This window comes from Entelurus aequoreus, linkage group LG07 (assembly GCF_033978785.1).
Source record: "Entelurus aequoreus isolate RoL-2023_Sb linkage group LG07, RoL_Eaeq_v1.1, whole genome shotgun sequence".
In the NCBI taxonomy this organism is placed as follows: Eukaryota; Metazoa; Chordata; class Actinopteri; order Syngnathiformes; family Syngnathidae; genus Entelurus; species Entelurus aequoreus.
In genome coordinates this window covers 26,341,683-26,468,608 of record NC_084737.1, presented here as the reverse complement: position 1 = coordinate 26,468,608, position 126,926 = coordinate 26,341,683, and the positions used below count along the sequence as shown (strand labels likewise).

The following is a 126,926-nucleotide window of genomic DNA, read 5'->3' as shown; positions in this document are numbered from 1 at the left end:
CGAATGGCCTTGAGGAACAGGCTGTTTGAAAACACTCCCCCGAGGACTCCTCAAAGATGGACGCTTTTGACCTTTCCCTTTTCTTCAAAAGCACCTGGGTCGGACTCTTGAACTCTTGAACTCTTGGGGCCGGCCTCGGCCCATAAAGACAATCCAACATCTCACCCAAGTTAATTGGGCATACATGCACGCATATACCCTTCCCCAATCAACGCCTTCACCACTGCTTTATTCCTCCGGGGTTGTGGGGGCTGAGCAGCGCTTAACAGCAGCTGCTGGCCTCCAAGGTCCTGTTGGATGACTTTGTTGCGAGTTTGTTGTGATTAAATGTACCTTGTTTATGTGTGCCATGCTATGTGAGGTTTTTTTCCTCGGACTCAGTCTGGACCATTCCTGAGGGTCCAGCCTCAGACTGATATTTTTTTTACTTCCACCCTCCCCCCAATGTCACCTTTTTCCCACCTTTTTGAGGAGCGCCTAAGTGAGGCTGATCCGTTGGCGGTCCCGTCTTGTCTCCCTGTAACGTATGTCTGCTCTTAGCGGGATTGTGCCGAAAATGTAATTTCAGTTCTTATGTGTCTTGTACATGTAAGAATGGACAATAAAGCTGATTGATTGATTGATTGATTGAATCAATTTAAGTGGACCCCGACTTAAACAAGTTGAAAAACTTATTCGGGTGTTACCATTTAGTGGTCAATTGTACGGAATATGTACTTCACTGTGCAACCTACTAATAAAAGTCTCAAAAAAATCATGGATTCGATCCAGGACATCTGCTCTTAGAGAGCTTGGGATTATCATGTGACATCCTCTTGTGATGATTCCGTTGTACTCCGACAGTTCACTCCTTATTGGGTAATAGTCTCTGATGGCTAGTGCAACATCAGCCACATAGTCCGGCCATCCTGACTTGACACATTTAAGCACCATCTGCAAGTTGCTGTCAGCTGCTGTGGCTGCTCTTATGGTCCCAAGCTTTTGTGGTGTAGCTGGCATGTTGTCAACAACGGCTGCAATATAACATTCCACATCCGAGTGAGTGTCGGTCACCTCTGTCACGTTCTGCAGTGGACTACACGACAGGGTGTCCGCTACAGTCAAAGTCTTTCCTGGTGCATATTCGGCGGTTGGCTTGAATCTCATTAGTCTCATTAACAGTCTCTGGCACCGTATCAGAACATTATCCAAATATTTCTTGTTCATTAGCGGCACCAAGGGCTTGTGATCAGTGACTAGCCTAAAGTTCTCAAGGCCCACAAGGTACTTCTCAAACCTTTCACATGCCCAGACGCTTGCCAGGCACTCCTTTTCGATCTGGGCGTATCTGGTTTCCGCCTCAGACAGACGACGTGAGCAATAAGCGACTGGCTTCCAGTCTCCATCGTGTAGTTGCAGCAGCACTCCGCCGATGCCGTAGCTACTAACATCAGCCGACACTGTTGTAGGTCGATTCACGTCGTAGAACTTTAGAACTGGATAAGTAGACAGGATGTCCTTGACGCGCTGGAACGCCTCCTGCTGTACATGGTCCCACGTCCATTCGGTTTGGGATCTCAACAGTTCATAAAGTGGCTGGCCCACTGTTGACAGATTTGGGATGTATTTCCCCAGGAACGTGAACATTCCAAGGACACGTCTGAGTTCCTGTACGTTCTGTGGTGGTGGTAGCTCTCTGATGGCTTTGACTTTATTGGGATCCGGTTTCACACCTGTTTTGTCAATCACCTGGCCAAGGAAGTTAAGTTGCTTCTGTCTGAACACACACTTGTCTCTGTTTAGCTTAAGGCCAGCTGACTTGACTCTCTCCAGCACCTTTGTTAGATGCTGGTCGTGCTGTTCTGGAGTGTTTCCATACACCAGGATGTCATCCATGTAAACAGCTACTCCATCCAAGCCATTCAGAGTCTCCGCCATTTTCCGTTGGAAGATTTCTGGAGCACTTGTGATGCCGAATGGGAGCCGCTTAAAAGAGTATCTCCCCAAGGGTGTTATGAAGGTAGTTAACTGACTGCTTTCGGGATCTAGGGGTATCTGCCAAAACCCTGAGGCAGCGTCTAGTGGTGTAAACATTGTAGCGCCACTCAGCTTTGCAGTTATTTCCTCAGCAGTTGGGAGGACGTACCTCTCTCTCCTTACGGAATCGTTTAGCCTTTTCAGGTCAACGCAGATGCACACTTTGTTGTTCTTTCTTGCAACTGGTATCATCGGTGCACAACAGTCTGTAGGATCAGTCACTTTTTCAATTACAGCATTTTTCTCCATACGCAGTAGCTCCTCTTTGACCTTCTGTATGAGAGGCAGTGGTACCCTGCGGGCTGTATACACTGCATATGGCTCAGCATTGTCCTATAAAAGTATTTTAACTGGGTCTGTTTTGAGAGTTCCATGTTCTCCAAATGCACTGTGCACTTCTTCAATGCGCTTTACCAGCCCCATTGCAGATGCTGAGTCTCTGCCCAGCAGGTTGTTTGCAGTTAAGCTGCGGATGACATACACTGGGAATGAGTAGTGCTTCTCTTTGTACTTTGCATTAGCTTGAAACTTCCCCACACATATCAGCTGACCCCCAGGACTGCTCATTGGTGGGATATTTGACTGCACCAGCTGCTGCTTAGGGCATAACATGTTGAATGTCTCTTCTTCCATAATATTTAGATCTGCCCCAGTATCAATTTTAAATGTAACTGGTGTCACTTCAATTACAATCTTTACAGTCCACTTGTCATTATTTTTGTTTATATTGGTGACTGCGCCTAGAAAGTATGGAGTCTGTGAGACAGGCTCTGTCTCGGTCACTTCTCTGACTGCCTTTGAATGACATTTCCTTTCCCAGTGACCCACCCTTTTGCATTTGCGGCATGTCGATTTCAGGGATGGACACCTTTCATGGTCTTTGTGCTGTATTTTTCCACATCTGCCACATTTAGGCATTTTTGGTGCTTCTTGCTGTCCACTTTCCCTTTTATTTCTCCACTGTTGTTTTCCTCTATATGCAAATTTCCCACGTCCGCGGGCGATCTCCTGCACCGCCGTGCACGTCTCTCCTTGTTGCTGGTGCACTTGTGCATTCACCTCTTCGGACTGGCGAACAGTCTGTATAGTTTGGGTTAGCGTCAAACCTGCCTCCAGCTGCAGTTTGCGCGACAAGTCTTTGTCCACAATACCCACAACTATGCGGTCACGAATGTGGTCGTCCCTCGCTGCTCCAAAGTCACAGTGTTCGGATAAATCATAAAGAGCTCTGATAAACATTTCAACTTTCTCACCGGGCCGCTGTCCTCTCTGGTAGAAACATGCGCGCTCGTGGATCAAGTTCCGTTTGGGATAAAAGTACTCGTCGTATTTTCCTAACACAACGTCAAACTTTTTCTGATCATCCTCTGACAACGTGAATGACTTGAAAATGTTTTCAGCCTCTGGACCCATAGCATATAACAAGCAACTGACTTGTACTTCGCCGTCCTCCTTTGCTAGTTTTGTTGCTATGCGATAATGTTGCCTGACTTGTACTTCGCCGTCCTCCTTTGCTAGTTTTGTTGCTATGCGATAATGTTGCCTGACTTGTACTTCGCCGTCCTCCTTTGCTAGTTTTGTTGCTATGCGATAATGTTGCCTGACTTGTACTTCGCCGTCCTCCTTTGCTAGTTTTGTTGCTATGCGATACCGTTGGAAACATTGTTTCCAATCTCCCCATTCATTTGGTCGGTCGAACGCAAAACTATCCGGAGGATTAAACTTGGCCATTTTCTTGCCGCAACGTGATAGTCCGTTACTTCTGACACCATGTAATGAATGTCATGTACTGTTTTGTCATGTCCGAGCCACCGTAGCCGGTGTTCAGTGTGTGACGTCAGGAGAGCGAGGGAGAGTTTGGACTCTCGAGGTGGTTAATAAACAGGATCGATCCGAGGCATTGAGTTGAAACGTGTTGCCTGATTATTATTAAATTAAGACACCTAAATAAGCATATAGGTGAAACCGAGGACATAACAATGGCGACGAGTGATGCACAGAGCCTACACGCCAAGTGAGATAACGCCAGCATACCGAAGTTTAATTTGAAGTGTAACAGAAAGTTGCTGCTAGCGTTAGCATAGCATTAGCATGGAGAAGACGAGCCTGTCTGCGTTTGATTGCTACTCCGACCCGGCGACGTTGGGATCGCGGTGGACAAGATGGCTAATGTCATTTGAACTGTTTGCTGATGGAAAAGGTCTGATCATCACAGAAGACGCAGATGATTTCGTGAAACAGCGGCGGAGAGCACTTCTTTTGCATCATGCAGGACCGGACACACAGGACATCTTCTCGACGCTGGATAACACGGGAGGTGCAGCAGACTATGATGATGCTGTTGCTGCTTTAAAAGGATACGTCGTGCCACAAGTAAACGCCACTTTCGCCCGCCAGACCTTTCACAAAATTATACAAAACCCAAGTGAGACTGTACAACAATTTTTCACACGTTTAAGGCGTGCTGCAAAGGACTGTAGTTTTGGTGCAGGTGCAGACGACCAGATTAGAGATGCTATTATTAGCAAATGCACATCGAGCTATACTCGCCATAAACTGTTGGAAGAAGGACACGGGTTGGTGCTCGCTCGCACACTCGAATTGGCGGCACAATGTGAGCTAATTGAGGGACAAATGGCGTAAATGTCTGGGAAAGGGAAGAGAGCAGAGGCGTCTGTGAACCGCGTTACACAGAAAGGAGGGAAATATCAGAAGAAAGGACAAGGAAAATTTGGCATGGACAGAGAGAAAACAGACAAAACTTGCTACCGGTGCGGACATGCTGACCACTTTGGGAGGGATCCTAAATGTCCCGCACGCGGTCAAACATGCCACAAGTGCAACGGTAAAGACCATTTTGCCAAACAATGCAAAACAAAAGGCGCAACAGGAAAAGAAAAAGTGCATAACATAGGGATAGAGCAACATGATTATGCTTTTATGCTAAATGACACTAACAGGTCAGAGAGACTTAACATAAATGTGGGAGGAGTTAGCTTGAAGATGCTTATTGACTCCGGGGCTACATGTAATGTGATAGATGAAAAGACATGGGAGGCGTTAAAAACAGAGAAAATAAAATGCCACTCCTATATTCTAAAATCAGAGAGGAAACTATTTTCTTACTCATCCAACCAACCTTTACCTATTAAAGGGGCGTTCACATGCCAAGTAAAAATAGGAGAGCGCAGCGAACAAGCAGAGTTCATAGTAATCAGAGGTGATGGAGAACCTCTACTGGGAAAAGAGTCAGCCATGAAACTAGGTATACTGAAAATAGGGGCCAACATATCAGCAGTCACAGACCTGAAACAGTCACTTCAGCACCTGTACCCGATTGTATTTCAGGGGGTAGGGAAGCTGAAAACAAAACAGATAACGCTACACATAGACCCAGAGGTGACACCTGTAGCACAGCCACTCAGGCGTATACCCTTTAACTTACGAGCGCCTGTGGAGGCTAAGATTAAAGAACTCTTAGATCTAGACATCATTGAACCGGTCGTTGGACCAACACCATGGGTAAACCCAGCGGTCATCGTACCCAAGGCAAACTCCGAAATCAGACTGTGTCTAGATATGCGACAGGCAAACCTTGCAATCATCAGAGAGAGATACCCTATTCCAACAGTGGATGAACTGCTACAGGGGATGAACGGATCAGTGGTGTTCAGCAAACTGGACTTAAAGTGGGGCTACCACCAACTCGAAATGACCCTAGAATCGCGTGGTATTACCACATTCGCCATCCACAATGGAGTATACAGATACAAAAGACTTATCTTCGGCGTGTCTTCAGCCAGCGAACAGTACCAGCATGAAATCGCTGCCGCACTTGCTGGTATAGAAGGGGTGGAGAACATCTCAGATGATGTCATAGTTCACACGAAGGATGAGTAAACGCACAACGAGCGACTACATGCAGTCTTGAGAAGACTGGAGGAATGTGGACTGACGCTGAATTGTGACAAGTGCCAGTTCAACATGGATCGGCTAATCTTCATGGGAATCCTGCTGTCTGAAAAGGGAATCGGTCCAACAGAAGAGAGAGTGAGAGCTGTGAGCGAGGCAAGAGAGCCAGAAAATGCATCAGAAGTGAGAAGCTTCCTCGGACTTGTGAGTTACAGCAAGCAGATTTATTCCACAGTTTGCAACATTGTCAGAGCCACTGCGACGTCTGACAAGACAAGACACTACTTTTGAATTTGGTCCCGAACAGAAAAAAGCGTTTGAGGCGCTGAAAGAGGGCTTAGCCAAAGCAGGGACACCAGCCTACTTTAAAAAAGATGCACCAACCAAGATTATCGCAGACGCTAGTCCCGTGGGGCTAGGAGCAGTGTTAATACAGAGCCAGAAGGGAGAGAATGTTCCCATATGTTACGTCAGTCGTGGTCTAACTGACTGCGAACGTAGGTACTCTCAGACAGAAAAAGAGGCCTTGGCTCTTGTATGGGCCTGTGAGAGGTTACACCCATACGTATATGGTAGACAGTTTGATTTGGTTACAGACCATAAGCCTTTAGAATCTATCTACAGTCCACGTTCAAAACCATGTGCTCGTATAGAGCGATGGGTTCTAAGGCTACAACCTTATGATTTTAAAGTAATACATATCTCGGGCAATAAGAACATAGCAGACCCGTTATCACGTCTACTAGGAAACAATGTACTGAAACAGAAACATGCACACGGATCAGACGAATACGTGAGATTCGTGGCAGTGAGCGCGACACCCAGCGCACTGACAACCCGTGAGGTTGAGGAAGCATCAGCCCACGATGAAGAGCTGAGTGAGGTGCGTAAAGCCATCGCTAGTGGACACTTTGAAAAGTGCACAGCATATGCTGTTGTAGCTAGTGAGTTATGTGTGATAGGACAACTGGTTCTACGTGGGACGCGCATCGTGCTGCCACAAGCACTGCAGGCACGCGCTCTCACACTAGCACATGAAGGACACTTGGGAGTCGTCGGTACCAAACAGCACCTCAGGAGCAAAGTCTGGTGGCCAGCTATGGACAAAGCAGCTGAGAGACATTGTAAATCATGCCACGCTTGTCAAGTTGTTGCTCGCCCAGATGCAGCGGAACCTTTGAGACCAACACATTTACCGGAGGGGCCTTGGCAAGATGTTGCAATCGACCTACTCGGACCCCTGCCGACAGGTGACTCAATTCTAGTTGTAGTTGGTTACTACAGCCGTTATTATGAATATGACGTGTTAAAATCCACAACTGCATCAAAGGTGATAGACAGTCTAGAGCAGGGGTCGGCAACCTTTACCACTCAAAGAGCCATTTTGGCAAGTTTCACGAATTAAAGAAAGTAATGGGAGCCACAAAAAAAAAAATTAAATTTAAAATGAAAAACACCGCATACAGAGGTTAAATGCTTTGTGCTATGTTAACCAGGGGTCTCAGACACACGCACCGGCACACACTTTCATGTGGAAATTTGATGTTAGTGCAGCCCGCGAGTTTTGAATAATTGGCGCTTGACAGCGTCATACTTGCCAACCCTCTCATTTTTCCCGGGAGACTCCCGAATATCAGAGCGTGATGACACTACATTTGGCGCCCTCTACAGTCTGCCCTAAAGGTGTACCTGCTCGACCACATGTAGAATGCAGTTTCAGTTTGCTCACGTAAGTGACAGCAAGGCGTACTAGGTCAGCAGCCACACATCTTACACTGACGGTACCAATACCCAGAATCCCATGCAGCCCTAACTCTTCTGCTCAACCAACGCACGGAGAGGGGGGGGGGGGGTTGATGTGTGGGGGGTTGTGGTAGCGGGGGTGTATAATGTAGACCGGAAGAGTTAGGGCTGCATGGGATTCTGGGTAATGGTTGTGTTGTGTTTATGTTGTGTTACAGTGGGATGTTCTCCAGAAATGTGTTTTTCATTCTTTTTTGGTGTGGGTTCACAGTGTGGCGCATATTTGTAACGTAACAATGTTAAAGTTGTTTGATACGGTACGGCTACCGTCAGTGTAAGCTGTGTGGCTGATGAGTAAGTATGCTTTGCTGTCCCCTGTGTGTGCAAGTAATAACAACATACAACATGTGGCTGGACTGGCACGCTGTTTGTAAATGCTATAGAGGACAATTACTGTAGTGCAATTAGGGCACGTCCTTTATTTAGTAATTAGAGTGGAAATAGGATTATTTTTACCCTGGGAGTAATCTATGAGAGACACTGAGATCCATAAGTCTCCTGGGAAAATCGGGGGCGTCGGCATGTATGTAGCTGAGCCGCATCAGAGTGGTCAAGGAGCCGCATGTGGCTCCGGAGCCGCGGGTTGCCGACCCCTGGTCTAGAGACAATTTTCGGTCGACATGGACTTCCCATCACACTGAGGTCAGACAGGGTCCTCAGTTTAAATCAGAGGAGTTCAGTGAGTACTGTGACACCAACGGCATTAAGCATGTGAAAACGACGCCACGATGGGCGCAAGCAAACGGCGAGGTGGAGCGTCAAAATGCTTCGCTGATGAAAAGGATTCGCATCGCTGTCTCAGATTGACTTGATTGGAAGCGAGAACTCAGAAAATATGTCACAATATACCGGAGCATCGATCACACAACCACGGGGAAGAGCCCCGCTGAGTTGCTTTTCAATCGAAAAATGAGGAGGAAGTTGCCAAGCATCACGGCAGCAGCACACGCTGATCTGGAAGTAAGAGACAGAGCAGAACAAAAAGGACAATCCAAGATCTACGCAGATGAACGCCGTGGAGCCAGATATTCAGATGTCAATGTTGGTGACACTGTCCTGGTGAGACAAGAAAAGATTGATAAACTCACCACACCTTTCTACAGAACGCCACATAAGGTGGTGAGCAAATCAGGAAACCAAGTAGTTGTTGAGTCTCCAACGGGAGCCAGATACACAAGGAATACAACATTCGTGAAACGATACAACAACGCTCATGAGACACTCACCAGAATGGATGCATCCCAGGACGCTGAGGACTGCACAATGAACAGAGAGACACAACCTGCTCAACGCGCAGAGCAGAGTATCACCAGCCATGATACCCGAGAGACACAGAGACCTTCTAGAGCAGGGGTGTCAAACATACGGCCCGTGGGCCGGATCAGGCCCCCGAACAGGTTTTATCCGGCTCGCGGGATAAGTTTGCTAAATATAAAAATGAGCCGAAATTTTGGAATGAAAGAAACCGCCGTTCTAAATGTGTCCACTAGATGTCGCAATAGCAATTCTTTGTATCATTGGGGATGATGCTACATATGTAAAAAAAAAAAGAAGTAACCACATGATGTGAGTGCACCAGTCCAGGAAAATAATCAAACTACATGAATAACATGATTTTGATATTATTTTTTTTATCTTGATAGATTGAAAATCAACACCAATGATTTGACTGATGAATATTATCACATAATTTATTCAGAAAGTATAAATAATGACAAATAAAGATAGAATACATGTAAGTGTAAAAAAAACCCAACAACATTATGATTTGTACATTTTCAGAATGTGCTTGTTCTATTTTAAAAAAAAAGAAAAGAATCTGAAGTTGTCTTTATTTTTAAGTTATCGTGCCGTGATTTTACCAGTCCGGCCCACTTGGGAGTAGATTTTCCTCCATGTGGCCCCCGATCTAAAATGAGTTTGACACCCCTGTTCTAGAGAGATACGTTTGCCACAGAAGCTGGCAGACTATGTGATGACATAGACGTTTATCTTGTTATGATCTGGTGTAACATTTTTTTTAAAAAAGGGAGAAATGTTTGAGTCAAGTTGAGTGACAATATTGTGTGATGTTGTAATGTGAAATGAACAAGTTCAAAATAAGGTCAAAGCAAGTTTAAAGTATAATATATTTATCGACTATTCAAAAGTGAAAATGTGTGTTAATAGTGAATTGATGCATGGTTGAGAATACAGAGAAAACATACAGAATATTTGAGTATGTGTTTAATAAGAAATGTTTTGAATACTGCCTAATGTTTATATTTGATATTTGAAAATAAGCTGAAGTTTATTTCTAAGGAAAGGAGGGATGTCATGTACTGTTTTGTCATGTCCGAGCCACCGTAGCCGGTGTTCAGTGTGTGACGTCAGGAGAGCGAGGGAGAGTTTGGACTCTCGAGGTGGTTAATAAACAGGAGCGATCCGAGGCATTGAGTTGAAACGTGTTGCCTGATTATTATTAAATTAAGACACCTAAATAAGCATATAGGTGAAACCGAGGACATAACAATGAAGTTAAAAAAAAACCAAAAAGGTATATCCAATGAATAACTTTACTCAGATTATAGCAGGGTACAAACATGTGACGAACACTTTTACGACTCACCGCAAAACATAACAACCACGCTAGCAACGCACCTCGTTTACGGCAGCTGTCGCAACTTCCTTAAAGCAACAGCAGCACATACATATATATGCAACATATATGACAACCTGTATGGCTGTTGATGAAGTATGCGTTGCATTTGCTCGTGCGTGCGCACATATCTTGTGACTGGGTCTGAACAATTTTGGAATGGATGAAAAGCGAACGTGACGATAGCTCGTAGAGTACGTTAAAGGTTAATTTGTTCAACCTTGGCCCGCGGCTTTGTTCAGTGTTAAATTTTGGCCCACTCTGTATTTGAGTTTGACACCCCTGCTTTACACGGTTCAGTCGTCCTGGTCCCTTTGCATAAAAACAGCCCCCATGCTTCACAGTAGGTATAATGTTCTTTGGATGCAACTCAGCATTCCTTCTCCTCCAAACACGACAAGTTGAGTTTTTACTAAAAAGTTATAGTTTGGTTCCATCTGACAATCTCCCAATACTCTTCTGGATCATCCAAATGCTGCCTAGCAAACTTCAGACGGGCCTGGACATGTACTGGCTTAAGCAGGGGGACACATCTGGCACTGCAGGATTTGAGTCCCTGGCGGCGTAGTGTGTTACTGATGGTTGACTTTGTTACTTTGGTCCCAGCTCTCTGCAGGTCATTCCCTAGTTCCCCCCGTTCTTGAGATCATTTTGACCCCACGGGGTGAGATCTTGCGTGGAGCCCCAGATCGAAGGAGATTATCATGGTCTTGTATGTCTTCCATTTTCTAATAATTGCTCCCACAGTTGATTTCTTCCCACCAAGCTGCTTACCTATTGCAGATTCAGTTTTCCCAGCCTGGTGCAGGTCTACAATTGTGTTTCTGGTGTCCTTCGACAGCTCTTTGGTCTTGACCATAGTGGAGTTTGGAATGTGACTGAGGTCATGGACAGGTGTCTTTTATACAGATAACGAGGCCAAACAGGTGCCATTAATACAGTGGAGGACAGAGGAGCCTCTTAAAGAAGTTACAGGTCTGTGAAAGACATTTTGCTTGTTTGTAGGTGACCAAATATTTGTTTTATAGAGGAATTTACCAATTAATTCAAAATCTTACAATGTGATTTCCTGGATTATTTTCCCCCATTCTCTCTCATAGTTGAAGTGTACCTATGACGAAAATTACAGGCCTCTCTCATCTTTTTAAGTGGGAGAAACTTGCACAATTGGTGGCTGACTAAATACTTTTTTGCCCCACTGTATATAGGCTATTTTTCCTTCCAGAATAAGCCTTTTTCTGGGGCGACATGCGATAGAAAATGGATGGATGGACTTTTGTCCCCAAAAACTAAGTTGCAGAGAGAACAAAGTGTTGATGGGAAAAACATGTTGTGGAAGAAAATACACTTAGCCAGAAGTTAGAAAATAGTTAATTGAGTTCCTGTGTATTCAAATGCACACAGCAGCAGATCATGTAAACAAGTGTGTTCCACATCATTATGTGAATGCAAGGTGTGTGTGCGTCACATAAAGAAGGTCCTGGTTTCAATCGCCGAGCTCAGGGTCTTTCTGTGTGGAGTTTGCATGTTCTCCCCGTGACTGCGTGGGTTCCCTCCAGGTACTCCGGCTTCCTCCCACCTCCAAAGACATGCACCTGTGGATAGGTTGATTGGCAGCACTAAATTGACCCTAGTGTGTGAATGTTGTCTCTTGTGTTGGCGACTTGTCCAGGGTGTACCCCGCCTTCCACCTGTGTGCAGCTGGGATAGGCTCCAGCACCCCCCACGACCCCGAGAGGGGCAAGTGGTAGAAAATGGATGAATGGTAGGTGGCAAGTGTATGTTATGGAGTCAAAAAGTGTCTTTTTCCCTGGGCTATGAAATATTCTGCCTGGCTGCACTGTAATTCCATTCACCAAGCCTGAGCACACACCAAATCAAACATGGACGCTCCTTCCTCCGTGGTTTACTATACCAAAGCAGGTTAGTTGTGGGGGGAGAGAAAGGGGTGAAAGGAGGTTGTAGCGGGCCTTCAAGTGGAACAAATTCAAAAGATGGATACTCACAGGGGAGGTCTGAGCAGGAGGGGACAGGTAGAAAGTGAGACCCTATGGAGCAACCCCCGGCACAGGAGGACACTAATGAGGTTTAGGAGGTGAATTACTCTTGAAGTCACTCAATGACTTTCCATTTATTCACCACTTAAAAGGTCAGAGGATTGTTTCAACATGAACATTTCCTGGTGGTCTACAGAACATGTAATAGATTATTTGGTCAAGATTTTGCATAGATTGTTTTCCGTACCATTGTTTAACCGCTTTTTGACCGTCTCGTCAGGATGTGTCATGTGGGTGGTCTTATTTGCGTGCCTCCACTCCGACTGTGTAGGGCTTCCATATGGAGTCTACTGACAGATACAATTATACGCTACATTGTATAAGACGTGGCAACAGCGGAGCATGCATGGCATCTACGAGCACTTCGGGTAAATCTCTACCATATATGAAGAGATCCCCCGACGTCACAATTGGGGAAAAACGTCACAAATTATGGGAAATTCCGACTGTCTCGTTTAAAGTATGAGGGAAGGCAAGATTGTTTTATAAATATCTCCGCAATGCCTCAAAGGTTTGACTTTGAGGGACTTATACGGATCTCAAATACACAAAAACAGGTACCAATAAGTGAGAAAAGTGGGTTTCACATATAAAGTCAGTGTTAAGAACTCTGAATAGCCAATATTTTTGTTTACCCAAATTCACCAATTTTATTTTTTAAATGCCGAGTTATGAAACTCATTAGGAACACCTCAGTCTATTTAGATTAAATGTTTGGTTTTTACTGGCAAGGAGACTGCAGTTCACCTGGATTACCCGTGTGAGGGTGGGACTTTTGACTGCGACATCACAGGCTGCCACTGCCACCTAATGAAAGGTCAAACTATATTTAAAATACTTTTAGACATCTTCCAGGACCTTTGAAATTGGCCAACCTCCTCATTGATATTGAGGGGTTGAAACACTGTTAAAGGAGACAATGGACGCAATTTTCTGCATTTATTCATGTAGTTATTCCACTCTGATTCAAAGGCTCAAGGCTGAGTCAGCAATTTAATAGCCAAAAATACTCTAGAATTTATGGTTAATGTCCTTTTTTTATCTCCTTAAGGTTTTTGCTTCATGTGTACCATCCTTCCATAAAAATGCCACAAAATGTTTTTGAAAAGTGCATTTTTGTGAATGTCTCAAGTAGTTCATACAGCCCCCCCCCCCCCCCCCCATAAAAATTATCAAGGCTTGAGATCAAAAACTTGCAACAAGAAACCACCAACATTTTTCCCCAAAAGGTTTTATAACCATCCTGTTCAAACAACATTCTTTTTTTCTTTTTACACAGGCAGAGAACAAAAAAGATTAAACAATAAACTCCCAAACCTTTTGTACAGAGAAAAATCAAACTAGATGAAGCAAATGTCTCTTATATTAGTCCAATTGGTTCAATTGGAAAGTGTCTGTGTCACCTTTTATGGTTTGATCGGTTCTGTGTGGACTAGAAACCAGTAAGTCTAGGCCAAAGTAACCCAGTCATGTCTATGGAAGGTGTGTATGTAACTGTTTGAAGAATAGTCAGATCTAATGCACGTTTTCATGTGTTTGTGTTTCTTAAAGAGTCATTAAGCCAGACCGAATCCTTCCGAGCACTCCTGGATGGCCAACAGCAGCATGTGTCTCAACTTCTCGTAGCTCTCGTAGGCAGGGAGGTCCAGCTGGTTAAAACTAAGAACAAAGACGGCATTTCAATGTCACTCTTACAAATTGTAATGTGTGTCGTAATAGTTCTATAACGTGTTTGTTTACCAGGTATGAGCAGAGGGCAGGCGATCAGTGGAGCGATCGTCACGGTGGATTTGGAACTTCTGAATGCCGTTCATGCCCTCTAGAGCAGCAAAACCCTGGAGGGGCACTTTCGACGTGCCGGTGACAAACTGTAAGAACTTAGCTCTATCCGCCTGGTCGAAGGAACGCAAGGCCCTCCAGAACCACTGAATCTTGGGTTGAAAAGTTTAAAGGTTACATTAAATTATAATATTGACACTCTGGTCCTAATAGAAGTCTGAATTAATTACAAGTACCTGGATGGAGCTAGACTGGTACTTGTGGTACTCTGTGTTAGCCTTGAGATCATCAATATCAATTGTGGGCAGGCCAGAAATGAGCAGCTCCAGCTCCTGCTCAGTGAAGATGGAGATCAGTCTCTTGGGGATGATCTCGTAGAAGCCCTCAAGGAAAGCAGCAAGCTGTTTGCGGATTGCACCTGCAAAACATCAAGTTTTTCCTCTTACTAAAATCCATCTATTTTCAAGCTTGTGTTACACTCCTTGAACCTGACCGTCAAAGTCTAAAATCGTACATTCTTACAAGTACTTTTAGAAGCTACAACAATAATCTTACCGGTCATCTTCATCTGGCAGACCAGGTGCACATATTCTTTTTTGTTTTCTTCTGTGACCAGAATGTTTGCACCATTTGGCTTGAGGTCTCTCACTTCACATACACCAAATTCCTGAACCTAAAAATACAAACAACAGCAAGACGTGAAGAATCATTTGCCGTACAGCATTTAATCTCAATCTGTGGTACTTGGGCTCTATCTAGTGGTATGCCAAAGATTTGATTAAAGTCCACTGTTTTATTTTCATATATTCAAACAAGTGTGACTGTTCAAACTGTGTGTCATATTACAGTAGCCAAAAATATTATATGTATGAGTTAAATAAAACCTCTGCCTTGTTTTTAATGAATATCGAGACCTATTATGCTACTGCATTTTAATATTTGTCATTATGGTGGTTTTTGGAGCCAAGTGTTTTTTGAGGTGGTACTTGGTGGACAAAAGTTTAAGAACCACTGCCTTACAGTATTGAGTATGTGGAAGATGTGGGGAAAATTATTGTTTGATGCATTACAATTGGGATGTGGATGATTCTGAATCAATGGATGTCCAAATTTCGATTGTTTGAGTTTATTTCGAACATGCAAGCATACAACATGATACATCACAATTTCCAGTTTCTCTTTTCAACATGTTCGAAAAGGAATAGGAAGAAGCAGAGCTTATTTAATCCTACCCCTTTTCTTTGACATAACAGTTGCTAAAACTTTTGTTCACTTCCTGTTCTCAATTTATTCACAACATACTCCATAAGTACCGTAATTTCCGGGCTATAGGCCGCTACTTTTTCCCCTCGTTTTGGTCCCTGCGGCTTTTACGACGGTGCGGCTTTCTTACGGCTTACGGTAACCAGGGGCGCGCACAGTTTGCGCGAAGGAAGTTTTCATGCAAACACCCTCAATATGGAAAACAAACGGAGAAGTGCATATGATGCTGCTTTTAAGTTAAAGGCAATCGATCCGGCTGTCAAAGAAGGAAATAGAGCTGCTGCACGTACCCTTGACATCAATGAATCAATGGTGAGACGTTGGTGTAGATTAACTACGATCAAAGTATTGGACAGGAAGTTGAAATGTGTAATAAAGAAGTACTTTATATAAGAAAAAGATGGGGATACAAACGGTACAAAACGATCCTTATAACTTGTTATCTGTTATTCATTCATCACCCGTAGGCTCGTAATTCTCATCTCAACAACCACAATGCACCTACTCCCGGTCTTTCTAACATCCGGTTTTGCCGCAATGCATTGTGGAACATGCAGTCTTTTAGTTAACCCTTTGTTGGGCTATTGAGTAGAAACAACTCAATTCAGTGTTTCTCAAATAATCAATATCAAATACATGTATAAATCAAATCAATTCCCTTTTAACTCTTTTTAGCTGTAAATAATAATAGATCAATTTATCAGCAATTAAATCAAACATGCAAATCATGAATGATCATCACACATGAACTATATAACCCATAAGTTACAACAGTTGGAGACGGCAGCATGAAGAACTGATTCAATGCAAAAAGACAAAAAAACATCCACGATCATCAATGGCTTTCGAAAAGCTGGACTGCAGCGTCGTGATGATGAAGAGGACGGCGTAACGGCTGACGAAGCCGAAGCCGTTGATTCCACTGACGAAGAGGAAGGATTTGAGAGCGAGAACAAAGGAGAGAGAGTGGCTGACAACGCCATTTTGGACCTGTTTTCTCCGACACCGACGAAGATGATTTCGGTGGTTTTAGTACGCAGGAGGTAGACGATGACACAATGATTAAAGACTGACTTTTCATATACCGGTAGGCTGGTTATTTTGATAACGTACAGGCGAGCACTTTGTATTACTTTGCACCGTTGTATTATTGTCATGTCAAAGATGTGAAAGTTTGATTGAATGATTGAAAGATTTATTGTTAATAAATGGGACGCTTTGCGTTCCCAAACAGTCATCTCTGTCCCGACAATCCCCTCCGTGGTAGCAGGAACCCCTATATACTACGGTAATTACACATCAAAACCCTGCGGCTTATAGTCGGGTGCGGCTTATATATGGAGCAATCTGTATTTTCCCCCAAATTTAGCTGGTGCGGCTTATAGTCAGGTGCGGCTTATAGTGCGGAAATTACGGTAATCACAATAAAAATAAATAAATAATTGGTGAAGTAAGTCATATTACACATGAGATAAGTAAGATTATTTTGAGAATGAAAGAATGGATGGATTGAATAAATCCATAATGTTTATCATGGTTCTTCTTTGTACTTTGTAAACACTAAGTTTGAAGAGTTTCTTGAAGTGGATCATATTAGTACATTGTTTGATTGTTTTGCTTAATCCATTCCATAATTTAATTCGACATACTGATATACTGAAGGTCTTAAGTGTTGTACGTGCATACAAATGTTTTAAATTAAAATGTTCTCTAAGATTATATTTCTCTTTTTTTGAGAAGAATTGTTGTATATTCTTGGGTAGCAGATTGTAGTTTGCTTTGTGTATAATTTTAGCTGTTTGCAAATTCGCTGTTGTGGAATTTCAGTATTTTTTATTCAATAAAGGATTTGTATGTTCTCTATATCCAACATTATGTATTATTCTAACTGATCTTTTTTGTAACACCGTTAATGAATGAAGTGTACTTTCGTAGTTATTTCCCCATATTTCTACACAGTAACTCAGATATGGTAACACTAGCAGGCAGTAGAGAATATGAAGTGATTTTTGGTCTAGAACATGTTTTGCTTTATTCATTATTGATGTGTTTCTTGCTACTTTATGTTGTATATTTTTTACATGAGATTTCCAGTTCAATTTATCATCAATCATTATACCTAGATATTTGGTTTCATTTACTCTTTCAATTTATATTCCGTCTATCTGTATGTGTTTGACTTTCTCTTCTACTGTTACCAAATAGCATTATTTTAGTTTTACTGAGATTCAACGATAGTCTGTTTTTGTCACACCATCTTTTTAATTTGTTAATTTCTTCTGTTATTATTTGTATTATCTTCTGTGTGTTCTCTCCTGAACAAAACGCTGTTGTATCATCCGCAAATAATACTAACTTTAAATCTTTTGTAACTTTACAAATGTCATTTATATAGAGATTGAATAATTTAGGTCCTAGTATTGATCCCTGAGGTACACCACAAGATATATTTAGCGTTGTAGATGTGTGTTCGCCTAGCTTCACGTATTGTTTCATGTTAAAGTAATAGACAGTTCTAAAATGGAGATCTAGTGCAGACACACACAGAAAAATGAGCTATGCTAACCGAGGCACTAAACTAGTTGGAATGTGAAGTAGTGAAACAAGAAGAAATGTTTTGTACATTTCAACAGAAGTCTAACTGGAACCACGTTCCAGCAGAGAGTACCAGCTAAGAAGAGGAAATTAGCAAGTAGATAAATAAGTCAGGAGAATAATATCCACAGTGCAATAACACTGTAAGCCATAGATATGAATGAGTAGATAGTGATAGGTGACAACTCTTTGAGCTGCACGTTTATGGCAACCGAGGGCAGAGTGTCTGGTCAATTTTAGAAGGCACCAAAATTTGAAAAACCAAGGATACCTGCTCGCCACATAGGCACATCATTTAGCAGGAAAATAGAGTGCTCCTTTATCCAGTCTTCCATATACGTATATCTATGCTGTGCGCACTCACATCCGAAAACCAGAAATTACACAATACTCCATAAGTCCGCATCCAAAGGAGGAGCTTTTTATACATAATTCAATATAATACATTTAAAATATATGAGAATAATAATATAATAACAATATATTTCAAGATACATAATTTTTAATCAAATTGTAATTTAATCATTAGGTGCCCAAAGATTCCCACCCCTAGTAAGTATATAAAGAATGAAGAGAATGTTAAAGCCATCAGATATAAACTGACTGCTGCAGCACTCATGTTATGAGTACACTATGAGGCACAATCTTCAGCATGAGAATCAATTTTCCACTTGAAGCTAATTGCACCAATTAGAGACCAGACACCAACCTCTGTGCTGAATGTAAGCTCATAGCCCAAGGTGGACACGTCGTTCTCCAACAAGTACACCAAACCCTGGAAGAAGGGGTAGTCCTCACTCTCCATGTCAGTGTATCTAGCAATAAGAACATACATAGTAGTTAGAAATGTATTGTGTAACCAGAGCTATGTACAAAACCCAAAACCAGTGAAGTTGGCACATTGTTTAAATCGTAAATAAAAAAAGAATTCAATGATTTGCAAATCCTTTTCAATTTATATTCAATTGAATACACTGCAAAGACAAGATATTTAATGTTCGAACTGAGAAACATATATTTTTTTGCAAATAATCACTAACTTAGAATTCAATGGCAGCAACACATTGCAAAATAGTTGGGCATATTTACCACTGTGTTACATGGCATTTCCTTTTAACTACACTCAGTAAACGTTTGGGAACTGAGACCAATCTTTCAAGCTTTTCAGGTGGAATTCTTTCCCATTGTTGTTTTATGTACAGCTTAAGTTGTTCAACAGTACGGGGTCTCCGTTGTCGTATTTTACGCTTCATAATGTGCCACACATTTTCTTTGGGGGACAGGTCTGGACTACAGGCGGGCCAGTCTAGTAACCGCACTCATTTACTACGTAGCCACGCTGTTGTAAGACGTGCAGAATGTGGCTTGGCATTGTCTTGCTGAAATAAGCAGTTGCTTGGATGGCAACATATGTTGCTCCAAAACCTGTATGTACCTTTCAGCATTAATGGTGCCTTCACAGATGTGTAAGTTACCCATGCCTTGGGCACTAATACACCCCCATACCATCACAGATGCTGGCTTTTGAACTTTTGTGCCCATAACAGTCCGCATGGTTCTTTTCCTCTTTGTTCCGGAGGACAAGACGTCCACAGTTTCCAAAAACAATACGAAATGTGGACTTGTCAGACCAGAGAACACTTTTCCACTTTGCATCAGTCCATCTTAGATGTGCTTGTCGGCGAAGTCGGCTTCGTTTCTGGGTGCTGTTGATGAATGGCTTTCGCTTTGCACAGTAGATTTTTAACTTGTACTTACAGATGTAGCGACGAACTGTAGTTACTGACAGTGGTTTTCTGAAGTGTTCCTGACCCCATGTGGTGATATCCTTTACACACTAATGTCGGTTTTTGATGGAGTACCGCCTGAGGGATCGAAGGTCACGGGCCTTGCAGCTTACGTGCAGGGATTTCTCCAGATTTTCTGAACCTTTTGATGATATTACAGACCGTAGATGGTGACATCCATAAATTCCTTGCAATAGCTCTTTTGAGAAATGTTGTTCTTAAACTGTTCAACAATTTGCTCACACATTTGTTCACAAAGTGGTGACCCTTGCTCCATCCTTGTTTGTGAATGACTGAGCATTCCATGGAAGTTGCTTTTATACCCAATCATGGCACCAAACTCTTCCCAATTAGCCTGTTCATCTGTGGGATGTTCCAAATAAGTGTTTGATGACCATTTCTCAACTTTCTCAGTCTTTTTGCCACTTGTGCCATCTTTTTTTAAACATGTTGCAGGCATCAAATTCCAAATGAGCTAATATTTGCAAAAAATCAAGTTTACCAGTTCAAACTTTAAGTATCTGTCTTTGGAGTGTATTCAATTGAATATAGGTTGAATGTGATTTGTAAATCATTGTATTCTGTTTTTATTTACGATTTCAACAATGTGCCAACTTCACTGGTTTTGGGTTTTGTACACCTGTTGTCATACAACCAGTACCTGACACTCTTGCCCAGGATGTGCTTGTAAAAGCTGCGAGTGAAGTAGCACTCCAATAACCGGTTATCGTAGACCGCTTTGGCCACCACCCGACCCACAAATTTGAAGTAACTGAGGTGGTTTGGGTTGCAGTGGGACGAGGGATTGATGGTGTAGGTGACCCGATCTCCAGGTGATGTGCGGAACAGGGCGTACATGGGATTGAACATCTCACGGGAGATGATCATGTACCACTCCCTCAGCAGGCCACCAGCATCTTGGCCCTCTTCTCCTTCAAAAACAATGTACCTGCAAAAGAAAGGGAGCAGGGTCACACCGTATTCGAGTGATTCACATAGGCAGATGTTGGCCAGTAGAAGCTTACAGCCTGTTCTTCATGTCCTCTGGGCTCTTGCGGTGCAGTTCCCTGTAAGAGTCCTCAAACACATGATCCCTTCTCACATGCACAGCCATGTCCTCCTTCCTCAGACCTTCATCCAGGCGCTCCAGCTCCTGACGGAAATACCTGTAAAAAGACCAGGTCAGTAACCGACTAAGCCAACAACTAACCGCAGTTTGAAATTGGTAAAAATCATTGCTCTTACTTCCTCTTCACATCAAAGTCCAGGATGCGTATGTAGTCAACCAACACTGCAAAAGGCCCATCAGCCAAATGAGTTGTGGACTGACGTAGGATTTGGTTGAGTACTGTGCGGTGAGTTTCTACAAGAGGGATAAAATAACATTATACCGTTAACACAAACTAAGCAGCTTTTTAACTACCGTATTTTTCGGACTATAAGTCGCAGTTTTTTTCATAGTTTGGCCGGGGGTGCGACTTATACTCAGGAGCGACTTATGTGTGAAATTATTAACACATTACCCTAAAATATCAAATAATATTATTTAGCTCATTCACGTAAGAGACTAGACGTATAAGATTTCATGGGATTTAGCGATTAGGAGTGACAGATTGTTTGGTAAACGTATAGCATATTCTATGTTATAGTTATTTGAATGACTCCTACCATAATATGTTACGTTAACATACCAGGCACGTTCTCAGTTGGTTATTTATGCGTCATATAACGTACACTTATTCAGACTGTTCACTATTATTTATTTATTTTAAATTGCCTTTCAAATGTCTATTCTTGGTGTTGGGTTTTATCAAATAAATTTCCCCCAAAAATGTGACTTATACTCCAGTGCGACTTATATGTTTTTTTCCTTCTTTATTATGCATTTTCGGCCGGTGCGACTTATACTCCGGAGCGACTTATACTCAGAAAAATACGGTAATTATCATAGATCAGGCTCACCAGCAAATCGGAGGAACTTCTGGGTGTCTGGTGGTAAGTTTGAAGAGATGTGCATGGAGGACGGTTCACGAGAGAAGAAAGGGTCTAGGGATGAAGGTGTTGCTGGTGTAAGCGGTGCTGGAGACAGGGGTGGAGGCTCATCTTTAATGTGAGACAGCTGGCTTTCCCGTGTGTCCCGAACAGGGGGTTTGCTCTCCCGTTCAGTGGCGTGCACAAGGAAGAAAGCCTCCACAGCGGGCTGGAGAACTGAGGGATAAAGAGTTTAAAAATATGAATCAAAAGGGTTGTAACACGCGTTCCCTGAAAATATTTTCCGTGACTTTCCCAGGACATTTTAAGCACAGTACTACTTCCTCATGTCACCCTTTCCTTGAAAATGATCCTTAGCTCTAATGATAATTTAGCAATGTTAAATTTATATTTATTTGTACCAACAGTGGAAAAGAAAAATGACAGCAGTTCAAACGAACATATTAGAGATGTCTGATATTAGCGTTCTTACAGACATACAATACTGCCCAACACTTCATTTTCAATACAGATTTTAAATTATATCAAGCAATACGGCTATATGCAGCAGTTCTTCCCTCAAACAAATGGTAGGTGACGTGGTGTAAAATGAACACATCGGTCCTTACTGTAACACCTAATATTACAGTATGTCACTGAATATATTTCACAAGTTAACACTATTGGTGCAAAATGAGCTATAGAGAAAGTGCTAAATATGTTCTTAACATTTTGTCTCAACGTAAGTCAATAAAAAAAATACGACAAATAGTCAAGTAAAATAACATGTTCTACTATCAACAATCAAGACAGGTTAGTCTTTGAAATAATTCCCAAATAGGATTCTAAATAATATGTGGATAACTATACAATTTGTAAAACTACATTTCTATAGGCACAAACATTTGTATAAGAACAAAATAATATGCAAAAGATGACACAATGTACTAATAATATAGTTATTGAAATTATTATTTTAGATTTTTTTTCCTTTCACACAGGAAGTTAACTCAATTTAAACATACAATAAGTTATGGTGTGAATAATTTATCAGTACTAGACAAAGTGATAGGATTTAACATATCAAACAAATATTCACTGCGTGAAAAATAGCCTATGAAATATGTGACATCTCATTGTGCACAGACAACTAAGTTAAATGCCACGCCCACTTTAACTCTCTGCCTGTGACTACATAGGAAACGATCCCATGGCCACGGGAGAAAACAACCTCACATTCGTCGACCAACATTAGCCATACTTTTCAACTTACATAACCACACTTTTCAACTTACAAACCCCGTTTCCATGAGTTGGGAAATTGTGTTAGATGTAAATATAAACGGAATACAATGATTTGCAAATCCTTTTCAACCCATATTCAATTGAATGCACTACAAAGACAAGATATTTGATGGTCAAACTCAAACTTTTTTTTTTTGCAAATAATAATTAACTTAGGATTTCATGGCTGCAACATGTGTCAAAGTAGTTGGGAAAGGGCATGTTCACCACTGTGTTACATGGCCTTTCCTTTTAACAACACTCAGTAAACATTTGGGAACTGAGGAGACACATTTTTTAAACTTCTCAGGTGGAATTATTTCCCATTCTTGCTTGATGTACAGCTTAAGTTGTTCAACAGTCCGGGGGTCTCCGTTGTGGTATTTTAGGCTTCATAATGCGCCACACATTTTCAATGGGAGACAGGTCTGGACTACAGGCAGGCCAGTCTAGTACCCGCACTCTTTTACTATGAAGCCACGTTGATGTAACACGTGGCTTGGCATGGTCTTGCAGAAATAAGCAGGGGCGTCCATGGTAACGTTGCTTGGATGGCAACATATGTTGCTCCAAAACCTGTATGTACCTTTCAGCATTAATGGTGCCTTCACAGTTGTGTAAGTTACCCATGTCTTGGGCACTAATACAACCCCATACCATCACAGATGCTGGCTTTTCAACTTTGCGCTTATAACAATCTGGATGGTTCTTTTCCTCTTTGGTCCGGAGGACAAGATGTCCACAGTTTCCAAAAACAATTTGAAATGTGGACTCGTCAGACCACAGAACACTTTTCCACTTTGTATCAGTCCATCGTAGATGAGCTCAGGCCCAGCGAAGCAGACGGCGTTTCTAGGTGTTGTTGATAAACGGTTTTCGCCTTGCATAGGAGAGTTTTAACTTGCACTTACAGATGTAGCGACCAACTGTAGTTACTGACAGTGGGTTTCTGAAGTGTTCCTGAGCCCATGTGGTGATATCCTTTACACACTGATGTCGCTTGTTGATGCAGTACAGCCTGAGGGATCGAAGGTCACAGGCTTAGCTGCTTACGTGCAGTGATTTCTCCAGATTCTCTGAACCCTTTGATGATATTACGGACCATAGATGGTGAAATCCCTAAATTCCTTGCAATAGCTGGTTGAGAAAGGTTTTTCTTAAACTTTTCAACAATTTGCTCACGCATTTGTTGACAAAGTGGTGACCCTCGCCCAATCCTTGTTTGTGAATGACTGAGCATTTCATGGAATCTACTTTTATACCCAATCATGGCACCCACCTGTTCCCAATTTGCCTGTTCACCTGTGGGATGTTCCAAATAACTGTTTGATGAGCATTCCTCAACTTTATCAGTATTTATTGCCACCTTTCCCAACTTCTTTGTCACGTGTTGCTGGCATCAAATTCTAAAGTTAATGATTATTTGCAAAAAAATTTTTTTTATCAGTTTGAACATCAAATATGTTGTCTTTGTAGCATATTCAACTGAATATGGGTTGAAAATGATTTGCAAATCATTGTATTACATTTATATTTACATCTAACACAATTTCCCAACTCATATGGAAACGGGGTTTGTACAATCGTTAGTTTTGAGCTAAGTCTTTAACAGTTTGACAAGTTGCTATATCTTGAGATGAAGTCAATTGGAAGCATTGGGTTGCAGAATTGCTTTAAGAGGAAATGCGAAAGTCATTGGTAGTCACGTGGGGTGCTGCGTCAACTAGAAGAAACGTTGTGCCTTAATGTTGCCTACAGGATACTGTGATAACAGAACAGCACATAACTTTTAACCTGTAGCATACACTTACAAGACATGGAGAGTATACCTTTTCCAAAATAATTTAACCATTTTAAAAACATTACAACTTTTTTACATAACTACAAAATTGGTCAATTTTTTTTCAAGTTTTTTAGGACATGCAGGAACACTGATAAAAACAAAAACAAACATTAAAAAAACACCAAGTCATATTGCACATATACTATGATAAAGAATACTCGTACCCAGCACGGCATGCTGGTCATGGGACTCTTCCAGCTCTTTCAGGCATTCCCCAAGCATGTCCCATAGCTCATCCAACAACAGCTGCTCGCTGAGGAGAGGAAGGTCTGGGAGTTTCTCCTCACTCTCTGACTGGCCATTTCCTTCTTCATCTGATGAAAACATTTCCATATAATTTATCAAAACAGGAGATAATTGAATAAGTAACTGCTGTTATTTTTCAGTGACCTCTTTCAATCCAGTTGTGGACGAATGTCATTGCATGCATAAAATAAACCACGGTGAGATAAAACTAATGTTAAATTTCATCGACATCGACGTCCCACTGGGGTGAGTTTTTCCTTGCCCGTATGTGGGCTCTGTACTGAGGATGTCGTTGTGGCTTGTGCAGCCCTTTGAGACACTTGTGATTTAGGGCTGTATAAATAAACTGATTGATTGAAATGTTCGTTACTTTGAGACCTTTGTCATGGTTTCTAAACAATGGAAATAACGTTTCTACCCATAAGCATCCTATAAACAAATCAATAAGCAAGCATCCACTGAGGACTTTGAACACGTTATGGGTGTGCATGTCTCACCCAAAGGTGCAGATTCTTGCTCTACAGGGGATGGCTGGTCCACATCCATTGGTGAGTCATCTCTCTGGGCTGCCTGGGCCTCTGACACAGACTGCATTTCAGCCTGCACAGACCAGCATCCAGAAGGGACATACGATGACCAAATGGGGAAAAAGAAGGGAGAAAGGAATTAGTATTGGGGACTGATATTACCATGTATTAGGACATTCACACATTCCAATGATAAATGAGCTGGGGTTGAGCAGGTATGGGAAAAGCATGTAGCAATATCAGCCAGCAACCACACAAGGGGGCTTGACATTTTTTTAACCAGCACATTCGCATTGTTTTTGTTTACAGCCAAACATGCCAATGCAAATACATTTATAGTATATGAAGTTGATCACTGACATTCGAGTCATCATGGCATTTGTTAAAACATGAGGCATAACTTTTTACACAGCAAGGTGCAGACAAGGTTACATTTTGACATTTGGTTGTGCCACAAATATATAACGTTATTAATCTAGTTCTATCTCTTGCATGTTCATCTGAAAAAGTTTGCAATGCTGTAATTTTTTCAAAATGCAAACAGCAACATGGTATGTCTAAATAAAACCAGTCAAAAGCCTAGAGCAATATTATAAAACACAATTTATAGGCCCATCAAAAATGATGTATAAGAAAGTGTGTGTGAGGTGTGTACAGGAGGGAGTATGTCTAATGTCAAAGCGGCCCATGCTAACCGTGGCAGCAGCAGCTGTGCCAGCAGGGGGAGCAGCACCAGTGGGGGCATGAGAGGCCTCCACTGAAGATCCGGCGGTGACGGCGGCAGCAGTGGGTGGTGGTGCTTGTATAAGGCGGCGTGCCCGCTGACCCTCTCTCACCATCTGGATAATGGCATCAGCCTCTGCCTCAAGTTGACGGACAGCAGCCTGAATGCTGCTGGCTGAGCCCAGACTGGACGAGCCTGTACGTTGAGCAAGAGGTTGCGTTATCGCTCAATTCATCATCTGGGTTTCCTACTTGTACAGTAGGGTGAATGCATATTCTCACCTAATCGCCCTGTCTGTTTGGCTTTCTTGTTGGCACGTCGTGTGTCCTCACGTAGCTGAATAATAACCTGCAACACTCTGAGGAAAAATTTCTGGGTCGACGTCTTAGAAGTAAGTGAACTCATACAAGGGAGCTGTAGTTCTCGTCCGCCAAGTGTTCGCTTTTGTGCAGCCACAATCACTACACTCTCTGCTCCATCGAACCTGTGCCGCCAACAAAGAAATCATTTAAGGTAAAGTAAACTGTAGTTACAAACAACAAGCATTGATAATTAAATGGTATCAGCAAAAAACAAAGGGATGGCACTTAAAAAATGTCAGAGCAACATTTGATGACTTATCCCTCAGAGTGAGCAAAAGTTGCCATTGCCAACCTGCTGGTCATTTTGCCCTTCAGTCTGGCAGAGATGGAAGAGTCCTCAGGAGGTGCATCAGGGGAATGAGAATCTGCATGTGCTCGTCTCTGTTGCTCCAAGTTGTACTCTCGAAGTTCAGCCAGTAACGTACCTGAGACAGAAATAATTTTAATGTGTAAGAAAAGCGACTATGCAAAATTAAGATTATCTACATAGCACTGACCGATCTGTTTGCAAAGAGTATAACCAAGGTGTCTTGCTCCACTGAGCAACAGTCTCAGCACAGTGTCTCTGGTTGAACAGTCCCCTCTAGATAACTGAAGCAAAATATTAGCTGCATCCTCCAGTCCTTCCTCTGAACATGAGTGGGAAGTCAACACCTTATGAAGACAAGAGAGCAAAGAGAGACCAAAAGGGTTTACATTTAAGTTTGCAATCATTAAAGGCATAATTTAAAGTTGGAAAGAGGAAAGGTGGACAACCCATCTGCACATATAGTGTACTCAAAATTTTTAAAATTGTGCAAATGTTCGTTTATTCCAGCAATTACATTTACAAGGTGAAAGTAATATGATATAGGCTAATAACGTGCAGTTCAAGCTATTTTGAGCCTTCTTTTGATATAATTTTGAGGATTACGGCTTACAGTATAAAATCTTTGAATTGAAAATCTTGGAAAATTTGGGGTTTTCAAAAACTGAGTCATGATCATCAAAATCATAACAAAGGCTTGACATGTCTCACTTTGCATTTAATGTGTTTATATCACATATTACTGTATTTTCACATTTGGAATTGAGTTGCTGACAAGGACGAATTTTTGCACATTAAACATTTTTTTAGTTTTACCTGTATTGGTTAATTTTATTTGAGTATGAAAAGAAATTATACATCTGATTCAATTTTGGACTGAAACTAACAAGATCTGTACAATGCATTTTTTATACCTCCACTGAAAGTTGAAGCTGTTTCTCTGTAAGTCCAGTGGAAATCATCTTGTCACTCTCTGTGCAACTTGGAGTGCTCTTCATTTTTGCTGTTTGTGTAGAAAAGAATAATTATACAAAACCCTCATTTATAACCTGCAAATAACATTTTGTAAGATTACAACATTCTACCTGTGGAGACTGTTCCAGTGGATGTTGGTATAGAGATGGCTGTGGAAGATGAGAAAACTAACAGACTTGACCCTGAGGTGGTGCTCTGGGTTGCAATTCCCCCAGAGGCCACTGTTCCCACCGCAGTAGATTGGACGCTTGATGCTGCTCCCTGCGTGGTTACAGGGGCTGTAGATCCTGAGCTGGTTGCTGGGCTTGGGTTGGCTGTCTGTGGAGTCGGGTGGCCAGCAGGCACCTCTGTGGCCTTGTTGTCAGGCAGGGCAATGGATATGAGGGAGAGCAGACGCAGCAGCTTTTCAGTGAGCAGGGAGCTTCGCCTAATTACAGGGTGGGACAGCATGTTCATCAACTGACCAAGGGGGGAACTCTCAAGGCTTAACTGTAATCCATCAGCCTCCGCACTGCCCCCAAGAAGCACAGTTTTCATTGATGCTTTTCCCTTGCGACTGACATTCATGTTGTCCAGCTTTACAAGCAGGTCCCAAAAATCAGTGGAGATTCCCAGTGACTGGGGAGTAGCAGCAGAGGAGCCGAAAGAGTTCTGTGTGCTGGAAGCATTGGAGTTTGGGTTGTTTAGAGACTGGGAACTTGACCTTGATCCTCCACCTATACCTCCCACACCCGAGGAGCTCGGACAAAGGCGAGATTCCAGGTCAGAGGATGACAGACACAGATCCTTACAACGCTGCTGAGTGAAATGGCTGGGGAACACCTGTAAGGACAAGCAGAAAAAAGTGATTCAGTAAGTATACCTACCATTAGGGATGGGAATCGAAAATTGGTTCTTTTAAGAACTGGTTCACAGTGTATCAATTCCTTAGAATGCTTGCCATTTTTTCCCAAACGGTTCTCTTATCGATTCTTCCGGGTGGAGATGACGTCATTACCCAACGTTCGCAGTGACAGACAGCAAAATGGCAGAGCCCGGGCGCAACAAAGGCTCTAAAGTTGACTAAATTTTACAAGAAAAGATTGCAACAATCCTACTTGTAATAATTATAAGGTTGCTAGCGCATCAAAAGAAGGACATACGAGCAATATGCTGAAACATCTGAACACAGTAAGCAATAATTATAAATGAAAGTCGCGTTTTGAACCGCTCCTATCTAATCCCAGCAGCAGTAACGCTAGCACTTCATCTGAATACAACAGGTACTAACACCTCCTATCATGTTAGCGTTATTTGTTCAATTCAAATGAATGCCTTCTCATTTAGATGAGCATGACGAGAAACGGATTCTGACTGGCTCTGAGGCAAGCAACTCCAGTTCACATCTGCTGCTAGACCATACATCCATCCATCCACCCATTTTCTACCGCTTGTCCCGTTTGGGGTCACGGGGGGTGCTGGCGTCTATCTCAGCTGCATTCGGGCGGAAGGCGCGGGACACCCTGGACAAGTCGCAACCTCATCGCAGATGCTGCTAGACCAGTGCTTCTCAATTATTTTCTGTTATTCCCCCTAGGAAGAAGAAACTATTTTGTGCCCCTGCCCCCTCCTCCGCGACAATAACATAATTTGTCCATAAAATTGTTGTAAGTACACCTCTGAATAACATTGTATCCTTATCAACAACATTAAATAAATCAATACACCAGTCTTTCCTCGTGTCCTACTGTAGTCACAGGAAAGTCAAGGGCTACATACACTTTGTCATATTCTAGTAATAAAAAATAAAAAATTTCTCCGAGATCACACTTGGCATCGTATCGCCCCACTATTTGAGAAAGACTTTGCTAGACGAATGTAACAGAGCAGCGACAAAGGTCAAAAGTTAGCATTTTTGGTTGGTGAATGTTTAATTTTAGTCAGAGAAAAGTTGCATGTTTTCCTGCAACCAGATTTTCCCTCAGTCATTATACAGGTGAAACTCATAAAATTAGAATATGGTGTAAAAGTCCATTCAGGTCAGCAATTAACTTCAAATGTGAAACTAATCTGTGATATTAACTCAATACATGCAAAAATGGGATATGTCATGCATTTATTTGTTATAATTTTGATCATCATTTTCGGTTTCAGGGCAAATCACCCTACGGGGACAGCACTCGCAAAAATGACTAATGATTTATTGGTAACGATGGATTCTGATGCGTCATCTATGTTGCTGCTTCTTGGTCTAAGCGCTTCTTTCGATACTGTCGATCATAATATTTTATTAGCGCGTATCAAAACACGTATTGGTATGTCAGACTTAGCCTTGTCTTGGTTTAACTCTTATCTTACTGACAGGATGCAGTGAGTCTCCCACAACAATGTGACATCGCACTATGTTAAGGTAACGTGCGGAGTTCACCAGGGTTCGGTTCTTGGCCCTGCACTCTTAGTATCATTTAGATTGTACATGCTGCCGCTAGGCGACATCATACGCAAATACGGTGTTAGCTTTCACTGTTATGCTGATGACACCCAACTCTACATGCCCCTAAAGCTGACCAACACGCCGGACTGTAGTCAGCTGGAGGCATGTCTTAATGAAATTTAACAATGGATGTCCGCTAACTTTTTGCAACCCAACGCCAAGAAAATGCAAATGCTGATTATCGGTCCTGCTAGACACCAACATTTATTTAATAATACCATCTTAACATTTGACAACCAAACAATTACACAAGACGACTCGGTAAAGAATCTGGGTATTATCTTCAACCCAACTCTCTCGTTTGAGTCACACATTAAGAGTGTTACTAAAACGGCCTTCTTTCATCTCCGTAATACCGCTAATATTCGTTCCTTTTTGTCCTCTAGCGACGCTGAGATCATTATTCATGCGTTCGTTACGTCTTGTCTCGATTACTGTAACGTATTATGTTCAAGTCTCCCTATGTCTAGCATTAAAAGATTACAGTTGGTACAAAATGCGGCTGCTAGACTTTTGACAAGAACAAGAAAGTTTGATCATATTACGCCTATACTGGCTCACCTGCACTGGCTTCCTGTGCACTTAAGATGTGACTTTAAGGTTTTACTACTTACGTATAAAATACTACACAGTCTAGCTCCAGCCTATCTTGCCGATTGTATTGTACCATATGTCCCGGCAAGAAATCTGCGTTCAAAGAACTCCGGCTTATTGGTGATTCCCAGAGCCCAAAAAAAGTCTGCGGGCTATAGAGCGTTTTCTATTCGGGCTCCAGTACTATGGAATGCCCTCCCGGTAACAGTTAGAGATGCTACCTCAGTAGAAGCATTTAACTCCCATCTTAAAACTCATTTGTATACTATAGCCTTTAAATAGACCCCCTTTTTAGACCAGTTGATCTGCCGTTTCTTTTCTTTTCTCTTCTGCCCCCCTCTCGCTTGTGGAGGGGGGGGGGACACAGGTCCGGTGGCCATGGATGAAGTGCTGGCTTGGGTGGACCGCTCGCCTATGCATCGGTTGGGGACATCTCTGCGCTGCTGACCCGTCTCCGCTCAGGATGGTTTCCTGCTGGCCCCACTATGGACTGGACTCTCACTATTGTGTTAGATCCACTATGGACTGGACTTTCACTAATATGTTAGATCCACTATGGACTGGACTTTCACAATATTATGTCAGACCCACTCCACACATCCATTGCTTACGGTCTCCCCTAGAGTGGGGGGTGGGGGTTACCCACATATGCGGTCCTCTCCAAGGTTTCTCATATTCATTCACACCGACGTCCCACTGTGGTGAGTTTTCCTTGCCCTTATGTGGGCTCTGTACCGAGGATGTCGTTGTGGCTTGTTTGAAACACTTGTGATTTAGGGCTATATAAATAAACATTGATTGATTGATTGAGTTATGTGAGATTTTCAATTCAAAGTTTTCATAAACTAAGCAATAATCATCACAATTGTAACTAGGGCTGCAACAACTAATCGATTAAAATCGATTATAAAAATAGTTGGCGATTAATTTAGTCATCGATTCGTTGGATCTATGCTATGCGCATGCGCTGAGGCTACATTTTTTATTTATTTATTTTTTGTTAAATAAACCTTTATTTATAAACTGCAACGTTTACAAACAGCTGAGAAACAATCAAAATAAGTACAAAAACAGTACAAAACAGCGCCAGGGGGGCGCTGAGGCTACGTCTCATGAGGTGGCAGTAAGCCAGCCAATGATGTGTCATGTGCAGCTCACGTGACGACGAGGAGATTTTTTTAAGGAATCGAAGCAGCAACTGTTGTGTATTAACTTTCAGAGTGTTAGGAACTTCTTGGAGAGTGCATTTTCTGTGTTGTTTTGAGTGGCAACAGGCATTCGTGAGTTCAGCTTTTTTGTGAGTAACGTTAACGTTATCCCTTTGTTGCAACGCGGGCTGATATGTGTCTCCGGCACATTTGACTCCGTTTTGAGAGAGAAAACGCACGGTTACCAATGTCGAAATAAACGTAGCGGACAGAAATATCTCAGGTTCGTTTCATAATGGGTCAATGTAGCCGGGCCCGATAAAGCTATATAAATATATTTAGATTTGAGTGTCGCTTTAGTATAACTACCGGTAAACGTTATGAAGGTGCTGGAATATTTCATGCTTTTATTCAGAGGCAGCCTAAAATTAATCCTTTATTATTCACAACAGAAACGTGTACAATATCTGATTCAGTTCTGATCTGATGAGTTACATTTCTGTGTTATTATTTGTGTATGCTGCATCCCCAATGTCCATTTATTTAATTTAGCTTTTTTTTTAATGTGGCGGCGTATTTGCCTTTTACGTCAGAAATTATTAATTAAATCAACTAGGTATGTATTGAGTTACATGTAAATGATGCTACTATGTACGTTCATTATATGGTTTCTCTCATTTCATAAAAAAACAAGCCAGCATTAGTGACTTGGTACAAAGGAAGGTATGCACAACACAGCAAGCGGCTGCATTGACTGAAAGGATAGAAAGGATAGAAATGTAGTTTGTCTCCTTTATCCGATTATTAATCGATTAATCGAAGTAACAATCGACAGATTTATCGATTATCAAATGAGTTGTTAGTTGCAGCCCTAATTGTAACCAATAAAAGGTTTGGCATATCTCACTTTGCATGTAATAAGTTAATATCACATGTTACTAAATGTTACATTCTTGTGGAAATTTGCACATGATTAAATTCTACGGAAAAATATTAATTTCTTATATTTATTTACAAAAAAAATACTTCTTTCTTCTCTACTACATATGGCTCTTAAGACCTCATTGTAGGCTTTGTAAGGTCATGTTACATCTAAACTAAACAATAGATGCTAATCCACCCTTTTTTTCAAATCGATAAGAGAACCGTTAAGGAAACGAATCGTTAAGCAAAATCGGAACCAGCAAAATCTTATCAATTCCCATCCCTGCCTACCATGGATCAGCATAAAATAAAAATGAATAACAAATTAGATAAGGATATGTGACAACTTACCTTAGCAAGTTGGATGAGTGTGTCTAACACATGCCGACAGACCACTGGGGCAGCTTGTGGGTGGATGTGTACAGTGGAGCCCCCACCTCCAGCACACGTGACCGCTGCAGTAGCTCCTGTCACTCCTCCCAAGGGTGCAGATGCTGCAGAACCCCCAGCAGAGTGACGGTCAGCATGTTTTCTACCAGATACACGTTGGATCTGGAAGATGTTAGTCCGGCAGCCCAAGGCAGCATCCATAGACACAGAGAGCCAAGAAAGTTGGCTAGAACTGCGAGACTCTACCCTGTTTAGAAGCTCCAGGGAAGAAGAGGAGGAGGAAGAGGAGGATGAAGAGGTAGCTGATCCTTTTCCCCCACAGCCTCCCTGGGAGCTCCTTTTCCCCCGAGAGTCTTCGAGACGGGAGGTCTCCACACACACCTCACTCTCACTGCTGCGTTGGAGAATGGATAACAGGCTGCGAATGACCCACCCACGTGTCTGAGAGTGGTAGCAAAGATTCCTGAGCACACGGTGTAGACGGCTGGTGTTAAGCTTCGGTTCATCCACAAAAAGCAACACCAGCAGGCAGGACAAGGCCTCGTGGTCCAGTAGCAATCGGCCACGCAGACGCAACAGAGAATCCACACTGGAATTGGATGGTCTGAAGGACAAAAGTGGATTTCAGTTAATTTATCAATATCTATATTTTATGGTTCCAAAAAAAGTCAAAAGAAAACAGATGTTAGGCTCACCTATGGTTAGATCCACCACCCATCTGAAATGGGCCTCTCCCCTGTACTGCTAATCTGGTGTACTGGACGCCACGATTGCTCCCTAGCCGACTGGTGAAGGCTGGTGAACGCAGAATGGCTGATAGAGCTGATGTTGAGCTATGACCGAACAGCCTCTCATGCATAAGTTGTCTTTGCCGGGCCTCCTGCTCTCTACGCAATGCTGCTGCTTCAGCTGCAATGTCCGGAGGCATGACAGCCAACACGCTGTCCTCCATGTCTTCCAATACACTACGTCGGAGCTCTGAGGGCAGGGTTTGGATGAACGTAACAGGGTCTAGAGGAGTATCTCCCTGTGGGGGTTGTTGGGAAACCTCCCTGCGCTGTTGCTCTGCTCGTTGCTGGGCAAGGACCTAAAAGTAGCAAACAGTTTACCATCATGTTCTGTAAAATCATAACTTGTCTCAATTCCTTTATCAACTTTTAATATATATTAGTATTACTCTATCAAGTTGAAATATATATGAGTAATCAGTCCATGTATAGCTTCTATATTTCTTACCTCCTCTTGAATGGCAGGTGGCAAAGCAGCCAGAAACTCAGGGCTGACCTCTGTAACTCCTGGCCCTCCAAGTACCGGTGCTGTAGAAGATGGCAGGCTTGGGGCAGCTGCTATGCGGGAAGGTGGTCTTATACCCAACTGATTTTGAAGCACTTCTCTTCGAATGTCCTCAGGAAGAGCTGCCAAGAAAGATGGATCCACACCTTCTGGAAGACTTATTCCTGTGATGACAAAAACAGCAATATTTTAAGACATCAAAACTGTGTTGTCATGTGTGAGCGAGGTGATATAGGTTAAATCAATAACATTTATTTGTTCAAAAATATACACCCAACTGTACCTGCAAGTGGGTCCTCGTCCTCATTGCTTGTGGATGGAAGAGGCTCTTCTTGGATAGCCTGTGATTGGCTGTCAGCACTGTCACTCCTGGTAATTACTTCACCAGCAGACGACACTGAAAAGGAGCTAATACAACGAAAATAACACCTTCAGAATCCATTAAATTGATTTAAAAAAACATTCCCCCTTAATAATTACATATTCATAAACAAAGGCAATATTTTCAAGAGCTCACCCAGTCTCTGTGCCTGTCTGCCTTTCAGTCAGCCCACTTTCCCCACTGACAGACAGATCTTGAGACACATGGGTAGGCTGGACAGGGTTGGAAGAAGCTTCTTCTTGTGTGGCAGAGGCAGGGCTGCTGGTGTCCATAGGTGACCCCTCTAGTTGTGACACACCCACCACTGCAGGCTCTGAGGTCTCTGCAATATCTGGGCTTAAGGAGGCTGGGGGAAAAGTTTAAAAAACTAATTACAATGTACTGTATGACCAGCATTAAATTCTTTGTGGAACTGATTTCTGAACTAAGCACAGGTCAGATGTAAATTATGTATGTATCCTTGCTCATGGACAGTCTGTATATAGAGTGTGAGTCTACCTTCCCTGCCTTCATCCAACGCTTCTCCTCCTCCACCACCACAACTTTCTCCACTGCCTCTCTCACCGATTGTGGGTGCTGGGGACATTTCCATCTGAGATGCTTCTGCTTCACTGTTAGGCCTGTCAGCTGTAGACAAGGGCGGAAGGTGCGTTCCTGCCAGAGCCGCCAATGAGCTGACATGTGACTCTGCCAAAAGCAGGTCTGCCATTGGTTGGTGGACCTGCTGGTTTATTGCCGTTTCCAACGAAACTAGGGCTTGTTCGTGTGGAGCTGGGGTAGTTGGAGTGACCTCTCCAGAAGGGGAAGCAGTGAGTTCCAGACAGGATACTGCACCTCCTTGAGCCTGTACACCTTCTGCAACAGATAAAAAAATAGTCAATCGAGTGATGACTTTTAGATGAAGTTACATTTTAATAGATTTAAACAGGCTTCATGGCCTGACAGATACACCCATTTTCTTGACGATTAAAAAATACACAAATTGGCCAAAGTTTAATTGTGTCTAATGCACTCAACATTGCAGAGGGAACTAAGTCTAAGTCCATCCATCCATTTTCTACCGCTTGTCCCTTTCGGGGTCGCGGGTAAGTAAAATAAGTTAATTGTGTGACATGTTTAAACTCATCAAAAAAGTTTTAGGATCAATCGAAACAGTTATACAAGATGGCGACGCCCTGACTGTACTTAGAGGGGGGGTTACCCACATATGCGGTCCCCTCCAAGGTTTCTCATAGTCATTCACATCGACGTCCCTTGTGTGGGCTCTGTGCCGAGGATGTCGTTGGGGCTTGTGCAGCCCTTTGAGACTTTTGTGATTTAGGGCTATATAAATAAACATTGATTGATTATGGAAACGGTTAAAACACCAAGAAAGCAGCCATAATTGTTGACTGCACAGTGCTGAAAATGATTTTGCATGGAAGCTTTAGTTCCATTTAAAATGAAAGACAAATCTATCACATGAAAAGATAACAGCACCAACAATTTGTTGTCAAAAGATTCCACAGCAGAATCAGTAATATAAGATGGAGTATACAATCATGTTCAACAATAACACAATTTACTACAACATCACCACAGCACACCTAGCTTAAGAACATTGATGTCATTTCGGTTTTAATTTTCCCGCAGATGTTTCCAAGTAGTTGTGGCATTGCCATAAGAAAGACAGTAGGCTGTATAGTTATCTCCCAGATCTGGTGTGATCCTAAAACTATACAAACTACTACCTCATCCCATAGCACGCTCTGTTGACTCTTGATTCCCTGTGATTTAATTGAAGGACACCCATTTGAGATGACTGAACAATACCAAAACCCTGTCAAAATAGTAATACCTGCGGTGTTTTCTGCACCATTAATTGTCCCTAATCCAGAACCCTAGAGACAAGGAAATAGAAAGTTAATTAATAAAATGTATATGTTTGTACTACTAATATGTAAATAAAATCCACAACATTAGAAAATACTTCTACTAGTATGTAATGTGCAAACCTGCAGGCTCTGTTCCCTCGCCTGCTCTGCTCCAGAAGCTTTCCGCTCATTTTGTTTGGATTCTTCCTCTTCAGCCAGCTGCCGTCTTCGCTTCTCTCTACGTTCCTCTAACTCCTCATCTCGCAGACCCTCTAGATGCTGAAGGATTGGCACCTTCACAACTGAAAGGAACATGACATGTAGCCATTTTAGCTTAGTTCATCAGTTAAAAAGAAAGAAAAACCCGGCTTGTGAAGAGCGATGTGTGCTTTTTTTGTCATTGTCTTCAAAAATCTCTCACACGTACGGGTTTAATCTGGCCCGCGAAATGAGTTTGTGAAGTATAAAAATTAGCTGCAATTTTTTTTTATAAAAAACTGCTGTTCTAAATGTGTCCACTGGATGATGCAATAGCAATTGGAGTGTAACCCACATCACATTGTTTAAGATGACGTGTCAGCTGACTTTAAACGCCCTCTGGATTGGCTGTCACTCCTCCAATCAGCTGAGGTGCAAGCAATCAGCTGTTCCTATTGTGGTCGGCAGCAGACAAATGCTGTGGCAACGCACAATACCTTTTTTGACTGTAAATTATCGACTCAACAGATAAAATAATGAAACTGTAAGATGCAAAGACTTAAGTCAACTTGACCATTATCTTTGTAGTTAACATTCCGTGCAGTGCACGCAATTTGTTGACGGCACAATGTTTCTTAATTTGTTGTTAGTTCTATTTTCTTTTATGCTTTAATCTACTATGTTCCAATTATTACATTTGTAGTTATGTAACCCTTAATTCAGTTATAATGGTGTCATTTGACAATTGTTTTGATTCTAATTCTAATATTTGAATGATAAATTAATGTGTTGTGGCAATTGTGGATGTCACCAAAGCTGCAGTTTTAGGAAACACTTGGTTGCTTTTCCCAAACACAACTTTAATGAACTGCCAACATGAGAATACTGAACAGGAAGTGCTTTAAGTTAAATGGCTTTGTAAATACACTGAGACTTAGTTTAAATTAATTGTGTTCTTCATGGTGTTTTGAAACCGCACCAATTTTTTCCTCAGAATTTTTAACTAACTTGAAGTGTTTTGCCAAGAAGATAATTTGTAACATGTACATTTTCAGAATGTGTTTGTTCTATTTTTGGTCGAAGTAAAACAAAGAAAACAATTTTGAAGTTTTCTTTATTTTTAAATTATGCCATGATTTTACCAGTTCGGCCCGCATAGGAATACATTTTCCTCCATGTGACCCCTGAGCTAAAATGAGTTTGACACCCCTGCTCTAAACAGACCAGAAACTAACTAGATTTGCTACTACCGTATTTTTCGGACTATAAGTCGCTCCGGAGTATACGTCGCACCGGCCGAAAATGCACAATAAAGAAGGAAAAAAACATATATACGTCGCACTGGAGTATAAGTCGCATATTTGGGGAAAATTTATTTGATAAAATCCAACACCAAGAATAGACATTTGAAAAGCAATTTAAAATAAATAAAGAATAGTGAACAACAGGCTGAATAAGTGTACGCCATATGACGCACAAATAACCAACTGAGAACGTGCCTGGTATGTTAACGCAACACATCATGGCAAGAGTCATTCAAATAACTATAACACATAGAACATGCTATACGTTTACCAAACAATCTGTCACTCCCGATCGCTAAATCCGATGAAATCCTCCTCCCCGCTGTCGCCTCTGGTATGCGCCGTTTCCTTTCTTTCTGCTGCTCGAACGCCGTTCTCTGCTGCATATTACACTACGTCTAGCTTGTAATCTGCAGTATATGATTTCCTTTTCCGTGCCATTTTAGTTCAGCCCTTCTCAGTTTTTATAAGTTACCCCGCCAATGTTGATGTGATCCATTTTAGTAGCTACGGGAGTAGCATATAGCAGTTAGCATCCCATGACCCACAATGAACTTCTGCCATGACCCTCCCCCGCCAATTCTTATTGGTTGACGTGTGAGTGACGATTGCTGACGTGTGTGTGACGATTGCTGCCATTTGCTTAGTCTCTTACGCGAATGAGATAAATAATATAATTTGATATTTTACGGTAATGTGTTAATTAATTTCACACATAAGTCGCTCCGGAGTATATGGCGCACCCACGGCCAAACTATGAAAAAAACTGTGATTTATAATCCGAAAAATACGGTAATCACTTTTATGGTGATAATTAATAGGGTTCTGAATTAAGGTTATGCGATAGATGGACGACATGATGTAAATTTGGCCGCTGATAGTTTTTAATATGTTGATGACACATTCCAGCTGTGTCCTGCAAATTTGACAGCGACAAGCGAATGACCACGTCTTCAATACAATGTACTATTCTAACTAGCGGCCCTACACAGTGCAAAGCCACTTCTAAGTCAGCAATCCTTGACTACGGAGCAGCAAATAAGCTATGTTTCTTACAAATATCATTGCTGGAAAATGAGGAATAGCGAAACATGCCACACGACAGACATGAGTATATGCTAACCACTAACAAAAAGCTAGAGCTCTTGAATGTAAACAAAAGTGGACAGATCGATACAATTATCGACAGTAACAATACAAAAGTATAGTATCAATATAGAGACTAGAGTTGTTCGATCAGTATTTTATAAAATCAGAAAGTCTTGTTTTTTTGGTATTTTAAACATGTAAAAATAGTCTCTTTCTTGATGGCTAGCAATGCAGCTAATGGGAGCAATCCATTCTACCTCTAAATCATTTAAATATGCATTCAAAACCAGTCACCAATACTTAATTTACGTTCCGTAACCTGTATAATAAACAAGCAGTAGCAATGCTGCTACTGTAAGCGTGAACACTGAGGAACTATTTTTCTAGTGTACTAACACATCGGCATGCTACAATATTGGCCATAGAAGATAACTACGGAAAGAGGTAAGCTAGTCTCTAAGTCAGCACGAAATGTGTTTGAGTTTGTAATGCACAACTCAATGCGGTAAGACTCCAATATGTACTGACTGAAAAACATGAACAATCATATTAAAGTATCTGTAAAGTATTAGCCAACATTTCATGTTTTGTTTGTACACAGCTAGCCAGACAGCGTATGTACTGTAGTTGTACAACACGCATGACGTGCAGCATGTATCATGATTGATAGTAAAGTGTGGCTCACTCGATGGACAGTTGTGCATTCGGTCTGCTGGCCGGGGACATTTTCATTCGATTATTTGGGGCTAAGCATGCTATTTGTGTCGAAATAGCTTGTCTCCAAAGTCCACATTTGCAGCTTCGTGTCAATTCGACTAGGGCTGCAACAACTACCGGTAATTGGTTAAATTGATTAAAATCGATTATAAAAATAGTTGGCGATTAATTTAGTCATCGATTCGTTGGATCTATGCTATGCGCATGCGCAGAGGCAATTTGTATTTTTTTTTCATAAACCTTTATTTATAAACTGCAACATGTACAAAGACCTGAGAAACAATCAAAATAAGTATGGTGCCAGTATGCTGTTTTTTTCTTCCAATAAATACTGGAAAGGATAGAAATGTAGTTTGTCTCTTTTATCCGATTATTAATCGATTAATCGAAGTAATAATCGACAGATTAATCGATTATCAAATTAATCGTTAGTTGCAGCCCTAAATTCGACCTCACTCTGCTCCAACTTCATACCCTCTTCTCCGTGCAAGCTTTGATAAATAGCAGTTAATCTTCCGTTCATTCAGTTTAAAAAAGATAAGGTTTTGAATCCTTATTTGTCCAAAAGTAGTCATATTCGTTGTCTGTTACCAAATCTGCCATGATTAGAACTCACTCGTGTTTGAATCCGCAAGTAGGAACACAAGTTGTTGCCAGAAGTTGGATGCGTGCTGCTATGGAAATGGAAATCAATGCGCGGCAATGATTAAAATGACCAAATAGTAAAAATATTGATCCATATTACATATTGTTATGAACGTGTCTGTTTCTACATTATATATAGACTTGCAGCATGTATATAAAACGTTGTTGTAGGACTATGAAGTTGTTTGAGGGTTTTTGAAGACTATAACGGTGACTCCCATTAGCCACATCTTCCAAGCATTTTTTATCATCTTTAAAACCCTAAAAAAATATGTGTTCTTGTCTCTCATAATGATAGTGAACATCAGGCAAAATTAAAAAAAAGTGCAGTTCCCCTTTAAATTTTAACACTTACCTGCTACACAGTCGTGCATACTTTCAGCATCCAGCACTTTACACTCATCTGTCCATCTAGTTAAAGCGGTGGGAATGCTAGATAGAGTGCCTAGAGAATGTACAAACATGTGAAACAATGTAAGACCATGTGAAACAGCCCTAAACTAAAATACCTTATTATGATAATAAAGGATTGGGTTTTGTCACCTGCTTGACCTCCTGTGCTGCTCTGTTCATGGAAAAAGTCATCGAGTAATTCGTCATCGGAACGAGCAATAATATGAACGTCCTCATTTCCAACCAAAAGGCGAGCTCGACCACGAGATTGCAGAGGCAGCGAGCTGGAAAGTTGCAAAATGTCAGCTGCAGCACTGGGGCCCAACAACCTAAATGCAGTTAAGCAGTGGACAATTTCAAAGTCAAGATAGGTACCGAACTAAAATGTTTATTGTGGTTACAAATTATTGATGGAAAAAAACATATCAGTGATTCTCAAACTGTGGTACAAGTACTACTAGTGGTATGAAAGCTTTATCTAGGGGTGCATCAAAGAATCACTTGATTAAAGTACAATATTTTATTTTACTATATTTAAACACAGTGGTACTGTTCAAACTGTGTAATTTTAAAGTGGCCAAAATATTAAATAGTTGTTCAATAAAACCTCTGCCTTGTTTTTAATGAATACTTAAGCATACTACACTACTGCATTTTAATGCTTGTTTAAATTATGGTGGTAATTGGAGAGACACGTTTTTCTCAGGTAGTAGTTGGTGAAAAAAGTTTGAGAACCATTGATTAACATCAACTGATATGCACTTGCCTTTGAAGGATGAGTGGAGGGTTAGGCTGGCGGTTTCCAGGGTAGTGGACATGGATGGTGTGCCCACTGTTGGCAGTGAGCTGGCGAAGCGTCCGCTGGCTGCGACCCATGCCTTGTGCCAGCCGGCTGCTTGTGCCTGCTACACCCAGAGTGAGGGAACCGTGGTCAGCATGACGCACCATCAGTGGGTGGGAACTAGGGATGTTGCCAGGGGAAGGAGGGATGTCAGCTGATGGAAGAACAGAAAACGCAGTTAGACATATGGAAAAGTTCTGCGAAAACTTTAATATAACAAAAAAAAATTGTTTCAAGTGTCTTTATTAACAATTATTCCAATTTAGATGTTTATTGCAAATGGCAGTTCAGATGCTACATTACAATTGTATCGTGTAAGTGAAACCACATTTGGGTGCTTACCATTGTTGGAAAACATGTTGTCAAACTCGATGATGAGGTCATCATCCCGGTCAAACCTTTCGAAGCGGATGTGAGGGGAAGCATTGATGTCAGGGAAATCCTCATCCAACTCCATCTCAGAACCTTCATCATCGTCATCCTCATCGCCTTCCTCATCATCCTTAACAAATGGCAGCCATGAGTTTTAAGACAATCCATACGAGTTGAGTAAACATCTAGCTATTGACCCATACCTGGTCCTCCTCCTCCTCTTCTTCCTCTTCCTCCTCTTCATCCTGGCTGTCTTCATCATCATTGCTGCCACTAGAATCTTCTTCTTGTGTGTGCTCCTCATCTTCTGGTTCTAGGATATTCATAGAGTCTAGCCATAGAGGAAAAGGAAAGGTAAGCGATTGTCAATTTATTATTTTTGTCAAATCAGATTAATAACACTTTTGAATTGTGATAATCACGAAAAAAAGTGCAGTAAATTGCTCTCTTGCATAATTTAAATTAACTTTAAAAACACCCCAATATTTTGACACAAAAGCAATTGTATTGTCAGAATGTCACACTAACATTAATAAAAATTATGTAATTAAATGTACACCATTTATTTGCTAAAAATGTGCCATAAGTTTTAACCTAATTTCTATCAGAATGTATTTTGAAACAAAACTAGTCTGTACACCATTTATTTGCTAAAAATTTGCCATAAGTTTTAACCTAATTTCTATCAGAATGTATTTTGAAACTAAACTAGTCACAGACGGGTGTATGCATTGACATGATCATTGTCCGTATAACAACACATGCCACCTTTCAGGTAACCATCCGCAATTAAGGTAAAGGAGCATGTGCGCTCCAAAAATATTGGGTGATTACGCTGTGTTGATAAATGATTAATGCAATACTTTGTGATCAACCAAGGTAAATTTGTCAGCCCTACCAAAAACAAACTGAATTTTGCAGTTTAAATATACACAATAGTGAACAATTTTGTATATAATGTTTTTTCTTATACCAACCTTCTCTATTAGCCTGAAGAGTGGATGCCTGACTGATATTGGAGGGGGCCTCATCCATCAATACATCCTCTTGTGACTCATCCTCACCACTTCGTCCCACTGAAAGACAACAGTTGTCAGAGGGATTGCTTTCTTACAAAATGATTTTCTTCCCTCACAATTACACACCTATAATTGTACTGTTGACCGTACCACCGTCTCTCTCAAGTAGCTCATCAATCAGATCCACCAACTCGTTTTCCACCTTTATGCACATAAAATGTTAAAGCCAAAGTGCACAGGTATGGTTTCAGATTGTAAAGTTATGTTCAGCAACTTATCACACACACACACACACACACACACACACACACACACACACACACACACACACACACACACACACACACACACACACACACACACACACACACACACACACACACACACACACACACACACACACACACACACACACACACACACACACACACACACACACACACACACACACACACACACACACACACACACACACACACACACACACACACACACACACACACACACACACACCAATACCCTGGCAAAACAATGCTAATCACCTGCATTGCCTGTGTGCTGAGAACCTCTGGTTGGCCAGCTATGACAACTGTATCGCCCTCTGTTTCTCCATCCATCAAATCACTGTCAGCTCCCTGCACCCTGTGGCTTCCCTCCACTGGCTCAGCCTCACCAGATTCTCCTGGAATTTCAGATATCACAACTTATTATAATAATTACCATTGTAAAAACTAGATCTAGTGCTAACATTATTCATCTAACACATTAAGGTTGTGCAGCAGCTGATTCATGAGAACAAGTTTAGAAGTTTCAGTTTATCATCTTTCTTTCAGTTGGATTTATCAAACAAAGTATTTAGTGAACCTGACCGTTGACATGTGTCGCATACCTTGATCCTGAGCGTTGCTGTTGCTATCCCTTGCTGTGCCCACTGAGTCATGTTCAGTCTTGCTCTTGCTGGATCCTCCTTTACCCCCAAACAAACTGCTGGGCTGGTTAACAATACGCGACAGAGTTTCTAGAGGCTTGAGGGCAGCATTCACTGTGTTGGCCATGTTGGGGCTTTACCAATGAAAGAAGAGGAACAGGTTTTACTTCAATATAATCTGCATTACAAATTGCAATTCAATTTATTTTGGCAAAAAACAAATGGATTATATCCAATTAAATTCTTCAAAGACTATTTTGTCTTTGAGAATCAAAAAAACTGTTGCAGAAGACAGCTTATTAGCCATATATTTACATACCTAGACAAATCCAAGCTGTGAGGCACACGGGCCAAGTCATTGACCAGTCCTTTTTTGAGAAAAAGCCTTATGATATTATTCATGCCATTGTGTTGTGTCTTGGCTGCTGCTGTGCTATAGAAACTGGACGTGGAGGGACATGACTCCATTATAGTGCTGATGATGCACATCACTGCTTGAAGCCTGTGACCGACAAGTAAGCATTGGAGGTTTGCAACACTGATCAAGGATTGTAATGCCATCAGTGTCCTAATCCTACTTACCGGGCATGTTTTTCAGCCCCTTCCGTCATTCCTAAAGCCCGACTGAGGGCAGCCTTCACCTCATTAACCAGAGCAACCTGGGCATCGGTGCCAGTGCCTGCAGCTGCTAGGCTGGCAAGGAAAAGGCGGGCCAAGGCTGGGGTGTCTTTGTCCTCTGCATTCTGGGTGTGAGGCAGCAAATGGTCGAGCACAAAGGCTAGAACACTGCAATCCTGTAAGGATACAGATGAAACAGGTAAACAAAGTACATTTTACACTGAAGGCAATCCAACTTAAGCATGTATTAAAATAAAAATAGCTTGTCACTCACCTCCTTAATAAGCTCAGACTGTCCTGCAGTGTAGCAGTAAGAGGCAATTAAAGTGGCAATGCCAACATACGAGCGCACCAGTTCAGCCAGCAGTCTCAGGATGGTGGAGGTTGGCATTAAAGGTTTGCGTGCCTTTACCTTTGCGGCTTTAGCCTCCTCTGAGCTGCTACTTTTATCACCCTCCTGCTCTTTCTTTTCCTCTCGCATCTCTTCAGGTGTAGAAGCTAGGAAAGTTAATGTATTATAGATTCACGTTGTATTAAGTTTTTTAGTGCATTAGGAAACGACAAATGAAATAGTCAAAATGTTTATATGACTTTTAAATAATATTTTGTGTAGCAAATGAAATAAAAATGATCTCACACCTTCTCCTTGTGGTGTGCCCGACTGGGACGACTCTGCCACAGCTCCATCAGCAGCAAAAACTTGAGCCTAAAAAAAGACAGCAATGTTAGAGTTTAACGGTTTTATATAATGTATGTTTTCACTAAAGACTTCATCAAGCTCACATTAATATGGAACGCAGATTGGGAGTCAAAGTCACTGCCCTGACGAGTGAGACGATATTGTTGGTAAACATCATCGCCAACATCCTGTAACATCTGGCACATGTCTTGGCCGCCAGGCACCGCTGTCACACGTTCTTCTGGGCGCTCAGCTTCAAAGACAAATTAAATGTTCAATTATCAAGGTAAAACAGCAACAAATTAGATTATTTTTAAATGACAATAATTGAAATAGTATACATTCTTCTGGCGCATGGTAGGCAGCCAAGGCATTGAGCATGTCGTATATGACCTCCTTGATAGTTTCAGGAATAGACGGTAAAGGAGACAATTTGAGAGGAGTTGTTTTCACCAGCTGCACAGCATTGGGCCCCTTAATTCGAAGATTCTCAAATTCGTCATCAGAGGCTATAGAAATAAACAGAAAACTACCAGTAAATGAATGCTCGCAAAATACAAGACTCAATGACAATCACACACCTGTGCCAGCTCCACGGGGTGCCGGCAGAGCAATGCGAACACAATTGCTGGCAGTTTCAGCAAAGCATTCAGGGTTACGGCAGGCAGCAGGGCCCAGGACCCGCAGGATATAGTTGATTTCCCTTGAGCCAAGGCTGCCTGACACCACACCTGATGTGGTGCTACCTGCTCCACTGGTCACAGCAGATCTAACAACCTGTAGCAACAAATAAACATATTTTTTTATGGTAATCACAGAACTCAGTTCCATTAATAAAAATTATTCAGAAAATACTTCAACTAAAACAACAAAATTGTGTTTCTTTTGAGCGTATTCAAATAAAAAAAATCAACCTTTTCCATTGTGTGCCGAAGAGTAGCTGGATCTTCTATGATATGTCTGAAGAGCAGAGTAACAAGAGGTGTGAAGCCATTGAATCCAGACGTCTGTGTAAGCCCAAGAATCATTCGAGTGCTCTTCAGATCAGCGAACATCATGGCATATTGGTGATTTCGTGTCAGTCTCAAACAGAGACGTAATGTAGCATGTAGAGTGTCTGGGTCAACAGGGACACTGATCATGCTGACACAAGTGCGGATGAGAACAGTGGTCATGTCCTCAGTCAGACCATTTACAACAATATCTGAGCTTTGCGATGTGTCAGACTCCTGGGAAGATGTGGGGCCAGAGGTCATCTCCTTTTGCTGGCTGGGAGCATCCTTGGGAGTACTCATTTCCACTGCTGCCCCAGAGTCTATATTAGACAGCGTTTCTTCTGCTTTACATTTGTCTCCCTCTTCTCTCTCTGGGTCCGTAACACTGCCGGCCTTGGCTGGTTTGGGCAAGCGTGGTACTCTTTGAACAGTCAACATCACTGGTCTCCTGTTGCCAGTCTCTTCATTTACCTACACCAACAACAGTTGTAATTAGAATCAATGCGTAGCGATGTAAAAAGTGCATCCATGATTTTCTTGCATAACATTTTTGTGTTTACCTGCACCATAGTGTTAAACTGAACTGTGTATCTTCTGCGTCCAGCTGTGAAACGCACACTGCTCTCTCCAGCCCTCCACGCAGAATCGATAGTACTGTTGTTGGACGCGCTGTAACTGCACCAACGGCCTGAGCGGTCATCAAACCATCTCCAGTTATTCCCATTAGGTTGAAGATACTTAAGAGAAAATCATCCACAAATGTATTTATGCTACCCAATAGAACAATACAATTCAGAAACAACTGCAGAAAGCCAACGCATAACAGTCATCCATCCATCACGTTGACTTACTTTGTTCATCTGTGCTCGACGCTTTGAAGACACAGCCATTTTCTCATAAAAGTCAATAATCAACAACACTGGTGTAATCCACCTGCAGACAATAAATATATTGTGAAAATCTAAGTAAGGCCAGCATTTGTGATTAGGCCCTTTTCCACGGCAGGAACTTTCACACTTAATAAAGTTCCCCCTTTCCACCAAAAACTACTCGGGTAGATTTAGTTCTTCAGGAACCTTTCAGTTCCACCGAGCTCGGTGGGACTTTTCTAAGCTACCCTGAACCTTTTTGAGGAGGGCTGTGCTGTCGAACGCAGATTGGTTTAACACAGTTGGGGGCGTTCCTAAAGTTTATTTTTAAAACACACGACCGCCATTGCGTAGTAAAGTTATGCGAGGACGACTTGTTTATTTCTCAATTCTTGTGTATTTCTCTTACAACAAAATTGACAACAAAGAAAAAAAAGCATAAAAGGAACTTTCGACTTGCAGAAACGTTTGTGGGACATCTGTGTGCTGAAGAACCCTGATCAGTGAAACTACCTTGCAGTGTTTTTACTCAGTCATTGTCTTTAAACTGTGTATAAGCAGTTTAATGTTTATTATTTTTACAACTTCATTTCGAAACGCAAAGCTACGAGAAGTGTACGGACTCTTTTAAACGTATTTATGGTGGAGTATAAAACTGGAGCTCCAAACAAACTCAGCTTCTTACTACTCTTTGTTGGATAAATGTGAAATAAAGGATGCAATACAATAGTAGAATTAAGGTAAATGGCATTAATTATTAAATATTTACTTAATTTTATTTAGTAAAAGTAGTCAGTGACACTCCATTTGTGTCATTATTAGCCTCAACCCGAGTTAACAGAATGCTAATGCTAACAAGCTAACGCTAAAGCCGATGTGTTTGTGTTGTTGGAAATGTGTTATTTATATTTTGTTATTTACAGTTGAAATGGACCACAAGGAACCGCCTAACCCTCATGAATTCATAATTTACAGAGAGAACAACTTTCTGACTGTTGGACATTACGAAAAAAAGCCTGACTTTTTATGAATAATTCGGTACACTTTCTTTTTTCAATCATATCGTTTTGTAAATTATTGTTTTGTATTTAATTTACTTTTTAGTAAAAGAACTGTAACCTAACAGTGTCCGTTTATTTACATCGTATCACATTCTAAACCACTCCTCCATAGGTCATCAGCTTGATTTGTATAAACTACCCTGAACTGTGAAATGCGGTGGGACCACAAACCACACACTTCTGAAGGAACCTAGTTTGAGGAACTATAGGTTCCAGGTGGAAAAGAGCCTATTGTGCAGTTATTTTTTACATTACCAAACAGAAGAGTACTTGGAGTCAAACTCACTTTGGTGTCTGAATGTCTTTCTGTTCTTTAGCTGCTTGCAGACAGGGCTGCACCACCTCAAGCAGCTTAATCAGCAAATCCAGAATGCCACTGTTCTCCACTACTCTGGCAGATACCAGCTTCAGTTCCTTCAGAGCAAACAAAACACACATCAGCTCTGGCTTGGACACACATAGCACTGCCCTGCTATAAAAACAATTTAGTTACCTCAAACAGCAACGTGAGCAGCAGAATTCGAGTTGCCAGCTTGGATGCTTGGGGCAGTGTGGCCATCTGTTTTGTCCATTCAGACACCGTCTTTGTATCGCTGGTGGTCAGCGGCACAGCTGCCTTAATCAACACGTCTGCTGCTTCCCACACCTACAGACAGTATGTTGACAGTTTGGATGGAACATGTGTGCTATCAGGCTGTGTGCTTTTGGCTAGTTCGCTGTTTCACAGAAGTACATAGCTGACAACTTTTGGTGTTTGCAACCCAGTAGACATCCCCACACAGTTTTTTTTTATTTTGTATGTGTAAAATACAACTTCTATTTTTAATCTCATCAAATGGATAATACTGTATAGTCAAAAAGTCATATTTTATGTTAGTTATAAACCCCTTGTAGGATAGGAGCACTCTGCTATTTTTAAGAACCGACTTTCAAAAACAGTCATAGATCTTTTGTGTGGCCGGTGGGTTCTGTTTTAAGGACCTGCGGAGTGTTCTGCTGCTTTTAGAAATTTTATGTAAAACCGTTAGCCAGGGTCTTCCCTTAATATATTTAATTGTGTAGTGGTGCGCCGCGGTAACATATTAGGCGACACACCTTAAAAAAGGTTTTTACGTAAAACATTTAATTAATACAATATTTTGTAGAGTCCAGACAGTCCGATGCTCTTATTTAGATTTTATTGCCAATTTTATGCCAATAACGGGCCCAATTCCAACAAGTATTTCCTCCGTGCATACATGTTCATCTTTGCTTCACTCCTTGACACACAACAAACACTTCCTCAGTCTCTGCCGACACGGTGCGTTCACAAACCATGGGGAAAATGAACATCATGACACACAAACATACACATTAACACCGGCAGGTAGGTCCAGTACAAATGGATATATATAGTTAATTCTTTTCCCCCTACTGACTAGTGATGCCCGAAAATTTGGCAGCCGAAAAAAGACATACTTTGATCACCGGAAGTGCGCTGCCCAAATCGGTTGTTGTATTGACGCAAACCATAGGCACAGGGTTGTCTAGATTGGAGGCAGGATGACCTTGATGTGGACGTACCTTAAAGGCCTACTGAAATTAAAGGCCTACTGAAATGAATTTTTTAAAATTTAAACGGGGATAGCAGATCTATTCTATGTGTCATACTTGATCATTTCGCGATATTGCCATATGTTTGCTGAAAGGATTTAGTATAGAACAACGACGATAAAGATTGCAACTTTTGGTATCTGATAAAAAAAAGGCTTGCCCCTACCGGAAGTAGCGTGACGTAGTCAGTTGAACATATACGCAAAGTTCCCTATTGTTTACAATGATGGCCGCATGAAGTGAGAGAGATTCGGACCGAGAAAGCGACAATTTCCCCATTAATTTGAGCGAGGATGAAAGATGTGTGGATGAGTAAAGTGCAAGTGAAGGACTAATGGGGAGTTGAAGCTATTCAGATAGGGAAGATGCTATGAGAGCCGGGGGTGACCTGATATTCAGCTGGGAATGACTACAACAGTAAATAAACACAAGACATACATATACTCTATTAGCCACAACACAACCAGGCTTATATTTAATATGCCACAAATTAATCCTGCATAAAAACACCTGCGTGTTTGTTACGCTAGCTCCTAGCTCCTCTGCTAGCTCTTAGCTCCATAGAACACGCCAATACAATTCAAACACCTGATCAACACACACAATCACTCAGCCCAAAAGACCGTTCACCTAACCCAAGGTTCATAAAGCTTATATATTTTAAAAAAGTTACGTACGTGACGCGCACATACGGTCAAGCTGTCAAATGTTTAGCAGCCAAGGCTGCATACTCACGGTACCTGATATTCAGCTGGGAATGACTACAACAGTAAATAAACACAAGACATATATATACTCTATTAGCCACAACACAACCAGGCTTATATTTAATATGCCACAAATTAATCCTGCATAAAAACACCTGCATGTTTGTTACGCTAGCTCCTAGCTCCTCTGCTAGCTCCTAGCTCCATAGAACACGCCAATACAATTCAAACACCTGATCAACACACACAATCACTCAGCCCAAAAGACCGTTCACCTAACCCAAGGTTCATAAAGCTTATATATTTAAAAAAAGTTACGTACGTGACGCGCACATACGGTCAAGCTGTCAAATGTTTAGCAGCCAAGGCTGCATACTCACGGTACCTGATATTCAGCTGGGAATGACTACAACAGTAAATAAACACAAGACATATATATACTCTATTAGCCACAACACAACCAGGCTTATATTTAATATGCCACAAATTAATCCTGCATAAAAACACCTGCGTGTTTGTTACGCTAGCTCCTAGCTCCTCTGCTAGCTCCTAGCTCCATAGAACACGCCAATACAATTCAAACACCTGATCAACACACACAATCACTCAGCCCAAAAGACCGTTCACCTAACCCAAGGTTCATAAAGCTTATATATTTTTAAAAAGTTACGTACATACGCAAAAAAAAGTTGCGCACATACGGTCAAGCGATCAAATGTTTAGAAGCCAAAGCTGCATACTCACAGTAGCACGTCTGCGTCTTTGTCATCCAAATCAAAGTAATCCTGGTAAGAGTCTGTGTTGTCCCAGTTCTCTACAGGCGTCTGTGTATCGAAGTCAAAAGTCCTCCTGGTTAGAGTCTCTGTTATCCGAGTTCTTCCATCTTGACTGCATCTTCCGGGAATGTAAACAAAGAAGCGCCGGCTGTGTACTGTTGTCGCTGACTACGTTCGAAAAATACGTCCATTTCGCACCGACAACTTTCTTCTTTGCTTGCTCAGCTTCCTTCTCCATAATGCAATGAACATGATTGCAACAGATTCACGAACACAGATGTCCAGAATACTGTGGAATTATGAAATGAAAACAGAGCTTTTTCGTATTGGCTTCAATGTGGAAGGCTTCCCGTGTTCCCCGGTCTACGTCACGCGCATACGTCATCCTCAGAGGCGTTTCGAACCGGAAGTTTAGCGGCAAATTTAAAATGTCACTTTATAAGTTAACCCGGCCGTATTGGCATGTGTTATAATGTTAAGATTTCATCATTGATATATAAACTATCAGACTGCGTGGTCGGTAGTAGTGGGTTTCAGTAGGCCTTTAAATTTTTTTATTCAAACGGGGATAGCAGATCCATTCTATGTGTCATACTAGATAATTTCGCTATATTGCCATATTTTTGCTGAAAGGATTTAGTAGAGAACATAGACGATAAAGTTCGCAACTTTTGATCGCTGATTTAAAAAAGCCTTGCCTGTACCGGAAGTAGCGTGACGTCACAGGCTGAAGGGCTCCTCACATTTCCCCATTGTTTCCAATGCAGCGAGAGCGATTCGGACCGAGAAAGGGACGATTACCCCATTAATTTGAGCGAGGATTAAAGATTCGTGGATGAGGAACGTGAGAGTGAAGGACTAGAGTGCAGTGCAGGACGTATCTTTTTTCGCTCTGACCGTAACTTAGGTACAAGGGTTCATTGGATTCCACACTTTCTCCTTTTTCTATTGTGATCACGGATTTGTATTTTAAACCACCTCGGATAATATATCCTCTTGAAAATGAGAGTCGAGAACGCGAAATGGACATTCACAGTGACTTTTATCTCCACGGCAATACATCTGCGAAGCTCTTAGCTTTATTTATTTTTCTTAGCTACGGAGCTAACGTGATAGCATCGTGCTTAAATGCAGACAGAAACAAAAGAAATAAACCCCTGACTGGAAGGATAGACAGAAGATCAACAATACTATTAAACCATGGACATGTAACTACACAGTTAATGCTTTCCAGCCTGTCGAAGCTTAACAATGCTGTTGCTAATGACGCCATTGAAGCTAACTTAGCTACGGGACCTCGACAAAGCTGTGCTAAAAACATTAGCTATCCACCTACGCCAGCCAGCCCTCATCTGCTCATCAACACCCGTGCTCACCTGCGTTCCAGCGATCGACGGAGCGACAAAGGACTTCCCCCGATCATAGATGCGGTCGGCGGCCCGGAGAAGGAGGAAGTCAAGGTGAGGTCGGCGGCTAGCGCGTCTGCTATCCATCTCAAAGTCCTCCTGGTTGTGTTGCTGTAGTCCGTCGCTAATACACCGTTCCCACCTACAGCTTTCTTCTTTGCAGTCTTCATTGTTCATTAAACAAATTGCAAAAGATTCACCAACACAGATGTCCAGAATACTGTAGAATTATGTGGTGAAAACAGAGCTTTTTGTATTGGATCCAATGGGGTCCGAATACTTCCGTTCACTCCGTGACGTCACGCGCAAACGTCATCATACCGAGACGTTTTCAACCGGAAGTTACGCGGGAAATTTAAAATTGCACTTTATAAGTTAACCCGGCCGTATTGGCATGTGTTGCAATGTTAAGATTTCATCATTGATATATAAACTATCAGACTGCGTGGTCGGTAGTAGTGGGTTTCAGTAGGCCTTTAATGTATCTGAGATATACCCACCGACAGGGATCTTCATAATTTAAGAGGACAGTGGTAGCTTTTGAGGAGAGGAAGGCTCCCAGGACATGTGCGCGCGCGCGCGCGCACACACACACACACACACACACACACACACACACACACACACACACACACACACACACACACACACACACACACACACACACACACACACACACACACACACACACACACACACACACACACACACACACACACACACACACACACACACACACACACACACACACACACACACACACACACACACACACACACACACACACACACACACACACACACACACACACACACACACACACACACACACACACACACACAATCAAGTCATAAAAATGGGGACCCACAGTACATTTTTGGGGTCCCATTTTTTTGTAACCGTTTTGAAAACAAATGATAAATGTATGCATTATCCACATTCTCTATTGTGTTTTGAAAAAAGGTTGACATAAACGTTAATTCATTAAAAAAATTATACAAAAGAAAACAAATGTTTATGCATATGTAAATGTATTCAGTTATAAACATTCATTCACTTTCTTCTTTCCTTCATGGATCTAACCTTTACCGCTGCCAATAGTTTTTTTCTATATTTTTAGGTGTATTTATTCTAGTATAAAAGTGTAAAATGTTTTTTGCTTCGGTCATTAAATTATGATAATCGTGTGCCAGGGCATACATGCATATGGCAAATGTAATTCATTATTCTCACCTGTATGTAGATTATCAGTATTTTAAAAACCGCCACATCTACACTTTCATCGCAAATAATGCCAACAAACTTAGAATTTGGCAAGTTAGTTTTCAATGTAATTTCATCTCTGGCTTTGTGATGGCCATAAGCTGCCCTTATGCTTTACAAAGTGAAAACTAGAGGTGGGGGAAATAATACATTTTTAGATGTGTACCAATTCAGACATGGGCGATTATAAAATCGATTAATAAACGTCAATAATTGATAATCGCTTTATTTATTGTAAATAAAGTAATGCAGCCAGTTCTAAAATTTGGCTGACTGCAGCAAGCCTCCTTTATAATATGGCAGGGCACTTATGTTCTAGTTTTGCGCACAATTCCATAAATTTCATAAATGTGATGGAAATTTCTTATTAAAAATGCACTGTTTTTAAATGTTGCAAGTGATGAACGCTTATTAGTGAAGCGAAAATAAATGTAAAACAGCATCAATATACATAAATTAAACATGCATCAATAATCGTTTTTTCGAATTCTGAAGTGGCCAAGGATTCCCAACTTTAGTGAAAACACATTGTCTACATCTACAAACCCCGTTTCCATATGAGTTGGGAAATTGTGTTAGATGTAAATATAAACGGAATACAATGATTTGCAAATCATTTTCAACCCATATTCAGTTGAATATGCTACAAAGACAACATATTTGATGTTCAAACTGATAAACTTTTTTTTTTTTGTGCAAATAATCATTAACTTTAGAATTTGATGCCAGCAACATGTGACAAAGAAGTTGGGAAAGGTGGCAATAAATACTGATAAAGATGAGAAATGCTCATCAAACACTTATTTGGAACATCCCACAGGTGAACAGGCTAATTGGGAACAGGTGGGTGCCATGATTGGGTATAAAAGTAAATTCCATGAAATGCTCAGTCATTCACAAACAAGGATGGGGCGAGGGTCACCACTTTGTCAACAAATGCGTGAGCAAATTGTTGAACACTTTAAGAAAAACCTTTCTCAACCAGCTATTGCAAGGAATTTAGGGATTTCACCATCTACGGTCCGTAATATCATCAAAGGTTTCAGAGAATCTGGAGAAATCACTGCACGTAAGCAGCTACTAAGCCTGTGACCTTCGATCCCTCAGGCTGTACTGCATCAACAAGCGACATCAGTGTGTAAAGGATATCACCACATGGGCTCAAGAACACTTCAGAAACCCACTGTCAGTAACTACAGTTGGTCGCTACATCTGTAAGTGCAAGTTAAAACTCTCCTATGCAAGGCGAAAACCGTTTATCAACAACACCCAGAAACGCAGTCGGCTTCGCTGGGCCTGACCTCATCTAAGATGGACTGATACAAAGTGGAAAAGTGTTCTGTGGTCTGACGAGTCCACATTTCAAATTGTTTTTGGAAACTGTGGACGTCGTGTCCTCCAGACCAAAGAGGAAAAGAACCATCCGGATTGGTATAGGTGCAAAGTTGAAAAGCCAGCATCTGTGATGGTATGGGGGTGTATTAGTGCCCAAGACATGGGTAACTTACACATCTGTGAAGACGCCATTAATGCTGAAAGGTACATACAGGTTTTGGAGCAACATATGTTGCCATCCAAGCAACGTTACCATGGACGCCCCTGCTTATTTCAGCAAGACAATGCCAAGCCACGTGTTACATCAACGTGGCTTCATAGTAAAAGAGTGCGGGTACTAGACTGGCCTGCCTGTAGTCCAGACCTGTCTCCCATTGAAAATGTGTGGCGCATTATGAAGCCTAAAATACCACAACTGAGACCCCTGGACTGTAGAACAACTTAAGCTATACATCAAGCAAGAATGGGAAAGAATTCCACCTGAGAAGCTTAAAAATGTGTCTTCTCAGTTCCCAAACGTTTAGTGAGTGTTGTTAAAAGGAAAGGCCATGTAACACAGTGGTGAACATGCTCTTTCCCAACTACTTTGGCACGTGTTGCAGCCATGAAATTCTAAGTTAATTATTATTTGCAAAAAAAAAAAAAAGTTTATGAGTTTGAACATCAAATATCTTGTCTTTGTAGTGCATTCAATTGAATACGGGTTGAAAAGGATTTGCAAATCATTGTATTCCGTTTATATTTACATCTAACAATTTCCCAACTCATATGGAAACGGGGTTTGTAAATCTACATTTAGGCCAGTGTGTGTGGCACTGGGAGCAAGGACACAACATCTAAGATGGCAGAAGCTGGAATCAAACCTGGACCCCCAAGTTGCTGGCACAGCCGCTCTACCAACTGAGCCACACCACCCCTTTAATGCGAGCAATGTCCAACGACAACAGCTTGGGACGTGAGACAGCTATAAACATGTCCAGTCAGAGTAGAGATGAACCATTTTGATACACTATCTTTGACATCTAAAAGACAGTTTGGATGTAATCGATGTGGAAGGACAACGCAGACACACAAAGTTAACATAGAATGCTAACATCAGCGCTTATGGTCATAGGTACAACTGTCAGCTTGACCAACTTCTGACAAAACACACGCCCCTGGTTTCAACGGATGGAAGCCAAATCACAACTTAGAGGAATTACTCAGGATGTAAAGTATTTCATGCAGTGGTTATGCTGCCATAGCAATGATGCTTGGAAGATCCAGCAGGCTACTACGATAAGTACAAACTCAAAGCTAAACTCAAAACCCTGAAGGCTAATATATTGGTTGAAGTGTGCAAAGGTGACATGTGTGTTATTTTAATGTTTAGAGGGCTTAAATAATGTTTCAAATGTATTTAGAAGGTCATGAACAGTTTTTAATGCTCCAACTAGAGCTGGGCGATATATCGATATACGTGGGTTTGTCTCTGTGCGATATAGAAAATGACTATATCGTGATATTCGAGTATACGTTCTCACGCAGTTGCTTTTAGCTGCTGGCATTACACTACAGGCTCTTCCCACTCCTTGTGTCTCCTTCTCACAGACAGAAAGCGCACCTTCTACATACGTCACATACTTATACGCCCTCGCGGAGCAGAGAGTTAGCAGCATGGGTAACATTAGCTGTGGTGCGAGTGGTAATACGAGAGAAAGAAGGTGCGAATCTGGTAACAAATGAAGGAAGAATTAAATCCCAAGAAAAACAGCAGAGGGTCCATCGTCTGGCGGTGGTTTGGCTTCAAGTGGGAATATGTCAAACAGACAACCGTAATTTTTCAAGTGTGGGGCAAAAACGTTTCTACAAAAAGTAGCATTACTGCTAATATGTAGCATCATTTGAAAAGTCACCTGCTAGAGAATGAAGAGTGCTTACTCCGCATGTCAACATCTCCGGCCGGTGCCACACCATCAAAATGCAGAGGCAAACATTTCCAAATCAACACCGTATGAAAAAAAGAGTAGACAACAAAAGGAGGTAATGTCCGCAGGAACCTACCACACAGCGAAGGACGAACACTATTTGATTTCCTATTATGTAGCTCATTTTTATTTGACACTTATTGAAATATCTTGTGTGACATCATGTTTTTAAACTATTGTAGTGGCGTTCTGTACAGAAAGTGCACTTTAATTTAGAGTTGTTTTGATAAGTCATCTTAGTGACACCATGCACAAAAGTGCACTAATAGCTTGTTTTAAAATGTCTTTGACAATCTTGCACTTTCTGTTTTGGAAATGACAAGAATGTTTGTGCCACTGCTTAATAACAGTTTAGGTAAATTGACTTAGTTGTGATTTCCTTCTCTGCCTGAAAGTTTAAAATGAGCATATATTAATGCAGTATGAACAAGAATGTTTTAATGTAGACACATAGAATCATCATACTGGTGTGATTATATGTATCAAGTGTTAATTCAAGGCTAAGGCAAAATATCGAGATATATATCGTGTATCGCGATATGGCCTAAAAATATTGAGATATTAAAAAAAGGCCATATTGCCCAGCCCTAGCTCCAACTATGAAAACATCCAATAAACAAATACCGTATTTTCCGCACCATAAGGTGCCCCGTGTTATTAGCCGCACGTTTAATGAACGGCATATTTCAAAACTTTGTTTACCTATTAGCCGCCCCGTGCTATTAGCCGCACCTACGCTTCGCTAAAGGGAATGTCAACAAAACAGTCAGATAGGTCAGTCAAACTTTAATAATATATTACAAACCAGCGTTCTAACAACTCTGTTCACTCCCAAAATGTAATGTGCAAATATGCAATCACAAAAATAGTAACACTCAAAATAGTGCAGAGCAATAGCAACATCAATAACTCAACGTTGCTCATACGTTAGTGTCACGCAACACACAAAATAAACATTTAAAGCTCACTTTCTGAAGTTATTACTCATCTACAAATTCCTTCGAATTCTTCTTCTTCGGTGTGCTTCACTTGTTTTTTGACACCATCGATGATGTGGACGCGCATGCAGTCGTAGGTCAACAGGGACGGCGCTGCGTGAAAAAAGTCACCCGGTGTCTTCGCGTAAACGTCTATCAACCACTCGCTCATCTTTTCTTCATCCATCCATCCCTTCAAGTTAGCTTTTATGATGACGCCGGCTGGAAAGTTCTCTTTTGGCAAGGTCTTCCTTTTGAATATCACCGTGGGTGGAAGTTTCTGGCCGTTAGCATGGCAAGCTAGAACCACAGTAGGACGACTTCTCATTCCCTGTGGTGCGAATATTCACCGTACATGCTCCCGTTGTATCCACAGTGCGGTTCACATGAATATCAAAAGTCAGTGGAACCTTGTACACGTGTCTCTTAGTAGGAGACATTTTGTTGTCTTTACGGAAACACACAAATGAAATTAAATATCCGCGCGCTTCTTCTTCTACGGGAGCGGGTGCTCACCTTGGCGGTTGCTTACAGTAGAAGAAGCGCTTCCTCTTCTATGGGGGCGGTTGCTTACCGTAGAAGAAGAAGCGCTTCCTCTTTTACGGGGAAAAAAGATGGCGACTGTTTACCGTAGTTGCGAGACCTAAACCTTATGAAAATAAATATGAATATTAATCCATATATAAGGCGCACCGGGTTATTAGCCGCACTGTCTGCTTTTGACAAAAATTGTGGTTTTTAGGTGCGGCTTATGGTGCGGAAAATACGGTAATGACCTTACTTATTAACCTCGATTAACAAGGGGCGACTGTACATAGACTTCAAAACACAACCTCGTCTGCGCCTGGGTAAGAAAACATCAAGACTGAAATTACTGACCTGGTGCACAACCTGTCCAAGAATTAGATCTCTGTACTCAGGACCACTCCTTTTGATTGCAGTCATTAGCAGGTCACAGAGCCGGTACACTGTGTCAGGCAGCTCATCCAGAAGGTGAAAGCAGCCAGGAAGCATGGAGTCTGTGAAGGTATGCAGTTCTTGGGGGTCCAGGGGTTCAGCCTCCATGAAGCGCTCCAAGCAGCGGGCCTCCTCCTCCTCTGCTCGTTCCCTCGCTCTCCTGTCCTCTTCCTCACGCCGACGAGCTGCTTCCTGAACCAGTGATAATTTAAACAACAGCTCAGCTACAAATTATTCATTCATGACATTTCCTCGAGCAACAGAGGTTCAAGACAGAAATCTGCTTTTGAATGCAATTTGAACTGCAAGAATAACGCACCTCAGGGGAGTCGGAACGTTGCTCCATACTGACCTCCTGCCCAAGTGACATAGCAATGGCCCTCATCATCTGGTCCTCTTCTGACATAGAAAGATCCTATACAGAATTGGATAATATTGTGAGTTGCCTTAGCTGGAGTAATGATAATTTCATAACAGGACTAAGTGCAAGTTATATTGGAAGACTTTACCCTTACTGCTCCCCCAAGGAGAGGAGGAGGGTGTGTAAGAAGATATTCTGTGGCCTGCTCCATGGTACTGGTGTTCAATAGGGCCTCCATGGCATGCTCTCTTGAGAAACCCATATCCATCAGCTGAAATACAAAACATTTGTGTAAAATAAAAATAAACTGAATACACAAAGCAAAACTCTAACTACGACCGCCCGTTGGCCTAGTGGTTAGTGTGTAGGCCTCACAGTCAGGAGATCTGGGTTCAAATCTTTGTTTGGACATTTCTGTGTGGAGTGTGCATGTTCTCCCTATGCGTGTGTGGGTTATCTACGGGTGGTACTGTGGCTTTCTCTGACATTCCAAATATATGCTTGTTAGGTTATTGGAGATGGAGACTCTAAATTGTCAATATGCGTGAATGCAAGGGTAAATGGGCATTCGCCTAGATGGCTCTGCGATTGGCTGGCAACCCTAGAGTGTACCCCACCTCTTGCATGACCCTAGTGAGGACAGGCAGAATAGAAAATGTATGGATGGAACTATGAATACAAGATTACATGACAAGGTACAATTAATTTTATTAATTATTGTTCTGGATTATATCAAGCTGCACATTTTTTCAACAGATGAGTATTGGTATTAATGATAAACCGTGGTAAAACTCCTGCCGGTTAACATTACCGTTTTAAATTAAGCTCTACCTTCCTTCTAACGCAATGCAATATTCCATGTTATTGCGCATGTGCAGACTTGATTCAGGAAGAAGAAATGTTTCTTCTGCCAAGGAAAACATTGTGTTCAGTGATGTTGCTAGTTTAACTGGCAAAAGAAATCTGTTAGCAGATCGGACAAGCACTGTTCCAACCCTCTGCGGATCTACTTGGCAAGGACGTGATCCCCTGTACAAAGTATTGCAACATGCTAAATTCGCCGCTACCAAAACAACTAGCCCGTCACCGCTGATTTTATTTCTAGAATTACAAATACAAACTTCATAGTATATAAACCCATGTTTCCAGTGCTTATGTTTTAACTTTTAGGGGACATGCTGTAATGAAATAAAACATGATCCGGTAGTAGGGATGAAAACTAAATTGAATGGCAGTTGCCATTTTGTTATGCCCCAATGCGCATAACGAGATCCCGTTTTTTCAGCAGAAAAAGGAGAACGCATAAATGCCAACCAAGAAAAAGATAAAACCTATTCCAGCTGTATGTTCTGCTCCCACTACCTCTACACTCCTCCCGGACTCTGACAGTTATATCATTACATCCCTACAGTATATACCGGTAGTGACCAAAATAGCACTAGCTCAAAGTACTTCACAAAAAAATATTGACATACCTGAGTAAGCTGAGACTGGTTAACCTGCGGTTCCCGTCGTGGAGTGGAATTAGTCGATTCTTCTGCTGATCCCGCAGTCGGCCCTCCAGAAGTTGTTCCAGTAGCTGCTGGTGTCTCTCCGCTGGTTGTAGACACTCCAGTGACTGCACTTGGTGCAAGAGAACCAGAAGGCGCCCCTTCATCGTCTGGACGCACTGTGCCCTCTCTCTCCTTGGCTAGACGCTCCTGGATGACTGGCTCCCCCCGTAGGATGTGGCAAAGGATGGCCAGCATGGATTCAGCCATCCTGCCTCCATAAACCTTCAGTGGCTTCCTGTTCCATAAGCTGCGGATACAACTGAATGCAGCCTGTATATGAGAGCGCAAGAAGGAGATATTTTGACATTGTTACATAAGCATTAACAGCTAGGTTTCATTTACACTATAGGTGAAGAGCCCACTTTTGATTAAGTGCCTCTATTTTGACTATTTGTTAACCATATCCGATATTGCAACTCACCTTCTGAGTAACTATGAGGAACCGAAGAGCACTGAACTGGGGCACGGTTGGAGTCACACCAGGCATTTTAGCTGGCAGAGAGTGAGGCGAGTCCAGCACGGTGCTTGGATTCACCATCTTCTCTACCAGCATCAACCAAGCATCCAGAAACTCCCCCGTCCCATCTGGCAGCTCAGTATGCTCCAGACCCTCAGAGACAGGAACCTTTCCACCCATTGACAGGGCCCAGTTGAAAGTCCTATGCAGAAACAACCAATGGAATCCACATTATTTACACAACACATGACCATTCCTTAATATGTATTAAGACATTTTTTTTAAATTACTTACTCAAATAAGGCATCATGCCCACCAGAGCAGAAAAATTTTTGCAGCATGAGGTGGTAAGGGTACTTCCTCTCATCAAACAACATAGGCGATGTGAAACCCACAGAGCAGATGAAGAAGGTGAGCCTGTCAGATGGAGGCCACACCAATAGTAATATATCAAACACTCTCAAAGACCAGTATGTGAAGGCTTCAAATGATCAGATCCAAAAGGTTCCTCTTACCTAAAACGTGGGGTAGGTGTGTAAGGAGGTGGCAGCCAACTCAGACCCTTGGTGAGGAGTTTGGTAAGGGCAGAAGCAGTGGCTCGAGCAGCAGGCGTGGGCGTGGTACCTGTGCTTGTGGCGTGGTGGGAGCGTCGTTGACGCACTGGGGAACCGACACACAACTTGACCAGCAGGCCAAATAGCTCAGCAAGAGCCCTTCCTAGTCGAGATGACGCTGAAGGATGGCATAGTTTAAAAAGAGATTATAGACAAAAATTGAGTTGGTTTACCACTTGATATGGGTCATGAAAATCAGTTCACCGGAAAGGAGGGGTTTAATCTGTTTAATGCGTGTGGCCATTGCTGGGGTGAGCTTGGATTTGGCCTTAGGGTCTGTTGAAGTAGGTTCATCTGTCTCCATGGGAGCCAAGCTATCCCCGTCTAAACCCATGCCTTCTAATAGTCCACCGGCAGAAGACTCGACAGGCACCGCTTCTGGATCTACTTGAAAAACATAAGGATGGCACAATTGAAAGGTCTTTCTGAGATACGGTCTTGATCTTTCTTATAGGAATTAAATTAATATAGTACCAGTTCTCCTTGAGCCAGAGGCCGTCGCAGTTGCAGCACTAGTAGATGGTTTCTCCTCTTTGGGTAACAGTTTCTGCATGTCGGCTTGCCCAAACTCACAGCCTGGAGGTAGACTGTTGTGGGGGAAATCTAGTGTTAAGAGGAACGTTGTGCTATAGTGATAAAATAAAGGAGATCATTGGAATTATACCTGTTAGGCGTGCAAAGGGAGAGCAAAACAGTACTCTCCCATACAAGAGAACAGTATAGTTGACTCAGCTTGTTGAGAACACTCAAGCCCAACTGGGAGCCCCACTGGTTAACTGAGATTGCTCTGATTTCACTCTGCTCGGAGATAGAAAAGACACATTTTGAGATATGAATTTGAGAACACCAATGACACCACCATCCTTGGCAATTGTCCAGTCATTGAGACAATAATTTATACAAATATACTGTAAAATTTGTTATTACCTGTCCTACTCGGCAGGTGTGGACAAACATTAGGATGTAGGCATGTGCTGCAGTGAGTGCATGTAGCAGTGGCGTGGCACGAGCCGACAACGTGGCATCCGTAACATGTCCAGCATTAGCCAGTTCTCTCAGAAGAACAGATCCACCAGGCACCTCAATTGGCCGATGTAGAGCCTCAAGAGAAGTTAGAATAGTGTCTAGTTGGCACAGTCCCTCCTGAAGTACTTTAGGCTCATGTGAGAGAGTCTAAAAAGGTGGGAAACAGCAGCAAGTGTACTCAGGGATTGGTGAAATGTAGTTAAATTGTTAAGATTATGTTCCTGATGCTCACCAAAATGGACTTGCATACACCAGCAACAGCCTGGCAAGCAGCTGAAGTGGGGAAGTCTATGGGCAGGTTGGGCAGGCCCAGGATAGAGACCAGAGGTAGCAAGCCCTTCTGGTTCACAAACTCCTGGCAGTGATCATCAGTGGTATTGTTACTGAGTATGGATTCCACAAACTTCATCTGGAACACATGTGTCAGAAATAAGTAAACATTGTTTTACAGCTAAAAAAGAAGAAATTCTGAACTATGCTTAAAACTCAACACTCACCACATTCAAAATATAATCCATAAGAGGAATTGGTATTCGCTCTTCAGTGCCCACCACCCTGAAAGATGGGACACAGTTGAAAGGACAAATATAACAGGAATGCAAACTAAAATTTAGCAAATCATGACAAACAATGTCTATAATAGAGCTGTTGCCCGATTGTGATATAAACCCAGTGTCATACAGTTCAAGTGGCACTGACTGTCTGTTGCTCTCTGGTTCCCCTTGCTGCTGGGTAAACGTGTGGAGGGCCTCCTCTTCCTCTTCATCCTCACTTGAAGCTTCTTCAGCAGCATGGCTGGAGCGTGCTGGTGGTACAGCCACTGTACCATCAGCTTTCTGAATAGATGGTTTCTGGCAGACGTACTCAGGGGCTCGACCCAAATTGCAGATCTCCTCTAGTAACTACAACAACAATAAATGTTTAAAAACTTGTCAATTCACACGGTGCTACAAGTATGCTTGAAATCTTAACATTACCTTGATGATAGCAGTGGTAGCATCGGTCTTCAAGGTTGGTTGGTGTCTCATTAGCTCATCCACCGCACTTCCCAAATTGGATGCAGTGTCACCTACAGGGAGACATCGGATGCATCACAAACTTAAGCAGCCATTAAAGGCATCTATCCATAAGAGACAGCAAACAGGCCAACTCACCCAGTGGGTCAGAGCTGCGTCGACGTCGCATGGCAGGTAAATAGTCAGGAGACAAGAGCACTTTGAAAAGGCGCTCGAAGGGCTGACACTGAACAAAAGAGTGGAGGCCTCTGGCATTCAAGCAGAGGGCACTGAACACATTAGGAAGAGACCCCAAGACCTCACGTGTGGCGGGAACCTAGATAAGAGAATCAATTAAAAACAATAACTTAAAAAACAAGTCACAGACAGAAGTATCAGTTACGATGCCAGGATTGACTGCAATAAATAAGAACCTACTCCTGCTGGAAATGCCAAATGTTTTTAAAATCAATATGACATCAGCACTCAGCAGCTTCAAGAATTTAAATTGGCTGGTCTACGTAAAAAAAATTGAAAAGCCATTAGGAGGATCAGCACTACCAAATTTTAGGTTTTTGTATTGGGCTACAAATATTAAAATTGGCTGCAATAAGAAGCCTTTTTTTCTCCTTCGCCGTGGCTGGTTAAGGAAGCAAACTAATGATCCATCTCTTAAGGACAAATCTTTGGTTCACCCCTCTATACACTCATCTACTTTCTATTTTACAGAAAGGATAATGTGAGGTTCAGTTTAAGCATTATTTTGGCAGAAAATATTTCCATTCATGCACCCGTTGACGCTAATCAAGTCGGAAGATTATCAAGTACTGTATAGAGACTTTCAGCAACTTTGTAACAGATGTTCACTTTTTTTTTTTAAATATACATTTACATCTCTGCAGCTTTTCTCATAACACTTTTTTTTTTCCTGATCTACAGAGTGACAGTTGTAGTAGATGTTTTTTTAGACACCACTTCTAACTTAAAAGGGTCAATAATATTTACATTTGATGGTCTGTGCTCTCAAATTCAGTCACAAATTTGTAAGTGGTTCTGAGAACTCGAGTGATCCTCGTGAATTCTTCATTTCCTGAGGGGACAACTTTCTGCCTGTTGGACACTATATGTATCGTATTGCTTTGTATTTTACAGTGGAAGCTCGATTTAAAAACCTCTTTATTTGCAAACTTTTCGATTTACAAACTTTTAGGTCGGGTCAGGTGTGCGTACCATGTCTCTGTGTACGAACGCTCCATTCAGTCATTCATTTTAGGTGCCTGCCAGGCAAAATCCAGGGCCATCATTGTAGCAGAGGTGGAGCCTTCTACTCACATTCTGCCTTCCGAGTCGTCCTAATTACGTCTCAGTGCGTCAGTGTGCAGTGTTTTGTGTGTGTGCCTTACCGTATTTCCTTGAATTGGCGCAGGGAATATAGTATTCGCACGTCTAGAATTACTGCCGGGTCAAACTCGTTTCTCAAAATAATTAACGCATGCTTGGCCTTATCGCCGGTTTATTATTGAAGCTGGATCAAATTCGTTTCGCAAAATATTTATTTTATTATCGCATGTCTATAATTTTCGCCGGGTCAAACTCGTTTCGCAAAATATTTAGCATTTGGCTAGAACTTCCACCGGGTCAAATTCGTTACGTCACGAGTGACGCATCTGTCCTCATTTTCAAAATGGAGGAAGTTGCTTTCAGTAGTTTACAATCGCACAAAGGAAACAAGATAAAGAGCTATTCAGTAGGATTTAAGGTCCAAGCTATTGAATACCGGTACAGTATGCTAAAGAGAACAGTAAGCAGCTATGTTTTATTAATATACCGTAGCTGCGTGTGTGAAATACTGTATAAGTCATTAAATGACTCCCGCCTCCTGGTGGTAGAGGGCGCTGCCGCGCTAGTGATCCTTCTTGCGACTTCCGGTACTGCAGAAGAAGTGAACACACGCAGCAAGAGATTTATTTTTTTTCCTCTGCCTGAACTTTCATCTAAAATAAAACAGTTTTCTAAACTGGACTTTCAATCGAAGCAGGAGGTAATAATTAAAGGAATATCTCCATCGAAACAGAGACTTTTAAAACTGAAGAAAGAAAATAAGGAAGACTTCTATAAACAAGTTATCGATGCTTTTGGTCAGAAGGAGCTGCAAATTGACTCCATTTATAAGTACAGGTAAGACCATAATAACGTTTTTTTTAATTAAATGTGCTTTTCATGATGGTATGCTTACATCACACTCAAAGCGCACGCCTAAATTTTATGGATTCCTTTTGGTAAACGCCGGAGTGAGAAGAGGTTTTAAAATAATTACCGCATGCACGGCCATCCCGCCGGGTTCCGGTAAACGCAGGCGTGACAGGAGGTTTTAAATTAATTAACGCCCCTGCGGCTATTCAAGGAAATACGGTATGTGTGTTTTTCCCCCTTTCGGCAAGTTTTGTTCATATTGCTAACTGAATATGAGTCCCAAAAAGCCAACAGACCAGTGCGGAAAAAAGGAGACAAATCCCTGTGGATTAAAAAAATAAGACTATTTGTGAGGAGTACATTGGCGCTCACAAGTATGGAAGAATGACGAGACAGGCTTTAATTGTGAAGATACAGTATATTTCTGGAAAACGATGGCAGAGCAGACTTTCTGGTAGGGTGGGGAACATTACTTTCCTTTCATCTCCTGCGACACATACGAAAGAAGACAGGGGAGGGGGAAGTGCCTTTCCACCCCCCTTAGTTCCTTCATATTAATGCAAGTTGATATAACTTTTTTAAATGTTTATTATTGTAGCAATATGGTTGTTAAAGTTTTAGCTATTTCTGATAGGCTTCTGTGTGTGTGTGGGCGTGTTGGCAGAGCAGCGCACACAGCACGGTTCTGTTATTAAATAGAAAGCTGATTCATCACCTCTTTGTTATGTTTATTTGATACACATTGCCGTATAGCAATTTATACTGCGTTCAAAGTGTACAAAGCGTCACTAAAATATGGACTTTTGTTAAGGACTGGAATCCGATATTCATATATACATCATTTCTTATGGGGAACTCTGCTCCATTACAAACAAACTTTTCCATTTACAAACTCTTTTCAAGAACCAATGAATTTAGTATATCAAAGTTGCACTGCATTTACTTTTTTGTACTTAGACACTGTGGTCAAAAACCTGACTTGTGTAATATTTGGTACACTTTGTTTTTAAATCATATGATTCTGTAGCTTATTGTTTTGTATCTTATTTTACTTAAGACTTTAGGCAAAAATATGCCCTGATATTGTCTGTTTATTTACATGGTACACTGTGCTACTTATTCATAGGTCATCATCCTGATTTGTATAAACTTCCCTGAACAGTGAAATGCACACGGGTCTACATGAACTTTTACTTCCTGGAACTAACAGGAAAATGGCCTAAAAGGGGAACTGCACTTTTTGGGGGGAATGTTGTCTATCGTTCACAATCATTATGACAGACATGACATCAGATGGATTTTTTTTAATATACTTTTTAACTTGTAAATATTGTAAACCTAAAATAAAGCCTATGGGAGATCCTCTATTTCGCCCATAATATCCAATAAATAAACAATGAAAAACCACCAACAATACTCCATTAACATTTTATGACTTGAATACTAACCAAGTATTAGTTATATTGTTATTATAAGTGCTAACACAGAAACTATTTTATAGTGGCGCTGTGATCATCACTACAGTGTGTCCCTATGTTTAAATCATCTGCCAATTTCCCGCTTCCTTGCTCCCTGGAAGTTTATTGTAGATCATAAATCATGCATCTCACCTGGACAGAAGAAGACTGAGGAGGTATTCCGACAAGTTGGTACACTTTGATAGCCATTTACGGCCCGGAAATGGCGAGAACGACACGAAAAAACACTTCCCCGTCCAAAAAAAACTTCACTTGGATGCTTTTATTGGCTTTATAGGCTTAATTGTAAGCAAACTTTTAATTGCATTTATTTAAAGGTGCTATATGTAATAATTTCATGTAAATGGTCCTGATAGGCCAATTGCTTTGATTGATATGTCAAAAGGCATTAATAAATCATGTTCTTTTCGAATACCTTTATAACGGTAGTTCAGCCGGGATATGCTCATTACAAAATTAGATTTACAGCCCCGAAATATTGTTGTTTTCATTTCGATGCACCGCCCTCCACCGTTTAACCAATTATAAAGTCTGTGAGTGTGTCATATCCAGGTTGCCAGTTACGCACCATCCTCTGTTGAGCTACTGCCACTGGTAAAGTTACTAAACATGTCAGACCTTAGTAAATCTAAAAGGCGTCGTTACGATTCTCAACTTATTCATGACAAAGCCAGGAACAAAATGAGGATTTGTATCAAGGATGCCTATGAAAGATGGACGCAATTGAAGGCGGAGAAGATTTTTTCATCTGACGCCAAACTTGCTAATTTCCTCCTCGACAGCAGGGTTTTCCGCAGCGCTCTGTTGTTAAGGCGGCCGCCTTAACAACAAAGAGCCACCGCCTAAACTAACGTCTTAAGATCTCCAGCCACACGTGCGCATTTAAAAAACTATTACTGTCCCCAAGCAAACGCATACACAGAGTGTCATACACATGCCAAAATACGGGGGCGCTGTAGCCTAGGACTTAAGACCATTTTAGCCAATCAGAAACATCCAAAACGTCATTTCCGGAGGCGGCATATAGCAAAAATGGCGGATCACGGCAAGAAAGAATTATAAATGTGGACTTACAGAGAAGTAGAGCTATTTTTAAGCATCGTTTTGGAGCTTAAAGTAAAAAAAAACTCATAAGTGTTGACTGGGAAACTTGCCAGTCCAAATCTGGTGACATTCTTACCCTATTTTGGAGCGGTACGGACTTGGAGGGGCATCTGAGGAATTTCCTCATCGGAAACAGGACATCACAAAAACAAATATCGACACTAAATTGAAAGCGATTCGTGGAAAGTACCGACAAGCAGTCGACGCAGGTGGAAGAAGTGGTTACGGTAGAGTTGTTTTTCTGACGCAGGTGGAAGAAGTGGTTATAGTAGAGTTGTTTTGCTGTACTTCGAACTATGCGAGCAGATCTCGGGCGGTTCTCCATCCATTCAATTTGGAATAGAAACATCAGATATTGACACAAGCTCTCATAGGAGTTCAGATTCTCCATTCACCCTTGACAGCCTGGTTACAGACAAATGTATGCCAAATGATGTACAAGAGCAGCAAGATTCCAATAGGAGCAATCCACAATCTTCTGTGGTGAAAGAGGGAAGAGCTCTACTTCAGGTAGGTGGGCGCTAACTTCATTGCTAGGAAGTAATATTGTTAAAAGGCAGATAGATGTTGTATATCTGGGACATTAAAACATTTTTATATGAACTGCACTGCAATTACAAATGCTCTCAGATGACCACTTTCAACAATGTGGAATCATAGGTTGCCCATTTGTTTTAATATTATCATTGTTTGACATCAGTGCGACAAAAATACTTGCTTTGGAGTCAGAAGTCAAGATGGCAAGCATATATTAAAGTTCAGCTGTTTTAGATGTATTTAAATAGGGTTGTATTAAAAATGCTTTGAGCAGTTTCTTGTAATAAATACTATTGAGTTAAGTAAAACTGCAGTTGCATTAAAAAAAAAATTTTTCTGTCAAAATTAAAATACCTCGAAGTGCTCTATTGACACACATTGTTTCCCGACGCTGTTAAGGGCCATTTGACATGTTGTAAATAACATATGTCACTATCTTACACCTGTGCTAATGTGGGTTTATCCCAAATAATGTATTCATGATTATTGAATGTAATTTTGTAAAAATCCTTATAAAAATGCTTTTTTTTAACTAGGCAAAACTCAACAGCCACAAGCAGGACAAACTAAAACGAAAACTTCCAATCGAGAATGCAGTACAAGAAGACGTCCAGATAAAGAAGAGACTTCTGGACATGATGGAGACATCAGAGAAGCGATCGTCTGATAATTTAGACAAACTAACATCAAATTACTAAGTCAAAATATTGACTTACTAATAATGACATACTTAGTATCTCATACAACAAGGACTGTTTTGTGTTATGTTTATACTTTATGGAAAAAATGTTGAGATATATATCGTATATCGCCATTCTGCAAATGGAGCGGAAAACAACTAAAAATTGTAGGCTTCTTTATTTCTCTAATATTTGTATTTATTATAAGATTATATAACCCACGTTATGCGTAACGTGGGTTGGCTCATAAAATTGCACTCTGCACTGAAAGATGGTGATGTGCGTAAATGGAAGAGAATGCAGTGTGTCAGGTTGAATGCAATATGGCGTTACGCTGAACGAAATGCGTCGGTAATTTTACTGTTGGCCTTGGCTTGCCAACAAAGTAGGCCTATACGATATATAATATATTACATATTTTTATTTCGATGGTGGTACGTGCGGTCAAACTAGACATTTTAGCAGGGTAAAGCCAACAGTCTGTCCCGACTCCCGACGAAAATATTGCTTCCTAACTTTACAAATACATTTGGCTAATCGACATCAGTAAAATGTGGCATAATTACTTAGTAAACCACCTTGCAAAAAGCACAAACAAGAAAAACCTACAGCGTAGGACTCGTCGATTGCCATTTGAAGTTCCTTGGTGTAGGATTTGGATTCGGCTGCGTATCTGGCAACCTCAGTCATGAAGAGTGGGAGGGGACTTCAGAATTTTGACCGTGATTGCAGTACCATTTCTGGCCACATTACTAAATATGGCACCTTTAATATTTAGAATGCAAAAAAACGACAGTGAATGATAGGCAAAATTTTATAAAAGCGCAGTTCCCCTTTAAACTAGCTAGCACATCCTTTGGTTTGACTTGCTAAGATGAATGAAGAAATATCTGTATCTTGCTAACCGGATACATGTTTTGGCTGTGCCCATCCTTGTGTGGATATTAACAACCTATTATTTAGAGTATTTTCAGATCAATCACTGGTAGTTATCTTTTTAAAATGGCCTTTAAAAAAATGTGTTTGGAGCTTCTTTAAACTCACATCTTTGATGAGAAGGGCATGGAGCATAACATCAGTGAGACCATTATCCTGCAGGGAGGAAAGCAGAGATGGCTCCTGGAACACAAACACTGTCACAACCTCGGTTGCTGTGAACCCAAAAGAACAAGAAGGGAAAAATATAAATTATTTATTGTGGTTTTATAATAACACAGCAAGCAGTAAATTAACACATAGAATGTACTTGGAGATTTGTATTATTAATTGAAGCTTGAACATGAACTTACCCAGAAGAAACAGTGAGGGTCCGTAATATTCTGCATTACTGATGATGTGCTTGAGTGAGGTAGGCAAGGATCCATCCATTACTTGAAAATATAAATAACAGTGAACACTCAAATATCAGCATGAAACAATTGTTTTTCTTGAATTTCATACATGTGAACAAAACCTTTAACTTTAAGCTCTCGGTGAAGAGGATGGAAATGACTCACCATGGCGAATACCATCAGAAAAGGCAGGGTCTTGAATGGCTTTCTTCAAGAAATTGAGCATTGATTTTAAGAGAGCTGCCCTTTGAGGAATACACTGCATGCCTGCAGGAAAAAGAATTGATGAACATTTTGTGTTATTGTAATATTTTAATTGCATGTGTATACTATATTGCATTGTGTGTGTGTATGTCTACCTGCACGAGGCGTGGTTGGAGTGCTGCTCTGTGCTCGCTGGTCCACCTCTGATCTGGAACCAGATGTTGATGGTCCAGGGCTGCTTTCCATGGCAACTTCAGATGCTGGTAAATATATTAAAATGATCAGATATTTTTTAACATTTGTAGGTTTTGACACATGTTCATGAATGCCTTCAACCTATCTGACGATAGAAAAAAAAATAATGGTAAAGTTGACTTACTCTCCATGTCTGTGTCCATGTCCTCAGACTCCACAGCAGCACTTGGCCTCTGAATCTTTGGCTTGATGACAAATGGGCACTCTTTCCTCGACAGGTCCACCTCATGCTACATGTGTCAAATACAAGATACATAACTAAGTATGAATATTTAGCAGAGGTGGCAATGATTCTACTTGTCAGAAACAAGAGGGAAAAGCCAACCTCTAGCCTGCAGATGAAAATAGAAAGGCCGCTGTGGGACTGGAAGGCAGCCATGTCTAGGTTGGTGATGAGATCCACAACCCGAACAGCTCTTGTAACAAAAGTGATCTGGTCCTGCTCGTCACCTAGAAATTTAATCACCTGCAAAAATGATGCCATAAGATAAAGAAAACAGCTTTGATTAACAGATGTAGGTACACAGAAGCAGTTACCTTTAAGAGGGCTTCCATCATTCCACAGGAGACAAGGGCTTCACCCCCAGCATCATAGCTGGCCAAATGATACAGAAAGGAAAAGAGTGCAGTGGCAAACTGGTGTGGGTAAGGTTCCATCAAAGGATCTAAGAAAAATAGGTTACATTTCAAGTATTTTTATTAGATGCCAAACCACCAGCTAGCAAAAAGAACACTCACCAATCATTGCTTGTATACAGTTGCGAACCAACACAGGCAAGAAGCCATGGTAGGAAGCAGTGCCAGTGCAGTCAATGATGTTGGAAAGCTTGGGTGTCCTCTCCAAGTGAACAATGGAAGTTAAAGTGCGCAGAGATGCAGCCTTGATATCCTGAAGCACAATGACAAGTTTCAAACTAGGGCTGCATGATTAATCAACATCTAATCCACATCACGGTTCTAATTAGTTTGATTACGTGACCGCAAAAGGCTGAGGTTTTTTTCTCTCTGCGCCCTCATCGGCATTTGAGTGACAGGCATGATTAGAATTGTTGAGGCTTGCGTTTCTTTGTTTCTCGCTTCAAACATGGAGAAAGAGGACCCACTCTGCATAGCTTTCAGAACCTGTGCGTGTTTATTCAACAAAGGGTTTCCCCGTATTGTAACTGAATGTGGCGCACTGCCACGACATTTTCATTGCAGCCACACTTGGAAAATATGTTTTTTATACATGAAAACAATTTAAAGTATTGTAATATATTGTAGTCTCCATAAAAACTCACATAAAGTCTAACGCTATTTTTTAACTTTTATTGCCAATCTTATGATAACAAACGGCACAATTCCAACCGGTTTTACCGCCTGTGCAAACACTTTCGTCTCTGTGCTTCCACGGACACAATAAGACTTCCTCATTCTCCGCCAAAACTCGGCCATAGAAAACAGACTTAAATCACCGAAAACAGCGCTGCTGAAACTGGATGTAATCAAGACCCACGCCATTGACTTGATGATTGTCAGCAAGTCTGCAATATGGACGTGACTTTAAAATAGCCTAGATATACCCGCGGACAGCCATCTACAAAATGTGCAAATATTAAGAGGAGAGTGGCAGCTTTTAGGAGAGAAAATCCAACTGGAGCAGCAGCGTCAAGCAAGTATGACATCAAGCTCACCTCTTTCGCTAAAAGATGCTAGATTTGTTGTTAGTTGTTTTTAATAAAATAAAGTCATCATAAGTCTCTAGACACTTGAAACATTCTCCAAGTATACTGTACAATAAGTAGAGACAATTAAATATGGCAAATCAATATTAAAATATAAGTTGATACTAATAACAGATATTTTTTTAAATGTATGCATACATTTTTTTTTTGAGAAAATCCTATCATAGCAAATTATGCGATTACGTCATGGCAACCGCACACATAACCACGCCCCCACCACCACAGGTATATTGGCAATCCAGGAGAACCCCTGTAACAGTAGAATTAAATGAACGCAGTGATCCCTCTTTTTAGTCATCTACAATCTTTGTCTTGGTGGGATGAGAGCGACTCAGCAAGACTACATACAGAAAGCATGAACAAAGAGCCTCACGACTCGCTAGTAAGAAGTACGGCAAAGTAACAAAATTTAGGAATAAAAAAATATGATTACAAAGTTGAATATCTTGTTGTGGGAATCGGATGGGCAATATGTGCTGCCCTATTTCAAACTAGTGTTTAAACTTCACAGTACCTACCGTATTTTCCGCACTATAAGGCGCACCTTCAATGAATGGCCTATTTTAAAACTTTGTTCATATATAAGGCGCACCGCATTATAAGGCGCATAGAATAGACGCTACAGTAGAGGCTGGGGTTACGTTATGCATCCCGTAGTTGCGAGACCTGTTGTGGCTCAATATTGGTCCATATATAAGGCGCACCGGATTGTAAGGCGCACTGTCAGCTTTTGAGAAAATTGGAGGTTTTTAGGTGCGCCTTATAGTGCGGAAAATACAGTAGATATCTTGCAGTATGGGGTGAGGTGGGGAAATTGTGACATACCAGAGAAATTCATTATCACTTACCACTAGTTGTTTGTCTGTAATCTGTAATACATCCACCAATTCTTCTATTAAGCCATTATAGAGAATACTGTTTGTGGACTCTTGAAGTGCATTTGAATACACTGCAAATACATAAAAATATTTGACATTATAAATGTATGACGCTTTACAAATAATCTGAAGTAAGTGGCTTTAACTCACCCAGTATAGAAATGGCATGGAGTCTGGCCTGCACGGCCTGCAGCCTCTTTTTATGATTTGAAAAGCCATGAGCCAATCGAATGTGTGTAAAAAGCAGGGTCTGCTTGTCTTTCGGGATGTTGTACATCACTGTGAGCGACTCCATGATCTCAGATGGACGGTCTGAAATCTGAAAGAAAAACAATGCACCGTTTAAAATAAGGCACCTCTATATTCTTTACTCTAGCATAATAATGAGGCCGTTTCGGCACATACCTTGTCAAGTTGTTCAATATGAATATAGTGTAATGTGTTACTGCTCGTCTGTTGGAGATAGTTTTGTAAATGTAAATACATTACATAATACACTATAGGAAACACACACACACAAGAAAAATATGGTTTGTCTTTACCTTCCTCTCTATTTTGACCTCAGGACCGGGTTCAGCATAAAACTCAAAGTGCAGCGTGGTGGCACTGGGAGGGTACTTCTAAAGAGTGGACAACACAGTTTAACAAATCTCATCCAACATTTTTTTTTTAAAGGCAAAATCATAAAGCCTTTGGTGATCAAAGGCCATTTGCGGCCCCGCAGTTTATTTTTCATTGGCCTGTGGCTTATTACAATTCAATTAAAAATGGCACTAATCAGAACATTAGAAAGTAGAGATGTAACGGTATCAAATCTCACGGTATTAAGGCCCCAACATGATATTATTTTATTGTGGTATACGTCCAAAAAAGGTTTGGTAAAAATGCCATTGTGTGTAAAATTAAGTAGCAGGAATGTTTAGGATAAACACGCTTACTGTAATTGAACACAAACATTGTTTGTGCTAAAATGTTCTTAGTATTTCTATGTGCAAACAATTGTACAGGAACATCTATCGGTACTGTTTCAAGCAAATACCTAAAAAAATAACTAGTTTATGTCTTTAAAGTAACAATGTAAACATCCAGTGCAACAAGTGTAAAACAATAATGTACAGTTTAGTGTCTTTCAACTTTCACATTATGGGAAGCAGTGTCCCTACAGTGGTCATTTTTTTATATCAGTCTGGAAAATGTTTTTTCTAAGTTAAGTTAAAGTTAAAGTACCAATGATTGTCAGAAAAGTAAACTAACAATATAATGTAATATTGTAAGTACCTTTCAAACTGATGTTTGGCTTTGCTGGCTTCAAATATATTTTGTGTGACAGTTTGAAGTTGCAACTTGTCCAGCCCTGCCTTCTGCCCGAGTGCAGCTGGAATAGGCTGCTGCCCCTCCGCAGCATCACGAGAGACAAGCGCTCGAAAAATAGATGGATGGATTGAGGATGTATATAATAACTTTTTAGTTTACCCGTATTTACAGTGGCAAACATTTTTTTGGGATGATTTCCCGCTATGCAGTGTGACAAGACTGTCTCCTTGAAAACGCGCTTCGCTTTGCAAAACTCAAGACTTTTTTACCTCTGCCAAAGAGGTTGTGTTTTGGCCTGGGCTTGTTTGTCTGTTAGCAACATAACTCAACCAGTTATTGACAGATTAAATGTCCAAAAACACAATTGCTTTTCTCTACGACAAAAACGCACACACTTCACTTCCTGCTTACGGGGTTCCATGCAGCCACCTTGCCGTTCCCGCGCTGTGCATAGAATTGTAGTTGATGTAGTTTATTTACAAACTCGGCCAACGCTTAAACGCCAGATAAAAATTACACTACCAAGTTTTCCTTTGATACCGTCACATGTCACATTGCAACCAAAATACCTAATTTATAATACTGTTACATCCCTATTATAAATGATTACAATTGGGGCCACTGAATTTATTTCAATGTAAAAGATTACTGGATGTTGTGAGAACGTTGAAATGTTGACAAAAGAAGGAATCACAAAACAAACCATAGTGAAGCTAGTACGCCTTTTTGTTATCGAACATTTTAGGATTTTTTTCCCCCAACTACTACTGACTGATGTTTGTGCTTTTTTAACAAAAAGAACTAAAAAAAAAGGGGCCCACCCAGCTTCTTACATTTTCTGCATGCATTAAGCAATACACTGTAGTTTACAGATTCTTACCGTCATAAGGAGATCTCTACAGCACTCAGCTAGGCCAAAGCCATTTTCTTTTCCACCCCAGCTCTAATGAGGTAAACAGAGACACTAAACATTGCACTTTTTTCTTTCGAGGGGCTGGTGGAAGTATCTTGTCACAAAACATTTACTCAACCTCAGCCAGATGTTGCAGACGGGCAAGCAGAGGTGTTCTTTTGTCAGATCCTAATCTTGTGATGTAGTTGGAACGCTTACTGAACACATAAAGCAGGTTCAGCACAGAGAGGACCACTTGCATGTCACATGATGCCAACAAGGTTGTTAAGTGCTGCACAGGAGAGAACAGAAAAGAACATTGTTTTTCCTTATTCGTGAGCTGCTTTAAATATTATGACAATTGCATGTTTCAGGATAACCATGCCATTTGTTCAAGTATATCAAACTAATCCTACCTCTATGGAGCTGTAAAGGTGCCTAGAGAAGCTGTACTCAATGAGCAAAGCTGTGAAGTTGAGCACTGCCAAAAGCAGGGCTTTGAGTTGTCCGTTGTCTGGCCGGTCACACACCAACAGCCATGACATGGTCTCCACTGTCTGGCCTGCATCACACAGGATGCCATCAAAGCGGTCTAGCAGATCCACCCAGTGGTACAACTCACACTATTAAGGACAAACCAAAATGAGGTTGCAATCATTTTCTGACATCCTCTAACAATCTTTCACTTCAGTAATTTGATCAAATGAAACAGATTGATCCCATTGCTATCAAGTGCAGGTATGTGCAAAATGCACCCGGTCAAAGTCATGGTTATGTTGTTACTGCCTCTCAGTTTCCAAAGATGAGGTTTTTGAAGTGTACCTTGCCAATATTCCAGGTCTTTATGTGCTGTAGTTCAACAAGCAGTTGCTCATCACTGCATGCCTTCAACTTCTCTATTAGTATCCTACAGTCAGCAGGCTGTTGGTGAAGAAGATGCACGTGAAAAACATCCCAAAAGCACATACATTTCACTTTTGCTTCTTTTCTAAATGTTAAGAAATGCTTGGGGTCAACATGAGGTTACAGGTTGTTATCTAAAAATGTTAAACACTGTATAGAAATTTGAATTGGCTGAGAGGTAGTATTTTGTTTTCGAATAAAAGATAGTGTGCCGTAAGTCACAAATCCCTATGGCTCGGAGGACTCATGCATACTATTTGCATTGCACCTACATTTTATAGAGAGCTATTTGGGCCGTAAAATATATCACGTTGTTGCATAAATCTCCGGTTGTCATACCAAAATGCAGTGCAGAAATTTAAAATGTGACTAAAAACTATCATTCAGCAATTTTTTAAGAATACTCACAGCTTCAGTAGGGGTTTTCTTTAATTTGCTTCGGTCCACCTTCATGGTTCCTGAAATCTATTTGAAGCTCCTGTGGAAAAGTGCAGGTATTGGTAAACTACTTCAGAGATTTTAATTTAATGTTCAAAATGAAATTGATCAATAGCAGTGGAGGAAATTTGAGATCTATACGTACAGAAAATGATTTGGCAACATCTACTTAGCGACATGCTTCAGTCACTTCATCTGCAAAGAGAAACCAAAACAAGGATCAAATGGAGTAGGGAAAAAATTCTACAGAGTTCTAATGAATGATAAGATCAACAGTTATCTTTAATGTTTACAAACCACTCAACTAGTATGTCCAAAAAAGGGCAGTGGTGACCTGTACTTCAAGTAAAATCTAAATGGTAGTTAATAATATAAAACACCAAAAAATTGCTTTAGGAAGTCATCTAGCAATTACTGTTCATCACAAAGCAGACTTTTAAGGGTGAACATTAGCCAGTGAGTAGCCAGAAACACACGACACAGAGTACAATAAACGATTGATCTCGATTATTCCTACAAGGGTGTATTATGTATTGTCGTTACCAGTGATAAAAAGTACACCAAAAACGACATCCCGGCTCCTTTGTTTTCCACAACAACCACAAAACAATGACAGCTTATAAAGTTAGTGCTAGCAGACTGGCTAGCTAGTTAGCATGCTAACATCACTGCTAATACCAGCGTAATGTTATTTGCTAACTGGTAACAGTTGGCGAACGTATACGCCTGTCACACTGTCGCTAATAGCGTTACAACCATTCTTGAAATAAAACTTGGTACACGTTCGAGGAAACGGCACTACAGCAATGAAGCAAACGGACAGATTTGATGCAAAGTTGGTGTTAGCATGTGCCGCTTTTAAGAATGTCAAGACACAGTTCAAAGCTTTAAAAATACCACCAGTCGTAGTACAAGTCGGCTTAAACGCATGAAAGACAAGTGTGTACTAAGAAGCAAACATGTAGGAATAATGCTTTCCAACAACACTAGCATATTACCCATCGGAATCAGCACTGTCAATCCGCAACTCGCAGATTTACCACACTGTCCTGGCCGGACTCCGCTAATTTAGGTCCGGGCTGCACAGGCCGCGAAAGAAACCCGCAGTTCCTTCGTGTCCCGTCTCGCCTCACAGCAACGACGACACAGCAAAATCACTCGGGTAGCCGCGACGATTACATGCGTGGAGGTGAAATAATTACAGCGATGTAACTTGTGTTTACCGAGACTCGGCTTCTTACCGTCGCTCATCAGACAGTCGTAGCACATGCTAGCTGGCAAGCTAGCTGCGGTCAATTGGTTAGCAGGCGAACACGCATACTAACTCGCTGAATCATTGTCGGACGGGACGGGCATGACACTGCGAGTTGGGCTTCACGCTCTGCGTTCGGGAGGCAAAATAAACGACCAACCAGCGGTTTGTGGCTCAGCAAAGAACAGTGATCGTTCGTACGTTGTATGGTTTTTTACACGAGTGACGTTGCCAGCGCGTGTACAGAGCACATAGGCACCAGCGTTTGAGCCGGGACTCTGGGTAGTGTGCAAAAAGTCGCCAGTGCTACCAACAAGCCCCGGATTCCTGCAACTCCTTTCCAGACAAAATGCAATGTCGTAAAACGCAACCACAATATTTATTTGCGTATTGTTAGTTTTTATATGCATATTATTACCGATTATTTGCTCTAATATAACAACTGTCACGTTGTAACCAACTGCACAATGTGTTCATCACAGGTATTACCCCAGCGGTGGTTTGTGAGAAGCAAGACAAATACACAACATCCATCCATCCATTTCTACCGTTTGTCCCTTTTTTTTTTTGATTGATTGATTGAAACTTTTATTAGTAGATTGCACAGTACATATTCCGTACAATTGACCACTAAATGGTAACACCCGAATAAGTTTTTCAACTTGTTTAAGTCGGGGTCCACGTTAATCAATTCATGGTAAGAATGGGTCAGAATAGCTCTTAAATTGTGGTACATTTGCACAGCATATACAGACTTTCAGTATAACTGTATGTGGAATTAAATTATGGAATGGCTTAAGCAAAGCAATCAAACATTGTACTAATATGATCCACTTCAAGAAACTCTTCAAACTTAAAGTGTTTACAAAGTACAAAGAAGAACCATGATAAACATTCTGAATTTATTTCATCCAACCATCCATTCATTTTCAAAATAATCTTACTCATCTCACCATATGAAATGTAACTTATTTCACAGAGTACGGTTGCGGTTACGTCCCACTATTTGAGAAGGACTGGGCTAATTTGAGTGCTCTAATCCAGTGGTCCCCAACCACCGGGCCGTGACCCGGTACCGGTCCGGGGATCGATTGGTACCGGGCCGCAGAAGAAATAAAAAAATAAATAATAATAATAAAATAAAATAATAATTTATTAAATCAACATAAAAAACACAAGATACACTTTTAAAGGCCTACTGAAACCCACTACTACCGACCACGCAGTCTGATAGTTTATATATCAATGATGAAATCTTAACATTTCAACACATGCCAATACGGCCAGGTTAACTTATAATGTGCAATTTTAAATTTCCCGCGAAACTTCCGGTTGAAAACGTCTATGTATGATGACGTATGCGCGTGACGTCAATCGTTGAAACAGAAGTATTCGGACACCATACCATTGTATCCAATACAAAAAGCTCTGTTTTCATCGCAAAATTCCACATTTCTGGACATCTGTGTTGGTGAATCTTTTGCAATTTGTTTAATGAACAATGAAGACTGCAAAGAAGAAAGCTGTAGGTGGGATCGGTGTATTAGCGACTGGCTGCAGCAACACAACCAGGAGGACTTTGACTTGGATAGCAGACGCGCTATCAGACGCTAGCCGCCGACCGCATCGATGATCGGGTGAAGTCCTTCGTCGCTCCGTCAATCGCTGGAACGCAGGTGAGCACGGGTGTTGATGAACAGATGAGGGCTGGCTGGCGTAGGTGGATAGCTAATGTTTTTAGCATAGCTCTGTGAGGTCCCGTAGCTAAGTTAGCTTCAATGGCGTCGTTAGCAACAGCATTGTTAAGCTTCGCCAGGCTGGAAAGCATTAACCGTGTAGTTACAGGTCCATGGTTTAATAGTATTGTTGATTTTCTGTCTATCCTTCCAGTCAGGGGTTTATTTCTTTTGTTTCTATCTGCAGTTAAGCCCGATGCTATCACGTTAGCTCCGTAGCTAAAGTGCTTCGCCGATGTACTGTCGTGGAGATAAGTCACTGTGAATGTCCATTTCGCGCTCTCGACTCTCATTTTCAAGAGGGTATAGTATCCGAGGTGGTTTAAAATACAAATCCGTGATCCACAATAGAAAAAGGAGAAAGTGTGGAATCCAATGAGCCCTTTTACCTAAGTTACGGTCAGAGCAAAAAAAGATACGTCCTGCACTGCACTCTAGTCCTTCACTCTCACGTTCCTCATCCACGAATCTGTCATCCTCGCTCAAATTAATGGGGTAATCGTCGCTTTCTCGGTCCGAATCGCTCTCGCTCTGATGTAAACAATGGGGAAATGTGAGGAGCCTTTCAACCTGCGGCGTCACGCTACTTCCGGTAGAGGCAAGGCTTTTTTTATCAGCGACCAAAAGTTGCGAACTTTATCGTCGATGTTCTCTACTTAATTCTTTCAGCAAAAATATGGCAATATCGCGAAATGATCAAGTATGACACATAGAATGGATCTGCTATCCCCGTTTAAATAAAAAAAATTCATTTCAGTAGGCCTTTAATATTTGTGGTTCCTACATTATATATCAATATAGATCAATACAGTCTGCAGGGATACAGTCCGTAAGCACACATGATTGTATTTCTTTATGACCAAAAAAAAAAAAAAAAGACACATTTTCAAGCTTTGAGCGGTCCGCAGCTACAAAAAGGTTGAGGACCACTGCTCTAATCCACACTAAAGTTTGGTGCACATCCCCTACTCAGGTACGATTGGAAGAAGTGTGCCAGGGCACGGCTAGACTGCATAAAGACATGGAACATTGCGCCTAGCTAGGTCTTAATGGTAACCGACACATTTCACGATAGACATAAGGACCCAAAGTAACGCAAACGTCAAAACCCACGGCACATTCGCTTACCATCGTCTACATTTGTGTAAAGAATATGCGTCATTTTGTTATTGTGATGGCTTCTCTCCACGTAGTTGAAGACAACTGCCTCCTTCTACAGAAGACATAGTCAGAGCAGCTTTGAAGTTGGGGAAATACATTGCAATAATACAGCAGTATTGCTTGGTGGCAACCATGTGACCTAGAAGCCCCAACCCCTTACTTCAGGTTAATACATGGAAGGCAAACATTCAGTATGGCTACGGTTTATTTAGCTTTAGCAGTACATATGTGGGCATATTTTAAAATGTTTTGCTGTAAATATACAAGCCAAATGTGTGTGTATATATATATATATATATATATATATATATATTTATATATATGAATAAAGGTCAGAAAAAAACGCAGAGGATATATCATCCCTACAAGCCTGTTTCGCAGACGAGCAGGGAAACCTGCGAAACAGGCTTGTAGGTATGATATAACCTGTTTTTTCTGACCTAACGTATATATTCCGCTCTACCCCGGTATTGAGCACTGTATAACGGATAAACCACAGAAACCTCGACTGAATATACAATATATATATATATATATATATATATATATATACATATATATATATATATATATATATATAAGAGCTGAATGTGATGTAGTTTGGGGTTTTCTCAAGTTAAAAATGGTCCACATTACCAAAAATGGCCTTTTCAAACTACTGTATCTGGTTGACAGCACATCATTACTTCGCATCTAGATAAGTCTACCAATTAAGCATTCAGCTATGAAAGAGAACGTTGGACTTGTTCGTGCATCCATAAGTAAATACAGTTTTGTGCATTGTCAATGCATATATATATATAATATATACGTTTTTGGAGTTGCTGTTGCAAGCCAAATATTTTGCCATCATCTATAATTCAGCATCTGCAGTTGCTTTAATGGTGCGTCTCAATTTTAGTTAGATTCAGCAACATCCAGATTAGGCATGGACCGGTTACCGGTTTGAGGGTATACTTCGGTATTAATAAGTGATCCTTTCCAAAACCACTAATATTTTCTTTCATAGAGTTCCTGAGGTATGACAGAAAGTAGAAGTTAGAAATCCTTCCGGTTGCATTCAACTGCAACAACGTAAAGTATCACAGCCTTTCATCCAGCTCTGCATGCTGTACAGTGGATAAACGACATGCAAAACGGGCTTGCGGACAGTGGTAGCAAAAGAAAGACACACTGAACATGATAGTGCATGTACATCGCTATATGCTAAATTTAAGTTAAAGTTAAATCTGTCTTGCCTGTCATGTATTAATTAACATTTGAACCTTATTGAAAATGAGATAATCTTAGTCATCTAATTATGTGAATCACAACTTAACTATTCATGAGAATTGTTGTATGTATTATTCATTAATTTTAATTGTGGTCTAAATTAAGAACAAGGAGTGAACAAATATGTTAGTAATAGCTATGAAGTGAAAAAGGGGTAGGATTAAATAAGATCTGCTTCTTCCTACTCCTTTTCGAACATTTAATGAGAAAATGGAAATATGCAATGTATCACATAGTAATGGTATGCATGTTCAAAATAAACTTCAACAACAACTACCCTTTGCATCTGGTGTAAGTGACACAAATACTAACTTGTTAAGGAGGATATGGCATTCTAAAATGACTAACACCAACTGGCTAACACGACACGAAGAAGAGAAGCTATGTTATGTTTTACTTTAACACTAAAATTAAAGGCCTACTGAAATGAATTTTTTTTATTTAAACGGGGATAGCAGATCCATTCTATGTGTCATACTTGATCATTTTGCGATATTGCCATATTTTTGCTGAAAGGATTTAGTATAGAACAACGTCGATAAAGTTCGCAACTTTTGGTCTCTGATAAAAAAAAACCTTGCCCCTACCGGAAGTAGCGTGACGTTGTCAGTTGTTCACTCCCTCGTATTTTCCTATTGTTTTCAACGCAGCTAGAGCTATTCGGACCATTACCCCATTATTTGAGCGAGGATGAAAGATTCGTGGACGAGGAACGTTAGAGTGACGGACTAGAATGCAGTGAAATACATATTTTTTTTCACTCTGACCGTAACTTAGGTACAAGCTGGCTCATTGGATTCCACACTCTCTCCTTTTTCTATTGTGGATCACGGATTTGTATTTTACTATATCCTATATCCTCTTGAAAATGAGGGTCGAGAACGCAAAATGGACATTCAGTGCCTTTTATCTCCACGACAATACATCGACGAAGCTCATGCTAATTAGCATGAGCTAACGTGATAGCATCTGTCTCAAATGCAGATAGAAACAAAATAAATAAATCCCTGACTGGAAGGATAGACAGAAGATCAACAATACTATTACACCATGTACATGTAACTACACGGTTAATAGATCTCAGCCTGGCAAAGCTTAACAATGCTGTTGCTAACGACGCTAAGGCTGACTTAGCAACCGGACCTCACAGAGTTATGATAAAAACATTAGCGCTCCAGATCTGCCCAGCTCATCAACACCCGTGCTCACCTGCGTTCCAGCGATCGACGGCGCGACGAAGGACTTCACCCGATCATGGTGGTGGCCGGTTAGCATCGGCTAGCGCGTCTGCTATCCAAGTGAGTAATCCTTGTTGTGCTGCTACAGCCAGCCGCTATACACCGACCCACCTACAACGTTCTTCTTAGCAGCCTCCATTGTTCATTAAACAAATTGCAAAAGATTCACCAACACAGATGTCCAGAATACTGTGGAATTATGAAATGAAAACAGAGCTTTTTTGTATTGTATTCAATGAGGAAGGCATACCTCTGTTCCCCGGGCTACGTCACGCGCATACGTCATCCTCCGAAGGCTTTTTCAACCGGAAGTGTGGCGGGAAATTTAAAATTGCACTTTATAAGTTAACCCGGCCGTATTGGCATGTGTTGCAATGTTAAGATTTCATCATTGATATATAAACTATCAGACTGCGTGGTCGGTAGTAGTGGGTTTCAGTTGGCCTTTAAAGTTATAATTGAGGCAGCAAATTAATCAAAACTCAACAAATACACACTCCTACAACTCCAAAGCACTCTCGTGGACAAGTTGCTATTGTTGCTATGGAATACAAGGTATTTATTAATCAAATTTTATTAAAGGCCTACTGAAACCCACTACTATCGACCACGCAATCTGATAGTTTATATATCAATGATGAAATCCTAACATTGCAACACATGCCAATACGGCCGGGTTAGCTTACTAAAGTGCAATTTTAAATTTCGCGCGTAATATCCTGCTGAAAACGTCTCGGTATGATGACGCCTGCGCGTGACGTCACGGATTGTAGAGGACATTTTGGGACAGCATTGTGGTCAGCTAATAAGTCATCTGTTTTCATCGCAAAATTCCACAGTATTCTGGACATCTGTGTTGGTGAATCTTTTGCAATTTGTTCAATGAACAATGGAGACAGCAAAGAAAGCTGTAGGTGGGAAGCGGTGTATCGCAGCAACACAAACACGTAGCCGGTGTTTCATTGTTTACATTCCCGAAAAATGACAGTCAAGCTTTACCATTGGCCTGAGGAGAACTGGGACAACAGAGACTCTGACCAGGAGGACTTTGAGTTGGATACGCAGACGCGGTACCGTGAGTACGCAGCTGCGGCTTCCAAACATTTGATCGCTTGCCCGTACGTGCGTGCCTCTATGTGCATGTCACGTACGTAACTTTGGGGACTTTGGGGAAATATATGTGCTGTATGAACTTTGGGGAGGTGAACGGTACTTTGGGCTGTGGGATTGAGTGTGTTGTGCAGGTGTTTGAGTTGTATTGGCGGGTTATATGGATGGGAGGGGGGAAGTGTTTGTTATGCGGGATTAATTTGTGGCATATTAAATATAAGCCTGGTTGTGTTGTGGCTAATAAGAGTATATATGTCTTGTGTTTATTTACTGTTTTAGTCATTCCCAGCTGAATATCAGGTCCCACCCGCCTCTCACAGCATCTTCCCTATCTGAATGGCTCCGACTGCCCTCTAGTCCTTCACTCTATCACTTTCCTCATCCACGAATCCTCGCTCAAATTAATGGGGAAATTGTCGCTTTCTCGGTCCGAATCGCTCTCGCTGCTGGAGGCCATGATTGTAGTAAACCATGTGCAGATGTGAGGAGCTCCACACCCGGTGACATCACGCACATATCGTCTGCTACTTCCGGTACAGGCAAGGCTTTTTTTATCAGCGACCAAAAGTTGCGAACTTTATCGTCGATGTTCTCTACTAAATCCTTTCAGCAAAAATATGGCAATATCGCGAAATGATCAAGTAGGACACATAGAATGGACCTGCTATCCCCGTTTAAATAAGAAAATCGCATTTCAGTAGGCCTTTAATACTAGGTAGCCAGGTTTTCTTGCTACGAAACATTGCACCGTGCACGCTTTAACAACAACAACACACAAATCCTTTCCATGTGGAAGTTACCTAAAGAAAACTGTGACCTTTGCAGACTGTTTCGCCTAAGTAGCTTGGGCCTTTATGAACTCTGTAATAACTTACTAAAATCTGTATTGAAACAATTTCTACAAGCAAGAACAGTGCATTTGTATGGCATTCCACTCTTTCAATTTACTTTTTTCAAGAAATACACTGCGTTTGCCCACCATGTGCTTGAGTCCGAAGCAAGAGAAACCAGATGTGACAGCAGGTGCAACCCAGCAATCTAACTGATGGCACAAACAAAGGGGTCGAAGCTCAAATGCTCAGTGTGATGCACTAGCGAGGGCTGGACAGAAAGGGAGAATCATGCCAAATAATAAAATCGGTAGAAATAATTTTTGTCTTGTTTATTTGCCATTTCATTTAAGTTAGTCAAATAGCAGTTTTTCCACTTTAATTTGGACAATTATTCATTAATGTATCCATAAATATATCTGGTTTATGATTGAATTTAAAGATATAGTACAGCAAATGTTATTAAACATTTCAACATTGACCCAAAAGACTTACAGATTGGGAACAAAACAAAATCAAGTCCACACTGACTAGAGAGGGGTGGAGAAACAAAGCTTATGAAGCTTCTAGAGCAGCTTTATTTCATATGGGACAAATGCAACCAAGTAGGGAGAGACATACGCCACAATACAATATGAAATAATATATATTGTTATACATACAGTGCCTCCGGAAAGTATTCACAGTGCTTCACTTGTTTCCACATTTATAAAAGCAACAGCCTTACTCCAAAATAGAATAAATTAATTCATACAAAAACCCAATGACAACATGGAGAAGTGTTTGTTTTTATTTTCAAATGTACTAAAAATCAATATCATATATATATATATATATACACAAAGTGCATCCAGAAAGTACTCAGCGCTTAATTTTTCACTTTTTTTTTAAAGCCTTAGTCCAAAATGGATAGATACATGTTTACTCTCAAAATTCTACACACAATACACCATAATGACAATGTGAATTTTTTTTATTTAAATTTTGCAAAATAATAATAATAATTATTATTATAAAAATAAAAATAAATCACATGTACATAAGTATTCACAGCCTTTGCTCAATACTTTGTTGAGGCACCTTTGGCAAAAACTACAGTTACGAGTCTTTTTGAATATGATGCCACAAGTTTTGCACACCTATCTATGGGCAGTTTCGCCCATTCCTCTTTGCAGCACCTCTCAAGCTCCATCAGGTTGGATGGGAAGTGTTTGTTTTAATCCGGAATGTCTATGTACATTGCTGCATTCATCTTTCTCTTTATCTTGACTAGTCCCCCTGTTTGTGCCGCTGGAAAACATCCCCACATCATGATGCCACCCCCACGTTTCACTGTAAAGATGGTATTGATCTGTTGATGAGCAGTGCCTGGTTTCCTCCAAATGTGATGCCTGGCATTCACGCCAAAGAGTTTAATCTTTGTTGCATCAGACCATGGGATTTTGTTTCTTATGGTCTATGAGTCTTTCAGGTGCATTTTGGCAAACGTTTTACTAAAAAAGGGCTTCCGTCTGGCCACTCTACCAAACAGGTCTGATTGGTGGATTGCTGCAGAGATGGAAGTCCTTCTGGAAGGTTCTCTTCTCTCCACAGAAGAATGCTGTAGCTCTGACAGAGTGACTATCGGGTTCTTGGTCACTTCCATGACTAGACTACGGTAAGCTGAATGCAGCAATATACAGAGACATCCTGGATGAAAACCAATGCTTCCAATCCAACTTTAAGGAGATTGAACAAATTAACCTTTTAATAGGGACCCAAACAAGTTTTGCATTGAATATTGAACAAGCAAAGCTTATATAACTTTATAGTGACATGCAAAATCCAGTTTCAAATAATAATAATAATAATTAAAAAATATCAATTGCATATCAAATACAATTTAAATAAAAATGTAATGCCTCTTTTCTATTTGCAGCCTTCTGAGGTAAATATCAACATTAACTTTTTCCACAGGCTAATAAATTTGAAAATAAAATAATGAATAAACCAACCATTCAGGACTTTAAACTGCTCAGTTTACAACACACTGATCTAATCTGATGTGCCCAAGCCAGATACCTGCCATCTTTTCTTGGATGCTAGTTCATTAATGTCGGGGCTTAGGCTTTGAGCTGAGGCAACCTTCATTATCCAACGAAGGTGTTCATCAGTCATTAAAGCTCGTAGTCCACCCGGACCACAGTCTTGGGGGCGTGCCTTAAAGGCACTGCCTTTAACGTCCTCTACGAGCTGTCGTCACGTCCGCTTCTCATAATAATAATAATAATAATACCTGGGATTTATATAGCGCTTTTCTAAGTACCCAAAGTCGCTTTACATGTTAAAAACCCGTCATTCATTCACACCTGGTGGTGGTAAACTACTTTCGTAGCCACAGCTGCCCTGGGGTAGACTGACGGAAGCGTGGCTGCCAATTTGCGCCTACGGCCCCTCCGACCACCACCTGTCATTCATTCAACATTCATTCACCGGTGTGAGTGGCACCGGGGGCAAGGGTGAAGTGTCCTGCCCAAGGACACAACGGCATGGTAAGAGGCGGGGAGCGAACCTGCAACCCTCAGGTTTCTGACACGGGCGCTCTACCCACTACGCCATGCCGCCCCGTCACGTCCGCTTCTCATCCATTCGAACAACGTGCCGGCCCAGTCACAAGATATGTGCTGCTCCGTGCGTCGGTTGAGGTGGGCGGGGTTGGGGGGGGCAGGGTTTGGTGGTATACACAATATATTGCAGCCTGGAAGAGTTAGGGCTGCAAGGTGTTCTGGGTATTTGTTCTGTTGTGTTTATGTTGTGTTACGGTGCGGATGTTCTCCCGAAATGTGTTTGTCATTCTTGTTTGGTGTGGGTTCACAGTGTGGCGTATATTTCTAACAGTGTTAAAGTTGTTTATACGGCCACCCTCAGTGTAACCTGTATCGCTGTTGATCCAAGTATGCGTTGCATTCACTTGTGTGTGCGTACAGAAGCCGCACATATTATGTGACTGGGCCAGCACTCATTGGACTGGATGAAAAGCGGACGTGACGATTTTCGGGAGGGGCACTGAAATTTGTGAGTCTCCCGGGAGGGTTGGCAAGTATGAGAATTAGCGGTGAATGGGTGTTACCGCGGCACCGCCGCTGTATATAATCGGCGGGCCAGCTCTAGTGTTAATTTGATATCGCCTAAAGGGCCAAGTGAAATTACACGGTGGGCCAAATTTGGCCCGCGGGCCAGAGTTTGACCCCCATGGCCTAAACTGACAAAAGATACATTTGCCAAGCTTGTGGCATCGTATTCAAAAAGGCTTGAGGCTGTAATTGCTGCCAAAGGTGCATCAACAAAGTATTGAGCAAAGGCTGTAAATACTTGCATAACTACATTTTTTTATTCTATATTTATAATAAATTTGCAATTTTTTTCCCACATTGTCGTTATGGGGTATTGTCTGTAGAATTTTGAGGGAAAAAAATGAAGTTTTGACACACCTTCTCATTCAATGCGTTTTCTTTATTTTCATGACTATTTACATAGTAGATTGTCACTGAAGGCATCAAAACTATGAATGAACACATGTGGAGTTATGTATTTAAAAAAAAGTGAAATAACTGAAAACATGTTTTATATTGTAGTTTCTTCAAAATAGCCACACTTTGATCTGATTACTGCCTTGCACACTCTCAGCATTCTCTCGACGAGCTTCAAGAAGTAATCACCTGAAATGGTTTTCACTTCACAGGTGTGCTTGAAGCTCACCGAAAGAATGCCAAGAGTGTGCAAAGCAGTAATCATATGTATATATATATATATATATATATATATATATATATATATATATATATATATATATATATATATATATATATACACACACACTCTCACACACACACACACACACAGACACATACATATATGCACACCTATATACACACGTACACATTTATATATACACACACATATACATAAATATACAGACACACCCACACACACATAAATATACACATTTACATAAATGTACACACACACACACATATATATATATATGTACATGTACATACATATATACTGTAAATAGATATATACATACATATACACATACATGCCTTTAAAGCCTTTGATCAATACTTAGTTGATGCACCTTTGACAACCATGACAGCTTCAAGTCTTTTTAAATTTAATTCCACAAGCTTAGTTTTCCTCTTTGAAAAGTTTCGCCCATTCTTATTTGCAGGATTTCTTAAACTCCATGAAGTTGGATGTGAAGCACTGTTGTACAGTAGGGATGTAACGATATTGTAGATCCCGCTGTATTGCGGTTTCAAACTCTTCAAAATAATGCCTTAACGTGTGACAGTATCAACAAAAACTTAGTGAATGTATTTTTTTCTGGAGCTTTAGCGTTGGTCGGGTTTGAAAGTAAACATCTCCTAGAATCCTTTGCGCAGCGCAGGACCGCCGTGGAATGCCGTAAGCAGGAAGGGGAATGTAGTAGATCAGAGGAATAGTTTTTTTGTGGACATTTAAAAATGTCATCAAAATCCACCCATAACTGTTTGAGTTATGTTGCTAACAAACACACAAACAAGCTCTGGTGAAAACATAACCTCTTTGGTAGAGGTAAGAACTTTTCGTCTCCAATGCCAGCGAGCCAGGATACAACGCACGGAGAGAAATCCCCAAAAAAACCTGTACACTGCAGGAAATACAAGTAAACTGAAAAGCTACCTGAAAAATCCTCAATCCATCCATCCATTTTCTACCATGTGTCTCTCTCGATGTCGCAGGTGGACAAGCTGCACACTGCCAGGAAGACAGCGTACACACCCTGGACAAGTTGCCACCTCATAAACCGCCACCCAAAAAGAGATTTGAAGCCAGCTAAGCTAAACATCAGTTTGTGAGGTGTTCACGTTAATTAAAGTTAAATTGTTAACTTTTCTGAAAAACAGTATTTTCCGAACCGGAACGAAAATATGTCCGCTGTAGAGGACACTGCTTCTCATACGGTAAAAGTTGAAAGACACTAAAGTGAACATTTTTGTTTTACACTTGTTATACTGAATGTTCGCATTATTACTTTAAAAGACTTCAACTGCAAGTTATTTTTTTAATATTTCAAACAGTAGATGTTCCTGCACAATTATTTACAGTTAAATGTACATGTTTCTAGTAATAAATATGAATAGAACATTTAAGTATTATTTTTGTGTTCAGTTACTGTACAGGTAAGTTTGTTTATCCTAAACATTCCTGAAACCTTATTTTACACACTATGCCCTTTTTTTCCGGACATATACCACAATAATATCGTACTGTGGCCTTAATACCGTGATAATAGCGCACTGTGAGATTTTGATACCGTTACATCCCTAGTGTACAGCCATGTTGAGATCGCTCTAGAAATGTTCAATCAAGACTGGGCTCTGGCTGCGCCAGTCAAAGACATTCACCAAGTTGCTCTGAAGCCACTAATTTGATATCTTGACTTAATGCTGGAGTGCAGTCAGTTACAATCAGGTTTTTAATCACATCCCTGACTAAGGCCCTTTTCCCCTGATCACTCAGTTTAGAATGTCGGCCAGTTCTAGGAAGAGTCCTGGTGCTTCCGAACTTCTTTCATTCCCAGATGACGGAGGACAATGTGCTCACCTTTAAAGCAGCATTATTTCTTCGCCAGATTTTTGCCTGGAGACAATCCTGTCAAACAGGTCTACAGACAATTTATTTGACTTTATGCTTGGTATATGTTTGGTCCAAAAAATGGAATTTACCACACTCAAATTAGGCTGTAGAAACATCCAACTGATGATAAGTGAAAACATGATTAGCTCAATTTAAGGCTTAATGACAAAAACTGTGAATACATATGTACAAGTTAATTACCTACAACAAAAGATAATCACCAAAACAAATCTCCCGTTGTCATTATGGGGTAGAGTGTAGAATTTTGAGGGAAAAATGTAATAAATTATGTAATAAGGATGTGACGTAAAATGCACAAAAAATGTGTTGTGAATACTTCCCAAATGCACTGTTCTATACTTCCATATAGTATTTTAATTCTAATTATTTGTGGGGAAAATATGTAAAATGTATAAAATGTTTTTATTTAATATTGTAATAAAAAATCTTGTGCAAATAGGCCTAAGGAAGGCTTTACCCCTAATAGTCACTTGCCTGCCTGTCATCCCTTCCAGTTGCACTGTCTTCCCTTTTGATCAATAAAGTAAATCTATCCATCCATCTGGTAGTCTCTGCAACTAATAAGTTTAAACTTTTGTTAAATCCAAGCAAATGTGAGACATTTGCCAGACTAGCCTAATAACTGATTATTTAGCGACAGATGACTGTTTATGACTGAGTGAAAATATCATATCACGGTTATCGTGACCAAAATTATTATGGTTACCATTATTATTGTGGTATTGTTGAATGTGCTCAAAAAGTACTTATACACACTCTGAAATCTGTTGGCCAAGTTTTATTTTTTATGTAACTAAAATACACACAGTTAGGGAAGATGTCACCATGCACAGCGCTGATCCGCAGTACAGATGTTAGAATTATTCAGAAGAAAGGAAGACAACAGGGCAACTTGCAATACTTGGAGTGGATATTGCATCAAATTGAGAAAATACTAGCAGAAACCTTAGCAGACACAGCATGTGATAACATTGAATGAATGACGCGTTTTCGATCCCCTGAGACAGAAGTGAATCTACCAGCAGCGGCGGCTAAGTCAGCAAGTCGTCTGCTGTTCATCTGCAGGTAACCAACAAACTGACACTGCTTATCATGTTAAAACATGCAATAATTAACTGTAAACGTGAAATTAATATTTCACATGCAACAGATGACAACACGGCCCCTGACCAGCAGTATGCACACCACCTTCCTAAGAAGGGTTTTCCACAGCTGAAGACATAGTGATTAGTCAAATATCGCGTATGCTTCCTAAAAGAGCAGATATGCTTAATTTTCTGCCAAATAATGGTTGATTGTCATAGTTGATGGTTAAAGAAATTGCACAGTGTAATGTTCTACTTCACTTGACTTGCTTGTATTTATTTGTCTTTGACTGAACATGTACTTACTTTTGAGCGCTCAGCATATATACTGTGTAATAAATAAAAATAATACTTTTCATTTCCATTTAAAAAATGTTAAACATCTTACCGAACCTTTTTGTGCAACTGTCATTTGTCATAATGGAGAAATACATTAATGTGTCTTGTTTTCATGTTAGCATTTAGGATAGCAATCTGGCAGTGCATGAGTATATCAAATTGCAGTTGTCAATCAAGGTTTTTCGATCATTTTAATTTAGAACACCTCTGAAGTTTTACTGCGGTTATCATTATCACCGGCTATCGTTACAGCCCTCGTGAGCTGCTATCTAAATCGTCAATTTCACATCTTTTTACAACATTGGTGCAGTTACCATTATTTACTTCTGACATAGAACTCCATGAAGGAGGGTTCAGCAATCACCGGGGCTAACATTTCCTGCAACAATACCGTGGCTTCACGTCTATTAATCCCAGCGCGTGGTCATTTTCCAATAAAATGAAATTCGATTGAGAAGACATGTATTTTAATGGCCAAACACTTATCGGAAGCTCATGCTGCACATTTATATTATCAGAACAGATTACAGATGTAGTACCTGATGGAGCAGTACATACCAGAAACTGCTTTGGTTCAATAGCTCCTCCACTCTTTTTACTGGCATGTTTTGTAGTTTGCTTCAGTGTCTAGAAAGATGGAAATATTGCCTTTAGAGCCATGACAGGAAAGAACAACTCAATTATATTTTACTTTGTTTGCTTACTTCGGCGTAACAGTACAACTCATCCACAGCAAGACAGTAACGCAAATATAAATAATAATAAAATATATTAGGTCCCATAATGTTTTTGCCAACTGGTCTTCCCACTGTCTACTTGAATGCAAAAAGTAGGATATCCCTTCTTGTCATGGTAACAAATTACTCTATATGTATCTAAAAGACAGTCTATCCCCATTATGGGACCCGCATCCAATCCAGCAATCTCGAAACCTTCTTGGTAGGAGTGTCATGTTCGTAGCGCACTCTAAGAACATTTCTTGACGCTGTCTGCTATTTAACATCAGCATAGCCATTATAGACGTAATATTTCTAATCCGTGCCAATATTACAGCGGACATTGGGTACAATAAGAACTGCACTGTTGACTTGTAAGGAGCCGCAAAAAGCAATACATTAATCCACGCTTAAGGGAAATAAGCACACCTCAGTGTACGGGAGACAGCGGACATTGGGTACAATAAGAACTGCACTGTTGACTTGTAAGGAGCCGCAAAAAGGGGGGGGGGGGTGGTGGTGGTGGTGGTAGCGGGGGTGTACAATGTAAACTGGAAGAGTTAGGGCTGCATGGGATTCTGGGTATTCGTTCTGTTGTATTTATGTTGTTTAACGGTGCGGATGTTCTCCAGAAATGTGTTTGTCATTCTTTTTTGGTGTGGGTTCACAGTGTGGGTAACAGTGTTAAAGTTGTTTTATACGGTCACCGTCAGTGTAAGCTGTGTGGTCACATAGTGGTCAAAGAGCCGCATGCGGCTCCGGAGCCGCGGGTTGCCGACCCCTGCCTTAAACGAATAATTATTTAGCCTAAACCTCGTTTCAGCCACACTAAAATATTGTTTAAGGTCCTATCCTCAGACAATTTTTTGCACGAGTAAGTGCGCCGTGTATTTCTTTGTATGGACTCATCGATTGTTTACAAACTGAGTTCGGAGAGGAAGTGACGTCAGAAAGAACGAGCCACAGCCAGCTTCATAATAAAGCGGTTTCGTAACTCAGAGCTAACCACTGGAAATATGGAGGAGAGTCATCCAGACATGCCCGTGTTTCTCCTTCCGTCTGTACAGACGCTTGTGGAAATCACACATGAATACCTTAAGAGAAAGCGATTGCAGCTATTTCGGATACAACACTTATCAGACGGCAAGAGAACTTTCGAATGTCCAGGTCAGCTGTGATTCTACTTAGCGAAAAACTTTGTCCATTTGTCGAAGGAGAGTCAACGAGAATGCAAGCTCCCGTGGATGTGATAAAAAAAAGGTAGCGTGTGCTTTGTATTAGTTGAGGGCAACATAAATGGCAGTTGAGGGAAACTACGGAAAACAGTGAATGCATTTGGACTGGCAAAGCAGACTGTATCAGTAATTGTCCGCCATGTATGTCGCGGACTCAACGTCTAGGTCCAGAGTATATAAAGTCACCAAAAAAAAAATGGACAAAGAAGGTGAAGGGAAAAGAGTAAGGAGTGTCCTGACCAGATATCTAGATCCCTAGTTTGATTGATGTAAAATGTTCTTTATCATATTGTTTACGTGTCTAATAAAGATTTGATGAATTTACGATGGCTCAGGTGTGATTCACTACAATAGGGCCCCACAGCCCACTGGATTCCAGTTAATTGAAATATCACAACAGTGGATATTGTTCAGATAAATTAAATTTAAGAACTTGCACACAAAGCAACACTGGAGATGACTATGACGCATTTTTTGCACATGCGTATGGAATTGGGGGTTAAATCACCAAAAACGAATCCTGGGTGCGGCCACCACTGCTGCCCACTGCTCCCCTCACCTCCCAGGGGTGATCAAGGGTGATGGGTCAAATGCAGAGAATAATTTCGCCACACCTAGTGTGTGTGTGACAATCATTGGTACTTTAAAGGCCTACTGAAACCCACTACTACCGACCACGCAGTCTGATAGTTTATATATCAATGATGAAATCTTAACATTATAACACATGCCAATACGGCCGGGTTAACTTATAAAGTGACATTTTAAATTTGCCGCTAAACTTCCGGTTCGAAACGCCTCTGCGGATGACGTATGCGCGTGACGTAGCCCGGCGAACACGGGTATGCCTTCCACATTGAAGCCGATATGAAAAAGCTCTGTTTTCATTTCATAATTCCACAGTATTCTGGACATCTGTGTTCGTGAATCTGTTTCAATCATGTTCATTGCATTATGGAGAAGGAAGCCAAGCAAGCAAAGAAGAAAGTTGTCGGTGCGAAATGGACGTATTTTTCGAACGTAGTCAGCCACAACAGTACACAGCCGGCGCTTCTTTGTTTACATTCCCGAAAGATGCAGTCAAGATGGAAGAACTCGGATAACAGAGACTCTAACCAGGAGGACTTTTGATTTGGATACACAGACGCCTGTAGAGAACTGGGACAACACAGACTCTTACCAGGATTACTTTGATTTGGATGACAAAGACGCAGACGTGCTACTGTGAGTATGCAGCTTTGGCTTTTTTTTGCGTATGTACGTAACTTTTTTTAAATATATAAGCTTTATGAACCTTGGGTTAGGTGAACGGTCTTTTGGGCTGAGTGATTGTGTGTGTTGATCATGTGTTTGAATTGTATTGGCGTGTTCTATGGAGCTAGGAGCTAGCAGAGGAGCTAGGAGCTAGCATAACAAACACGCAGGTGTTATTATGCAGGATTAATTTGTGGCATATTAAATATAAGCCTGGTTGTGTTGTGGCTAATAGAGTATATATATGTCTTGTGTTTATTTACTGTTGTAGTCATTCCCAGCTGAATATCAGGTACCGTGAGTATGCAGCCTTGGCTGCTAAACATTCGATAACTTGACCGTATGTGCGCGTCACGTACGTAACTTTTTAAAAATATATAAGCTTTATGAACCTTGGGTTAGGTAAACTGTCTTTTGGGCTGAGTGATTGTGTGTGTTGATCAGGTGTTTGAATTGTATTGGCGTGTTCTATGGAGCTAGGAGCTAGCAGAGGAGCTAGGAGCTAGCATAACAAACACGCAGGTGTTTTTATGCAGGATTAATTTGTGGCATATTAAATATAAGCCTGGTTGTGTTGTGGCTAATAGAGTATATATATGTCTTGTGTTTATTTACTGTTGTAGTCATTCCCAGCTGAATATCAGGTCACCCTCGGGTCTCACAGCATCTTCCCTATCTGAATAGCTTCAACTCCCCACTAGTCCTTCACTTGCACTTTACTCATCCACAAATCTTTCATCCTCGCTCAAATTAATGGGGAAATTGTCGCTTTCTCGGTCCGAATCTCTCTCACTTCATGCGGCCATCATTGTAAACAATAGGGAACTTTGCATATATGTTCAACTGACTACGTCACGCTACTTCCGGTAGGTGCAAGCCTTTTTTTTATCAGATACCAAAAGTTGCAATCTTTATCGTCGTTGTTCTATACTAAATCCTTTCAGCAAAAATATGGCAATATCGCGAAATGATCAAGTATGACACATAGAATAGATCTGCTATCCCCGTTTAAATAAAAAAAATTCATTTCAGTAGGCCTTTAACTTTTTTTTTATTAGGTCGCGTGGTGCCGGCGGATGGAGGGGCGGGGGTCTTAAAACGGTGGCATTGTTGTGTGTGGACACGGATAAGGTTAGGTGGGATTTACCCTGAATAACCTTAGTGTAAACGGGGCCTTAGTGCATGGAAACAGCCACTGACTGAATAATTCCCCTTGAGTTGGACAAAGACAGTTTGAATACTGTTAACATTATATACTTAACAATGAGATGTGTAAACAACTTGGTTATTGTTATAGGGTACTAAATTCGCATGTCAGTCTCCTTCCTCGCTACTGACTTATAATATTGGGATGCATCAGTGACGTGCATGGTGTTTATTACTATTACTTATACAAATGGCAGTGCTACTTTTACCTATTTGATATTAAAGGACATTTCGCTAGTCATAGGAACAATGAAATAAAGAATGGAAGCGCACAATTTGATTGTACTTGACGTACTATGAATGTATCAATTTATTTCACAAGAGTGAAATATAGTCAAATACGTTGTCCTATTATAATATCAGAGTGTATACTTCTAGATTATTAGATATATCGTCATATTTAATGCAAAGTGAACCAAAGAACATGTTTTATGTTGACGCGCAGTTAAGATAACGCCAGTCACCTCGGCTCTAATTAAGGTTTTAAGGTTAAATGCTAACGATCGTAGATTAGGAAAAGTCAAATGAACACTCGGATAAACAATGATCAGGCACAGGACATGTGTCCATTTAAGGAAAGCGAGCATATACTAACCAGAAAAAGTATTCTTGCAGCTGTGACAGGAGTGCAATGGTCATCTAGCTAGCGTCCTAGCTAGCTCGGTTAGCAACGAGTGCTCCGCACAAGGCTGCATCAGTGGATCACGGCTACATTAAAAATGGCGGTTTGGACGCTACATTCACAATGTACCTCTTAAAAAACAACTAATAGCCTCAGGAATAGACTACGAGTGAGTTTTTACAACGCTGGTGTTTAGATACAGTACATGTATGTCGCCAGCTACTTAATAACCAATGAGGACGGTGTAAAATAAGTATTTCTGCTTACCTCGAATGCGTGTTACGTTCACTTCTCCATCTTGAACTACCGAGTGGGAGGGCAAAAACAAGATCTCGCGAGACTAACCGGTGTCGCGTCAACCCGGGGCACTCCTATTACGCATGTTCAAAACATTAGGAGAACGCAACCTAACACTGTTTAAATTAAGTTGTAGTCAAGGCATATAAATACAATGTATGAGGTAAATAAAGTTGGGAGTAGATTTTTAATAACAAATTCATTGTTATACATAATTATGTAGTGGTAGTTTGTACAATGGACTCCTAAATTAATATTTATGTAGAAAAAAATATTACATGTTTAAACTTGGTATTAAACTGTAAATGTATAAATGTATTCAACGTGCGGATTTAAATCATAATGACTTACAAACACAAAGTTCAACTTTCCCCCATATTCTAGGCTGACCATATTCTGAAATCCCAAAAAGAGGACACATACCGGTATGCGTGCCAAGGCATGAAAATTTGCCAATGATACTCGAACTTGCTTTATAAATAATATATTTATTTAAATAAAGCATTTTTTCTCCTGTTGACAGCAGTGTTGGCGCTGGGAATTTTCAAAGTCATAAAACTGGGTCCCACAGTAAATTTTTGGGGTCTCACTTTTTTGTAAGCGTTTTGAAAAAAAATTATAAACGTATGCATTATCCCCGAACACCTCCCTAGGGAGGTGTTTAGGGCACGTCCGACCGGTAGGAGGCCACGGGGAAGACCCAGGACACGTTGGGAAGACTATGTCTCCCGGCTGGCCTGGGAACGCCTCGGGATCCCCCGGGAAGAGCTGGACCAAGTGGCTGGGGAGAGGGAAGTCTGGGCTTCCCTGCTTAGGCTGCTGCCCCCGCGACCCGGCCTCGGATAAGCGGAAGAAGATGGATGGATGGATTATCCTGTTATATCTCACATTCTATATTGTGTTTTGGAAAAAGGTTGTCATAAACGTTAAATAATTAAAATAAATGATAAATGATAAATGGGTTATACTTGTATAGCGCTTTTCTACCTTCAAGGTACTCAAAGCGCTTTTGACAGTATTTCCACATTCACCCATTCACACACACATTCACACACTGATGGAGGGAGCTGCCATGCAAGGCGCTACCAGCACCCATCAGGAGCAAGGGTGAAGTGTCTTGCCCAAGGACACAACGGACGTGACTAGGATGGTAGAAGGTGGGGATTGAACCCCAGTAACCAGCAACCATTCGATTGCTGGCACGGCCACTCTACCAACTTCGCCACGAAAAAGGAGACAAATTTGTACATGTATTCAGTTATAAACATACATTCACTTTCTTCTTTCCTTCATGGATCTGAACTTTACTGCTGCTGGTAGTTTTTTCTATGTTTTTATTTAATACGTTTTAGGTGTATTTATTTCAGTGTAAAAGTGTAAAATAGCGATAATCGATACAATAAATAAAAAAAAGCAAACCGGGTGTCTTGTCTGTCTCTCCACTCCCTAACGTGGACCCTGACTTAAACAAGTTGAAAAACTTATTCGGGTGTTACCATTTAGTGTTTAATTGTACAGAGTATGTGCTGTACTGTGCAATCTACTAATAAAAGTTTCAATCAATCAAAAAATCCCTCGCTGTCTCTGTCCCTCCCTCAAGAATGCTGCTGCGTGTGCACACCTTCACAATTTGTTTTGTTTTTAACCCCTTCTTAACCCTGAACATACATTGAAAATACACGCAACCCTAAGTCAAAATGCCGGACATTTGAGGCATTTAAGAAAGTCCGCCCGGACAGCCCGACCAGCCCAGCAAAAGAGGACATGTCTGGGGAAAAGAGGACGTATGGTCAGTCTACCATATTCTCAAACACACTGAACATGCAAAATCAATCACAAAGTATTTTGGAAAAAAGTTATATTTTCTTTCCAGGCCGAACTTAAAACACCTTGATAATGGTACACAAAAAACAAAAGTGAATATGATTAATTAAAAACAAAATTAGCCTGAAACTAGTATACTTTAAATGCCATACAGCCAAGACGATGTGACTAAACTACATACAAATATAAAAAAGAACTACAGTATTTCAATTTTTACAAATACAGCAATGTATCATGTAAAATGATAAGAAAGGTTTCAACATTTTGGATACCATAAAAAAATACAACATATATTTACATTTGGACTTTTTTTTTTTTTTCCACACGTTAGGACATCAACATGTCTGCCAACATTCTTTTCTTTGCACATTCTATGGAATGAATGCTAAAGCTTAGCAAGAATGACAGTACATATACCAAGAAAAACATACAAAGACATAAAAAATCATGAAAAATAAATTAAGAAAATTAAACTTTAATTAAAAACACGATAAAAGACCTGTACAACTTAGTTTTAAGCAAAATGTATTTTTTTACCTTCGATCCCAAATAGTGTAAAGGCATCAAAGGGCATACATTAAAAAGTGATATGGTCTAATTAGAAACATTTTTTGGACATAATTGTAAAAGCTATATTAAAATTCTGGCAAAAACGAACAACACATTTTGTTAAGGCCCATCCCAAGCAGAGTACAATTGAAAATTTGCAATGCAAATAAGGTCTTAATATTAGTTTGAAAACAAACACATAGGTGTTTTTACGAAATTTTGACTCAAGTTTTCAACTAATTATTATACAGGTCTTTTCAAGTTTTACATGAAAGTTAAATTTATGAATTTAACAAAATCTTTATATATCCACTGTAAGTCGATCTTTTTTGCTCATCAAGTCTAGCTATATAACTTAAAATATTACATATTTACAAATGAAACACATTTAACTAATATGAAAAGATTTTCAACAAAATAATTTTCATAACTGTGGTAGTTGCAATGTGGGTGAAATGTTCAGTTGGGACCCAGACAATCAGGTGGTTAGAACAAAATAGGCTACAAGATGACAAAACGTTGCCTTTTAAAAATAAATAAAACTACAATAAATATAATTATACAATGTCGATTGTTTACATGTTTAATTTGTCGAACAATCTCGACGAAACAAATATCAGTGATTCACACACATTAAGTGCGTACAATGTAAAGTGAACTCTTTGCAAACCTGTGTGTAGACTGATGTTTTTTAAAAATGATATTAAAAATAAAATGGTTTAAGCTAAAAATTATGCTAAAAAAACCTAATAACAATCAAACTCAACTATCATAATTCTGTCTGACAAAGAAAATTGTTTTCTGTCCCTTTTAAAATTGGGAAATTTGGGAAAACTTTTTTCTCCGTGATAGCAAAATAACCATTGTTTACACATAAACAGTTACTTACAGAGGTTAAGTCCATTATTTTCATTGTGATCATTGTTCACTGTAAGCGGCCTTTATAAGCAGGTATGTTCTGCTGAAACCTTTATGTGAAGACAAATAAGGATTGGAGTTGCAGGGAAAAAGATGGTCAAACTAACAAGTGGTGACATTAGTAAACAACTTTTTGAGTATAAAATATAGAGTACTATCACTACTTCCTTCAATACTATTTTCACAAAACATTTTTTACTATTTTGGTCTTCCGTTAAGTGTGCAGTTTTCCTCACAACAGAAGTTTGCCATTGCGGTGAATTTTCAAAATTTTTCCGAGTCGCTGTTTTGCTGTTGCAAGTCCTTTCTTTGGACGTCTCCCTAAATGTCAGAGATACAAATAGAATGCATTTGAAAAGAGCCAAAGATACAAAGCGCAACATTTCAACTGTTTGCACTTACCTTGACCGACTCCTGATATGCCTTGACTGGCGAGCCCTGAAGGCGACGTGCCAGAGTGCGAGCTGCTGTTTTGCGGAGACAAGGAAGGTCGCCGTGAAGTAAGGAAGACCCCAGGGGCCATAGCTCCGCCGCCTCTAGGGCCACCAGGGCCAAAAGGTCCCGGCCCTGCTGTGTATTCATGGTCAAGTAGGCTGGCGGAATAGTAATCCATCCTCCTGTCAGGGCTGATGTCTGGTGCAGACTCTGGAACGTGTGGTGGGGAGGGTAGAGCTGGCTCTGGCTGAACATGGGGAGGGCTTGCAACAGGAACAGGAGGACGCACCTTTTTGGTGTATTTCCTTTTGGCAGGCTTATGCTGCTCCTGAGTTATGAACAAAATAAAAGGGGTTGTAATTCTTTAATTTCAGTAAACTATGCGAGTGCTCCACCATCTTCACAGGGTTATTTCAACACTACATTGTTACCACTCTCACCTGCTGGGCTAGCTTGGCTGCAGCTGCTGCCAGGCCTGTTTCTACAGAAGCCACTCTAGCCCCTTCTCTGGCTGGTCGATCCTGTTTTGGAAGGGTTGGCATCACCCTAGCTGTGAATTAAGGCCGAATGACAGACTTTTAGAGACCAAAGGATCATAATGTAAGGTATGTTCTAAAATTTGCATTTGCCTTTAGGGCTCCAAGGTGTGTCATCCCAGTTTTTCTTCCGCTTCATCTTTGCCTTGTTAGCATGGTCTTCTTCATCAGACTCCAATGATGGATAAACTGAAAACAGTAGCAGCTCAATCAGTAAAACTGTAAATTAAGCGAGAGTAAAAGTATTCTGTATCACCATAGTCTGAATCTTTAAAACAGGTTCCCAGAGTTTCCTGTTCATCTGGACTATCGTCGTCGCTCAGGTGCCTTGCTGGCCGCTTAATAGCCCGTTTTCCAGGTCGCTGGATGACATTCTTTTTCTCACTGGTCTTTTTGACAACCCCAGTCACCCACACAGCCCTGCCACCTTTCTCCTTCACTATTCCCAACCCCTCAGTCAGGCCTCCAGAGATGGACATGGGTGAGGAGGAGGAGGAGGAAGATGATGATGAAGAAGAGGAAGGTGGGTTTGCCATGGAGAGCATGCCCTGGATGGCATCACGAGTACTGGGAGATGCTGGAGCCTCCTCACTGAGAACAACATAGTTGAGCAAAATAAGGTGTTGCCTTTTATTTACACAAGCTGAAAACATAACAAGACATTGTACTTCTTAATAATGTATGATAAATACTCAAAAAAAAGTATTCAAACCTGAGTGCAGAAGAATCCAAGCCTGCCACCTGCTTGCTGGCCTTTAGTAAGTCTAGAATTCCCCCTGCACCCCCCTTCACACCATGAGCAGCCAGTGCCTCTTCATCAGTGGTGTAATCCTCCTGAAGACAAGCAATTATTGATGATCGGCACACTTTTTTATAAAGCTAAAAAGAAGGGAATAAGTCAGGAGAGAAATAATATCCACACGGTGCAACATTGTTGAGTAATAAGGTTATTGTCTTCAATAACAGTATTTGTGTTTATACTTTCTTGAACTGTACACAAATTGTACTTGCAACTAATACTGTACATGCTTCAAAAATTGCATTTAGATATGATTCAGCTAATCTGTTTCTTGTGTATCGGTAATAATCTTACCTCTATGTCAAAGTCTACCTCTCCTGGCTCGCGGATACGATTTGGATCCGAGCAAGGTTTGGCTCTAGGCAGCTTCCTAGGAAGACCTGCAAGCACATGGTGATACACTTTACTGAACTCTTCAGTACATTACACATTAGAAATCTTAGCAAGTAGCTTCTCAGATCTCTTGTAAACTTTGCTGACTCAGTATATAACATGAATTACAGTAGTACCTCAACCTATGAGCTCGTAACTCGAAATACTCGTACCTTAAAGCTCATTGAATTATTGATATACATTTAATCTGTGCTAGGCCCTCCAAAAACAGCACGACTATAAAACGTAACATCCATCCATCCATTTTCTACCGCTTATTCCCTTTCGGGGTCGCGGGGGGCGCTGGAGCCTAACTCAGCTACAATCGGGCGGAAGGCGGGGTACACCCTGGACAAGTCGCCACCTCATCACAGGGCCAACACAGATAGACAGACAACATTCACACTCACATTCACACACTAGGGCCAATTTAGTGTTGCCAATCAACCTATCCCCAGGTGCATGTCTTTGGAGGTGGGAGGAAGCCGGAGTACCCAGAGGGAACTCACGCAGTCACGGGGAGAACATGCAAACTCCACACAGAAAGATCCCGAGGCCGGGATTGAACTCACGACTACTCAGGACCTTCGTATTGTGAGGCAGACGCACTAACCCCTGTTTTTTAAAAAGAAAAACTAACTTTTGTTTGAAAAACAATACAATAGTAGTACAAAGAAGTACAGTGTTCCAAGGGATGACTAAACAAGAGGACCTAGATTCAGGATTGCATCCACCTACACTTATAGAGATTATTGAAACAACATCAAAGATTGTTGAACAAGAAAATATGGAACTAAAAAATTTCTGCAACAAAGATCACAAAAACCAGGATTTGGAAAATGATATAGATCCAGATACACATTTTTTCTCCCACATCAGTAATAGTTGTTTTTATTATACAGATGATCAATATAATAGCAACATTGAATGTGATAACAAATTGTCAATTATTAATTTTAATAGTAGAAGCTTGTATGCAAATTACAACAACATTAAGAACTTTTTGGAACACATCAACGAACCCTTCAAAGTGATTGCTGTCACAGAAACATGGATTGATGATAAAAAAGGAATAGATTTTGATCTGGAGGGATATGAGCTAAACTACATCAACAGAACCAACAAAAATGGAGGAGTAGCTGTGTACGTGACGAAGAACCTGAACTACAAAGTGGTAAAAAACATGTCATTTGCTATAGATAATATCTTAGAATGTATAACCATTGAAATATGTCAGGAAAAAAGCAAAAACATTCATCAGTTCTATATATAGATCACCTAAGTCAAGTATAGAAACATTTGAAGAATGGATCAAGGCAACTTACATGGACAATGGTCAAAGAATAATGTTCTTATGTGGTGACTTTAATATTGACTTATTGAACCCCAACAAGCAAAAGTCTATTGATACAATGTAGAGCATCAGTCTATATCCTAAAATCACAAAGCCAAGCAGAATCACAGGACACTGTGCCACGCTTATTGATAATATTTTTACCAATGATTTTGATAATAACACTACAAGTGGTCTACTTATAACCGACGTTAGTGATCATCTGCCAGTTTTTACAATATATGATGGAAACTACAAGAAGAACATGGAAGACAAAAGGACATTTCGAAGACTATGCACAGAGAAGAGGATGACTGCCTTCAAAATTGAGCTACAAAAGCAAGATTGGGACAATGTGTATAATGAAAAAGAGGTTGATGAAGCATATGAACATTTCTTAAACAAGTTCATAATACTTTATGACAAACATTGTCCATGGATACAACTCAGTAACAAGCAGAGAAAGAATAATCAACCATGGATGACAAAATGATTAAAAAATGCTTGTAAGAAGAAGAATATACTATATAGAAAATTTATAGCACAAAGAACTATAGAGGCAGAAATTAAGTACAAAAAGTATAAAAACAAGTTAACAGACATACTACGATCATGTAGAAAAGAATATTACAGTGAATTATTGGACAGGAACAAAAATAATATGAGAGCTACATGGGGCATCCTCAATAGCATTATTAAAAATGGAACTAAGAGGGACCATCCTCAATACTTCTTAGATGAAAATAAAAAAAATGACAACATAAAGGAAGTAGTTGAAAGCTTCAATAATTATTTTGTAAATATTGGACCAAAATTGGAAGAAAGGATTCCAGACCAAGTTCCAATTGAGGACTATAATGATACCATAGAGCGAAATCCCAACTCCATGTTCCTCAGTAATGTGACACAGGAGGAAATAGTTACAATCGCAAAAAAATGTAAATCTAAGACTTCAACTGATTGTAACGGAATTGATATGGAAACGATAAAAAAGGTTATTGAAGAGATCTCAGGACCATTAATGTATATTAGTAACCTATCATTTCAAACAGGTACATTTGCAAACAAAATGAAAATAGCTAAAGTTGCACCAATTTATAAGACTGGAGACAAACATCAATTTACAAATTATAGACCTGTTTCTCTACTTCCACAATTTTCTAAAATCATTGAAAAACTGTTCAATAACAGATTAGAAAGTTTCATAAATAAAAATAGAATACTCGAAGAGAACCAATATGGATACAGAGCTAATGTTTCAACTTCAATGGCTTTAATTGAAATTACAGAAGAAATTACCAATGCAATAGATAGTAAAAAAATGTGCGGCAGCGGTTTTTATGGATCTAACTAAAGCATTTGACACAATTAATCACAATATTTTAATAAAAAAACTAGAACGATATGGCATCAGAGGGTTAGTCTTAAACTGGATAAGAAGTTATCTAACGAACACACGTCTACAACGCTAAATATATCCTGTGGTGTACCTCAGGGATCAATACTAGGACCTAAATTATTCAATCTCTATATAAATGACATTTGTAAAGTTACAAAATATTTAAAGTTAGTATTATTTGCGGATGATACAACAGCGTTTTGTTCAGGAGAGAACACACAGGAGATAATACAAATAATAACAGAAGAAATTAACAAATTAAAAAGATGGTTTGACAAAAACAGACTATCGCTGAATCTTAGTAAAACTAAAATAATGCTATTTGGTAACAGTAGAAGAGAAAGTCAAACACAAATACAAATAGACGGAATAGAAATTGAAAGAGTAAATGAAACCAAATTTCTAGGTATAGTGATTGATGATAAATTGAACTGGAAATCTCACGTAAAAAATATACAACATAAAGTTGCAAGAAACACGTCAATAATGAATAAAGCAAAACATGTTCTAGACCAAAAATCCCTTCATATTCTCTACTGCTCACTAGTGTTACCATATCTGAGCTACTGTGTAGAAATATGGGGAAATAATTACAAAAGTACACTTCATTCATTAACGGTGTTACAAAAAAGATCAGTTAGAATAATACATAATGTTGGATATAGAGAACATACAAACCCTTTATTTATTGAATCAAAAATACTGAAATTCCACGACATAGTGAATTTGCAAACAGCTAAAATTAGGCACAAAGCAAACTATAACCTGCTACCCAAGAATATACAACAATTCTTCTCAAAAAAAGAGGAGAAATATAATCTTAGAGAAAAACGTAATTTAAAACATTTGTTTGCACGTACAACACTTAAAACCTTCAGTATATCAGTATGTGGAATTAAATTACGGAATGGATTAAGCAAAGCAATCAAACAATGTACTAATATGATACACTTCAAGAAACTCTTCAAACTTAAAGTGTTTACAAAGTACAAAGAAGAAGAACCATGACAAACATTCTCAATTTATTTCATCCATCCATTCATTCATTCTTAAAGTAATCTTACTTATCTCATCATATGAAATATGACTTACTTCACCAATTATTATTATTAAATTCTTACTATTATTTATTTATTTATTTTTATTATGATTACTTATGGAGTTTATTGTGAAAAAATTGTGAACAGGAAGTGAACAAAAAGTTTTGCAACTGTTATGTAAAGAAAAGGGGTAGGATTAAATAAGCTCTGCTTCTTCCTACTCCTTTTCGAACATGTTGAAAAGAGAAACTGGAAATTGTGATGTATCATGTTGTATGCTTGCATGTTCGAAATAAACTCAAACTCAACTCAACTCAAACTCAGTACATTAGTTTTATGAATCTCCCACCCCGTGAACAGTGGGGTGTCTAGGGGGTGGCACGTGCCCCTGAAATCTGATAGGCCCATTCAGGGGCAGAACGATTTGAAGCAGTGCTTTTCAAACTGAGGTAAACCTACCGCTCGGTATGCCAAATATATGCTTAATTCAAGTGGTTCCAAGTATAGCCTGCAAATTGTCCCAAATTTACTTTTAATACATGAATTAAGATATAAGTGTACTAGCCCAGTGGAGAGTTCCAAAGCGATTATTAATGACCACATACTGAAGTCATAGTTGCACAGACTCATTATATATAGGTACTAATTTGGACAACCTTTCAAAGTCATGGTCCAAATAATCAAAAACCAACACAGTGACCACATACTGAAGTCATAGTTGCACAGACTCATTATATATAGGTACTAATTTGGACAACTTTCAAAGTCATAGTCGAAATAATCAAAAACCAACACAGAATATTAAAATATGTGATACAAAAACACACAACTTGCCCACTGAACTATGTGGACGTTATAAAAAATAATATTATCATACGCATTTCAAAATTGCACTTATTTAAACCATTTAGTAGGCCTTATGGGTAATATGGCAAACACTCCACACATTTCGACATCTTTGACACATTTTAGTTGCTTGAGGGACATCGATAGAATATGGATCGATGGATAGATATTTCTGATTGGTTACAAAACTTAAAGGAGGTTGTCAGGGAAGTAAACAAGGTAGGAACGGTTCACATACTCTTAATATTCAATGTTTTATTGTTTATACTTCATGTTGTAGTGGGGGGCAATCATATCCCACACACACATATTGGTGGACAATCTTAATCGGGGGATTCGGCGCTCACATATTTGGGTGGCGGACAATCTAATCCGGTGCGCAGTGCACGTACATATTGGCGGGCAATCTTAATTCGCACGCATTTATCCGGGTGGAGGTCATTATTTTTTGGTTGATGATGATGATGAGCAGCCAGGTTCCAGACGTCCGTCGTCCTTCACAAAACGTAAGTCAATTTGGTTACAATATATTTTTTCACACAAGCGTGTCTACAGTGTTTGCCTGCCATCACAAGACAAGGCGTATTCATCGGTTTTGAACGTAATATCAGTCCCACAATCTTTTGCTATTCCACCGTGATTCTAGTTCCACTCAGTGCAGGTAATTTATTTTGTTGTGCAAACACTCTTAAAGGCACACTGTGTAATGTTTTAAATAATTCTGTTGCCAGCAATGTAAAGAATGAATTTGAATGAGGACCTAATCTGTTTAAATTTGAATACATTTATGAATTATACAATTTTTCTTTATCAAAGCGGAAATTTGTATTTTACAAGTTGTCTGACGTACTGTAATAGCTTGATGCTTTGCAATATTGTTTAATGTCAGCAATTGTCTTAGAAGAAGATTCACTCCATAGTGGTGTTAACCGCGGTAAACTACTGTAGTAGCTACAGCTTCTCCTGGAGTAGACTGACTGATATATGGGTGCCACACTTGCAGAACTAGGTGCCAGCCCTACGCCAACCCTGAAAAAAAAATCTGGACACGCCACTGCCCGTGAACGAATCGCCTGTATTTTATGTATTCCGATCTCTCGCTATAAAATAATGCTAGCAAGTTAGACTGGATTTTTTGGGGCGGCTCTTACGGCATTTACTGTGGCATTAGCTGTGCCATCTAGCGGCTTGGAGGCTCATAACTCAAAGCATAGCGAAAAGCCGAGGAACACCTCATATCTCAAAATACTCGTAAGTTAAGGTACCACTGTATTGTAGTACAATCAAAAAACAATATTAAATATATCTCACCACTGAGTTTCTTTTTTTTGCTTGATCCAGCAAGCTTTCGCCGTGGTGGAGGGGTCTCATCAATTTGGAGTTCATCCTCTGATTCCATGTCAGAGAGACTGGATCCCTCCATGTCCAGATGATGGAACTTTGTAGCACCTCCTGCACCATTACTGCCCTCTTTTTTGCTAAAAGTGTAACAAATTAAAAAACAGCCTTTGTTGAGACCATGAGATCATAAACATGTTAAAAAAAAAAGAATCAAAGATTACCCTTGAATTTTGCCATTTGTCAGCACAAGTTTCAGTTTGCTTTTATTTAACTTTGCTTCAAAGTCTTCTAATGGTAGCTCCAACTGAACAGAAGAACGAAAACAATAAAATGATGGCTTAACATTGTATATATACAAATGATGTTTTCAATAAGTGTACCTTGTTCTTGCTTCTCGACTTGCCAGGTTGGATTTTTTTGAGCGTATGTTTGGTGTGGATCTCAAGCAGGTCTAACTCTCCTGCCTCTGTCTTAAGAAGAGTCTTCTGATTCTTCTTCTTGGGTCCAGGGAGCCCAATACCTCCTATTATTTCTTTGGGTTTGAGGATTTTTTTCTTTCCGGGGGGGCGGCCTGAATTCTGAGAGGCGGTCAAGGGAGCTTTTGAAAGGGGCGAACCCGGAAACGGGGGTCCAGTGCGGCCAATGTTTTGCTGGAAAATGTCCTATTAAGACATTAGGTGCAATTTCAAAAATTTAATCATCAAAGATTTCACCTGATTGACTTCTTTTGATTGTAGGAGGCCTGAGTTGCACAAAAACAACACATTTCTTTTTAGGTCACATGATAATTTGCACGTCTTAACTTACATGTGCGTGTCTTTTTTAAGTGGTAGTGTGATAATGGATCCAGTAGCATGTACTGAGATGCAGAACATCACGGTGGACATTTAGTGAGGTGAATGAGAGAGTTGGAATGGGATGACACATAGTATATGACGCAGTGCTGTGCGATATCACAATACATATCTTAATGCGACATAAAAATATATCAATATCTGTTGTTTATATGGTAATTTTAATGCCTGGGCTGCTGCTTTACTGTGCTGACACAGCCATGCGTGCGAGAGCTGGCAGGAGTATGGATGTCAACAATGTATTCGAGATGCAAGTAGAGGACAAAGAAAGCTAAACCAACAAACCCTGAAAATAAATTGATGCCAAAAAAAGGGGAGAGGAACTCCTTTGTTTGGATTTAAAAAGTCAGATGCCGACAAAACAATGATAAACAGCAAAATATGTCGCTAATAAGTCGTTGCTAGCGACTTGAACATGCCTATTCTATTCTGTCACTTGAAGACACGGCATGAAGAACAGAACAGAGAAAGTTAAAATGTGCCAATGTACTAACGTTACCTCAAAACCAGAAAATGATGAAAAAAACACACACCTAACAAACCTGAGAGTCGTTGTCCAAAGGCATAGATTAAAACATTGAGAAGCTGTAGATGCAGTGTTTGCCGTGTATCAGTTTGTTCTGTCTAGTCCTGACACAACCAAGTGGACAGTCAAGCATTATATATCACTTGTTGTCAAATCTGATTTCACAAGTTTGTCACTCAAATACGTCCGCGGGCAACATAAATAACGATTTTCTAGTTCCGATTGTTACATGACGGAGAAGCAGCCTGCAGGAGATGCATACAAAAATCTGCTCCCCAAGTTAAATGCTGAACAATACTATTAAAACTACTGTAGTTGTTACTACTGTAGTACATGTACCGGTTGTTTGTGTTTAATTGTATTGTAATGTTTATTGTGTAACATGTTAAAATTGTGCTGTTTAGGAAGGTCCAAGCACAGATTAAATAGATTGTAATTAATTTCAGTGGGCAGAGCTGATTTGAGGTATAAGTTTTTTGAGTCATGAGCTTAATCATGGAATGTAATGTGCTCGTATGTTGAGGTACCACCGTATATCGTTATCGAGATATAAAATGACCTATGTATTTTTGTCCATATCGCACTAGTGTCACATAGAATCAGCCATGGGACCTTTGTGTCAGCAAGGGTGGTACCTAAGTAGAGAAATACAAATAACTGCAAAGTTTCATTTCTGCCATGTTAAGTGGGTTAGGGGAAATCTTTAATGAAGGTTCCTTGTTTATTCGTATATTGTACACATGCTCAATCCACTTCATGAAAATCCCCATGCATATTCATTGAGTGATGTTTGTGTGTGTATGTATATATACAGTATATATGAGGAAGTGTTCATTTACCTCAACCAGGCGAATCTCCTTAGCAAGATCCTTCACCAGCATCTGAGTATTTATGGTTTCCGGAATTTCCACTTCATGATCGGTCAAAGCCTGAGTATAAGAAGGTATAATAATCAACTATTATATAATTCACTTACAAGATATGGTGAACACATGCTTTGCACATCACATCAGATACATTTGCAGTTAATGTTTCACGATTCACAGAGCAGTGGAAGGCAACTCCTTATATATGTAGTGAAACCTGTTATACTGTCCTGTAGTGGATTAGGTTTGATGCTAGTGATTACCAACGAGAATAGAAAACCCCGTAAATTTGCAAATGTTTTGGTTAAAAAACTTTTAGATCGAGTCAAATATGCCTTCGTGTGCGACCCATGTCACTGTGTACCAATGGTTCATTCATTAATTTTGTGTTTCGCTGGCAGCCATTTTGTCATTGCTTGTATTGAGGAAGGCGGTTTCCTACCACAGAAAGTTTTAAACTGTGATAAGAATGGACTTTTTTTTGGAAAAAGATAACAAAGCAAACTTATTTTACTGAGAAGACTAACCTACTTTCAGTGGCGCCTCTTTCAAGCGCACACACGGCCCCTCTCCCCCGCCCCCTCAGATCGCTTCCCTCCTTGTCTGCTCCTTTCTCTCCTCATGAGCAACTCACAAGACGACTTTGCCGATGTTAATCAAAATCAGCTTTATGTACTGTAGTTGGATTTGACTTTTTAAAATGTTTATTATTGTAGCAATATAGTTGTTAAAGTAAAAGATTTTTGTAAAATCTGATCATTTGTGAGAGCAGCAAGGAACTTCTGTATGTGTTCGCATGTTGGCAAAGCAGCGCATACAGGAGAGCAGCTAGTCGTCGTCGTATTGGCTTGTTAATAAAGAGAAAGTTAATTCAACATCATGTTATGAGATTGTTTGATGAACAGTACTATATAGCATTTTATATTGTGTTTAAAGTGTGCAAACCTAACTAAAATAGGGACTTTTTTCAAGGCTGCAACCTATTATTCATATTTACATTGTTTCTTATGGAGAAATTTGCTTCACGATTCAAATGTTTCGATTTACAAACCCTGTTCAAGAACCAATTAATTTCATAAATCGAGGTTCCACTGTACATATACAACAAAAAGGTCACAAAGAGTTGGACAAGAGTCTACCTCTTTACGGGTCCATGTTCGGAAGGCATTATTCAGTGCCTTCGCACCGTGAACCAGATAAGTGGCTGGGTGTCTGCGGTTTTCTCTTAAACCTGTGAGACATAAAATGTTATACTTAGTAGAGACAAGAAAGAAACATTTAAATATATCAAGTATATCTTACCTCTGAAGGTATCAAGAAGATGTTTCCCAACATACCAGCACACAGTCTCAAAGTTGGGAAACTTAAACAGGTCTGCGGTGCTCAAACGCTTCTCGATTTCATAAGCTCTAAAAATATAAGCAAAGCACAAGTTAGAAGTAATGCATGGTTGTTTCCTACTAAATTGTAGTCACTGTTCTTTTTGCAACATAGCTTTTAGTGGGGAAGTCTAATCCAGAGTGTTATTGGTATGAGAGGGGAAGAACTAACCGAAGTTGCATGTCAATATTAAGACTGTGCAAAAAGTTCCCTCCAAAAGCGAGACAGTCCACTGGAGTAAGCACAGCATGAATCCATCCTGCAAGACAGAATTATCCAGCAAATTTACTTATCACACATACAGTGTACAATATCTCACAAAAGTGGGTACACTTAATGCAGGTCAGCATTTTTATCTACAGTATCGTAAGTGACGGAAATTAAACGTGGATATACATTTGAGTACATGTAAAGCTTGTACAGCAGTATCCACTAAAAATTAATCAGACAAGTCATTATTCCAGGGCCGGTTCTAGGCAGGCATATATGAGGGGGCAGTCACAAATGTGAAGGGGGCATCATGAGTACACGCTGCTTCATCATGCTCCAGTAATATTTTTCTGTGCTAATACAGTAGTAACATTGCCTTCTTCATATAATTTGGTTGTTGGCTACAGTATGGGCGTGGTTTACTAAGATCCAAATACCACACACTAATCAGCATGTTAAAATTGTGTGTACTATTAGTGGGCGTGTGCTTTACTAAGACTGTGTGTACAATTGTAAAGTGGTGCAGACTGCGTTATTTAAATAGGGAATTTGAATGTACTATACGGGGCATCACCACGGAGACACTTGATCATTTACTGCACATTCATGTTTTCATGTTCCTACCTGTGGCATTTTGCTTTGTTTTCAAACATGCAGGAGACATTTACCACTTTGTATGTGCATTTTACTGTCGTGGTCAAAAGTTTACATACACTTGTAAAGAACAAAATGTCATGGCTGTCTTGAGTCTCCAATAATTTCTACAACTCTTATTTTTTTGTGATAGAGTGATTGGAGCACATACTTGTTGGTCACAAAAACATTCATAAAGTTTGGTTCTTTTATGAATTTATTATGAGTCTACTGAAAATGTGACCAAATCTGCTGGGTCAAAAGTATACATACAGCAATGTTATTATTTGGTTACATGTCCCTTGGCAAGCTTCACTGCAATAAGGCACTTTTGGTAGCCATCCACAAGCTTCTGGTGGAAAATTTGACCACTCCTCTTGACAAAGTTGGTGCAGTTCAGCTAAATTTTTTGGTTTTCTGACATGGACTTGTGTCTTCAGCATTCCCCACACGTTCCTCCAGAAGGTCTTGTCTTTGTCCATTTGTGATGTCAGATGAAACAAAAATTTAACTGTTTGGCCACAATACCGAGCAATATGTTTGGAGGAGAAAAGGTGAGACCTTTAATCCCAGGAACACCACCATGCTTACCGTCAAGCATGGTGGTGGTAGTATTTTGCTCAGGGCCTGTTTTGCTGCCAATAGAACTGATGCTTTACAGAGAGTAAATGGGACAATGAAAAAGGAGGATTACCTCCAAATTCTTCAGGACAACCTAAAATCATCAGCCCCGACAATGACCCCAAACACACGTCAAAAGTGGTAAAGGAATGGCTAAATCAGGCTAGATTTAAGGTTTAAGAATGGCCTTCCCAAAGCCCTGACTTAAACGTGTGGACAATGCTGAAGAGACAAGTCCATGTCAGAAAACCAACAAATTTAGCTGAACTGCACCAATTTTGTCAAGAGGAGTGGTCAAAAATTCAACCAGAAGCTTGCCAGAAGCTTGAGGATAGCTACCAAAAGCACCTTATTGCAGTGAAACTTGCCCAGGGACATTTAACCAAATATTATTATTATTATTATTAGCATTGCTGTATGTATACTTTTGACGCAGCAGATTTTGTCACATTTTCAGTAGACCCATAATAAATTCATAAAAGAACCAAACTTCATGAATGTTTTTTGTGACCAACAAGTATGTACTCCAATCACTCTATCACAAAAAAATAAGAGTTGTAGAAATTATTGGAAACTCAAGACAGCCATGACATTATGTTCTTTACAAGTGTATGTAAACTTTTGACCACGACTGTAGAAGCAGTCGTGCAGTGCATCTACATTGACGCCATTTTTTGTCCTTTTTCTTTTACCGCTGAATGTGCATGGGAGAGAGGCTGCACTTACTACACTTAATACGCATACATCAAGAAGGTTTTTTTTCATAGAAAAAATATTTTAATTATATATATTCTATGCGGAAACAATTTTTACGTAAAAAAAAAACGCATTAATTGAATTTGTTTTAATCAGCCCTTTAAGTCCTCTAGCAGCTATAAAATGATGTTGCTGAATAGACGATATGTCTAATATATATTTTTTGTGACCACACAAAAATGTTCACACACACATAGGACAGAGGATTGTTGTTTGTCCAGCGTGTGTCTGTCCAGCGCGAGCAGTGACCCTGCAGCTGTGTGTGTGGAACTGGCAGTTTGCACAGTTGCTAGATAAAATGCAAAATTGTGATAAGTGTTGATAATTCACATTGTGCGTAACAAATAATTATATTTGCATCTTCTCCTCCCAGTATTGTGGTCGTTTTGATTATCAGCGTATATTTTGCATAATAATGAAGACAGAGACACAAAATGGATTGCACGCCTTATTCTGCTCACTGAAAAGACGCAATCCACTTTGCACACGTTTAGAAGATCAGCTTTGCGTGTGCTATCATGTGTTTTAGTACTTGCAAACCTTTAGTAAATCAGGCCCTATGTGTCCAACTCCAACCTGAAGAGGATTGAAGGCTAAGACTTTTGCTGGTAGCTCTTAACAACAATAAGGTGTCAATCTCTCAAGGGGGGGAAATAAAACATGTAAGTAAAATAAATAGAATAAATGATCCTTCATCCACATTTTGTCAATTACCACAACATTTATCTTAACGTGATAGCATAATTCTTAAACAAAATGTAATCTTTAGTAGGACTTCACAAAAAATAGTCAATATTTACAAAATTGAAAAGTACAGTAAAACAATAAATAAAAATGCAAATGGCCTCATGTCGCAAACATGTTTTATGAGGAATACCTGAAATGTGAAATTATTACAACTCTTCGTTTTAAAGATTTTGAAGAAAAACAACGCAGTTATTGCAAAAACGTACTGATTTTAATTGGGGTCATTTGTGACCCCACTCGGGGAAGATTGTATGAATTAGTAGGTTGTGCATCCAAAGGTAAAAGGCGCCTTGCAAAATAAATATTTAATTATTAAATATTGACACTGGACACCATTTGGACATGGTCACATTGTACTCACTTATGTTGCCAGATGTTTACAAAATAATAAATGCATGCAGACTTGTTTTCACTGGATAGTAAATCTATATACTGTTGTACAAGCTGTACACTGACTACTCTAAATGAACAGAGAAATGTATGCTAGCTCACCGGTTGGAATGAATAAGGTGTTTCCTTGTTTAACAGAGCACTTGTAACACATGTCAACCTGGTCACCAAAGAACATCTCATTCTGACTTGATGAAGAACTCCAGCGCTCAAAAAGCGCCAGGTTGGCTGGTGTCGGGGATATCAGGTAGAATATTTTCTCACCCTGAATGCACAGGAAAGTAAGCATGTGCTTAAAAGGACAACACATATAAAGATACAATGAAAACTATCAACATTGATGTTCTCCCTCACCCGTAAAACGTGATACCAAACAGAGGTTCCTCCAAAGTCAACATGAAAGTCTGTGTAACTATCCTTCACTCCCATGAGGCAGTATTTCTGCACATTTGGCCGCTCAAACACAGACTCTTCGGGCCAAAGGTTCTCCACCCACGACAGTTTCCTCACAATCTTTGGAGTCTCCACTAAGTTGGAGAGCCTGAAACCAACCCAACAGTTCTTTTTTTATTACCACAGACAACTAAGAATAACACAATAGGTGAAAGTCAAGTAGTAAGTTGCTATAAAAAAAGTGATGGGAGTGAACCTGGTCTCCGAGAACTCCAAGCTGATGACGTTCAGCACTCGTTCTCTGTTAGGGCTGTTGTAGTATTCCACAAAGTCTCCAAGTCGCATTTTTAAGTCAGACTGACGAGACACGTCGATCACGTCTATCTCTTTGTCTGAACCTGCAAATGACAGAAACGTTTCATGATAATGAATATAAATAGACGTGTCCATGTTGTGTTGTAAACACTTGAATTACCAATGTAGTGCTCTACATCACTGACACTGAACGATGCCGGGGGCAGTGTCATGCCAAGACCGTCTCGCCTCAGCACCATGACTGGGACACTAAATGAATGCTCCTCAAGAAACTCCACTGTGAGCTGGGCCCCTGACGGCTTCAGCAAGACTTCATCTGCACTGTGAATGACACACAAACAATAAGGTTGTAAAATGGGCGTTGTTATTTCCAATATTAATGATGTCCAGGCTAGCACAGTGATATATTGGTTAGCAAATTAGCCTTTCAGTCTCAATATATGGGTTTAAATATCAATTGGAACATCTCTGTGGGGAGTTTGCATGTTTTCCCCATGCTTGTGTGGCTTTTTTCTGATATTGCAGCTTCCTACTAATTTCAAAAAATATGCATATTAGGTCATTGGAGACTCTAAATAGTCCATAGGTGTGAATTTGAGCGTAAAGGCGTGTTGGCCCAAAGTTGTACTACCAAAGTTGGCTGAGATAGGCTCCAGCTCACTCGTGGCCCTAATGAAAACAAGTGACATTGAAAAAGGATGCCTTTTGCCCACATGCAAACTATGTTTTATTTAATTGCAAACTGAGTTGGGAAACCACCAGACAGGGTGGATTACTTTTAAAAACTCTCATCATGTTTAACATTTGGGTGTGCATGGAAAAAATGTGTTGTTTGGCATATCCCCTCTCTATGGCATCATAGGATGTGTAGTTAGTCAACAACAAGACATGTTTACAAACACTATTTACATATTTTGTGTACAAAAAGGAATGCATATACTGCATAACCCTTCAGAGAATGGCATCTTCTCTAATTGATGCTGTGCCTTTAATATAATTGACCGTGAGCAAACAAGTAAAACATTATCAGTCTCGCTTCAAATTTGAGTAATTATTGTTAGGAAGCTAAAACCAATAATACAAAAGAACATGTGAATAAAACCTGATGCAATCACACAGTAACTGTGTCTATTATCTGAATAAGGGATAGGCGATTTGGCCTAAAATCCATCCATTCATCCATTTTCTACCGCTTGTCCCTTTTTTTAGGGTCGCGGGGGGTCGCTGGAGCCTATCTCAGCTACAATCGGGCGGAAGGCGGGGTACACCCTGGACAAGTCGCCACCTCATCGCAGGGCCAACACAGATAGACAGACAACATTCACACTCACATTCACACACTATCCATATCACAATATATATTGTAGCCTCATGATATAATGTATATCACAGTATAGAGTATATTTGGTATGTAAATTATAATAGAACCATTTCAAAACAGGTTAAAAAAGCTCCTAATTTTGCTGCTGACATATGTGGTAACATATTGCATAATTTTTGGTCGTAGTATTTTAATCAGAACTATTATTAATCTACTTGCTAGTTTACTGTTAATATATGTCAACATTCTTTTGTAACATGGTTATATCTAAACTTCCTCTAAGTGGAATAAGCACTTATTCTTCTGTTGTTTTGGTTAGTTCATTTTGGGCGATACTACACATTTAATCGATCCAATACTAAGTAAATACAGTAGCAGTGTTGGGGATACCAATACTGATAATTAACATTTTTAAGATCATTGCATTACTCATTTTTTGATCACAAAAGTACATAGTGGTGTAACAATATCAATTAGATATTTAAATTATTTTTGTCTATTCACTCAGATACAAATCCCTTGTTTTTTGTCCTGAAAGCCCTCGTGTGTTCAGGGACTTATTCCCTAACTTTGTAAACAATAACAAAAACGACAAAATATTTTTTATGATAGTAAAAAATATCAATCTACCGTATTTTTCGGATTATAAATCGCTCCGGAGTATACGTCGCACCGGCCGAAAATGCATAGTAAAGAAGGGAAAAAACATATATACGTCGCACTCGAGTATAAGTCGCATTTTTGGGGGAAATTTATTTGATAAAATCCAACACCAAGAATAGACATTTGAAAGGCAATTTAAAATAAATAAAGAATACTGAACAACAGGCTGAATAAGTGTACGTTATATGACGCATAAATAACCAACTGAGAACGTACCTGGTATGTTAACGTAACATAATATGGTAAAAGACATTCAAATAACTATAACATATAGAACATGCTATACGTTTACCAAACAATCTGTCACTCCTGATCGCTAAATCCGATGAAATCTTCTTCCTCGTTGTCGCTCCTGGTATGCGCCGCTAGCGTCTTTTCTTTCTGCTGCTCGATCGCCATTTTCTGCTGCATATTTCACTACGTCCATCTTGTAATCTGCAGTAAATGATTTCCTTTTCGGTGCCATTTTTGTTCAGTCCTTCTCAGTTTTTCTAAGTTACCGCCAATGTTGATGTGATCCATTTTAATAGCTACGGCAGTAGCATATAGCAGTTAGCATCCCATGACCCACAATGCACTTCTGCCATGACCCTCCCCCGCCGAATTCTTATTGGTTGACGTGTGAGTGACGATTGCTGACGTGTGTGTGACGATTGCTGCCATTTGCTTTGTCTCTTACGCGAACGAGATAAATAATATTATTTGATATTTTACGTTAATGTGTTAATAATTTCACACATAAATTGCTCCGGAATATATGTCGCACCCACGGCCAAACTATGAAAAAAACTGCGATTTATAATCCGAAAAATACGGTAACCACTGTAGTATCGACCATGTACTGATATTATACTTTGTATCATTACTGTTGATATTTGTATTTGTCCGCCTATCTTTGTTTACATTTGAAAACTCTAGTTAAGCAGTTAGCATATCCTGCTACAGAGTGTAGTGTAGCATGTTTAGTTAGTCCTCATCCTCCAGTGATAATAACACTTGTAAGAAGTTCGTTTGCCACCATGTGAATTTATTTTGCTTACTAGAGACAATTGAACATCTGTAATTAACCATACAGAGCTGGGATCGCATTGTACCAAAAAAAGAGATCAGCATTGTCCTCTGAAGAGGTAAACAAGCATGTTTGATTCAACAACTGTTTATACTAAGGAAGAGTAAATGCAGATATAAATGGTGCACTAGGCTAAGTTTACTACATTATTGATTAGTAATTGTACCTTGTTTACAATATCATTGCAATGACGTTCAAAATGTGCACTCAATTCTTACTATACGTACTGTTAACAAAGGTTTGAGCAAATCAATGACTTGCAGTTCAGTAAAACATTTTAAAAAACGATGATTACATCCCCATTCTGCTGTCAAAATTATGAAAAATGGAGGACAAAAAGACTACCTGGGAAAAGTGCGACTCCGTAGCTCCCGAACAAACTGTGGGCTGCCTGTCTTCACCGACCGAGTAGGGTCTCTCCTAACACCGGCAGTGCTTCCTTCAGTCTGCTTGTTGCCACCACGCCGTTTCCGCACTAAACGTAAGAAGGAGGTTAACAGTTGCACAAAAGTGCGTCTCCATAAAAAGGTGAAACATTTATTTGATAGTTTTACTTACTGACAGATGGCCCATGGGTGATCTGACAGTTGGGGCAGTGATAAAGATCAATCTCAGTCGCTTTGTCCTCCTCAACTCCGACGCAACTATAGTCACATAATAATGCACAGCACATACAATAGATGCAGACTGCAAGAATCTAAGCACTAAGACAGTGATCCTCAAACTGCGGCGGTACTAGTGGTACGCGGGCCACATCTAGTGGTACGCCAAATAATTAATTAAATGTCGTAATGACGTGACTTGAGCCGGTATTTTAAAGATTTATCCACCTTCAATGGAAGTCGTTACAATCCGACTAAAGTCGGCTGTAGTCGATGCCAAAACAAACAAGACACCAACAGTTTGTCTTACTTCGTCATTTTTTATCACTCAACATGCATGAGAACCAAATGTTCCCTGCTTAAATCCGACCTTTCCCACACAATTAATAAGACAAACATTGCCAGGGAAAGCTTCATGTAACATTAATGAAGATCCCTTCAAGGCTGTGTGAAAACACAAGCTCTTTTAAACATCGAACAAACTACATGTGTAACACAACATAACGTAGAACGCAATATAAATAAAATAATAATAAAAACATGGAAAACTATCCAAAATATCTTATCAACAAATGACAAAAAAACAAAAGGAGATTCAAATTAAGTTAATACTTTTGAAGAGTTTGCAAGTGTTTCTGGGTTGCCATAGTTAGCGTACGTACACGTTCCTCACGGTTTCCGCTGACAGACGGTTGTCTGATTTGAATGAATATTTAGGCCTACAAAGCAACCGTAATTTTATGTTGTTCATTACGGTGGTACTTGGATAGCCAAGTGTTTTTTTAAGTGGTGCTTGGTGGAAAAATGTTTGCGAACCACTGTACAAAGGCAAACAATTAAATACAGAGAATTACACTATAATCAATTACCTTCCATGGAACCAGTCTTGACAAATGTCACACTCAATCATGAAGCGAGTCACATCGTATGGTAGGCGACACAAGCAGTACACGGGTACAGATGCCATACTGTGTTTGTGTATTTGGGGATCTATCTGTACTTGTTATGAATATTAGTACAATTCCAGCACAGGTATCATCTATATTACAGTGGTGTCCTAAAGTGTAAGCTGGTGAAGGCAGACATTCACTGGGATTTTCCAAATCTGAAATACAAGAAAGAACATTGCATAATGATAATGAAATAATAATGCATAAAGTAAGCCTTTACAGCATAAACACACATATGAACGTGTCACGTTACTATGCCTCTACTACTACTTTGAGCTTAGCCACTGTGCTACTTGTAATAAACTGTCTCACGCCTAAAGATGTATAAAATATATACTCTACTACTCAAAGGTAACTATGGAGATGTATAACTGTTGATTTGTGGCCCTATGGTAAATATAAACGTATTTGTAAACACGCTCACGTTGTTATGCTAACCATGTTAGCTAGCATTTTAGCTCATTTAGAACCATTTGTAAACATGCTACAACCGGCAAGAACGCGACATATTAACGGGAAACCCTCTTAACTAATTGTAAGAATAAAATGCTTACATACAAGAAAATCACTTTATACGAGACAGTGGGCTAAACTGCTACGGAGCAACTCACCAAGGCCAAGCACTCAATGGCCGCCGTAATCCCTACGCAAGATCGGGGGCAACTGCGGCCTTATTATGCAACGGACATTATTAACATTTTGCTTCACCACATTTTATTTACGGACTATGTTATGCCCGAGGATGGAAATCGGGTTCAGGCGATCACAGTGTAGCCGAAATTTGAACCCCAAAACGACCTAATCGAGCACTTTAGCTACAAATGACAGCGTACTCGAACGCACGAACGCCATTTTCAAAGACAACAGCGTCACTGTTGTTCATCACTGTCAAGCTGCGGAGGAACAATAAAGTTCGGTGCAGTCAAAAGTGGTGTTTAGGGAAATGCTTGGGGTTCAAAACATTGAAATAAAAGAAGGCATATCTTATTTTTTAAAGATATTAAAAACGTTAATGCGCTTTTTAAAACAAATTAATATGGAGCCTAATGCTAAAATAGATATACAGTATTTCTATACACACAGACACTTGAAAAGAAAACATTTAAATAATTTAACTGTAAGATGTAGATAAAATATGTTGAATTTGTTGAACAACTTTTACTTTCAGGGGACGGCGTGGTGTGGTTGGGAGAGTGGCAGTGGCTCAGCAACCTGAGGGTTCCAGTTCAATCCCCATCTACCAACCTAGTCACGTCCGTTGTGTCCTTGAGCAAGACACTTCACCCTTGCTCCTGATGGGCCGTGGTTAGGGCCTTGCATGGCAGCTCCCGCCGTCAGTGTGTGAATGTGTGAATGTGGAAATAGTGTCAAAGCGCTTTGAGTACCTTGAAGGTAGAAAAGCGCTATACAAGTATAACCCATTTACTACATGTATTTTGCATTTTAACAGTTTTTGCCACTTTTTAATAAAAAATAAATAAATTGAAAACGTATATTTTTGCTTTACTTTTTGCTTTCAGTAAACACAGTACTGACCTAGCCCCCCTCTTCATCAAGGGGGTGTGTGGAGAGGGTCCACACCTTCCGGTTTCTTGGCATCTCTGACATCATCTCCTGGTCAGATAACACCACTGCCATCACTAAGAAGGCTCAGCAGTGGCTGCACTTCCTGAGTGTCCTCAAGAAGTACAACCTGGACTCCAACCTGCTGCTGACCTTCTACCGCTCTTCCATTGAGAGCCTGCTGACATACTGCATCACAGCATGGTCCGGCAGCTGCACCGCTGCAGACAGGGAGAGGCTCCAGAGAGTGGTGGGGGCAACACAGCGGATCATCGGCTGCCCTCTCCCCCCTCTGACAGACATTTACACCTCCCGCTGCCTCCGCAGAGCTACCAACGTTATCAAGGACAGCTCCCACCCTGGCTTTGACCTGTTTGACCTGCTGCCCTCAGGAAGGCGCTACAGGGTCATCATGTCTAAAACAAACAGACTCAAGAACAGTTTTTTCCCTAAAGCCATAACCACGGTGAACCCTCATAGGCACTGATTTTATAGTTTAGCACCTCTCTGTGTGCATTTTTTTACTTTCCACCCACAATCTGAATGCTTCTGTTTATATGTATGTAGTATAATATTTATTCCTATAAACAACACATTCTGAACATTCGTTCTCAGGACTGGACTGTGCACCTTACCTCCTTTTGCACTATTTTTCTTTCTTTTCTTCCTATGTTTTGCATATTTATAGACTTTTGCACTGGTACTGGAGTTGCTTTTAATCTCATTGTACCTGTGTATAGTGACAATAAAAGGCATAGCTGATGTGTTGGACTTTCACAATATTATGTCAGACCCACTCGACATCCATTGCTTTTGGTTACCCACATATGCGGTCCTCTCCAAGGTTTCTCATAGTCATTCACATTGACGTCCCACTGGGATGAGTTTTCCTTGCCCGTATGTGGGCTGTGTACAGAGGATGTCGTTGTGGCTTGTACAGCCCTTTGAGACACTTGTGATTTAGGGCTATATAAATAAACATTGATTGATTGATTGATTGATTCTATTCTAGTCATTCTATTCTAATAAAATCAGCTTGCAATGACCTTGATATTTCTGAATAACTGAATTTTTCACACAGCTCACACCAGGGAGGGCTAAACTCATTTTCCTTGAGGGCCACACTGCAGTTATCACTGCAGTTATCACAGCTCTCCGGGGCCGTGTGTTACAGAGAATATATGTATAATCTCCTTATATACATTTGATTATTTTTTACGTACAGATTGGTGGATAACATACTCGCTTTTGAAATCAAAAGTCCGGGGAACAAGTGTTTTATTTTAACAAAAAATGTTTGGAATATATGTTAATAAAGGAGTGCATACTAAAAAGTAAAAGGGGCCACATATATATATATATATATATATATATATATATATATATATATATATATATATATATATATACACTGTATATATATATATATATATATATATATATATATATATATATATATATATATATATATATATATATATATATATATATATATATATATACTACCGTTCAAAAGTTTGGGGTCACTTTGAAATGTCCTTATTTTTGAAGGAAAAGCACTGTACTTTTCAATGAAGATAACTTTAAACTAGTCTTAACTTTAAAGAAATACACTCTATACATTGCTAATGTGGTAAATGACTATTCTAGCTGCAAATGTCTGTTTTTTGGTGCAATATCTACATAGGTGTATAGAGGCCCATTTCCAGCAACTATCACTCCAGTGTTCTAATGGTACAATGTGTTTGCTCATTGGCTCAGAAGGCTAATTGATGATTAGAAAACCCTTGTGCAATCATGTTCACACATCTGAAAACAGTTTAGCTCGTTACAGAAGCTACAAAA

At 40.3% G+C, this 126,926-nt stretch overlaps 2 protein-coding genes across 14 annotated transcripts; both read right to left on the bottom strand.

Moving 5' to 3' along the window:
- Positions 1-13,356: 13,356 nt before the first annotated feature.
- huwe1 (HECT, UBA and WWE domain containing E3 ubiquitin protein ligase 1) lies at positions 13,357-99,882 on the bottom strand. 13 transcript variants are annotated; one of them, XM_062053053.1, is made up of 82 exons: positions 99,801-99,882; positions 95,059-95,127; positions 78,938-78,987; positions 78,763-78,832; positions 78,274-78,372; positions 77,868-78,074; positions 77,591-77,743; positions 77,440-77,502; positions 75,788-75,865; positions 75,651-75,698; positions 75,396-75,564; positions 75,216-75,316; positions 73,382-73,532; positions 73,181-73,308; positions 72,969-73,109; positions 72,768-72,873; positions 72,544-72,648; positions 72,350-72,451; positions 72,143-72,223; positions 71,898-72,004; positions 65,021-65,198; positions 64,844-64,935; positions 64,548-64,768; positions 64,364-64,421; positions 64,099-64,275; positions 63,768-64,013; positions 63,505-63,638; positions 63,315-63,427; positions 63,045-63,227; positions 62,742-62,958; positions 62,521-62,643; positions 62,191-62,428; positions 61,692-62,039; positions 60,365-60,487; positions 60,175-60,270; positions 59,778-60,047; positions 49,368-49,520; positions 49,161-49,288; positions 47,796-47,877; positions 47,505-47,681; positions 46,864-47,415; positions 46,531-46,726; positions 46,291-46,458; positions 46,054-46,202; positions 45,910-45,976; positions 45,545-45,768; positions 45,235-45,446; positions 44,972-45,154; positions 44,614-44,786; positions 44,267-44,406; positions 43,851-43,926; positions 43,683-43,781; positions 42,909-43,036; positions 42,676-42,835; positions 42,259-42,487; positions 41,643-41,821; positions 41,455-41,544; positions 37,288-37,448; positions 37,131-37,173; positions 35,792-36,148; positions 35,429-35,639; positions 35,195-35,319; positions 34,855-35,075; positions 34,314-34,705; positions 33,580-34,222; positions 28,200-28,911; positions 28,029-28,117; positions 27,305-27,461; positions 27,101-27,232; positions 26,727-26,942; positions 26,417-26,640; positions 25,692-25,794; positions 25,113-25,262; positions 21,813-22,058; positions 21,096-21,213; positions 20,876-21,016; positions 20,512-20,799; positions 18,773-18,878; positions 14,761-14,878; positions 14,442-14,623; positions 14,167-14,357; positions 13,357-14,085 (listed from the first exon to the last, which is right to left on the bottom strand). In XM_062053053.1, exons 4-82 carry the CDS (start codon positions 78,805-78,807, stop codon positions 13,983-13,985), a joined length of 13,695 nt encoding a protein of 4,564 aa, XP_061909037.1. In that variant the 5' UTR covers positions 78,808-78,832; positions 78,938-78,987; positions 95,059-95,127; positions 99,801-99,882; the 3' UTR covers positions 13,357-13,982. The 13 variants fall into 13 exon arrangements, with proteins under 13 accessions (XP_061909037.1, XP_061909042.1, XP_061909048.1 ...); XM_062053058.1 differs by having other exon boundaries at positions 26,727-26,939; XM_062053064.1 differs by having other exon boundaries at positions 35,858-36,148.
- Positions 99,883-101,212: 1,330 nt separating this feature from the next.
- On the bottom strand, positions 101,213-124,400 carry phf8 (PHD finger protein 8). The gene is made up of 22 exons (XM_062053052.1): positions 124,130-124,400; positions 123,438-123,673; positions 122,525-122,610; positions 122,312-122,441; positions 119,074-119,234; positions 118,855-118,996; positions 118,560-118,746; positions 118,308-118,470; positions 115,020-115,107; positions 114,771-114,877; positions 114,608-114,699; positions 113,442-113,531; positions 111,603-111,884; positions 111,444-111,526; positions 111,193-111,359; positions 105,186-105,271; positions 104,805-104,926; positions 104,349-104,683; positions 104,186-104,281; positions 103,997-104,106; positions 103,524-103,884; positions 101,213-103,442 (listed from the first exon to the last, which is right to left on the bottom strand). The coding sequence occupies exons 2-22, from the start codon at positions 123,533-123,535 to the stop codon at positions 103,354-103,356; spliced, it is 3,075 nt and encodes a 1,024-aa protein (XP_061909036.1). The 5' UTR covers positions 123,536-123,673; positions 124,130-124,400; the 3' UTR covers positions 101,213-103,353.
- Between the last annotated feature and the right edge of the window lie 2,526 nt (positions 124,401-126,926).

Excerpts from the sequence above, each read along its gene's own strand:
- huwe1 (XM_062053053.1), bottom strand. The coding sequence starts at position 78,807 with ATGAAGGTGGACCGAAGCAAATTAAAGAAAACCCCTACTGAAGCT. Across the intron at positions 47,878-49,160 it reads AAAGACATTCAGACACCAAA|GTGGATTACACCAGTGTTGT; the intron begins GTGAGTTTGACT and ends TATTGTCTGCAG. Across the intron at positions 28,912-33,579 it reads CACTCATCCAACTTGCTAAG|GTGTTCCCCAGCCATTTCAC; the intron begins GTAAGTTGTCAC and ends TTGTCCTTACAG.
- phf8 (XM_062053052.1), bottom strand. The coding sequence starts at position 123,535 with ATGGCATCTGTACCCGTGTACTGCTTGTGTCGCCTACCATACGATGTG. Across the intron at positions 119,235-122,311 it reads CGGAGTCGCACTTTTCCCAG|TGCAGATGAAGTCTTGCTGA; the intron begins GTAGTCTTTTTG and ends TGTCATTCACAG. Across the intron at positions 104,927-105,185 it reads AGGTAGACTTTGACATAGAG|GAGGATTACACCACTGATGA; the intron begins GTAAGATTATTA and ends GCTTGTCTTCAG.